At 53.5% G+C, this 133867-nt stretch overlaps 9 protein-coding genes and 4 pseudogenes across 9 annotated transcripts; all 13 read left to right on the top strand.

Moving 5' to 3' along the window:
• The window catches only part of LOC141966243 (protein SCO1 homolog, mitochondrial-like), a 6935-nt pseudogene extending 5156 nt beyond the window's left edge, over positions 1–1779 (top strand).
• A 15085-nt stretch (positions 1780–16864) lies between these two features.
• Positions 16865–18927, top strand: LOC141966242 (fas-binding factor 1 homolog). Its single transcript, XM_074918671.1, has 4 exons — positions 16865–17396; positions 17621–17751; positions 18123–18225; positions 18345–18927. Exons 1-4 carry the CDS (start codon positions 17341–17343, stop codon positions 18925–18927), a joined length of 873 nt encoding a protein of 290 aa, XP_074774772.1. The 5' UTR covers positions 16865–17340.
• Positions 18928–19660: 733 nt separating this feature from the next.
• LOC141965909 (fas-binding factor 1 homolog) lies at positions 19661–26409 on the top strand. The gene is made up of 14 exons (XM_074918100.1): positions 19661–20002; positions 20181–20281; positions 20704–20877; positions 21394–21501; positions 21785–21924; positions 22223–22338; positions 22470–22577; positions 22975–23154; positions 23473–23649; positions 23844–23981; positions 24087–24219; positions 24579–24691; positions 25321–25445; positions 26178–26409. Exons 1-13 carry the CDS (start codon positions 19838–19840, stop codon positions 25402–25404), a joined length of 1737 nt encoding a protein of 578 aa, XP_074774201.1. The 5' UTR covers positions 19661–19837; the 3' UTR covers positions 25405–25445; positions 26178–26409.
• Positions 26410–27449: 1040 nt separating this feature from the next.
• Positions 27450–34375, top strand: LOC141966241 (protein SCO1 homolog, mitochondrial-like). Its single transcript, XM_074918670.1, is given in 7 exon segments — positions 27450–27609; positions 27706–27810; positions 28659–28856; positions 29747–29839; positions 29953–30068; positions 34001–34081; positions 34083–34375. Coding segments are annotated over 7 exon segments (801 nt in total). The 3' UTR covers positions 34131–34375.
• Positions 34376–49500: 15125 nt separating this feature from the next.
• Positions 49501–51527, top strand: LOC141966240 (fas-binding factor 1 homolog). The gene is made up of 4 exons (XM_074918668.1): positions 49501–49996; positions 50221–50351; positions 50723–50825; positions 50945–51527. The coding sequence occupies exons 1-4, from the start codon at positions 49941–49943 to the stop codon at positions 51525–51527; spliced, it is 873 nt and encodes a 290-aa protein (XP_074774769.1). The 5' UTR covers positions 49501–49940.
• A 733-nt stretch (positions 51528–52260) lies between these two features.
• On the top strand, positions 52261–58949 carry LOC141965914 (fas-binding factor 1 homolog). The gene is made up of 14 exons (XM_074918106.1): positions 52261–52602; positions 52781–52881; positions 53304–53477; positions 53994–54101; positions 54385–54524; positions 54823–54938; positions 55070–55177; positions 55575–55754; positions 56073–56249; positions 56444–56581; positions 56687–56819; positions 57179–57291; positions 57921–58045; positions 58778–58949. The coding sequence occupies exons 1-13, from the start codon at positions 52438–52440 to the stop codon at positions 58002–58004; spliced, it is 1737 nt and encodes a 578-aa protein (XP_074774207.1). The 5' UTR covers positions 52261–52437; the 3' UTR covers positions 58005–58045; positions 58778–58949.
• A 1100-nt stretch (positions 58950–60049) lies between these two features.
• Positions 60050–67017, top strand: LOC141966239 (protein SCO1 homolog, mitochondrial-like; annotated as a pseudogene).
• Positions 67018–82364: 15347 nt separating this feature from the next.
• On the top strand, positions 82365–84138 carry LOC141966238 (fas-binding factor 1 homolog). The gene is made up of 4 exons (XM_074918667.1): positions 82365–82610; positions 82835–82965; positions 83334–83436; positions 83553–84138. Exons 1-4 carry the CDS (start codon positions 82555–82557, stop codon positions 84136–84138), a joined length of 876 nt encoding a protein of 291 aa, XP_074774768.1. The 5' UTR covers positions 82365–82554.
• Positions 84139–84460: 322 nt separating this feature from the next.
• Positions 84461–91583, top strand: LOC141966237 (fas-binding factor 1 homolog). The gene is made up of 15 exons (XM_074918666.1): positions 84461–84466; positions 85088–85213; positions 85392–85492; positions 85938–86111; positions 86628–86735; positions 87019–87158; positions 87457–87572; positions 87704–87811; positions 88209–88388; positions 88707–88883; positions 89078–89215; positions 89321–89453; positions 89813–89925; positions 90555–90679; positions 91412–91583. Exons 1-14 carry the CDS (start codon positions 84461–84463, stop codon positions 90636–90638), a joined length of 1704 nt encoding a protein of 567 aa, XP_074774767.1. The 3' UTR covers positions 90639–90679; positions 91412–91583.
• A 1100-nt stretch (positions 91584–92683) lies between these two features.
• LOC141966236 (protein SCO1 homolog, mitochondrial-like) lies at positions 92684–99615 on the top strand (annotated as a pseudogene).
• A 15103-nt stretch (positions 99616–114718) lies between these two features.
• On the top strand, positions 114719–116775 carry LOC141966235 (fas-binding factor 1 homolog). Its single transcript, XM_074918665.1, has 4 exons — positions 114719–115238; positions 115463–115593; positions 115971–116073; positions 116193–116775. The coding sequence occupies exons 1-4, from the start codon at positions 115183–115185 to the stop codon at positions 116773–116775; spliced, it is 873 nt and encodes a 290-aa protein (XP_074774766.1). The 5' UTR covers positions 114719–115182.
• Positions 116776–117508: 733 nt separating this feature from the next.
• On the top strand, positions 117509–124175 carry LOC141965932 (fas-binding factor 1 homolog). The gene is made up of 14 exons (XM_074918140.1): positions 117509–117850; positions 118029–118129; positions 118530–118703; positions 119220–119327; positions 119611–119750; positions 120049–120164; positions 120296–120403; positions 120801–120980; positions 121299–121475; positions 121670–121807; positions 121913–122045; positions 122405–122517; positions 123147–123271; positions 124004–124175. Exons 1-13 carry the CDS (start codon positions 117686–117688, stop codon positions 123228–123230), a joined length of 1737 nt encoding a protein of 578 aa, XP_074774241.1. The 5' UTR covers positions 117509–117685; the 3' UTR covers positions 123231–123271; positions 124004–124175.
• A 1100-nt stretch (positions 124176–125275) lies between these two features.
• LOC141966234 (protein SCO1 homolog, mitochondrial-like) lies at positions 125276–132244 on the top strand (annotated as a pseudogene).
• The last annotated feature ends 1623 nt before the right edge of the window (positions 132245–133867 follow it).

Genomic DNA, 133867 nt, shown 5'->3' with positions numbered 1-133867 from the left:
GGGGAGTTAATCAGGTAGCCTGCTCAGAGCATTTTTTTTTTTTTTTATAGTTTCCAGTTGAAGGCTCTAAATTGTGATTCAGCTTCCTTAAAATGTCTCTTACAACTTGATTTTGTGATCTTATCTTGAAAATCGTAGAATCATCTAGGTTGGAAACTAGAGTAAAATATTTGGGTTAAACCTGCTTCAATAACATTTTGAGAAGCATTATTTCAGTGGCAGAAGTGCCATTAATTGTATGCATCCTTTTAGCTTGTGGAAATGTTTATGTGATTTCTTTTTTTTTTAACTTCAAACACAGTTGTACTCTCAGTGCATAAGTACATTTCGGTTCTTTTTCTCCAGTGGCAGTGAGACGATGTAGGCACTTGAGCGATCACAGATTCATGGCCTCCATTTTCAGTACTTTGTCTCTTTGCTCATAAAGATGTTGTCACAGTTAGATGCAGACAGTACTTGCAGTGGCATTTTAAATAAATTTACAGTGGAGTTAATCATGACTTTGAACCTTTTTTAAGGTTCTTTCAGTTCAGACAGTAGAGGGAGCCCCTTCCCAGCACGTGTAATTCCCTCTGCACCAGGTCCTCGATGTGCAACTCCGGTATCCCAGTGATGCTCTCGGTCCCATTGTTTGCACTGACAGTGAACTCGATTTAATGAATTACCTCTTTTTATATTGGATTTACATCATTTTAGCAGCAGGAGCTTGAAGACCTTGTGGGGGCCATGGAGCATCATGAGAAGTAGAGGGGAATTGGGAAAAGTGAAGGGGAAAGACTACGAGCCTGCAAGTTTGCCCCAGCCTTGTGTGTGCTGCAGGAAGGGTGCCTGCAGCTTAGGGAAGACTTGTCTGATTAAAGTATTCCTTCTCACATTCTGAGTATGCAGTTCGTTTTCTCTGTTTATTTTCCTGAGTAAAACAGGGAGAGATCGCTGAGGTGATGCTGAGGTTTTCCTTATCTTGCTTTAGCTGCTTGGTGAGAAGTCTTGTCAGACAGCTGAACCAAAGGCTGAGTGGGACACTGTGCTGCTGACTAGAGATGAGCAGGATGTTGCAGTATTTAAAGGGTGGCTACAAAGAAGATGGACACTCCCATTTTACAAAGGGTGACATGGAAAAGCTGAGGGATAACGGGTAGAAGTTACTCCTGGGGAGATTCCAAGTGGACCCGAGGAAAATTTTTCACAAAGCGAACAATCAGCTGTTGGAATAATCTCCCCAGGGAAGTGATGGGTTCCCTAACGTTGGACACTTAGATTTGGTTGGATGGGGTGCTGGGCCATCTTGTCTAGACTGGGCTTTTGCCAGGAAAGGTTGGACTAGATGATCCTGAGGTCCCCCTCAGCCTGATATTCTGTGATTCTGTGATCTCCTTTATCAAGCCACAATGTGCTTTCTTGCAGGTGGATCACACAATAATAATGTACCTCCTGGGGCCAGATGGTGACTTTGTGGACTATTACGGCCAGAATAAGAGGAGCGCTTGAGATTTCTGCTTCTGTTGCTGCACACATGAGAAAGTACAGATCCTAAAACACAAATTCTTCAAAGATTGATGTGAACATCACCTGCGGGTTTGGCTGTAATTGGGCGTTGGGTTAAAGCAGAAGCATAAAGTGTAACATCCTGTCACCACATGCTTCCTTTCTTCCAGATGAGAAAGGCAACCATACTTCTGCAAAATACCATTATCAAGAATCTCTGTAGAGCCTTCCTGATGGATATTATGTGCAGCAGTGGGTAGGCTACAGAATGAAATTCGGGACTTCTCAGAAACATTGTTGGCAGCAAAAAAGGCTTTTCATTTGAGAAGAATGTGTGTATCACTGGTAAAATTAATTGGTGTCTCTTGGCAAGACATCAGCGAAGGACAGTCACTGCAGGAGGAGGATTACTTGATGAAAAGTCATGTGGACCATGGCATTCTCAGAGGACCTCTGCCTTCTTTTTTTTGTCTGCACTGTTTTGCCTTCTGGGAGGGGCAGTTACAATATTATAAGCAGGAGAGCCTTAAGAGGACTTCTTCATCAAGTCTGAGAAGGTGGAGAGCACTGAAAGTGTCAGCAGCTTCCACACATAGGACCAGCCCTGTAGTGTGCCTGATCTCTTCCTCATTTGAATACGGAAATGAAATGCTGTTTTTCTTGGTGATTTTTCCAGGTGAATTCTGTTAACTTAATAAGGAAGTGAATAATGGATTGCGAATAGATTTTTCTTCCGGTCTAAATAATTTCATGCGTAGTTGGGCCTGGTTGTGCTATGGTGAGTAGTGAAGTGGAGTGGATAAAGGGGGTCTGTGGCCATGCATAGGGCTGTCGGATAAATTCTATGCAGTGCAGCATTTGAAAACAAAGATTGCTTTGTATAAGCAATATATATTTTTCTTTTTCCTTAGTTAGGATTGACCAGTATATCATCAGAACTTTGTATACTGGTCAAGCTTCATCTTCCTGCTCTCTCTCTTTCTAAAAAGCAGTGTGTGTGTAGAGTAGTGCAAACCACAAGCTGAATGTGCATTTTTAAGGTGGCTGAACCCCAGAGAATGGCCCACAGGAGACAAAACAGAAAAGCTCTTGGTGCAAGTCCCGGAGTGTTTCAGACTAAATGCAAGTGTTCCTGCACTGGTGTTCTTCTGAGTGTGGGGGTTGGAAGAGAATGTTCCTGTCTGAGGGACGGTGCAATGTCTGTGGGAAACTTCCTTATTTCCCAAATCCTGAAAAACAGTAAACTTAACCTGCTTCAGAGCGGTTACGATGAAGCAGTGCGTAGGTCCCCATCAGCTGCCCTGCACTGCTACGGTGACCTCCGGGGCGTATCAGGAAGGTTACTGTGAGTATGTCTAAGACTGCACTCTTCTGATAAAGCTCTTTGAAGGAAGACAGTACCAGTTTACAGTGGGGATTCTAAAAAGTGTCTGAGTAGAATTAAACTCAGGAGCTGAAAAGGAAGTCAGGTGGTTTTTTTTTCCTCGTTGTGCTGGCTGGCTTGATTGCAGTAGGCAATAGGAGTGGCTTTGAAAGGAAATTTCATGCTTTAAGTCCTCTGTTCGAGGCTGTGTCAGATCCAAGGTGTTATCAATAATATTGGTGTCTGTGATAACTGGCACCCTGGCAATACCGGTTTTATTTTCATGGAGTGGTTGCAAGTGTCAGCACTGTTTCTAAAGAGCCTTTCCTTTCTTGTTATTCTTCCCCACAATCCTGGAGGTAATTTATTTCTTTACAGAGCTGACTTTTGGCACCTGTTAGCTCTGCATTTCTTTGGGTGGCTGTGCACCAGTTTTTTGCCACAAGACAGGCCATGGCTTGACCTGCCGGTGATAGTCCTGTGGGAAGCTGGACTGGAAACCTTTGGAGCCCCCTTTGCAACCAGCATTTCAGTGTTTCTAGGAAACTTATCTTGCCAGGACTCTCTGAGCCTCCCTGCTCCAGATCAGTGTGTGTGCCCTTTTCTCATCGTGACCTCTACCAGGTGGCCTGGTTTTGGCTGGGATGGAGTTAATTTTCTTGAGCTGGGAGGGGGCACAGCCAGAGTGCTGGGCTCGGGTTGGCTGTTGGAGTAGTCCATCTGCTGTGACGTTATTCTTGGGATCAGAAGGAGACGGGTTCTGGTTGGGGGTGGTGGGGGGGGTGTATCGTCCTTTTGTCGGGATCGCTGCCGAGGTCGGGCTGGGTGTTGGTTGGTGGGGGGTGAGCGATCACACTGTGCATTACCTGTTGGTACTGCCTGTTACTGTTTTGCTGCCATCACTAAACTGTTTTTATTTCAACCTACAAGTTTTTCCTTTTTGTCCCTCCCCTGTTTTCCTGGGCGAGGGACAGGCTGCGTGGTGTCTGGCTGCCGGCTGAGTTCCAACCAGGACATCACCTCTTTTGGAACTTCTGATGCAGTTGTTTGAGGGTGACTTGTGCAATAGAGTGCCTTAGGACAGAGAAGGTGGTAAATTACATTTATCCAGTCCTGTGATATAAGCCACATGGAAATACCACCTCTGTATCAGTGTCAGCGTCCCAACACTCTGGCCATTCGCTAGGGTCAGTCTGTAGTGGACAAATGCATGTTAACTGGTAATGAACAGAAATGAGCAGTGAGAACTGCTAGTGGGGACAGTGTTTAGAAGTGCAGTCCCGTCCAGCTTTTTCTAAAGCCATCTCTTGTGCTGTAAGTCCCCAAGTTCTTCTTTACCTTACTTGCATTGGGGAAATACTTTTTTTCCTTTTTGAAAAAGCCAGAAATAATCTGAATATTTTTTCCTAGGGGGCGGGGTTGTGGGGGAGTTGTGCTGACTGTCTCGCTGCTTCTTCTGTATTAGAGAGTCTGTTCCTCCCTGTTCTGTATTTCTTGCAAATCCTGGTGTAGAAGACCTGGTGGGAATGTGACTAAGAAATGGAGCGGCTGATCTGTGAGGATACTTGCCTCTTTGAAGTCTATTTGTGCTCCCCTTGGTTACTTCCAAGAGCTTAAGATACCCTGTGGAGAAAAGCTTAATTTTAATACTGTAATTTGAATCTTTCAGGACTGAGAAGACGTAATACACGTTTTTCAGCCATTTCCTGTCTTCCAAGAGGAATGGGAAGGAGCTGGTATTTCAAAGCTGAAAATGCAGCAGGTTTATCATGGGCCTAAGGGAGAGTGTATTTCTTTAAACCCCATTTTACTTAAGTGACCACTGAGCAGAGGAGAGGTTCGAAATTGGTGTCTGCAGTAGCCTCTGCAAGGAAGAGGGCTTGGCCTGGGGGCTTGTCTGTTCTGGCCTGGGTAGGGTCTGTGTCAGCAGCAGTCACAGAATGCAGCGTTGCATATTGTGCTGCGCCAGCGCGCATCCTCCCGGGACTGAGGCCTCCCTTTGTGTGTGGGGTCTCTTGCTGCCCTTCCCTTTTTCACAGGGGAGCATGTGCAAAAAGCATGGCAGTTTCCTTGAGTCTTCCCCTGAATCACTGTGCTGGTGGTGTTTTGCATGCAATGGAAGCTCTGTGCTTCTGTATGCCTTCTACAGGGGCATGTACACACTCTGCGGCAGGAGGTGGTTTAAAGGGAGGGGGTTTAACTGATGTAAAGGAGGTGCTTGTGCAAAAATGTCATGAGAGGGCCTAGGCAGATGGGTTCCTTGCCACAGTGATCTTCAGTAGGTTCTGGTCAGTTGTTACTGGCAGCAGGAAAGAAATAGTGAAAAATCGACTCCTGTTCGTGAGGGATTCCTGGAGAACAGTAAACTGCTGTTAAACACCTACTACTCACCTCTCGTGTCTGGGCAACAAAAACTGGCTCTAATGAAGTCAGTCATACCACAGATGCCCCCTTTTTTCCATTGTCTGACTCCACATTTCATCCCTCATACCTTTTAACATACATCGGTCTCTGGACAAAACTGGTTTTCATAGGTGACACCTTCAGATCTGTATTTCTTTATTTGACTATCCAGGAGTTGTTTGTAGCTGTGGAGTCTCCAGGGCCAAGTCTCTGCCCTGTCTCGTCATCCTGTGGCTTTACTTCTCTACACAGCCTCCTTTGTTTGTGCTTGTCAAGGTTTCTGCTGTCACATCAGGCTTGTATTTCTTTATATTGCATCAGTATGTTAGTGACAAATCCCTTACTCTGCACAGAGTACAGTCTGTGTAAAACTAGGCTTGTATGAAGTAATCGTAAGTAAAAATACACCAAATTAGCCAGAACCACCTGCTTAGAAGAAAATACTGGTATTACAGTTAAGCCGAGTTAAAACAAAGTAGAAGTCGGTAGAAATTTGGATGAGGCAAGCCTGCCAAATCTCTGTCCCAGGGCTTTGCAAACTCAGTACAAAGCGTGTGGGCTGCAGCCTGTCAAGGATCACCCAATCTGCATTTATTTCCCTAAAGCAAATTTGCAGCTGACTCCTGCTGCAGAGACAAATGTAAGATTTCTGTCTTCTCCCAGATGTTTTGTCGTAAGCGTCATGTCCTTTAACTTGTTTTTCTGTGTCCTGAAAGGCAGAGCCACTGATACAGGAAGCTTGTGGCTGAATGGGGGGCCTCTGGGAAGGGCACAGAAAGATACTGGATGGAGGGACCAGCCCGGGGACCGTGTCACAGTATTCAAGCATGTGTCTTGCCTCTGAGTAGTGGGAGCAGCTGATGTCCTGCTTTTCTGCCTCCAAATTGATCCTACTCATCTCTTTTCCATTGGCCTTTTCCAGGAGGGAAACTTTCTTTGGAAGTGAGGGGTTTTTTTAATGGATTGTATCGTTTTGTTCGTTTTCTTAAAAAAACCCCTGTTGTTTAGGCTTTCACCACCCTGCCTTGGTGACAGCAAGGAGCACAGCTCTGATCCCTGCATGTTTAGGAGGAACAAGGGCTGTGCTGAATGCTCACCAGGAGGAGGCAGAGCTTTTCAGGGGGTGGATATGTAGTGGGGGAAAGGGAATACGCTGGGGTAGGGCTTGGAGACCCTTTGTCAGTAGAGCAAACTCCGCCTGTACTCCTTGTACCCAAACCCCCTGTAGCCCAGTGTGCAGTGCCCAGCCCACAAAGAGGGAGCTCAGGTCTGGCGGGGGAGTTTTATTACAGGGCTCCATGCCCGTGGCTGTGCTGAGCACTGGGCTGGGGCCGAGGAGTGCCTGGCTCCCTAAGTGGGTCTCCCCTGTGGAAACTTTACTGGGCTACGGGTTTCACTTGGGAAATTTGTGGAGTCTGGTGCCGTGAGGGTGAACTTCTGTTACCTCGGGCAAACGGGGACTCTTGGATACCCTGTGGGCAGATGGACGATACACAGAGCCCAATCCACAGCACTGCTGTGTGAGCCCCCACCACACCCAGCTCCAGCCTACTTGTCCTGTAAAATACCAGGCAGAAAGTAGCATCTCTTCAGAGTGGCTGGCACCTCTAATACCGACTGCAGAGCTGATGCCATCCCCGGCTGGGGACTAGTGACAGAGTGTCTTGAGGAATGAGGAACAGCTCTGTTGGTTTACCCAAGGAAGGCAGCACAGCGTGTGCTGTGTGAGTAGCCCATGGAGGAGCTGAACTAGTAAGTCGTTCTTAAGCCACCTGGGTGAAGCTGGCTGCTTTAGGAATGTTCTCGCCACCAGCATGGGCAGAGCCAGGGACTGAAGAGGTGCAGAGATCGCGGCTTTAAATGTGTGCAAAGCCTGGTGTTGCGTATGCAGCCCAGATCATGGAATAACTCAGATGGGAAGGAACTTTGGAGGTGTGTCCTCCAACTTGCTGCTCAGAGCAGGGGCAGACTGGGTTGCTCAAGGTTTTAAACAGCTAAGGCTTGAAAACCTCTAAGGATGGAGGCTGCACAACCTCTTTAAATGGGTGAAAACATGTTTTCCGCTAGAGCAAATCTTTTTCTTTCTCTCCAGCTTGGATTTCTCATTTTAACTCCTTTCACCGTGCAGCAGGGTGAAGAGCCTGACTCCACCTTCCTGATAACCTCCTCATAGGTATTGGAAGGCTGCTGTTAGCTCCTTCTGCAGCCTCCTTCCCAGGCTGAACAAGCCCTCTTCCCTCAGCCTCTGCCCATGTTGTGTGTGGTGGCTGGCTCCAGACCCCTGACCGTCTTGACCTCAGATTCTTCCTTCCTGGCTGCTCCCTGGCCAGTCACCTCCCAGCACGTGTTTTTGCAAGGGCATTTTCCTTACTGGCTGCAGGACTTTGCATTAGTCCTTGTTGAACTTCAGGTCCCTGTCAGCCCATCCTTCCAGCCTGTCTGGGTCCCTCAGGATGGCGGCTCTGACCTAGAGGGTATCAGCTGCTCCCCTTCCTACACTGCCATCTTCAAACTTCGTAAGCGAGTGTGTTGTTGCCTCTGCCAGGTCATTGATAAAGGTGTCAAACAGGAAAACTCCCAGGACTGACCCATGGATGTGACCCGCTAACAACTGTCCTCTGAGTCTTACTGCCCAGCCAGGTTCTTCACCCATCTAGTTGCCCACCCATCCAGACCATAAACTCCTAGCTTGGACGCAAGAATATTGTGGCAGACAGTTTTGGGAGCTGAGGCTGAGCAGCATCCACTGCTCTCCCCACACCCGTGGATCTGGTCATTTTATCATAGAAAACAATCAGGATGGTCAGATGTGATTCACCTGTTAGTAAATCAACACTGACTGTTCCCAGTCACCTTCTTTTTTATGTGCCCAGTATTGTGCTCCAAACACGTTTCTGTGGGATCTTTCCCTCTTTGTTACATTTTTTTATTTTGCCCTTAAAAAAGAAACCTGTCAGGAAAGCAAGCCTTTATCTTGGCTGATGTGGGAGCTAGACTGGGCATCAGTCCACAGTCATCAGGGCAAAATCCAAATCGTGTTTTATTTTTCCATACTGTCATGTGTACTGCCAGTGTGAAAATACTCCGTGTGCCTGCCATGACAGCCACAAGGGCTCAGTCCAAATCCAGTTTTGATCTTCAGGAGAATTGACCTGGATCAAATGGCCTGTGATATGAGAGTTTATCTGCTCCCCAGCTCTGAAACCACATGCACTGCAGCTGACGAGCTTGCTTGTGCCTAGAGCAGGTGAGTGCAGCAGAGAGGACATGGCTCCCAGGCAGGGCCTTGTCCTCAGTGTTCATTTCAAAGAAGCTTGTTTTGACCAGGAGCTGCTCTGCTCCTCCCTTGTATTCGGCTTGAGCTTTGCCCCAGCATGGGGCCAGGGGCTTTTGGAGTGGATCTCCTGCTCCAGGCCATGCCTTGTGCTTGGGCGGTGAGGACTGCCTGGGTCGTGCGTGTGTGTTCACACAGGGCTGTGCCTGCAGTCCTGTGGTGTGTCTGAATGATGGTAGTGTCTTTAATCGCTCATGACTGTCCCTAACCAGAGCAGCCTGCTGTGCCCTGGAGGGACTCTCAGGACAATTCCAGTGCAGGTATTTCCCGGAGTACTGGATTTACCTGCTGCCTTCAAATAAACTCCCCATCTGATGGAGTACCTCACACAAGGTGGGGAAAACAGACATTTCTGCTGTCTGGAAACAAGGTACAGTGTCCTGGTAGGCTCTAGATCCACAGACATCAGTTGTCTTCCCCGACCACTCATATTCAGCAAAGACTTCCTGATGGTGCCAGCTGGGCCCCTGTGCTTCCAGGGCTTGATGAGTCTTGACAAGGAGTTTGCTGGCTGTGGGGTGCTCCTGTGTTGCTGGCTGGGCAGTCACTGGCCACGCTCCACTCAGCACAGGTTTGTACCAGCACCTTCTCTGAGACAGAGACGGCCTCAGGAGCACTCCCAAGACACTCCAAAGCACAAACCAGCCAGCTTGACCCGGGCAAGCTACAATGACTGAGAGAGGGCAGGGAAGAGCCATAGAGTGAGGGTCTTCTCCCCTCCTTAGGGGTCCCCACAGCCTTTCTCACACTGTCCCTTGGTGAACTTCAGGTTTCTTGTGTCCGTATCTGGTCGTAGAGTTACTTCATGCGTCCTTCAGCTCCTGTTTGTTCCAGCTTCCAGTCACTTATCTTGACACTGGCGTCTTCAACTTAGACACTTGGTTTTTTAGGTTTATGCGATTGGGGATGTACTCAGGGAGTTTTTCAGAGTGTCCAAGGTCTGTCTTATCTTTCCTAGGCAAGGAGTTACAGGTTTCAAAGCATCTTACAAGCGGGTAATGACTACAGAGGGTAGTTAGGAAAAACTATAAATGAAAAGTAAAAGCTAGTAAAACACAACTGATGTCTAACGTTAAAAGTAAATGTAGCAATTTCCCTTCAGCGTGAGGCCGAGGGAGGGACAGACTTGGGGGCAACAGTGGGGAGCAGGGAAGACCGAGGGGTCCACCTGAGCAAACACCTGGCCATGCAACTTGTGTCTCCTCCACTGTGGCTGCCCTACACCCTACATCCCTCTGGGTTCTTCTCGGCCCTATTGTTTTTCCCTGCCCCCCTCTGCTGGGGTGAGCAGTGTGGTGCTGCTCACGTGGGGGTTCAGCTGATGGAGACACAGGCTGCTGAAGCACCCCAGGTTCAGGTGCCTTAGTGCTGATAGAAACGCCACAGCCAGCCCTGCTTGGCTGCATTTTGGCAATGCCAGACTGAGCAGCATTGTTTGCCAGCACTGCAGGCTGTGGCACCATGAGGCTGTTGTTGTGGCAGGCCTTTGGAAACGGCAGCTGGTGGCACTGAACTGCAGAGGCAAAGATGCCTGGCCATTTCAGAAAGCTGGCTGAAACTTAGCATCCTCCTGCAGCCACCCGGAATCACTTAATCTTTGCTGCTTGTTACCGATGAGCAGCTTGAGGAAGAAAGCAGGTCTTCCTCGTCTCGATCTTGGGTCAGGGCTGTGCGTGGTTTGCGATACTGTAGCTCTTCCTCCCTTTCTCCAGTGTGCAGGTATCTCCATTTGCTGAGCCTTTTCTCACTCCATCAGACTTGTGTGGGCCAAGCACTGACCCTGCGTTAGGAAGCTGCACTCCCATCAGCCCACGGCCAGGACTGTGGGATGAAGCGGGGGGGGGCCCTCTCGTGCTCTTTGGTGAACTACAGGATGGAGCTGACGGCTGAGCGCTGAGTTGAGCTCTTTACCACCTAGCTGCAAACTCGTATACGTATCCTCAGTCAGGTCAAACAAAACGCAGACTGCTGAGGAGTCCAACAGAGCTGTGAACAGCTTGCCATGATGCACTGAGGTTGCCAGTTGCCGCCGAGGCTTTCCAGTCCCTGATCCTGGAAGATGCCAGAGCTGTGGCTCCGGGGCTGTGTGTGCTGGGGCTGCTCAGGAGCTCCCCAGCCTTGGGGCAGCGAGGGTGCACTTAGAGAACAGATATTCTGGGCCGTGCTATGGGGGGAATGGCCACAGTCCTTGCTATTAGATGTGAACTGATAAGCAGGTTAGTTTTACTGGATTGCTCTTAGGTTTTGTGGCCTAAAAAGAAAAGCAAAAAGGTAACCATTTCCCCCCCAGAAGAGAATTCAAAAGGTTTGCTTCGGTTCAAACAGAAACTGATTTGTTTTAAAGCAAGCTATGCTGCTCATGGAGTATCTAGCTTCTGACTTGTAGCAGCTCTGCATCAGTTGTACGTGTTCCTGGGAGTATGAGGATCTGTGCTGGGGAGGCCTGGGCAGGACTGGTGACACCTGTCTCTGCAAGAACCAGCTCATTCTGTGTTTTAAGCTGTGTATTGCTACTTTAATACAGTAGGTTCCTTCAGCGTTCCGGGGGACTCACTCAGCTACAGCTTAGAGAACCTCCTTGTTCTCCTCAAGTTCTTTATGCAAAACTAGACAGACACCGACCAGTAAATCCGCCTTTAATTGGGGGGGTATATCGAGCCATGGGTGCCCTTATGTGAATGAAGGGCAGCAATAAAAACTTCCTGGCCACACCAGGGCTAGAGAGCCTTGCAAGGCAATGCGGCTCGCTGTGATAGCACCCTTGTGGTCTTCACCTCAGTGATGCAGGGAAGTGATCACCTGCTTTGCAGCTTATTTACTTAGAGCAACTCACAGCAACTCACAGTGATTTCTGAATATTGCTTAATAATCTTGCCTACCCTGACTGTTCTGTGGAGGCTTACCAAGGGCTACTGTGTTCATCAAAACAGCAGTTTTCTGTGGAAACTTAGCAAGAATTACTGTGTTTGGCAAAAATAAGAAACGTGTCCTTGGAAAGCAGATGGGTTCTAACTAGTTTAGTCTTTGTAGTGGCTGGATAGTCATGCATGGGCAGTAGAAACTGATATAGTGGTGCTTTTAGATAAGACAGAGGTGGTAAACCAGCTGGAACCACTCTTGTTGTTCAAGAAATTGGCTGAGAGGATCTGCACATGCTCGGTGGAAAAGTACAAGGTGAGGAAGACTGTGAGCCTTCCTCCAACAGGCCCAGAGATGCCCCCCAGGAGTCAATGGGCAAGGCGGAGAACATAAACTGCTGACACCAGGCTCTAGAACTAACCCAGCCTCACTTATGCGTATGGATATTTGTGCTATGTCATCCAATGAATATGTATATCCACACTCGATCAGTTTCTGGTCAAATGTGCAGTGGTTGTGCAAGCTTTGTGGAGAAATCCCCTTGCACCCTGGCACCGGAGTAGACATCCCTGCTGTATAACTGTTTGAGTTGTAGAGCCTGTGTCTGTGAATCAGAACCAGAAATCGGAGAGAAGGGCTTTGCAGGGAGATCAGTGTGGCACAGCCTGGTATTGGCACAGAGTCTGTGGTCTTCATTTTGGTTTGGGGTCTGTTTTCCCCTGTTGAAAAGATCCCGTCCTGCTCTAGACTGTGCATGTGTGCAGTGTGCTCCCTGCAGCTCCCTGCAGCACACACGCTCCGAGCCTCGGCCCCAGAAATCATGGATGTATTTTGCTGATCTCTTCATGAAAACTTTCATCGTAGACATCCAGCAGGGAAGAGGTCAGCCTAGTCCTTTTATATTCAAGAAAGCGGAAAGTAATTGAAACCAGAAGCTGGTGAACCCTAGGAGGAATGCAGCAATAAGCACAATTCCTTGTGTCAGAAAACAGCTGCAGTGATAATTTGTCTTAGTTGCAATTTGATGCACATATAATCTGCTTTATTCCAGGTGGTTTTACTACCTTTTGAAATAGCCGCTATAATGCAGAGCTGCAGTGCAGAAGAGGGTGTGACACCAGCCTCTGGCTTTCTTAGAGTGCTCATTTTCCAGGTAATATATATTTCTGAGAAAAAAACTAGCAAATTTACATACAAGCTCTGTAATTAGACCTTCATCTTCACTAGAGTAATTTCCAGTGCCCTGTAAGACCCGACTGGTTTTAGAAAGGCCCAGCAGCCCCATCCCTACTGGTGCTGCATCCATGGGCCAGCTCCTGTTGGGCTGTGCCTGCGCTGCTCCGGGTGCCTTGCAGCAGTGACGGGATGGGACCAGGTTGAAGTCTGACAGCTTCTCACCCAGTGATCTCTGCATTTGCACCACACCATTTCTTAACTTAGTTTATATTTTTTTCACATTTGAAAAGGTGTCTGTTAAAGGGAGCCATTGCTCTGAACATGGGTGTGCAGCTAAAACCTCGCTCCCAGGCCACCGGCACCCAAATTGAGTTGTGGTGGACCACAGTGACCTGGGTTCAGAGCAGCAAGCCCAAGACCTGAGCTCGTCTTGCTCGGACTGCTCAGCCCCAGAAGATGCAGCTTTGGGTTTTCCTGAGGGCTGGCAGGATCCTCCACAAGTGCAGAGGTGGCACTGGTGTGTGACCTGCCGTAGGGAATGGCTCTGTGGGTAGGAGACTGATCCTGCATGATCCTGGGGTTTAGATGAAATGGTTGAGCTGTCTTTCAGCCCAGGGAGTGCAACAAGAAGTGTCTCTCTACAGGAATAGGACCAAAACCCACACGTCCTGGGAGCAAGGTGTCCACCAGCTGAGCCCAGGAGCTCCCGAGCCGCAGCCAGGTTTCCTTCTGCCACCCCTGCTTCTGACACCGACTCTTAACACCTGTCTCCACTTCTGCTGGGAAGGTGAGGAACATCAGCCCAAAATCCCCAGGCTAAGAAGAGGTTTGATTTCGGGTCTCCAGTGTCCTGTCTGCTGGTCCTGCTGGGGGCAGCCAGAGCCGGTCAGAGGGGCTGAGCTCTGCTCAAGCTCTCCGAAGGCAGTGACAGGCTCTGGGACTGACACTCCAGGCTTGAGTGCTCAGCATTGGTTCTCAGCTCACGCTCAGTAGATCCCCCTTTCTTTTAGCAGACTTTGTGAACCATCCTCCTGAGGTGCTTAACGATCCTCTGCACAGCACAGGGAGCTTCATGTCCAGCCCCAAGAGTCTGGATTTCACCCTGGAATCCAGTACCCAGAAGCTGGCACCCAGATGTCCGCAGCCTGCTTTGAGTCTGGCCCAGTGCGGCGGGCGGAGGAAGCAAGCAGCCGATTCAATGTGAATGATAGAGCAAGCTTCTACTTTATTGAGAGAAATCACCCCTTCTATAAGCACTCTACAATAATCGTGCATACTGCTCAGGAATCTATTGGATACATGTAACAGGCTACATTATAATACCCCAGCCCCTTGTGGCATTTCAGACATGTCACAACATCTTCCCTCTTCTGAACCTGATTTTTCTCCCAGGGCCGTTCCTTTATCATACACAGGTCATAATGTACCTTAGTTTCTCTCTTTGTTAACATAACAGTCCTTTGTTAGCATAACTGTACCCTGTTTTTTTTCCTTCGTTTACCTCCGATGGCTGCAATCGGCTTCTGCAGAGACCCATGGCCTTGCTCTCTGCAAGCCGTTCTCCAGCAGCCCAGCCTCTGTCCCTTAGAGGAGACAAATTATTCCTGTGTGATCTCTGCAGAGTGGGAAAAATAGCCACTTTGCCAGAGTGAAATACGGTGTGTTTCTGAAGCAGTTGCTTTCTGAAAAACTTCAGACACGTGGAATAAAAGCAGTACTCTTTCTTGTGCTTGCTGAAATTTTGGAATTTCCTTGCTTGGGTTGAAAGACCTGCAGTGTCCTCCTCATTCAACTCTCATTGTCATTTATGAAAAGACGTTTAAGTTTTAGATGTATCATGGCACTTTGTGATTTTCACTTGCACGAACCTCTGTCATCCCTATTCATGCAGCTTGTCAGACATTCAAAGGCTCCAAGGAACAGACAAGTCTAAACAGAGCAAGGTTTGTTCACTTGTTTCTTGAGCCAGAAAAATCTAACGCGTGCTGCTCTTAAGAGCAAAGAAAAAAGGCCAGAGTCTAGATGTGCAGATTCATCTGCACTCCCCGAGCCTCTCAGCATTTGGGCTTTGCAGCGTAACAGACCCATCTCCGCCCTTGCTACGGGCTCCCTTCTGATCAGATTTTACAGCAACGATTATCTTGAGAAATGTTTTCGTGTAAGGATGGAGAACTGCTAGAGATAGGAGTGTGGCTGTTGTAGTGAAAAGTGGGGCCTTTTCACATCGCAGGCGCGTAACAGCAACGGCTGCTGTAGCGGGTTGCACGGTTCATGGACCAGAATGACTTATCTGAAGGGAATGAATGTGTATTTTTTTAGCTACGAGCCCTTGCTGGGCTGGGCAGAGCGGGCAATGAGGCTGCAGCTTGTGGACATACTGGACGGCCCGAGTCCGAGCATTTGAGACAACGGCTGCCTACAGATGGTTTTAAACAATCCGGTACGTTCTTGGTGCAGTGCCCAGCAGGAGAGCTTACCTGGGGCACTCCCAAGCTTTGAAGGCTTCACCTGTGATTGACATTTCCTCTTTTAAAAACCGGGTGCGAGACTGATGGCGAGGCGGGGGCTGGATGAACGCGGCCCTGGGAGAGCTTCTCCAGCCCCGTCCTGCCCCCGGGCCGCAGCGCTGCCCCCGGCGCTGCCCCCGCCTCAGCACGCGGGGGGTGCCTGTCCCTTTAAGAGCCGCGCGGGAGGGCAGCGCGGCCGCGCGGCGCGTGCGGAGCGGCGGCGGTTGGGCCGTTGGGCGCGCGGCGAGGCGAGGCGGAGCGGGGCGGCGGCGGCGGCTCCCCGGGGCGGCGGCGGGACTCGCTCCTTCCTGCGCTCCCGGGCAGCGCCGCAGCCTTGTTCCGAGCGGGCGGGCGAGGCGGAGCGGCGCGGGGCCGGCCGGGCGCGCTGAGCGGGGCCCCGGCAGGAGCGGGAGATCGCGCGGGCCGGAGGTGACGGGGGCTGCCGCGGGCCGGGCCGGGCCGGGCGCTGAGGAGACCCTTGTGCCCCTGCAGGGAGCGGCGGAGGCGAGAGCGGCAGGAGCCGGGAAGGCGGCGGGAGAGCGGGGGAAGGCCGGGCCGCCGCGGTGGTGAGTGCGGGGAGTGCCGGGGCGGGCCCGGGGAATGCGGGTTTGTGGCGCCGGCCCCTCGGTTCGGGGGCGGCAGGGACCCCGCGGGGGGCGGGAGGGGCTGTGCTCGCCGCTGCCGCCGGAGTTGGGATCTCTCGGGGCGTTTGAGGGGCCGTTTCCCAGCCATCGGGGTCGGGAGGGGCTTTGCTCTTGCTTGTGGGGCGCTCTGGAGCCCCGTGCCCCTGGCTGCGGCGTGTTCTGGGAAGGAGGAGCCGGACCTGCGCCCCTCTCTGAGGGCGTTTGTCTTCCTCCGTAGGCTGCGAACCCCCAGAGCAGTTTCCACGCTTCGTAGCCTGGGGCGCGTTCCCTTCGGTGTCCGTCGGTGCTTTGTTGTGGTGGGAACTCGGGGCCAGAGGCGGGGGGGCAGCGGGCTCAGGTGGGGTCCTGGCCGCGGCGATGGTTCCTGGGCCTTGTCTGAGAGGTGCAGCCGAGGCGTCGTCTCCTTGCTGAGCAGAGAGACGCTCGCCTGCCTCTGCCGCCGAGGGGGTTTGCTTGTGGGGGTCCTGCGGGCCTTTCCTGCGGGCTTTCCCCAGACCGGGGCAGAATACCTGCCCTTAGTTCAGGTCTTCGCCTCACCTAAAGCCCAGGTGCCTGTTTGGGGCACTCTGGCAGCCCCGGACACTGAAGCGGCACCTTTGGGGTTGCCCAGGGGCTCTGAGACACTGTGGGGTGAGAACTGCCAGCTGAAGGGCTGCTTGTGGCCGGTGACTGAACGGGAAGCTGCAGGCTCCTTGATAAAGAGGAGTCCTTTTTGGCTGGGTGAAGTGAACTCTTTTATCTCCTTGTCTGTCACCCGACGTGGCTGCCGCGGTGTGCCCGTGCGGTGCCCTCCGCCTGCCGCCACCTGGGCTGGCTGTCCCCAACGCGCCCTGGCTGAGCTCACAGGTGCTGCTGCTGACCCCCGGGCTTGTGTCGCAGGTCCCACGTAGTGGAGGATTTATTTCTTCGACGGATTACTTTCAGAGGACGCGGAAGGTGCAGAGGTGAACGCGACTTTTGGGAGAGAGCCTGGGTACCCTGAGGGCTGGGCCTGAGGGGGGCCAGGCTTGCCCCTGGTGTCAGCCCAGCCAAGTCAGCAGTGGGGTATCGGGGGGAACCATGGGGTGTGGCTGAAGAGGTGACCCCTGTCTGGCATGGCTGGGGGGGAGCCGGGCCAGGGGAGCGGGTGGATGGCGGGAGAAGAGCTTGCGGGTGCCCTGGGTGAGCTGGAGCAAAGCCGGGGGGCACGTCGTGCTGCAGCCCAGCCCTGGTGGGTGCTCTTGGGAGGAAGCGCCGCAGGAAGGACCCTCACCCAAAGCACCGGCCTGGGTGTTGCTGACGCTTCTCTCAGAGGCAGTAGGATCTCAGCAGAGGAATTGAGGCACGGGGGGTTTCCGGTGAGGGACACACCAGGAGGAGCTGGGCATGTGTTCTCCCATTGCTGAGGGGAAAAAAAGAAGAAAAAAAAGAAGGGAGACAAGCCCCCAAGCCTAGCTCCAAACCTCTTACCATGTGTGATTCTCTCCCTCACCCCCCCCAGAGCCACGCGCAGCCCAGACGCCCCTGCGCACCGCGGCCCCAACGTGGAGGAGGAAGGAGATCCCCTTTGACGAGGACATCAGCGACCTGATGGATGCCATGGGACTGGGCAGCAGCCCGGGAAGAGATGGCAAGAAGGCAAAAGAGTAAGGGCAGTGCAGGGGGGCGGGAATAAAGGAGGGGATGGCTTGTGTCTTGAGATGGTGCCACCATGGTGGGTGGGGGATGCTGAGCTTGTGCCTGTGGGTCTGCGCAAGGGGCAGGAGCAGCCTTGTGTGGCAGAGAAGAGCCAGAGCAGGCTGTCAAGGCTGTGTGAGGAGGAAGAGCCCTGCCTCTGGGAGAAACCCATCTGCCGCTGTGTCCCCAGCAGAGAGGAGGTCCGGCCAGCCCGCGCCATGCTGGACGAGTTGCTGGGACGAGGCTCCGCGTCCAGAATCCTGGAAGAGCCCGGCCTGGGAGAGCGCCGGGAGGTCACACAGAAGTACCACCAGAAGCAGCCGGGTGAGCAGAGCCAGGGATGCTGGGACGGGCTGCAGAGGTGGCAGCACTGGCTTGGGCGAGCGAGCTCGATTTCTACTGCCCTTGCAGGGGAAATGCCCTTTGCGCCCTTGCGGCAGCTTGGCAGCCTTTGCACAGGGTCTGTAACTCGGCTGCCTTTGGCCGTGGGCTGAGTTCCAACAAAAGTTTTCCCCAGCCGTGCTGAGGAGACCCCTTGCTGTCCGGTTTCTGGGCACGAGGTTTCCAGCGGTGTTTTCCCGGAGGCAGCAACATCAGTGGGAATTGCAGGGCGGGAGGAGGAGGAGGAGGAGGGCTGGAGCCTTTGCAGCCGGCTGCTCCTCTGGGTGCTGAGTCAAGGCCACTTGTCTGAACAGAGAAGGAAGAGGGTTGGCGCAAGGAGGATTATGTGTTTGGAGCTTACCAGCCCTCAGTGGCCTCCACAGCCAAGGGCCAGCCGGCAAGAAGGCAGCCTGTGAGGTATTGTGCTCTCTGTGTCTGTAGCTCCAGGCACCGGCCACGCTGCCCCTGCAGCGGAGCGGGCAGGGTCCCCGGTGTCCCCTCGCAGGCAGGGATGCAGCTGCTTCTCCTCACAGCAGGTTTTCAGCCGAGAAGAACGGTGAAGTTAAAGCAGAGCCCCTCTCCAAAGCTCCCCCGTTAGCCAGCCAGAGGCCCGTGCAGGGCCGCAGGAATCGAGGTGACTGGCGGGGCTTGAAAGACGAAGACTTTCTGGATTTGGAGCTGTCATCTCCACCGAAGGCCAGTCCTGCAGCAGCTGGGCGGCCTGGCCCCGCCAGACAGCTCCCGGCTGGAGAGGAGGCAGCTGCTAAACCTGCCCCAGTGGAGGAGGAGGAGGACTGGCTGAGCGCTGCCTTATCCCGCAAAAAGGCCCAAGCGCAGGCTCAGCCGTCGGAGGCAGCACAGCGGGATCCCTCCGGAGATGCCAGCGCCCCAGGTGCGTTTTGTGTGGTTGTCGAGTTTGGGCAGCAGAATGCAGAGAGGGTCCCCCCCGGCCCTGCAAGAACGACCAGCCACAAAAAGGCCAGAGCCGCAGCATCGCCCTTGTCCATGCGAGCGCTGCCCGGGCTTTGCCCAGCCGTTGCTGGAGGGGGCTGCCAGGCTGCAGGATGCCACCATGCCCGTGTTGTGGCGTGGTGGGGACACGGTGCCGGGGCACACTGAGCTCCACAGTGCTGCCTGTGGGGTTTCAGGGGGCTGCTGGGGACTTGCTCTCTCGGAGAAATGGGTGGGCCTAAGTTCGTGCTGTCCCTTCTCTCTCCCTCTTCCCTCCTGCTGCCCCAACCCTCGTGCCACTAGCGCTGTGTGCTGGCAGACCCCCTCCTGCCCTAGGCTGAGGCTGAGCGCCACTCGAGAGGCCACTGAAAGTGGCTGAGGGGACCCAGCCTCCTCCCTAGTTGATGGAGGAGGAGGAGGAGCTGTGCTTTTCCCCCAGACTTACTCTGCAGAGCGGAGTCCCCACCACTGTGCGTGGGGTGGGGTAGGAATGCGGGTCTGGATGAGCCTATCTGAGCCTCTGTCCCCATCCCCAGCTGCCAGAGTGTAGCAGGACCCTTCTCGCTCTGCCAAGGAGAGCCAGGCCCTCATCCTTGTGGGAGGGAGTGGTTGCCCTTGGCCTGTCTGAATCACAGACTTGTTCCCTTTTCAGTCCCTGCAGCCTTGTTCCCGGGAGAGCAGGAGACACAGGGCCCTGCCCCGCTGGCTCAGGTAGGTGTGCTGGGCCTGTGCCCCCGAGAGGTGCAGGATCGGGGTGGTGATCGTGAGCCCTCCCGTGCCAGCTCAGGGTCACCCAGCCCTGTCTGTGCTCCCTGGGCAGGGGGATGGCTGTGCCCTGCTTTGCATCCCTGGGAGCCTGTGTTGATGCAGGCCAAGGCTTTGGAGAGCCCCGAGATGCCCCGAGTTGTATTTGTGAGGCCAAAGCGTGTGTGCTGTGGCTGCTTTGTAAATCGTGTGCATTGCAGCCCTGCATTGCCTGCGCAGTGTTGAGAGAGCTCCCCAGGCACAGGCCGGGCAGAGCTGCCCACGGGGCACGTGCCTGCCTTTAGGGGCTGATGGCCACAGCACAAAGCCCCGGATGCTGAAGGGCCTGTGTCTTTTATCTGTGTCCCTGCAGGCAGAGTCTCCAGGCCTGGGCTTGCTGCATGAGAGGAAGCTGGGGGCTCCCGCGGCCCAGCTCCACGAGGGCTGTCGGGCAGCGCTGTTCCGTGCCCAGGCCCGCGTAGCAGAGTTGGAGAGCCAGGTGAGCCCCATGGCCTGCTGGATGGGGGAGCAGGAGCCACGCCTGCTCCCAGTGGCATCAGGGGCACAGGCAGAGTGGAGGAAGCTGCCCGTCCAGAGAAGGCTGCGGCCAGCAAGTGCTGCTGTGGGGTCTCTGTCCCTTGGGCGGCACAAGGACCTTCTCCCCGGGTGCCCGGCAGGTGCAGACATTGGAGCTGGCACGGGCTCAGGACAAACTCTTGTTGGAGATCCTCCGGCAGCGGCACCAGGAGGACCTGGATCTCCTCGACAGCACCCACAGGTACCCGCAGGCGAGAGCACGTGCTCCCTTCCTTTGAACGGGCCTTGCCTACAGCCCTGTCCCTCTCCCCGGGGGGGGGAGCGCTGGGGCGCTGCCCAGATCCGTCCCTGGGGCGGGCAGGCCCAGAGCTGTGTGGGTGTGGAGCTGGTGTGGGCAGAGAGGAGCCCCACAGATGAGCCAAGGGCAGGGTTTGCTCTCACCCACCCTGTCCTGTGGGGCAGAAGGAGGAGGAGCTGTTCCCAGGGCCAGCATGTCCCCAGGCAGGGCTCAGGCTGCGGAGAGCCACGTGTTTCCCCGCACCCCCAGCGCCGCCGCTCTGCTCTGAAATCCCCGTGTGAGCTGTGGGTGGAGAGGGCCGACTGCTGCCCTGAAGGTAACACTTCTTCCTACCTGAAGGTAACACTTCTTCTTCCTGCGGGCAGGAGCCAGGCGAAGATGTTAGAGGAGACCTGCAGGCAGCGAGAGCAGAGGCTGCGGCAGGAGAAGGAGCAGCTGGTGGCTCAGCTCCAGGGGCAGAGGCAGGAGGCGGAGCGGGAGCGGGCAGAGCTGCTGGCACAGCACTTGGCCGAGCTGGAGCGTCTGCGAGAGCTGCAGAGGTGAGAGTGGCACGAGCAGCGCAGGTGTGGGGCCGGTGCTGCTGGTTGTGGCAGAGGAACTGGGGAGTGGTTTGGGGCCAGGGTGACAGGAGCCTCCACAAGCACTGGGCTGTGGGCAGTTGGTGGCGTTTGGAATGGGGATTTGCTTTGTAGCCGGATAGAGGGAGACGTGGCTGGAGACGTCCTTTCCGAGTGAACGCGCTGTATTGTGCAAGATGCTGAGCCCAGTGTTTTATCTCCCCCAACCCCCTTTTATCCCGGTCAGTGAGTCACTGCTGCCCACACACTGGGGGTCAATGAGAAATCAGTTTCTAGTGGAGAAGCCCGTTCTCTTCCAGCTGTGGTCCGTGCCCAGTGCGGATGCCTGTCGGTGGGTGCCCGGGGACAGAGCCCCGTGCCAGCTCAGCTCCTGGGACCTGGTTCCCAGGCCCTTGACCAAGCCTCGTCCCCACTGCCTGTCCTGGGGAGCCCCAGTTTGTAACAGCCCGTGGTGGGCTCCTTGCCCGTGTCCTGCAGGGTGTCTGTGCAGGAGCTGCGCAGAGAGCACGAGCAGCAGCTCCAGCAGCTGAAGGGTCTGAAGGACCAGGAGGTTGAGGCGGTGACCAGCGCCACTTCGCACACCAGGTACCGATGGCTGCCATTGTGTCCCTGCGTTGGTCCCTGGCCGCGGTGTTCCCTGTGCTCCAGGGAAGCAGCCTTGGACCGTGGCACCAGAGGCCACCCCCTCTCCCAGGCCCTGCCTCCAGGGACGCTGAGCTCTGCTGATGCAGGAATACTGCTCTGCTCTGCCCCAGAAGGGTTCGGGGCAGGGCTGCCCGGCCCTTGGCCCACCACACGTCCCCCTCTCCATCGTGGGGAGATGAGGTGTGTCCCCCCGGGGTGACCCTCCCCTCGCTGCTCTCTGCAGGACTCTGAACGGTGTGGTGGATCAGATGGAGAAATTCTGCGGCACCCTCCGTGATGTTTTACGGAAGGTGGAGGCCACACAGCAGACGACCTCCCAGGAGCTGGCCATGGGGACACAGAAGCAGGAGAAGTGTCTCCAGGGTATGTCTGCCATTCCTCTGCGCCAAAATGGCCACGGGGTCCCCGCCGGGGCTGGGGACACCCATGAAATGGGGAGAAGGTGCTCCGAGTCAGGCTGAGGCCTGGATCCAAGGCTGGCAGAGCCTTGCCTGCCTCGGTCACTGGGCTTCTCAGGGTCTTTCCTTTCCAACATGGTGTCCTGGGGGATGTGCCGAAGGTGCTGAGCACAAGCGCGTGCAGTTCTTCTGTGAATACGGGGTAGACAGAGTGGGACTTCCCTCTTCGTGCTGCTCACGGCCCCGCTGCTGCCTCTCCCCAGAGCTCCAGGACAGCCTGTGTCAGCAGCAGAGGGAGGCGGAGGAGGATGGGTGCCGGTTCCGGGAGATGGTGGCTAAACTGGAGGCCAGGCTGGATGAGCAGACTCGGCTGCTGGAGGTGAGCCCGCCCTGTGCCCTCTGCCCAGCTCAGCCCTCCTGTCTGGGGATGGGCCGTGGGTCTTGCCCACTGGCGGTCCCTGGGCTGGAGCCTGCGAGTGGCATCTGTGTCTCCTCTGTGTCTGAACCCAGGAGCACCAGAGGTTGCTGGCGGAGCGCTCCAAAGTGGAATCGCTGGAGGAGGCGCAACAAGCGATGACCCGGCAGCTCTTGGAGCGAGTGGAGCTGGAGAAGGCGAAGGTGAGGTGGGGCGGAGATTTCCAGGTGCTTTTCTCAGGTCCTGTGAGTCTGAGCGGGGCTGCGCTGCGGCGTGTGGTAGAGGAAAGAGCTGGGTGCTGGGCTGCAGCGTCCTTCCTCTGCCTCCTCAATCCCACACCCAGTTGTGTGGCGAATCGCCCTCAGATCCAGCCTCTGGCACACGGGTGCGAGAGGCTGCCGTGTGCGTGCACGGTGCTGCAGCTTCTGGAGGAGCGTGGGGCCAGAGCTTTCCGCGCAGGGTTCCTGCCAGGCGCCGGCGGCTTGAAGCAACCTCTGGGTGTTGGCCGAGGTTCAGTGGCAGAGGTGGGTTTAAAGGAGAAAAACGTTCCAGCAACTGGGACTTAGTGCTTTCTCTCTTCCTCTCTGGCGACGTCTCCAGAGCGCGTTGCTGCAGGAGCGGCTGGCGGTGACGCGGCAGCACGCGGGGGAGCTGCAGAAGCTGGCGGCCGAGCGGGCTGAATTTGACGCCCAGCAGCAGCCACTGAGCAAGGAGCAGGCCACGGCCCGAGCGCTGCCCGTGGCCTCCCAGGGAGAGGGCCCCGAGAGGAGCCTGGCCAAGGTACCGCAGCAGAGCCCCTGCCCATGGCCTCCAGCACCCGCTTGGCAGGCTGCCGGGTGGGTCCTGCCTACAGGGGAGTCGTCGAGTTGTTGGAGGCAGAGACATCGCTTGGGGTGGTGAGAATGAGGCTGTTCCGGGAAGAGCCCAAGGCCGGGGGGTGAGGGTGCTGCTGGAGTAGCTAGTGGAGTTGCTCTGCGCCCCAGAGGGGCACACACGAGAAGCTCATCCGGGGCAGATGTTTCCCATCTCTTGGAAAGACACGAGAGAGCATCCAGGACGGATCAGGTCATGCGCTGGTTTCCCCTGTGCCCATCCTAGGAGTGGGCCAAGGTGAAGATGTGGGCCCACACGCTGAGAGCCCAGGAGGAGCAGCTGGCGAGGGAGAAGGAGCTGCAGGACAAGCTCTGCCAGGAGCTGAAGGCAGAGAGGGAGAATGTGAGCGAGGCTGCACTGCGCATCCGGCTGCAGGAGGAGGAGATGAGAAGAATGACCAAGGTAAGCGGAGCGTCTGCGCTGCCGTTGCCAGCTGCGCACGGGCTGGCAGCAAAGCTGGGCTTCCACTGCCCTCCCAGAGCAGGGAGGGAAAGCCTGTCCTGGAAGGGGAAGGAGGGGACGCCTGAAGGAGTCCTGCTGGGCCCAGGGCAGCGAGGGTCCCTGTCCCCAGCCTCCCCAGCCGCTCTGCCTTGCAGCTCTCCTCCCAGAAGTACGAGGAAGGGCAGCGGGCCCTGCAGGAGGCACTCAGGGCCGAGTCGCAGGACCAGTCCAGGCTGCAGGCCCTGCAGTGGCAGTTGGAGCAGTTCAGGCAGCAGGAAGAGTGTCTGCAGCAGGCAAGTACCCCCTCGGCTTCCCTTCTGGGCCTGGGGCCGCCGTGCCAAGGGCCCGAACCTTTGCCGACATCTTCTCTCTCTCCCTTTCTCCCCGGGACGGGGCAGGGTCGGCTGAGCATGGCTAAGCAGATGAGCCGACTTGAGCAGCTGCGCCAGGAGGTGTCCAACCGCCCCACGATGGTGCGGCCCGCAAGGCAGGACTCGAGTGCCCCTCTGACAGGCTCCTCCAGTGTGCCGGGTAAGGCTCCGTGCTTGCTGCTGGTGGGGAGGGACGTATTGTACTCCCCTTCTTGGGAGGCTTGGGCTGCTCCTGGGGGCTGTTTTAGTTCCCCTGCGTATCAGCCTCAGACGGGAGGAGTTGGCCTCCTCGTCTTGTGAAGGAGCTCAGCGAAGCTCTGAGCCAGGGCAGTGCCAGGAGAGGGCAGAGGGGCCAGGAAGGGAGAGGCTGGTGGTGGGTTAAAGCCCGTTTGCCCTGGGAGCGCGGGGAGGACCCTGCTGCAGGGACCCGCAGGCAGCACCCGAAGGGATGCTGTGTTGTCTCCATCTGCGGATCCTCTGATGGTGGCAGCACCACACAATCAGGCTTCTGTTCCATAGGGAGCCTGGGAGGTGTCGAGGCGCTCCAGGCCGCTCTCGAGAAACTCGTGGCCACTGCCAGCTCTGCCGAGCTCAGTGCCACGGTGGCGATGATGAAGTTCCGGGTCCTGCAGGTGAGGTGGTGGGCGACTGGGGTGGGAAGGGGCTTCAAACGTGCTGGGTGGGAGCAGGGCTGGGTGAAACCTGATTTGAGCCTGGTGGGAGACAGCCCAGGCTGTGGCTAAGATCATTACTGAGCTGTGGGGCTGGGCGGGCTTGTAGAAGACCCGGGCACCTAGAGGAGGGATGGCAGAAGCAAGGACGGGTGGCTCCTCACAGCTGGTCTCAGGCTGATGGACAAGGTCCTCGGCACTGTGGGGTCGCACTTGTCCTCGCCGTGTCCCTGGCTGGGAGGAGCCAGCTGGCCTCTGGCTTCATGATGTCCCTGTCCTCTCCCGTCGGCCCCCCGATTCCCTGCTGGGTCCTTCCCCAGGCGGGGCTGCTCTTTGAGGCTTCCGCTGTGGGTCTTGCTCAGAGCGTGAGGTTGTGGGCTCGGGGCGGGGGGAGCCCCCACACCCCAGGGGGTGCCACGGGTGGTACCTGCCCACTGCTGACTGCAGGAGGGAGGGTTTGGGATGCTTCCCTCCCTCCCTCCTGAGTGACAGCCAGGACTGTCAGCCCCCTTCTGTGGCACCCTCTGATACCTCTTCCATCCATCCCTCTCTTTTCTCTTCCCTTCCCCTTTGCCCCCTTCCCCTCTCAGAACCGCGCTTACTTAGACGAGGAGCAGCTCTTCCTGGAGTCCCTGAAGAAAGCGCCCTACAACACCGCTTCTGTGCGAGGCTGAAGTGGTGACGCCCCTTGGGTTCCCTTCCAGGACACTCCAAAGTTAGTTTCATTGCCACATTAATTAATCGGTTGTTCGCTGTGCCAGGTTGTCCGCTATTTCATCGTCAGCACAATCCCAGACCTTTTCTTTATGTTCCAGGGTGTTCCACTTCTTTTCTAGGGTTTGGAGATCAAAGTCTATCCTTGATGAATTTCTCGTCACTAGTGCAGGTTGTCTTGACCATGCTTCAAAGTCCCACTTGCCTGAGCTTCCCACCCTCATACTTGTTCCCGTGGGGGCGGTACCTGTAGCCACTGGCATGATCCTTCACCACGGCTACGAGCAGATGTGAAGTGGCCTGTGTCAAGAGCCGCAGTTTGTTTGGCCTCCATTTCTCTTGCCAGTCAGAGAGGGACCTGCGGCTGTTGACTGCCAGCCGCCGAGGAAAGTGGCTGAGCGGGAGCTCCTGGATGCCGCTGAACGTGTGCGGCTCCTCCACAGCCAGGGAGTTTGCTTTGCTCAGACAGACCTGTGTTTGGTCTAGAGATGCACAGAGCAAGAACAAATAGTAATTCATAGTCTCTCTGTGTAAGAGACTCAGAGCCTCTCTTTTTCTCCTTTATAGAACAGCAGCCTTTTCAATACAAAGCAGCAGCAGCCCGAACCTGAGATGGCACAAGTCCAAACTGAGATAGAAGATATTACTAATGCAGCAAGAGATGCTGAAAAAGAGCAAAGGCGGCAATCACAGATGTGAGAATGTTAATGTGTTCTTCTCTTTGGATTTCTAGGGCTTCCCAGCTCCATTGCTGCAGAGTTAATGTAAATAGTGTTGCCACAAGTTGGACAAAGAAACACTCTGTGGGCCTGGTTGAAGAGGCTACATGTTGGAGGAGGATTAGAGCAACACAGAACTTTGCTGCAGTTGCATGAGTTATTGGGGCTGTTGTCATAATGAACTAAACCCCCATCGCTTTCATCGCTGTTGCATGAAAATGTAAAACAGAATAAAATCCTCTGGTGCTGTAACCAGTAGTGTCTAATGTGTTTAAATATACTTCTATTTTCAAAATCCTATTTCAGAATGTTTCAAATGGAATTGTGAGTTTCCATTCAAAATTGGTGCTATATCCTCCTGTGCAAGGCCAGTGAAGCTGAGCCAGGCACTAGGGCTGTTGTATTGTGGAAGCCAACCTGCTACTGCTTTGGGATGCACGGGATCAGAGCAAAATCTTCACACTTAAAAACATTATTTGAAGTTAAGATAGAAGGAAAACTTCTCCACTTGCTCATGAAAACTAAAGAAAGACTAGATCATTTGTATTCTGTTTGAAGAAGAGAGGGCATTACGGTGAATTATGTGCGTGTGCATCTAAATTTTCTAATGCCCTTTTTTTTCTTCTCACATTTTTCAATTTAGACTTTCTCGGGTATTTTGTTCCCAAAGCACTTTGTTGGATTTTATATTATTTGTAAGTGATGTCACTCAATATTTCACCAAAACGCTTCATTTGATCACGTAGGAAGGAAACGTTTGAGAGCAAAATAAGACAAATCTAGGATCTAAATAGATTGTTTTAAATTATGTTCTGCCTTGTGCTACTGTCCATCTGGGCTCGTGTGGCAATACCAGGGCCTGCAGTAAGACACAGCACCCAGCCTCCATCACCCTCCACGTGTGCTGTGGGGAGAAGCCTTTCAGCTGTGCCATGCCCTGCTCCTAAGCTTCGTCGATAAAGTGCAGATGAAAATCAAATCCTAGAACCGGCTGAGGCCAACTGGAGGAGTTTCACTGAGGCCAGAGGCTGGGTTCTGCCCTTGGGCCACAACGCCCCCCAGCAGCGCTACAGGCCTGGGGAGGAGCGGCTGGAGAGCTGCCGGTCAGAGAGGGACCTGGGGGGTGATAATGAGCCAGCAGCGTGCCCAGGGGGCCAAGAAGGCCGGTGGCATCCTGGCTTGTGTCAGCACCGGCGGGGCCAGCGGGGCCAGGGAAGGGATCTGAGCCCTGGGCTCGGCACTGGGGAGGCCGCCCCTCGCTGAGGGGGAAGCGCGGGGGACACAAGATGGCGGCGGCGGCGCTTCGCTGCGGGCGGCCGGGGCTGTGCTGGCGGCTGCCGGCGGCCGCGCCGAGGGGCCGGGCCGCGCCGCCCGCGCCCGGCAGCCGCCCGCTGTCCCGTCTGCCGCCGGGAAGCGGCCCCAGGCCGGGCGGGCAGAGGAGGGTGAGTGAAGGAGGGAGGGAGGGAGCGAGCCGCGTCCTTCCTCGGCGGCGGAGCCGGGCGCGACGGGCCGCGCCGTCCCCCCCTTTCAGTCACTGAACAGCTTCTCCGCGGCTGCTGGTGTCGTGGCGGTCGTTGGCGGCCACCGTCGTGCTGTGCGGGGGGCTGCTGGCCGCCACGAAGAAGGTGAAACGGCGGAAGGAGGAGGGTGAGTGCGGCGGGGAGGGACTGGACCCGGCCCGCCGCGGGGAGGCCGCGCTGCCGCGGCGGGGCCCGGCCTGGGCTGCCGGCGTGCGGCCAGGCGGGAGAAGCCTCCGCAGGGTTGTAGTTTGCATTCAGATGATGTACTTTGTGCGTTCGGATGTCTTTTATCTACTCGGGCACCCCACTGCATCACGGTATGCTTTACACAGTGCTGCTCTGTGCCTACGTGTATAGATGTGCCACAGAAAATTTTCAGAAAGTCAAAAAAACCTTCAAGGTTGAGCGTTCTCAAATTTTTAAAGGCACGTTCGCGGTTGGAGTGGTTGGGTTTTTGTCACGCACGCTGCAGCCAGTCGATGCAGCACACGGGGGCTTTCTGCTGGTTTCACTCAGGGTACTGTGTGTGCCCATTTTACTCTCCTGCAGGAGCTGCCCATGGGTTTCATTTTCATGTTTTTAGTGTTTCCAATCAGAACTACTACAGCTTCTGCGATATGGTCGGTTTGCAAAGGATGATTAGTCTTCTGTTTCATACCAAGCCAGGTACCTGGCTTTCTCCTTGTTGTCTTTTTTTCTAAAAAAATAAAAATACTATCAGATGATAGTGAACGAGATTATTATGTTTCAAAGGAGTTTAGTGATGCGTACAGTTTTGACTAAAATGGAGTGCTTTTTGCAAGTCTTGTCCACATGGAGCTTCTGCACAACGGGTGTTGGTAGATCTTGACATTTCAGCATCCCGGGCTGTGACTTGGAGAGGTTTCCTGAATCTCAGCTGCTTCAGAAGCTTCTCTTTGGAAGCAGCGTGGGTTGTGGCATGGATGTGTTTGATCCCCTCTTGGTTTTTTGTAGACCTGGAGAAGGAACGGAACCGAGGCATTGGGAAACCACTTCCAGGAGGTCCCTTCTCACTCATTAACCATGAGGGACAGCCCAAGACCAGCAAGGACTACATCGGCCAGTGGGTGCTGATCTACTTTGGCTTCCCACACTGCCCTGACATCTGTCCTGATGACCTGGAGAAGATGATTGAAGTGGTAGATGAAATTGGTATGGGAATTTGGTTGGAATAGTGGTGCTTTTTATGGGAGCTTCAGGTTTGTTGTGGTAAAATACCTCAAACAATAATAACTGATGGGTTTTTTTAAAAAAAAAGCTTGCCTGCTGCTCAGTAGTTGAATTAATTGGTAGGTGACACTGACATCCGTCCATCTGCCCGTCACTAGGATCTGGCATGTAGAGAACGACAGTACTGATCTTTCTGCAACAGGGGCCTTGTAATAAAACGTGATGGTGACAGGTTACAGGGAACGGTGCCACTGCATTGGAGTTTTGCCAAGAAGTGGTTGTGGGGTGTGTTAAGGTTTTTTCCTTTCTTTTATTCATGTTGAGAACAACTCTCTGCAAGGGTCCCTTCTGAGAGTGTGCTGTGGAACAGAGGCTGGGGGAAGGCTGTGTGATAGAGGTGGTTTTCTCAGCCTGCAGGCCCTGAAGAGTTACAGAGCAGGGGTAATAGTAACGAGGGAGGTGGGAGGGTGGGCTAATAGGAAGAACATAGAGTGAAAGCTGTGGCTGGAACGTGAGGGGAAGAGCCTGAACTGTGTCTTCACCCTCCCACTCCACCATCACAAGGGTACGTTCGTTGTCTTGAAATGATAAATGCATCATGTATTTTCTGCATCAGAGCCCATTTGTCATCTCCGAAGCAGGGCAGGGTCTCCAGCTGAGAGGCTGGAAGTGTAGCTGCAGCCAGCACAAGCACAGACCGGTGGCTTTCACAGCATTTGCTTCATTCACAAATCACATAAATTAAGATGCACAAAATGGCCTTAGGGTGGACTTGGATTGATGTTATGATAGTTTGGCTGTGAGCTTGTTTAAAGGGAGGTGACGAACGATTTTTAGTTCTCTAAGAAAAACAATAATTGTTAATGTCACAGATAGAATTCCATCTTTGCCTAACCTGACCCCACCCTTCATCACCCTTGATCCTGAGAGGGACAATGAAGAAGCCATTGCCAGATATGTTAAAGGTATTACTCTTTTCTTCCTTGATGTCTTATAGCATGTAATACAGAGCACTGAAAAGGAGGCTCTTGATGGGATTCTTTTCACTAAAACGTGTACATCTCTTCTTTCTATCTAGAATTTTCTCCAAAGCTGATTGGATTGACTGGTACCAAGGCACAGATTGACCAAGTGGCCAAAGCTTACCGTGCGTATTACAGTGAAGGTCCCAAAGATGAAGACAGTGATTACATAGTAAGTAAATGTAGAGCCTTTGCCTAATGAAGGACTTTGGATAAGAGCAACGTCTAGATGTTAAAGTCAGAAGACAGCTGTTGCAGTCTGTGCTGAAGTCTTGCATGATAGAACCCTGTTGCACTGATGTGTTGAGCTCTGTTTTAGAGGTCTCAGTCGGGATCGAGATGCCTTCTTACAAGCTTAGAACCTCACTGAAACCTGTTTTAAAAATGTGGAATCCCAGGCCTGCCTACAGAATAGCATACGAGCTAGCAAGCCTGGCAGTAGTTTGAACTTTTTTCTGTCATGTACTGTTTTTGTCCATCTGTTTTTCCTCTGTGCTCCAAAGTAAAAACAGAACTGGGAAATTAAGGCAATAGGAAGAGAGAGAAATGAGAGGCAAATCAGGTCACGATTCCTTCCCTGCCAAACCTACCAAGGAGCGGGGTCATCTTGGCAAGAGACTTGGGTGATGCAAAGCCTGCCTGCAGATACCGTGGAGATCTTCCTCCTGTGTCAAATGACCTCGAAGAGAAGGGATGTTAATGCTAAATTGTTAGCATAAAATATGTGGAGTAATAGCGTGAAAGGGGAAACGGAGGTTTAAGTGAGGCTAAACTGGGCAGTCAGAATCTTATCCTCTGGCAGTGAATAGGACTGGTTATAGGGCTCAGAGCTGCTGCCAAGGCCTTTCTGACTTGCCACATCCTGAGCAGACTGGAAGAGTAAAGGAGGTACAAGTGATACAGCAAGTGAGGATACGTGTTGTCTGATCTTTTGGTTTTTTTCTTCATTACAAGAACTAAGTGCATCAGGGAAGACTAAAAACAGGTTCAAAAGTGAACAGGTGATGATGGTTCTTGTTGCAGTGGCCATGTGAGAAGTGGCATCCCTCCTATGGATGCCCATGACAGAAGTTTGTGGGAGTCCACAGGGACACCTGTTAGTCTTTGGAAAAAGCAGTGTGTTGAGGATTACAAAATGCACAGAGATCTTTGCCTAGTTCGGGAAGCCTGTGGGCTAAAAGTGTTTGGAAACTGGGAACAGAGGAAGATAGGATATTTTGGTTTTATACTCCTCTTTAAAGCAACCGTTTCTGGCCACTGTTTGAGGTAGGATGCTGAGGAAGATCCGTTTTGGTCTAGTCCAGTATTGTCTGTTATTAATCTGTTTTGAAAAACACCTGACTGCAGCGAATAAGTTATGCACGTGGAACAAAAAAGCGGTGCGTAGAAAGAGCGAGAGCAGCAGCAGATGATCTCGGTAAAGAGAAGGTGGAATCGCACTGGTGATATGCATTGCTCTACATTACTGAAAGGGGTATGAATTGAGAGACCAAGAACCTGTTTTGGCTTAAAGCGGCAAGTCAGTAGAAGTCTGTGTCTAAGATACTGTATTTGAGTGGAGGAGAGAAGCTTGCTGGAGAAATTCAACACCAGTTTAAATCCATCTAGCATCAATCTGAAATCAATCTAAAAGTACTACTTAAAATCAGATTTCTAAAAGGGAGCTGGTGGAAATGCAAGACTGTGTTACAGGAACAGGATTGGCAAAGGATACCCGCTCAGGAGCGGGGAAAAACATCAGTAGAATCTGACGCTGTGTCAGTGAACTGAAGTTGATGAGAGATGATGGAAGGAGGCTGGAAAAGCTGAAGGAGTGCTGCTCCTGAGGGAGTAAACCACGCCTGGATTCTGGCAAACCACATGTGGGTTCTGCATGGCCATGAAGGGAAAGTACAGGGGCTCAGCCATGGAAAATAACTCTGTAGATGACGGCAGCTTCAAGGGAGGCTGGGGAGAGAAACCGAACTGCAGAATGTGACTAGAGGTGTAAGGAAGTAGGAGAAGGGGTTCAGGATCCAGGGAGAATACTGCTGGTCTGTGCTAGGGTTGTGAGTCTGAGAAGGGAAGGGCAGCAGGGAAGACAGGCCCGGGAATTGGGAGCAGGAGAGCAGCCTGGGAGCCCCAGCCGTGGTACCAAGGAGGAAGAGTATACTTGCACCTCTCAGGATTTGTCGTAGGCTCTTGGTTTCGAGAGGCTGTGAGCTCTGTGTTCGAGGCAGGAAGGCCAGAGGACACAGATGTCTGAAACAAGATGGAAAGAGGATACCAGCAACAGACCTGGGAGGGAGAGCTTGAGCCTGGGTTTGTGCCTGCCTGAGACTTACCCAGGTAATTACTGCTCTGTCAGTAGGAGGTGGGGAAGAGGAAGAGGTCCACTACAGCATTAAACTTCACTGCTTGTTTTGATTTCAAAAGAGCACTGAGATGACCATTTGGAAATTATAATTTCTAAACATCTGAATTTTTCAAGTAATACTTGAATGTTACTAGTTCCTATTCAATAATCTCAATTTTATATTTCTCAACACCAGGATATCCAATTTACTTGTTTTATTCTGTGGTTTACACGATTGCATTGACACTCAAATGGGGATCTTATACAGTGGGAACAGTGCAGGCTTCAGACACACCTTGAGAAACAGTGGTCTTCTGCATTGCACAAACTGCACTCCATCCTGACTGTATCTAATCTTCCGTGGGCTGGGGAGTTAATCAGGTAGCCTGCTCAGAGCATTTTTTTTTTTTTATAGTTTCCAGTTGAAGGCTCTAAATTGTGATTCAGCTTCCTTAAAATGTCTCTTACAACTTGATTTTGTGATCTTATCTTGAAAATCGTAGAATCATCTAGGTTGGAAACTAGAGTAAAATATTTGGGTTAAACCTGCTTCAATAACATTTTGAGAAGCATTATTTCAGTGGCAGAAGTGCCATTAATTGTATGCATCCTTTTAGCTTGTGGAAATGTTTATGTGATTTCTTTTTTTTTTAACTTCAAACACAGTTGTACTCTCAGTGCATAAGTACATTTCGGTTCTTTTTCTCCAGTGGCAGTGAGACGATGTAGGCACTTGAGCGATCACAGATTCATGGCCTCCATTTTCAGTACTTTGTCTCTTTGCTCATAAAGATGTTGTCACAGTTAGATGCAGACAGTACTTGCAGTGGCATTTTAAATAAATTTACAGTGGAGTTAATCATGACTTTGAACCTTTTTTAAGGTTCTTTCAGTTCAGACAGTAGAGGGAGCCCCTTCCCAGCACGTGTAATTCCCTCTGCACCAGGTCCTCGATGTGCAACTCCGGTATCCCAGTGATGCTCTCGGTCCCATTGTTTGCACTGACAGTGAACTCGATTTAATGAATTACCTCTTTTTATATTGGATTTACATCATTTTAGCAGCAGGAGCTTGAAGACCTTGTGGGGGCCATGGAGCATCATGAGAAGTAGAGGGGAATTGGGAAAAGTGAGGGGGAAAGACTACGAGCCTGCAAGTTTGCCCCAGCCTTGTGTGTGCTGCAGGAAGGGTGCCTGCAGCTTAGGGAAGACTTGTCTGATTAAAGTATTCCTTCTCACATTCTGAGTATGCAGTTCGTTTTCTCTGTTTATTTTCCTGAGTAAAACAGGGAGAGATCGCTGAGGTGATGCTGAGGTTTTCCTTATCTTGCTTTAGCTGCTTGGTGAGAAGTCTTGTCAGACAGCTGAACCAAAGGCTGAGTGGGACACTGTGCTGCTGACTAGAGATGAGCAGGATGTTGCAGTATTTAAAGGGTGGCTACAAAGAAGATGGACACTCCCATTTTACAAAGGGTGACATGGAAAAGCTGAGGGATAACGGGTAGAAGTTACTCCTGGGGAGATTCCAAGTGGACCCGAGGAAAATTTTTCACAAAGCGAACAATCAGCTGTTGGAATAATCTCCCCAGGGAAGTGATGGGTTCCCTAACGTTGGACACTTAGATTTGGTTGGATGGGGTGCTGGGCCATCTTGTCTAGACTGGGCTTTTGCCAGGAAAGGTTGGACTAGATGATCCTGAGGTCCCCCTCAGCCTGATATTCTGTGATTCTGTGATCTCCTTTATCAAGCCACAATGTGCTTTCTTGCAGGTGGATCACACAATAATAATGTACCTCCTGGGGCCAGATGGTGACTTTGTGGACTATTACGGCCAGAATAAGAGGAGCGCTTGAGATTTCTGCTTCTGTTGCTGCACACATGAGAAAGTACAGATCCTAAAACACAAATTCTTCAAAGATTGATGTGAACATCACCTGCGGGTTTGGCTGTAATTGGGCGTTGGGTTAAAGCAGAAGCATAAAGTGTAACATCCTGTCACCACATGCTTCCTTTCTTCCAGATGAGAAAGGCAACCATACTTCTGCAAAATACCATTATCAAGAATCTCTGTAGAGCCTTCCTGATGGATATTATGTGCAGCAGTGGGTAGGCTACAGAATGAAATTCGGGACTTCTCAGAAACATTGTTGGCAGCAAAAAAGGCTTTTCATTTGAGAAGAATGTGTGTATCACTGGTAAAATTAATTGGTGTCTCTTGGCAAGACATCAGCGAAGGACAGTCACTGCAGGAGGAGGATTACTTGATGAAAAGTCATGTGGACCATGGCATTCTCAGAGGACCTCTGCCTTCTTTTTTTTGTCTGCACTGTTTTGCCTTCTGGGAGGGGCAGTTACAACATTATAAGCAGGAGAGCCTTAAGAGGACTTCTTCATCAAGTCTGAGAAGGTGGAGAGCACTGAAAGTGTCAGCAGCTTCCACACATAGGACCAGCCCTGTAGTGTGCCTGATCTCTTCCTCATTTGAATACGGAAATGAAATGCTGTTTTTCTTGGTGATTTTTCCAGGTGAATTCTGTTAACTTAATAAGGAAGTGAATAATGGATTGCGAATAGATTTTTCTTCCGGTCTAAATAATTTCATGCGTAGTTGGGCCTGGTTGTGCTATGGTGAGTAGTGGAGTGGAGTGGATAAAGGGGGTCTGTGGCCATGCATAGGGCTGTCGGATAAATTCTATGCAGTGCAGCATTTGAAAACAAAGATTGCTTTGTATAAGCAATATATATTTTTCTTTTTCCTTAGTTAGGATTGACCAGTATATCATCAGAACTTTGTATACTGGTCAAGCTTCATCTTCCTGCTCTCTCTCTTTCTAAAAAGCAGTGTGTGTGTAGAGTAGTGCAAACCACAAGCTGAATGTGCATTTTTAAGGTGGCTGAACCCCAGAGAATGGCCCACAGGAGACAAAACAGAAAAGCTCTTGGTGCAAGTCCCGGAGTGTTTCAGACTAAATGCAAGTGTTCCTGCACTGGTGTTCTTCTGAGTGTGGGGGTTGGAAGAGAATGTTCCTGTCTGAGGGACGGTGCAATGTCTGTGGGAAACTTCCTTATTTCCCAAATCCTGAAAAACAGTAAACTTAACCTGCTTCAGAGCGGTTACGATGAAGCAGTGCGTAGGTCCCCATCAGCTGCCCTGCACTGCTACGGTGACCTCCGGGGCGTATCAGGAAGGTTACTGTGAGTATGTCTAAGACTGCACTCTTCTGATAAAGCTCTTTGAAGGAAGACAGTACCAGTTTACAGTGGGGATTCTAAAAAGTGTCTGAGTAGAATTAAACTCAGGAGCTGAAAAGGAAGTCAGGTGGTTTTTTTTTCCTCGTTGTGCTGGCTGGCTTGATTGCAGTAGGCAATAGGAGTGGCTTTGAAAGGAAATTTCATGCTTTAAGTCCTCTGTTCGAGGCTGTGTCAGATCCAAGGTGTTATCAATAATATTGGTGTCTGTGATAACTGGCACCCTGGCAATACCGGTTTTATTTTCATGGAGTGGTTGCAAGTGTCAGCACTGTTTCTAAAGAGCCTTTCCTTTCTTGTTATTCTTCCCCACAATCCTGGAGGTAATTTATTTCTTTACAGAGCTGACTTTTGGCACCTGTTAGCTCTGCATTTCTTTGGGTGGCTGTGCACCAGTTTTTTGCCACAAGACAGGCCATGGCTTGACCTGCCGGTGATAGTCCTGTGGGAAGCTGGACTGGAAACCTTTGGAGCCCCCTTTGCAACCAGCATTTCAGTGTTTCTAGGAAACTTATCTTGCCAGGACTCTCTGAGCCTCCCTGCTCCAGATCAGTGTGTGTGCCCTTTTCTCATCGTGACCTCTACCAGGTGGCCTGGTTTTGGCTGGGATGGAGTTAATTTTCTTGAGCTGGGAGGGGGCACAGCCAGAGTGCTGGGCTCGGGTTGGCTGTTGGAGTAGTCCATCTGCTGTGACATTATTCTTGGGATCAGAAGGAGACGGGTTCTGGTTGGGGGTGGTGGGGGGGGTGTATCGTCCTTTTGTCGGGATCGCTGCCGAGGTCGGGCTGGGTGTTGGTTGGTGGGGGGTGAGCGATCACACTGTGCATTACCTGTTGGTACTGCCTGTTACTGTTTTGCTGCCATCACTAAACTGTTTTTATTTCAACCTACAAGTTTTTCCTTTTTGTCCCTCCCCTGTTTTCCTGGGCGAGGGACAGGCTGCGTGGTGTCTGGCTGCCGGCTGAGTTCCAACCAGGACATCACCTCTTTTGGAACTTCTGATGCAGTTGTTTGAGGGTGACTTGTGCAATAGAGTGCCTTAGGACAGAGAAGGTGGTAAATTACATTTATCCAGTCCTGTGATATAAGCCACATGGAAATACCACCTCTGTATCAGTGTCAGCGTCCCAACACTCTGGCCATTCGCTAGGGTCAGTCTGTAGTGGACAAATGCATGTTAACTGGTAATGAACAGAAATGAGCAGTGAGAACTGCTAGTGGGGACAGTGTTTAGAAGTGCAGTCCCGTCCAGCTTTTTCTAAAGCCATCTCTTGTGCTGTAAGTCCCCAAGTTCTTCTTTACCTTACTTGCATTGGGGAAATACTTTTTTTCCTTTTTGAAAAAGCCAGAAATAATCTGAATATTTTTTCCTAGGGGGCGGGGTTGTGGGGGAGTTGTGCTGACTGTCTCGCTGCTTCTTCTGTATTAGAGAGTCTGTTCCTCCCTGTTCTGTATTTCTTGCAAATCCTGGTGTAGAAGACCTGGTGGGAATGTGACTAAGAAATGGAGCGGCTGATCTGTGAGGATACTTGCCTCTTTGAAGTCTATTTGTGCTCCCCTTGGTTACTTCCAAGAGCTTAAGATACCCTGTGGAGAAAAGCTTAATTTTAATACTGTAATTTGAATCTTTCAGGACTGAGAAGACGTAATACACGTTTTTCAGCCATTTCCTGTCTTCCAAGAGGAATGGGAAGGAGCTGGTATTTCAAAGCTGAAAATGCAGCAGGTTTCTCATGGGCCTAAGGGAGAGTGTATTTCTTTAAACCCCATTTTACTTAAGTGACCACTGAGCAGAGGAGAGGTTCGAAATTGGTGTCTGCAGTAGCCTCTGCAAGGAAGAGGGCTTGGCCTGGGGGCTTGTCTGTTCTGGCCTGGGTAGGGTCTGTGTCAGCAGCAGTCACAGAATGCAGCGTTGCATATTGTGCTGCGCCAGCGCGCATCCTCCCGGGACTGAGGCCTCCCTTTGTGTGTGGGGTCTCTTGCTGCCCTTCCCTTTTTCACAGGGGAGCATGTGCAAAAAGCATGGCAGTTTCCTTGAGTCTTCCCCTGAATCCCTGTGCTGGTGGTGTTTTGCATGCAATGGAAGCTCTGTGCTTCTGTATGCCTTCTACAGGGGCATGTACACACTCTGCGGCAGGAGGTGGTTTAAAGGGAGGGGGTTTAACTGATGTAAAGGAGGTGCTTGTGCAAAAATGTCATGAGAGGGCCTAGGCAGATGGGTTCCTTGCCACAGTGATCTTCAGTAGGTTCTGGTCAGTTGTTACTGGCAGCAGGAAAGAAATAGTGAAAAATCGACTCCTGTTCGTGAGGGATTCCTGGAGAACAGTAAACTGCTGTTAAACACCTACTACTCACCTCTCGTGTCTGGGCAACAAAAACTGGCTCTAATGAAGTCAGTCATACCACAGATGCCCCCTTTTTTCCATTGTCTGACTCCACATTTCATCCCTCATACCTTTTAACATACATCGGTCTCTGGACAAAACTGGTTTTCATAGGTGACACCTTCAGATCTGTATTTCTTTATTTGATTATCCAGGAGTTGTTTGTAGCTGTGGAGTCTCCAGGGCCAAGTCTCTGCCCTGTCTCGTCATCCTGTGGCTTTACTTCTCTACACAGCATCCTTTGTTTGTGCTTGTCAAGGTTTCTGCTGTCACATCAGGCTTGTATTTCTTTATATTGCATCAGTATGTTAGTGACAAATCCCTTACTCTGCACAGAGTACAGTCTGTGTAAAACTAGGCTTGTATGAAGTAATCGTAAGTAAAAATACACCAAATTAGCCAGAACCACCTGCTTAGAAGAAAATACTGGTATTACAGTTAAGCCGAGTTAAAACAAAGTAGAAGTCGGTAGAAATTTGGATGAGGCAAGCCTGCCAAATCTCTGTCCCAGGGCTTTGCAAACTCAGTACAAAGCGTGTGGGCTGCAGCCTGTCAAGGATCACCCAATCTGCATTTATTTCCCTAAAGCAAATTTGCAGCTGACTCCTGCTGCAGAGACAAATGTAAGATTTCTGTCTTCTCCCAGATGTTTTGTCGTAAGCGTCATGTCCTTTAACTTGTTTTTCTGTGTCCTGAAAGGCAGAGCCACTGATACAGGAAGCTTGTGGCTGAATGGGGGGCCTCTGGGAAGGGCACAGAAAGATACTGGATGGAGGGACCAGCCCGGGGACCGTGTCACAGTATTCAAGCATGTGTCTTGCCTCTGAGTAGTGGGAGCAGCTGATGTCCTGCTTTTCTGCCTCCAAATTGATCCTACTCATCTCTTTTCCATTGGCCTTTTCCAGGAGGGAAACTTTCTTTGGAAGTGAGGGGTTTTTTTAATGGATTGTATCGTTTTGTTCGTTTTCTTAAAAAAACCCCTGTTGTTTAGGCTTTCACCACCCTGCCTTGGTGACAGCAAGGAGCACAGCTCTGATCCCTGCATGTTTAGGAGGAACAAGGGCTGTGCTGAATGCTCACCAGGAGGAGGCAGAGCTGTTCAGGGGGTGGATATGTAGTGGGGGAAAGGGAATACGCTGGGGTAGGGCTTGGAGACCCTTTGTCAGTAGAGCAAACTCCGCCTGTACTCCTTGTACCCAAACCCCCTGTAGCCCAGTGTGCAGTGCCCAGCCCACAAAGAGGGAGCTCAGGTCTGGCGGGGGAGTTTTATTACAGGGCTCCATGCCCGTGGCTGTGCTGAGCACTGGGCCGGGGCCGAGGAGTGCCTGGCTCCCTAAGTGGGTCTCCCCTGTGGAAACTTTACTGGGCTACGGGTTTCACTTGGGAAATTTGTGGAGTCTGGTGCCGTGAGGGTGAACTTCTGTTACCTCGGGCAAACGGGGACTCTTGGATACCCTGTGGGCAGATGGACGATACACAGAGCCCAATCCACAGCATTGCTGTGTGAGCCCCCACCACACCCAGCTCCAGCCTACTTGTCCTGTAAAATACCAGGCAGAAAGTAGCATCTCTTCAGAGTGGCTGGCACCTCTAATACCGACTGCAGAGCTGATGCCATCCCCGGCTGGGGACTAGTGACAGAGTGTCTTGAGGAATGAGGAACAGCTCTGTTGGTTTACCCAAGGAAGGCAGCACAGCGTGTGCTGTGTGAGTAGCCCATGGAGGAGCTGAACTAGTAAGTCATTCTTAAGCCACCTGGGTGAAGCTGGCTGCTTTAGGAATGTTCTCGCCACCAGCATGGGCAGAGCCAGGGACTGAAGAGGTGCAGAGATCGCGGCTTTAAATGTGTGCAAAGCCTGGTGTTGCGTATGCAGCCCAGATCATGGAATAACTCAGATGGGAAGGAACTTTGGAGGTGTGTCCTCCAACTTGCTGCTCAGAGCAGGGGCAGACTGGGTTGCTCAAGGTTTTAAACAGCTAAGGCTTGAAAACCTCTAAGGATGGAGGCTGCACAACCTCTTTAAATGGGTGAAAACATGTTTTCCGCTAGAGCAAATCTTTTTCTTTCTCTCCAGCTTGGATTTCTCATTTTAACTCCTTTCACCGTGCAGCAGGGTGAAGAGCCTGACTCCACCTTCCTGATAACCTCCTCATAGGTATTGGAAGGCTGCTGTTAGCTCCTTCTGCAGCCTCCTTCCCAGGCTGAACAAGCCCTCTTCCCTCAGCCTCTGCCCATGTTGTGTGGGATGGCTGGCTCCAGACCCCTGACCGTCTTGACCTCAGATTCTTCCTTCCTGGCTGCTCCCTGGCCAGTCACCTCCCAGCACGTGTTTTTGCAAGGGCATTTTCCTTACTGGCTGCAGGACTTTGCATTAGTCCTTGTTGAACTTCAGGTCCCTGTCAGCCCATCCTTCCAGCCTGTCTGGGTCCCTCAGGATGGCGGCTCTGACCTAGAGGGTATCAGCTGCTCCCCTTCCTACACTGCCATCTTCAAACTTCGTAAGCGAGTGTGTTGTTGCCTCTGCCAGGTCATTGATAAAGGTGTCAAACAGGAAAACTCCCAGGACTGACCCATGGATGTGACCCGCTAACAACTGTCCTCTGAGTCTTACTGCCCAGCCAGGTTCTTCACCCATCTAGTTGCCCACCCATCCAGACCATAAACTCCTAGCTTGGACGCAAGAATATTGTGGCAGACAGTTTTGGGAGCTGAGGCTGAGCAGCATCCACTGCTCTCCCCACACCCGTGGATCTGGTCATTTTATCATAGAAAACAATCAGGATGGTCAGATGTGATTCACCTGTTAGTAAATCAACACTGACTGTTCCCAGTCACCTTCTTTTTTATGTGCCCAGTATTGTGCTCCAAACACGTTTCTGTGGGATCTTTCCCTCTTTGTTACATTTTTTTATTTTGCCCTTAAAAAAGAAACCTGTCAGGAAAGCAAGCCTTTATCTTGGCTGATGTGGGAGCTAGACTGGGCATCAGTCCACAGTCATCAGGGCAAAATCCAAATCGTGTTTTATTTTTCCATACTGTCATGTGTACTGCCAGTGTGAAAATACTCCGTGTGCCTGCCATGACAGCCACAAGGGCTCAGTCCAAATCCAGTTTTGATCTTCAGGAGAATTGACCTGGATCAAATGGCCTGTGATATGAGAGTTTATCTGCTCCCCAGCTCTGAAACCACATGCACTGCAGCTGACGAGCTTGCTTGTGCCTAGAGCAGGTGAGTGCAGCAGAGAGGACATGGCTCCCAGGCAGGGCCTTGTCCTCAGTGTTCATTTCAAAGAAGCTTGTTTTGACCAGGAGCTGCTCTGCTCCTCCCTTGTATTCGGCTTGAGCTTTGCCCCAGCATGGGGCCAGGGGCTTTTGGAGTGGATCTCCTGCTCCAGGCCATGCCTTGTGCTTGGGCGGTGAGGACTGCCTGGGTCGTGCGTGTGTGTTCACACAGGGCTGTGCCTGCAGTCCTGTGGTGTGTCTGAATGATGGTAGTGTCTTTAATCGCTCATGACTGTCCCTAACCAGAGCAGCCTGCTGTGCCCTGGAGGGACTCTCAGGACAATTCCAGTGCAGGTATTTCCCGGAGTACTGGATTTACCTGCTGCCTTCAAATAAACTCCCCATCTGATGGAGTACCTCACACAAGGTGGGGAAAACAGACATTTCTGCTGTCTGGAAACAAGGTACAGTGTCCTGGTAGGCTCTAGATCCACAGACATCAGTTGTCTTCCCCGACCACTCATATTCAGCAAAGACTTCCTGATGGTGCCAGCTGGGCCCCTGTGCTTCCAGGGCTTGATGAGTCTTGACAAGGAGTTTGCTGGCTGTGGGGTGCTCCTGTGTTGCTGGCTGGGCAGTCACTGGCCACGCTCCACTCAGCACAGGTTTGTACCAGCACCTTCTCTGAGACAGAGACGGCCTCAGGAGCACTCCCAAGACACTCCAAAGCACAAACCAGCCAGCTTGACCCGGGCAAGCTACAATGACTGAGAGAGGGCAGGGAAGAGCCATAGAGTGAGGGTCTTCTCCCCTCCTTAGGGGTCCCCACAGCCTTTCTCACACTGTCCCTTGGTGAACTTCAGGTTTCTTGTGTCCGTATCTGGTCGTAGAGTTACTTCATGCGTCCTTCAGCTCCTGTTTGTTCCAGCTTCCAGTCACTTATCTTGACACTGGCGTCTTCAACTTAGACACTTGGTTTTTTAGGTTTATGCGATTGGGGATGTACTCAGGGAGTTTTTCAGAGTGTCCAAGGTCTGTCTTATCTTTCCTAGGCAAGGAGTTACAGGTTTCAAAGCATCTTACAAGCGGGTAATGACTACAGAGGGTAGTTAGGAAAAACTATAAATGAAAAGTAAAAGCTAGTAAAACACAACTGATGTCTAACGTTAAAAGTAAATGTAGCAATTTCCCTTCAGCGTGAGGCCGAGGGAGGGACAGACTTGGGGGCAACAGTGGGGAGCAGGGAAGACCGAGGGGTCCACCTGAGCAAACACCTGGCCATGCAACTTGTGTCTCCTCCACTGTGGCTGCCCTACACCCTACATCCCTCTGGGTTCTTCTCGGCCCTATTGTTTTTCCCTGCCCCCCTCTGCTGGGGTGAGCAGTGTGGTGCTGCTCACGTGGGGGTTCAGCTGATGGAGACACAGGCTGCTGAAGCACCCCAGGTTCAGGTGCCTTAGTGCTGATAGAAACGCCACAGCCAGCCCTGCTTGGCTGCATTTTGGCAATGCCAGACTGAGCAGCATTGTTTGCCAGCACTGCAGGCTGTGGCACCATGAGGCTGTTGTTGTGGCAGGCCTTTGGAAACGGCAGCTGGTGGCACTGAACTGCAGAGGCAAAGATGCCTGGCCATTTCAGAAAGCTGGCTGAAACTTAGCATCCTCCTGCAGCCACCCGGAATCACTTAATCTTTGCTGCTTGTTACCGATGAGCAGCTTGAGGAAGAAAGCAGGTCTTCCTCGTCTCGATCTTGGGTCAAGGCTGTGCGTGGTTTGCGATACTGTAGCTCTTCCTCCCTTTCTCCAGTGTGCAGGTATCTCCATTTGCTGAGCCTTTTCTCACTCCATCAGACTTGTGTGGGCCAAGCACTGACCCTGCGTTAGGAAGCTGCACTCCCATCAGCCCACGGCCAGGACTGTGGGATGAAGCGGGGGGGGGCCCTCTCGTGCTCTTTGGTGAACTACAGGATGGAGCTGACGGCTGAGCGCTGAGTTGAGCTCTTTACCACCTAGCTGCAAACTCGTATACGTATCCTCAGTCAGGTCAAACAAAACGCAGACTGCTGAGGAGTCCAACAGAGCTGTGAACAGCTTGCCATGATGCACTGAGGTTGCCAGTTGCCGCCGAGGCTTTCCAGTCCCTGATCCTGGAAGATGCCAGAGCTGTGGCTCCGGGGCTGTGTGTGCTGGGGCTGCTCAGGAGCTCCCCAGCCTTGGGGCAGCGAGGGTGCACTTAGGGAACAGATATTCTGGGCCGTGCTATGGGGGGAATGGCCACAGTCCTTGCTATTAGATGTGAACTGATAAGCAGGTTAGTTTTACTGGATTGCTCTTAGGTTTTGTGGCCTAAAAAGAAAAGCAAAAAGGTAACCATTTCCCCCCCAGAAGAGAATTCAAAAGGTTTGCTTCGGTTCAAACAGAAACTGATTTGTTTTAAAGCAAGCTATGCTGCTCATGGAGTATCTAGCTTCTGACTTGTAGCAGCTCTGCATCAGTTGTACGTGTTCCTGGGAGTATGAGGATCTGTGCTGGGGAGGCCTGGGCAGGACTGGTGACACCTGTCTCTGCAAGAACCAGCTCATTCTGTGTTTTAAGCTGTGTATTGCTACTTTAATACAGTAGGTTCCTTCAGCGTTCCGGGGGACTCACTCAGCTACAGCTTAGAGAACCTCCTTGTTCTCCTCAAGTTCTTTATGCAAAACTAGACAGACACCGACCAGTAAATCCACCTTTAATTGGGGGGGTATATCGAGCCATGGGTGCCCTTATGTGAATGAAGGGCAGCAATAAAAACTTCCTGGCCACACCAGGGCTAGAGAGCCTTGCAAGGCAATGCGGCTCGCTGTGATAGCACCCTTGTGGTCTTCACCTCAGTGATGCAGGGAAGTGATCACCTGCTTTGCAGCTTATTTACTTACAGCAACTCACAGCAACTCACAGTGATTTCTGAATATTGCTTAATAATCTTGCCTACCCTGACTGTTCTGTGGAGGCTTACCAAGGGCTACTGTGTTCATCAAAACAGCAGTTTTCTGTGGAAACTTAGCAAGAATTACTGTGTTTGGCAAAAATAAGAAACGTGTCCTTGGAAAGCAGATGGGTTCTAACTAGTTTAGTCTTTGTAGTGGCTGGATAGTCATGCATGGGCAGTAGAAACTGATATAGTGGTGCTTTTAGATAAGACAGAGGTGGTAAACCAGCTGGAACCACTCTTGTTGTTCAAGAAATTGGCTGAGAGGATCTGCACATGCTCGGTGGAAAAGTACAAGGTGAGGAAGACTGTGAGCCTTCCTCCAACAGGCCCAGAGATGCCCCCCAGGAGTCAATGGGCAAGGCGAGAACATAAACTGCTGACACCAGGCTCTAGAACTAACCCAGCCTCACTTATGCGTATGGATATTTGTGCTATGTCATCCAATGAATATGTATATCCACACTCGATCAGTTTCTGGTCAAATGTGCAGTGGTTGTGCAAGCTTTGTGGAGAAATCCCCTTGCACCCTGGCACCGGAGTAGACATCCCTGCTGTATAACTGTTTGAGTTGTAGAGCCTGTGTCCGTGAATCAGAACCAGAAATCGGAGAGAAGGGCTTTGCAGGGAGATCAGTGTGGCACAGCCTGGTATTGGCACAGAGTCTGTGGTCTTCATTTTGGTTTGGGGTCTGTTTTCCCCTGTTGAAAAGATCCCGTCCTGCTCTAGACTGTGCATGTGTGCAGTGTGCTCCCTGCAGCTCCCTGCAGCACACACGCTCCGAGCCTCGGCCCCAGAAATCATGGATGTATTTTGCTGATCTCTTCATGAAAACTTTCATCGTAGACATCCAGCAGGGAAGAGGTCAGCCTAGTCCTCTTATATTCAAGAAAGCGGAAAGTAATTGAAACCAGAAGCTGGTGAACCCTAGGAGGAATGCAGCAATAAGCACAATTCCTTGTGTCAGAAAACAGCTGCAGTGATAATTTGTCTTAGTTGCAATTTGATGCACATATAATCTGCTTTATTCCAGGTGGTTTTACTACCTTTTGAAATAGCCGCTATAATGCAGAGCTGCAGTGCAGAAGAGGGTGTGACACCAGCCTCTGGCTTTCTTAGAGTGCTCATTTTCCAGGTAATATATATTTCTGAGAAAAAAACTAGCAAATTTACATACAAGCTCTGTAATTAGACCTTCATCTTCACTAGAGTAATTTCCAGTGCCCTGTAAGACCCGACTGGTTTTAGAAAGGCCCAGCAGCCCCATCCCTACTGGTGCTGCATCCATGGGCCAGCTCCTGTTGGGCTGTGCCTGCGCTGCTCCGGGTGCCTTGCAGCAGTGACGGGATGGGACCAGGTTGAAGTCTGACAGCTTCTCACCCAGTGATCTCTGCATTTGCACCACACCATTTCTTAACTTAGTTTATATTTTTTTCACATTTGAAAAGGTGTCTGTTAAAGGGAGCCATTGCTCTGAACATGGGTGTGCAGCTAAAACCTCGCTCCCAGGCCACCGGCACCCAAATTGAGTTGTGGTGGACCACAGTGACCTGGGTTCAGAGCAGCAAGCCCAAGACCTGAGCTGGTCTTGCTCGGACTGCTCAGCCCCAGAAGATGCAGCTTTGGGTTTTCCTGAGGGCTGGCAGGATCCTCCACAAGTGCAGAGGTGGCACTGGTGTGTGACCTGCCGTAGGGAATGGCTCCGTGGGTAGGAGACTGATCCTGCATGATCCTGGGGTTTAGATGAAATGGTTGAGCTGTCTTTCAGCCCAGGGAGTGCAACAAGAAGTGTCTCTCTACAGGAATAGGACCAAAACCCACACGTCCTGGGAGCAAGGTGTCCACCAGCTGAGCCCAGGAGCTCCCGAGCCGCAGCCAGGTTTCCTTCTGCCACCCCTGCTTCTGACACCGACTCTTAACACCTGTCTCCACTTCTGCTGGGAAGGTGAGGAACATCAGCCCAAAATCCCCAGGCTAAGAAGAGGTTTGATTTCGGGTCTCCAGTGTCCTGTCTGCTGGTCCTGCTGGGGGCAGCCAGAGCCGGTCAGAGGGGCTGAGCTCTGCTCAAGCTCTCCGAAGGCAGTGACAGGCTCTGGGACTGACACTCCAGGCTTGAGTGCTCAGCATTGGTTCTCAGCTCACGCTCAGTAGATCCCCCTTTCTTTTAGCAGACTTTGTGAACCATCCTCCTGAGGTGCTTAACGATCCTCTGCACAGCACAGGGAGCTTCATGTCCAGCCCCAAGAGTCTGGATTTCACCCTGGAATCCAGTACCCAGAAGCTGGCACCCAGATGTCCGCAGCCTGCTTTGAGTCTGGCCCAGTGCGGCGGGCGGAGGAAGCAAGCAGCCGATTCAATGTGAATGATAGAGCAAGCTTCTACTTTATTGAGAGAAATCACCCCTTCTATAAGCACTCTACAATAATCGTGCATACTGCTCAGGAATCTATTGGATACATGTAACAGGCTACATTATAATACCCCAGCCCCTTGTGGCATTTCAGACATGTCACAACATCTTCCCTCTTCTGAACCTGATTTTTCTCCCAGGGCCGTTCCTTTATCATACACAGGTCATAATGTACCTTAGTTTCTCTCTTTGTTAACATAACAGTCCTTTGTTAGCATAACTGTACCCTGTTTTTTTTCCTTCGTTTACCTCCGATGGCTGCAATCGGCTTCTGCAGAGACCCATGGCCTTGCTCTCTGCAAGCCGTTCTCCAGCAGCCCAGCCTCTGTCCCTTAGAGGAGACAAATTATTCCTGTGTGATCTCTGCAGAGTGGGAAAAATAGCCACTTTGCCAGAGTGAAATACGGTGTGTTTCTGAAGCAGTTGCTTTCTGAAAAACTTCAGACACGTGGAATAAAAGCAGTACTCTTTCTTGTGCTTGCTGAAATTTTGGAATTTCCTTGCTTGGGTTGAAAGACCTGCAGTGTCCTCCTCATTCAACTCTCATTGTCATTTATGAAAAGACGTTTAAGTTTTAGATGTATCATGGCACTTTGTGATTTTCACTTGCACGAACCTCTGTCATCCCTATTCATGCAGCTTGTCAGACATTCAAAGGCTCCAAGGAACAGACAAGTCTAAACAGAGCAAGGTTTGTTCACTTGTTTCTTGAGCCAGAAAAATCTAACGCGTGCTGCTCTTAAGAGCAAAGAAAAAAGGCCAGAGTCTAGATGTGCAGATTCATCTGCACTCCCCGAGCCTCTCAGCATTTGGGCTTTGCAGCGTAACAGACCCATCTCCGCCCTTGCTACGGGCTCCCTTCTGATCAGATTTTACAGCAACGATTATCTTGAGAAATGTTTTCGTGTAAGGATGGAGAACTGCTAGAGATAGGAGTGTGGCTGTTGTAGTGAAAAGTGGGGCCTTTTCACATCGCAGGCGCGTAACAGCAACGGCTGCTGTAGCGGGTTGCACGGTTCATGGACCAGAATGACTTATCTGAAGGGAATGAATGTGTATTTTTTTAGCTACGAGCCCTTGCTGGGCTGGGGAGAGCGGGCAATGAGGCTGCAGCTTGTGGACATACTGGACGGCCCGAGTCCGAGCATTTGAGACAACGGCTGCCTACAGATGGTTTTAAACAATCCGGTACGTTCTTGGTGCAGTGCCCAGCAGGAGAGCTTACCTGGGGCACTCCCAAGCTTTGAAGGCTTCACCTGTGATTGACATTTCCTCTTTTAAAAACCGGGTGCGAGACTGATGGCGAGGCGGGGGCTGGATGAACGCGGCCCTGGGAGAGCTTCTCCAGCCCCGTCCTGCCCCCGGGCCGCAGCGCTGCCCCCGGCGCTGCCCCCGCCTCAGCACGCGGGGGGTGCCTGTCCCTTTAAGAGCCGCGCGGGAGGGCAGCGCGGCCGCGCGGCGCGTGCGGAGCGGCGGCGGTTGGGCCGTTGGGCGCGCGGCGAGGCGAGGCGAGGCGGAGCGGGGCGGCGGCGGCGGCTCCCCGGGGCGGCGGCGGGACTCGCTCCTTCCTGCGCTCCCGGGCAGCGCCGCAGCCTTGTTCCGAGCGGGCGGGCGAGGCGGAGCGGCGCGGGGCCGGCCGGGCGCGCTGAGCGGGGCCCCGGCAGGAGCGGGAGATCGCGCGGGCCGGAGGTGACGGGGGCTGCCGCGGGCCGGGCCGGGCCGGGCGCTGAGGAGACCCTTGTGCCCCTGCAGGGAGCGGCGGAGGCGAGAGCGGCAGGAGCCGGGAAGGCGGCGGGAGAGCGGGGGAAGGCCGGGCCGCCGCGGTGGTGAGTGCGGGGAGTGCCGGGGCGGGCCCGGGGAATGCGGGTTTGTGGCGCCGGCCCCTCGGTTCGGGGGCGGCAGGGACCCCGCGGGGGGCGGGAGGGGCTGTGCTCGCCGCTGCCGCCGGAGTTGGGATCTCTCGGGGCGTTTGAGGGGCCGTTTCCCAGCCATCGGGGTCGGGAGGGGCTTTGCTCTTGCTTGTGGGGCGCTCTGGAGCCCCGTGCCCCTGGCTGCGGCGTGTTCTGGGAAGGAGGAGCCGGACCTGCGCCCCTCTCTGAGGGCGTTTGTCTTCCTCCGTAGGCTGCGAACCCCCAGAGCAGTTTCCACGCTTCGTAGCCTGGGGCGCGTTCCTTTCGGTGTCCGTCGGTGCTTTGTTGTGGTGGGAACTCGGGGCCAGAGGCGGGGGGGCAGCGGGCTCAGGTGGGGTCCTGGCCGCGGCGATGGTTCCTGGGCCTTGTCTGAGAGGTGCAGCCGAGGCGTCGTCTCCTTGCTGAGCAGAGAGACGCTCGCCTGCCTCTGCCGCCGAGGGGGTTTGCTTGTGGGGGTCCTGCGGGCCTTTCCTGCGGGCTTTCCCCAGACCGGGGCAGAGTACCTGCCCTTAGTTCAGGTCTTCGCCTCACCTAAAGCCCAGGTGCCTGTTTGGGGCACTCTGGCAGCCCCGGACACTGAAGCGGCACCTTTGGGGTTGCCCAGGGGCTCTGAGACACTGTGGGGTGAGAACTGCCAGCTGAAGGGCTGCTTGTGGCCGGTGACTGAACGGGAAGCTGCAGGCTCCTTGATAAAGAGGAGTCCTTTTTGGCTGGGTGAAGTGAACTCTTTTATCTCCTTGTCTGTCACCTGACGTGGCTGCCGCGGTGTGCCCGTGCGGTGCCCTCCGCCTGCCGCCACCTGGGCTGGCTGTCCCCAACGCGCCCTGGCTGAGCTCACAGGTGCTGCTGCTGACCCCCGGGCTTGTGTCGCAGGTCCCACGTAGTGGAGGATTTATTTCTTCGACGGATTACTTTCAGAGGACGCGGAAGGTGCAGAGGTGAACGCGACTTTTGGGAGAGAGCCTGGGTACCCTGAGGGCTGGGCCTGAGGGGGGCCAGGCTTGCCCCTGGTGTCAGCCCAGCCAAGTCAGCAGTGGGGTATCGGGGGGAACCACGGGGTGTGGCTGAAGAGGTGACCCCTGTCTGGCATGGCTGGGGGGGAGCCGGGCCAGGGGAGCGGGTGGATGGCGGGAGAAGAGCTTGCGGGTGCCCTGGGTGAGCTGGAGCAAAGCCGGGGGGCACGTCGTGCTGCAGCCCAGCCCTGGTGGGTGCTCTTGGGAGGAAGCGCCGCAGGAAGGACCCTCACCCAAAGCACCGGCCTGGGTGTTGCTGACGCTTCTCTCAGAGGCAGTAGGATCTCAGCAGAGGAATTGAGGCACGGGGGGTTTCCGGTGAGGGACACACCAGGAGGAGCTGGGCATGTGTTCTCCCATTGCTGAGGGGAAAAAAAGAAGAAAAAAAAGAAGGGAGACAAGCCCCCAAGCCTAGCTCCAAACCTCTTACCATGTGTGATTCTCTCCCTCACCCCCCCCAGAGCCACGCGCAGCCCAGACGCCCCTGCGCACCGCGGCCCCAACGTGGAGGAGGAAGGAGATCCCCTTTGACGAGGACATCAGCGACCTGATGGATGCCATGGGACTGGGCAGCAGCCCGGGAAGAGATGGCAAGAAGGCAAAAGAGTAAGGGCAGTGCAGGGGGGCGGGAATAAAGGAGGGGATGGCTTGTGTCTTGAGATGGTGCCACCATGGTGGGTGGGGGATGCTGAGCTTGTGCCTGTGGGTCTGCGCAAGGGGCAGGAGCAGCCTTGTGTGGCAGAGAAGAGCCAGAGCAGGCTGTCAAGGCTGTGTGAGGAGGAAGAGCCCTGCCTCTGGGAGAAACCCATCTGCCGCTGTGTCCCCAGCAGAGAGGAGGTCCGGCCAGCCCGCGCCATGCTGGACGAGTTGCTGGGACGAGGCTCCGCGTCCAGAATCCTGGAAGAGCCCGGCCTGGGAGAGCGCCGGGAGGTCACACAGAAGTACCACCAGAAGCAGCCGGGTGAGCAGAGCCAGGGATGCTGGGACGGGCTGCAGAGGTGGCAGCACTGGCTTGGGCGAGCGAGCTCGATTTCTACTGCCCTTGCAGGGGAAATGCCCTTTGCGCCCTTGCGGCAGCTTGGCAGCCTTTGCACAGGGTCTGTAACTCGGCTGCCTTTGGCCGTGGGCTGAGTTCCAACAAAAGTTTTCCCCAGCCGTGCTGAGGAGACCCCTTGCTGTCCGGTTTCTGGGCACGAGGTTTCCAGCGGTGTTTTCCCGGAGGCAGCAACATCAGTGGGAATTGCAGGGCGGGAGGAGGAGGAGGAGGAGGGCTGGAGCCTTTGCAGCCGGCTGCTCCTCTGGGTGCTGAGTCAAGGCCACTTGTCTGAACAGAGAAGGAAGAGGGTTGGCGCAAGGAGGATTATGTGTTTGGAGCTTACCAGCCCTCAGTGGCCTCCACAGCCAAGGGCCAGCCGGCAAGAAGGCAGCCTGTGAGGTATTGTGCTCTCTGTGTCTGTAGCTCCAGGCACCGGCCACGCTGCCCCTGCAGCGGAGCGGGCAGGGTCCCCGGTGTCCCCTCGCAGGCAGGGATGCAGCTGCTTCTCCTCACAGCAGGTTTTCAGCCGAGAAGAACGGTGAAGTTAAAGCAGAGCCCCTCTCCAAAGCTCCCCCGTTAGCCAGCCAGAGGCCCGTGCAGGGCCGCAGGAATCGAGGTGACTGGCGGGGCTTGAAAGACGAAGACTTTCTGGATTTGGAGCTGTCATCTCCACCGAAGGCCAGTCCTGCAGCAGCTGGGCGGCCTGGCCCCGCCAGACAGCTCCCGGCTGGAGAGGAGGCAGCTGCTAAACCTGCCCCAGTGGAGGAGGAGGAGGACTGGCTGAGCGCTGCCTTATCCCGCAAAAAGGCCCAAGCGCAGGCTCAGCCGTCGGAGGCAGCACAGCGGGATCCCTCCGGAGATGCCAGCGCCCCAGGTGCGTTTTGTGTGGTTGTCGAGTTTGGGCAGCAGAATGCAGAGAGGGTCCCCCCCGGCCCTGCAAGAACGACCAGCCACAAAAAGGCCAGAGCCGCAGCATCGCCCTTGTCCATGCGAGCGCTGCCCGGGCTTTGCCCAGCCGTTGCTGGAGGGGGCTGCCAGGCTGCAGGATGCCACCATGCCCGTGTTGTGGCGTGGTGGGGACACGGTGCCGGGGCACACTGAGCTCCACAGTGCTGCCTGTGGGGTTTCAGGGGGCTGCTGGGGACTTGCTCTCTCGGAGAAATGGGTGGGCCTAAGTTCGTGCTGTCCCTTCTCTCTCCCTCTTCCCTCCTGCTGCCCCAACCCTCGTGCCACTAGCGCTGTGTGCTGGCAGACCCCCTCCTGCCCTAGGCTGAGGCTGAGCGCCACTCGAGAGGCCACTGAAAGTGGCTGAGGGGACCCAGCCTCCTCCCTAGTTGATGGAGGAGGAGGAGGAGCTGTGCTTTTCCCCCAGACTTACTCTGCAGAGCGGAGTCCCCACCACTGTGCGTGGGGTGGGGTAGGAATGCGGGTCTGGATGAGCCTATCTGAGCCTCTGTCCCCATCCCCAGCTGCCAGAGTGTAGCAGGACCCTTCTCGCTCTGCCAAGGAGAGCCAGGCCCTCATCCTTGTGGGAGGGAGTGGTTGCCCTTGGCCTGTCTGAATCACAGACTTGTTCCCTTTTCAGTCCCTGCAGCCTTGTTCCCGGGAGAGCAGGAGACACAGGGCCCTGCCCCGCTGGCTCAGGTAGGTGTGCTGGGCCTGTGCCCCCGAGAGGTGCAGGATCGGGGTGGTGATCGTGAGCCCTCCCGTGCCAGCTCAGGGTCACCCAGCCCTGTCTGTGCTCCCTGGGCAGGGGGATGGCTGTGCCCTGCTTTGCATCCCTGGGAGCCTGTGTTGATGCAGGCCAAGGCTTTGGAGAGCCCCGAGATGCCCCGAGTTGTATTTGTGAGGCCAAAGCGTGTGTGCTGTGGCTGCTTTGTAAATCGTGTGCATTGCAGCCCTGCATTGCCTGCGCAGTGTTGAGAGAGCTCCCCAGGCACAGGCCGGGCAGAGCTGCCCACGGGGCACGTGCCTGCCTTTAGGGGCTGATGGCCACAGCACAAAGCCCCGGATGCTGAAGGGCCTGTGTCTTTTATCTGTGTCCCTGCAGGCAGAGTCTCCAGGCCTGGGCTTGCTGCATGAGAGGAAGCTGGGGGCTCCCGCGGCCCAGCTCCACGAGGGCTGTCGGGCAGCGCTGTTCCGTGCCCAGGCCCGCGTAGCAGAGTTGGAGAGCCAGGTGAGCCCCATGGCCTGCTGGATGGGGGAGCAGGAGCCACGCCTGCTCCCAGTGGCATCAGGGGCACAGGCAGAGTGGAGGAAGCTGCCCGTCCAGAGAAGGCTGCGGCCAGCAAGTGCTGCTGTGGGGTCTCTGTCCCTTGGGCGGCACAAGGACCTTCTCCCCGGGTGCCCGGCAGGTGCAGACATTGGAGCTGGCACGGGCTCAGGACAAACTCTTGTTGGAGATCCTCCGGCAGCGGCACCAGGAGGACCTGGATCTCCTCGACAGCACCCACAGGTACCCGCAGGCGAGAGCACGTGCTCCCTTCCTTTGAACGGGCCTTGCCTACAGCCCTGTCCCTCTCCCCGGGGGGGGGAGCGCTGGGGCGCTGCCCAGATCCGTCCCTGGGGCGGGCAGGCCCAGAGCTGTGTGGGTGTGGAGCTGGTGTGGGCAGAGAGGAGCCCCACAGATGAGCCAAGGGCAGGGTTTGCTCTCACCCACCCTGTCCTGTGGGGCAGAAGGAGGAGGAGCTGTTCCCAGGGCCAGCATGTCCCCAGGCAGGGCTCAGGCTGCGGAGAGCCACGTGTTTCCCCGCACCCCCAGCGCCGCCGCTCTGCTCTGAAATCCCCGTGTGAGCTGTGGGTGGAGAGGGCCGACTGCTGCCCTGAAGGTAACACTTCTTCCTACCTGAAGGTAACACTTCTTCTTCCTGCGGGCAGGAGCCAGGCGAAGATGTTAGAGGAGACCTGCAGGCAGCGAGAGCAGAGGCTGCGGCAGGAGAAGGAGCAGCTGGTGGCTCAGCTCCAGGGGCAGAGGCAGGAGGCGGAGCGGGAGCGGGCAGAGCTGCTGGCACAGCACTTGGCCGAGCTGGAGCGTCTGCGAGAGCTGCAGAGGTGAGAGTGGCACGAGCAGCGCAGGTGTGGGGCCGGTGCTGCTGGTTGTGGCAGAGGAACTGGGGAGTGGTTTGGGGCCAGGGTGACAGGAGCCTCCACAAGCACTGGGCTGTGGGCAGTTGGTGGCGTTTGGAATGGGGATTTGCTTTGTAGCCGGATAGAGGGAGACGTGGCTGGAGACGTCCTTTCCGAGTGAACGCGCTGTATTGTGCAAGATGCTGAGCCCAGTGTTTTATCTCCCCCAACCCCCTTTTATCCCGGTCAGTGAGTCACTGCTGCCCACACACTGGGGGTCAATGAGAAATCAGTTTCTAGTGGAGAAGCCCGTTCTCTTCCAGCTGTGGTCCGTGCCCAGTGCGGATGCCTGTCGGTGGGTGCCCGGGGACAGAGCCCCGTGCCAGCTCAGCTCCTGGGACCTGGTTCCCAGGCCCTTGACCAAGCCTCGTCCCCACTGCCTGTCCTGGGGAGCCCCAGTTTGTAACAGCCCGTGGTGGGCTCCTTGCCCGTGTCCTGCAGGGTGTCTGTGCAGGAGCTGCGCAGAGAGCACGAGCAGCAGCTCCAGCAGCTGAAGTGTCTGAAGGACCAGGAGGTTGAGGCGGTGACCAGCGCCACTTCGCACACCAGGTACCGATGGCTGCCATTGTGTCCCTGCGTTGGTCCCTGGCCGCGGTGTTCCCTGTGCTCCAGGGAAGCAGCCTTGGACCGTGGCACCAGAGGCCACCCCCTCTCCCAGGCCCTGCCTCCAGGGACGCTGAGCTCTGCTGATGCAGGAATACTGCTCTGCTCTGCCCCAGAAGGGTTCGGGGCAGGGCTGCCCGGCCCTTGGCCCACCACACGTCCCCCTCTCCATCGTGGGGAGATGAGGTGTGTCCCCCCGGGGTGACCCTCCCCTCGCTGCTCTCTGCAGGACTCTGAACGGTGTGGTGGATCAGATGGAGAAATTCTGCGGCACCCTCCGTGATGTTTTACGGAAGGTGGAGGCCACACAGCAGACGACCTCCCAGGAGCTGGCCATGGGGACACAGAAGCAGGAGAAGTGTCTCCAGGGTATGTCTGCCATTCCTCTGCGCCAAAATGGCCACGGGGTCCCCGCCGGGGCTGGGGACACCCATGAAATGGGGAGAAGGTGCTCCGAGTCAGGCTGAGGCCTGGATCCAAGGCTGGCAGAGCCTTGCCTGCCTCGGTCACTGGGCTTCTCAGGGTCTTTCCTTTCCAACATGGTGTCCTGGGGGATGTGCCGAAGGTGCTGAGCACAAGCGCGTGCAGTTCTTCTGTGAATACGGGGTAGACAGAGTGGGACTTCCCTCTTCGTGCTGCTCACGGCCCCGCTGCTGCCTCTCCCCAGAGCTCCAGGACAGCCTGTGTCAGCAGCAGAGGGAGGCGGAGGAGGATGGGTGCCGGTTCCGGGAGATGGTGGCTAAACTGGAGGCCAGGCTGGATGAGCAGACTCGGCTGCTGGAGGTGAGCCCGCCCTGTGCCCTCTGCCCAGCTCAGCCCTCCTGTCTGGGGATGGGCCGTGGGTCTTGCCCACTGGCGGTCCCTGGGCTGGAGCCTGCGAGTGGCATCTGTGTCTCCTCTGTGTCTGAACCCAGGAGCACCAGAGGTTGCTGGCGGAGCGCTCCAAAGTGGAATCGCTGGAGGAGGCGCAACAAGCGATGACCCGGCAGCTCTTGGAGCGAGTGGAGCTGGAGAAGGCGAAGGTGAGGTGGGGCGGAGATTTCCAGGTGCTTTTCTCAGGTCCTGTGAGTCTGAGCGGGGCTGCGCTGCGGCGTGTGGTAGAGGAAAGAGCTGGGTGCTGGGCTGCAGCGTCCTTCCTCTGCCTCCTCAATCCCACACCCAGTTGTGTGGCGAATCGCCCTCAGATCCAGCCTCTGGCACACGGGTGCGAGAGGCTGCCGTGTGCGTGCACGGTGCTGCAGCTTCTGGAGGAGCGTGGGGCCAGAGCTTTCCGCGCAGGGTTCCTGCCAGGCGCCGGGGGCTTGAAGCAACCTCTGGGTGTTGGCCGAGGTTCAGTGGCAGAGGTGGGTTTAAAGGAGAAAAACGTTCCAGCAACTGGGACTTAGTGCTTTCTCTCTTCCTCTCTGGCGACGTCTCCAGAGCGCGTTGCTGCAGGAGCGGCTGGCGGTGACGCGGCAGCACGCGGGGGAGCTGCAGAAGCTGGCGGCCGAGCGGGCTGAATTTGACGCCCAGCAGCAGCCACTGAGCAAGGAGCAGGCCACGGCCCGAGCGCTGCCCGTGGCCTCCCAGGGAGAGGGCCCCGAGAGGAGCCTGGCCAAGGTACCGCAGCAGAGCCCCTGCCCATGGCCTCCAGCACCCGCTTGGCAGGCTGCCGGGTGGGTCCTGCCTACAGGGGAGTCGTCGAGTTGTTGGAGGCAGAGACATCGCTTGGGGTGGTGAGAATGAGGCTGTTCCGGGAAGAGCCCGAGGCCGGGGGGTGAGGGTGCTGCTGGAGTAGCTAGTGGAGTTGCTCTGCGCCCCAGAGGGGCACACACGAGAAGCTCATCCGGGGCAGATGTTTCCCGTCTCTTGGAAAGACACGAGAGAGCATCCAGGACGGATCAGGTCATGCGCTGGTTTCCCCTGTGCCCATCCTAGGAGTGGGCCAAGGTGAAGATGTGGGCCCACACGCTGAGAGCCCAGGAGGAGCAGCTGGCGAGGGAGAAGGAGCTGCAGGACAAGCTCTGCCAGGAGCTGAAGGCAGAGAGGGAGAATGTGAGCGAGGCTGCACTGCGCATCCGGCTGCAGGAGGAGGAGATGAGAAGAATGACCAAGGTAAGCGGAGCGTCTGCGCTGCCGTTGCCAGCTGCGCACGGGCTGGCAGCAAAGCTGGGCTTCCACTGCCCTCCCAGAGCAGGGAGGGAAAGCCTGTCCTGGAAGGGGAAGGAGGGGACGCCTGAAGGAGTCCTGCTGGGCCCAGGGCAGCGAGGGTCCCTGTCCCCAGCCTCCCCAGCCGCTCTGCCTTGCAGCTCTCCTCCCAGAAGTACGAGGAAGGGCAGCGGGCCCTGCAGGAGGCACTCAGGGCCGAGTCGCAGGACCAGTCCAGGCTGCAGGCCCTGCAGTGGCAGTTGGAGCAGTTCAGGCAGCAGGAAGAGTGTCTGCAGCAGGCAAGTACCCCCTCGGCTTCCCTTCTGGGCCTGGGGCCGCCGTGCCAAGGGCCCGAACCTTTGCCGACATCTTCTCTCTCTCCCTTTCTCCCCGGGACGGGGCAGGGTCGGCTGAGCATGGCTAAGCAGATGAGCCGACTTGAGCAGCTGCGCCAGGAGGTGTCCAACCGCCCCACGATGGTGCGGCCCGCAAGGCAGGACTCGAGTGCCCCTCTGACAGGCTCCTCCAGTGTGCCGGGTAAGGCTCCGTGCTTGCTGCTGGTGGGGAGGGACGTATTGTACTCCCCTTCTTGGGAGGCTTGGGCTGCTCCTGGGGGCTGTTTTAGTTCCCCTGCGTATCAGCCTCAGACGGGAGGAGTTGGCCTCCTCGTCTTGTGAAGGAGCTCAGCGAAGCTCTGAGCCAGGGCAGTGCCAGGAGAGGGCAGAGGGGCCAGGAAGGGAGAGGCTGGTGGTGGGTTAAAGCCCGTTTGCCCTGGGAGCGCGGGGAGGACCCTGCTGCAGGGACCCGCAGGCAGCACCCGAAGGGATGCTGTGTTGTCTCCATCTGCGGATCCTCTGATGGTGGCAGCACCACACAATCAGGCTTCTGTTCCATAGGGAGCCTGGGAGGTGTCGAGGCGCTCCAGGCCGCTCTCGAGAAACTCGTGGCCACTGCCAGCTCTGCCGAGCTCAGTGCCACGGTGGCGATGATGAAGTTCCGGGTCCTGCAGGTGAGGTGGTGGGCGACTGGGGTGGGAAGGGGCTTCAAACGTGCTGGGTGGGAGCAGGGCTGGGTGAAACCTGATTTGAGCCTGGTGGGAGACAGCCCAGGCTGTGGCTAAGATCATTACTGAGCTGTGGGGCTGGGCGGGCTTGTAGAAGACCCGGGCACCTAGAGGAGGGATGGCAGAAGCAAGGACGGGTGGCTCCTCACAGCTGGTCTCAGGCTGATGGACAAGGTCCTCGGCACTGTGGGGTCGCACTTGTCCTCGCCGTGTCCCTGGCTGGGAGGAGCCAGCTGGCCTCTGGCTTCATGATGTCCCTGTCCTCTCCCGTCGGCCCCCCGATTCCCTGCTGGGTCCTTCCCCAGGCGGGGCTGCTCTTTGAGGCTTCCGCTGTGGGTCTTGCTCAGAGCGTGAGGTTGTGGGCTCGGGGCGGGGGGAGCCCCCACACCCCAGGGGGTGCCACGGGTGGTACCTGCCCACTGCTGACTGCAGGAGGGAGGGTTTGGGATGCTTCCCTCCCTCCCTCCTGAGTGACAGCCAGGACTGTCAGCCCCCTTCTGTGGCACCCTCTGATACCTCTTCCATCCATCCCTCTCTTTTCTCTTCCCTTCCCCTTTGCCCCCTTCCCCTCTCAGAACCGCGCTTACTTAGACGAGGAGCAGCTCTTCCTGGAGTCCCTGAAGAAAGCGCCCTACAACACCGCTTCTGTGCGAGGCTGAAGTGGTGACGCCCCTTGGGTTCCCTTCCAGGACACTCCAAAGTTAGTTTCACTGCCACATTAATTAATCGATTGTTCGCTGTGCCAGGTTGTCCGCTATTTCATCGTCAGCACAATCCCAGACCTTTTCTTTATGTTCCAGGGTGTTCCACTTCTTTTCTAGGGTTTGGAGATCAAAGTCTATCCTTGATGAATTTCTCGTCACTAGTGCAGGTTGTCTTGACCATGCTTCAAAGTCCCACTTGCCTGAGCTTCCCACCCTCATACTTGTTCCCGTGGGGGCGGTACCTGTAGCCACTGGCATGATCCTTCACCACGGCTACGAGCAGATGTGAAGTGGCCTGTGTCAAGAGCCGCAGTTTGTTTGGCCTCCATTTCTCTTGCCAGTCAGAGAGGGACCTGCGGCTGTTGACTGCCAGCCGCCGAGGAAAGTGGCTGAGCGGGAGCTCCTGGATGCCGCTGAACGTGTGCGGCTCCTCCACAGCCAGGGAGTTTGCTTTGCTCAGACAGACCTGTGTTTGGTCTAGAGATGCACAGAGCAAGAACAAATAGTAATTCATAGTCTCTCTGTGTAAGAGACTCAGAGCCTCTCTTTTTCTCCTTTATAGAACAGCAGCCTTTTCAATACAAAGCAGCAGCAGCCCGAACCTGAGATGGCACAAGTCCAAACTGAGATAGAAGATATTACTAATGCAGCAAGAGATGCTGAAAAAGAGCAAAGGCGGCAATCACAGATGTGAGAATGTTAATGTGTTCTTCTCTTTGGATTTCCAGGGCTTCCCAGCTCCATTGCTGCAGAGTTAATGTAAATAGTGTTGCCACAAGTTGGACAAAGAAACACTCTGTGGGCCTGGTTGAAGAGGCTACATGTTGGAGGAGGATTAGAGCAACACAGAACTTTGCTGCAGTTGCATGAGTTATTGGGGCTGTTGTCATAATGAACTAAACCCCCATCGCTTTCATCGCTGTTGCATGAAAATGTAAAACAGAATAAAATCCTCTGGTGCTGTAACCAGTAGTGTCTAATGTATTTAAATATACTTCTATTTTCAAAATCCTATTTCAGAATGTTTCAAATGGAATTGTGAGTTTCCATTCAAAATTGGTGCTATATCCTCCTGTGCAAGGCCAGTGAAGCTGAGCCAGGCACTAGGGCTGTTGTATTGTGGAAGCCAACCTGCTACTGCTTTGGGATGCACGGGATCAGAGCAAGATCTTCACACTTAAAAACATTATTTGAAGTTAAGATAGAAGGAAAACTTCTCCACTTGCTCATGAAAATTAAAGAAAGACTAGATCATTTGTATTCTGTTTGAAGAAGAGAGGGCATTACGGTGAATTATGTGCGTGTGCATCTAAATTTTCTAATGCCCTTTTTTTTCTTCTCACATTTTTCAATTTAGACTTTCTCGGGTATTTTGTTCCCAAAGCACTTTGTTGGATTTTATATTATTTGTAAGTGATGTCACTCAATATTTCACCAAAACGCTTCATTTGATCACGTAGGAAGGAAACGTTTGAGAGCAAAATAAGACAAATCTAGGATCTAAATAGATTGTTTTAAATTATGTTCTGCCTTGTGCTACTGTCCATCTGGGCTCGTGTGGCAATACCAGGGCCTGCAGTAAGACACAGCACCCAGCCTCCATCACCCTCCACGTGTGCTGTGGGGAGAAGCCTTTCAGCTGTGCCATGCCCTGCTCCTAAGCTTCGTCGATAAAGTGCAGATGAAAATCAAATCCTAGAACCGGCTGAGGCCAACTGGAGGAGTTTCCCTGAGGCCAGAGGCTGGGTTCTGCCCTTGGGCCACAACGCCCCCCAGCAGCGCTACAGGCCTGGGGAGGAGCGGCTGGAGAGCTGCCGGTCAGAGAGGGACCTGGGGGGTGATAATGAGCCAGCAGCGTGCCCAGGGGGCCAAGAAGGCCGATGGCATCCTGGCTTGTGTCAGCACCGGCGGGGCCAGCGGGGCCAGGGAAGGGATCTGAGCCCTGGGCTCGGCACTGGGGAGGCCGCCCCTCGCTGAGGGGGAAGCGCGGGGGACACAAGATGGCGGCGGCGGCGCTTCGCTGCGGGCGGCCGGGGCTGTGCTGGCGGCTGCCGGCGGCCGCGCCGAGGGGCCGGGCCGCGCCGCCCGCGCCCGGCAGCCGCCCGCTGTCCCGTCTGCCGCCGGGAAGCGGCCCCAGGCCGGGCGGGCAGAGGAGGGTGAGTGAAGGAGGGAGGGAGGGAGCGAGCCGCGTCCTTCCTCGGCGGCGGAGCCGGGCGCGACGGGCCGCGCCGTCCCCCCCTTTCAGTCACTGAACAGCTTCTCCGCGGCTGCTGGTGTCGTGGCGGTCGTTGGCGGCCACCGTCGTGCTGTGCGGGGGGCTGCTGGCCGCCACGAAGAAGGTGAAACGGCGGAAGGAGGAGGGTGAGTGCGGCGGGGAGGGACTGGACCCGGCCCGCCGCGGGGAGGCCGCGCTGCCGCGGCGGGGCCCGGCCTGGGCTGCCGGCGTGCGGCCAGGCGGGAGAAGCCTCCGCAGGGTTGTAGTTTGCATTCAGATGATGTACTTTGTGCGTTCGGATGTCTTTTATCTACTCGGGCACCCCACTGCATCACGGTGTGCTTTACACAGTGCTGCTCTGTGCCTACGTGTATAGATGTGCCACAGAAAATTTTCAGAAAGTCAAAAAAACCTTCAAGGTTGAGCGTTCTCAAATTTTTAAAGGCACGTTCGCGGTTGGAGTGGTTGGGTTTTTGTCACGCACGCTGCAGCCAGTCGATGCAGCACACGGGGGCTTTCTGCTGGTTTCACTCAGGGTACTGTGTGTGCCCATTTTACTCTCCTGCAGGAGCTGCCCATGGGTTTCATTTTCATGTTTTTAGTGTTTCCAATCAGAACTACTACAGCTTCTGCGATATGGTCGGTTTGCAAAGGATGATTAGTCTTCTGTTTCATACCAAGCCAGGTACCTGGCTTTCTCCTTGTTGTCTTTTTTTCTAAAAAAATAAAAATACTATCAGATGATAGTGAACGAGATTATTATGTTTCAAAGGAGTTTAGTGATGCGTACAGTTTTGACTAAAATGGAGTGCTTTTTGCAAGTCTTGTCCACATGGAGCTTCTGCACAACGGGTGTTGGTAGATCTTGACATTTCAGCATCCCGGGCTGTGACTTGGAGAGGTTTCCTGAATCTCAGCTGCTTCAGAAGCTTCTCTTTGGAAGCAGCGTGGGTTGTGGCATGGATGTGTTTGATCCCCTCTTGGTTTTTTGTAGACCTGGAGAAGGAACGGAACCGAGGCATTGGGAAACCACTTCCAGGAGGTCCCTTCTCACTCATTAACCATGAGGGACAGCCCAAGACCAGCAAGGACTACATCGGCCAGTGGGTGCTGATCTACTTTGGCTTCCCACACTGCCCTGACATCTGTCCTGATGACCTGGAGAAGATGATTGAAGTGGTAGATGAAATTGGTATGGGAATTTGGTTGGAATAGTGGTGCTTTTTATGGGAGCTTCAGGTTTGTTGTGGTAAAATACCTCAAACAATAATAACTGATGGGTTTTTTTAAAAAAAAAGCTTGCCTGCTGCTCAGTAGTTGAATTAATTGGTAGGTGACACTGACATCCGTCCATCTGCCCGTCACTAGGATCTGGCATGTAGAGAACGACAGTACTGATCTTTCTGCAACAGGGGCCTTGTAATAAAACGTGATGGTGACAGGTTACAGGGAACGGTGCCACTGCATTGGAGTTTTGCCAAGAAGTGGTTGTGGGGTGTGTTAAGGTTTTTTCCTTTCTTTTATTCATGTTGAGAACAACTCTCTGCAAGAGTCCCTTCTGAGAGTGTGCTGTGGAACAGAGGCTGGGGGAAGGCTGTGTGATAGAGGTGGTTTTCTCAGCCTGCAGGCCCTGAAGAGTTACAGAGCAGGGGGAATAGTAACGAGGGAGGTGGGAGGGTGGGCTAATAGGAAGAACATAGAGTGAAAGCTGTGGCTGGAACGTGAGGGGAAGAGCCTGAACTGTGTCTTCACCCTCCCACTCCACCATCACAAGGGTACGTTCGTTGTCTTGAAATGATAAATGCATCATGTATTTTCTGCATCAGAGCCCATTTGTCATCTCCGAAGCAGGGCAGGGTCTCCAGCTGAGAGGCTGGAAGTGTAGCTGCAGCCAGCACAAGCACAGACCGGTGGCTTTCACAGCATTTGCTTCATTCACAAATCACATAAATTAAGATGCACAAAATGGCCTTAGGGTGGACTTGGATTGATGTTATGATAGTTTGGCTGTGAGCTTGTTTAAAGGGAGGTGACGAACGATTTTTAGTTCTCTAAGAAAAACAATAATTGTTACTGTCACAGATAGAATTCCATCTTTGCCTAACCTGACCCCACCCTTCATCACCCTTGATCCTGAGAGGGACAATGAAGAAGCCATTGCCAGATATGTTAAAGGTATTACTCTTTTCTTCCTTGATGTCTTATAGCATGTAATACAGAGCACTGAAAAGGAGGCTCTCGATGGGATTCTTTTCACTAAAACGTGTACATCTCTTCTTTCTATCTAGAATTTTCTCCAAAGCTGATTGGATTGACTGGTACCAAGGCACAGATTGACCAAGTGGCCAAAGCTTACCGTGCGTATTACAGTGAAGGTCCCAAAGATGAAGACAGTGATTACTTAGTAAGTAAATGTAGAGCCTTTGCCTAATGAAGGACTTTGGATAAGAGCAACGTCTAGATGTTAAAGTCAGAAGACAGCTGTTGCAGTCTGTGCTGAAGTCTTGCATGATAGAACCCTGTTGCACTGATGTGTTGAGCTCTGTTTTAGAGGTCTCAGTCGGGATCGAGATGCCTTCTTACAAGCTTAGAACCTCACTGAAACCTGTTTTAAAAATGTGGAATCCCAGGCCTGCCTACAGAATAGCATACGAGCTAGCAAGCCTGGCAGTAGTTTGAACTTTTTTCTGTCATGTACTGTTTTTGTCCAGCTCTTTTCCTCTGTGCTCCAAAGTAAAAACAGAACTGGGAAATTAAGGCAATAGGAAGAGAGAGAAATGAGAGGCAAATCAGGTCACGATTCCTTCCCTGCCAAACCTACCAAGGAGCGGGGTCATCTTGGCAAGAGACTTGGGTGATGCAAAGCCTGCCTGCAGATACCGTGGAGATCTTCCTCCTGTGTCAAATGACCTCGAAGAGAAGGGATGTTAATGCTAAATTGTTAGCATAAAATATGTGGAGTAATAGCGTGAAAGGGGAAACGGAGGTTTAAGTGAGGCTAAACTGGGCAGTCAGAATCTTATCCTCTGGCAGTGAATAGGACTGGTTATAGGGCTCAGAGCTGCTGCCAAGGCCTTTCTGACTTGCCACATCCTGAGCAGACTGGAAGAGTAAAGGAGGTACAAGTGATACAGCAAGTGAGGATACGTGTTGTCTGATCTTTTGGTTTTTTTCTTCATTACAAGAACTAAGTGCATCAGGGAAGACTAAAAACAGGTTCAAAAGTGAACAGGTGATGATGGTTCTTGTTGCAGTGGCCATGTGAGAAGTGGCATCCCTCCTATGGATGCCCATGACAGAAGTTTGTGGGAGTCCACAGGGACACCTGTTAGTCTTTGGAAAAAGCAGTCTGTTGAGGATTACAAAATGCACAGAGATCTTTGCCTAGTTCGGGAAGCCTGTGGGCTAAAAGTGTTTGGAAACTGGGAACAGAGGAAGATAGGATATTTTGGTTTTATACTCCTCTTTAAAGCAACCGTTTCTGGCCACTGTTTGAGGTAGGATGCTGAGGAAGATCCGTTTTGGTCTAGTCCAGTATTGTCTGTTATTAATCTGTTTTGAAAAACACCTGACTGCAGCGAATAAGTTATGCACGTGGAACAAAAAAGCGGTGCGTAGAAAGAGCGAGAGCAGCAGCAGATGATCTCGGTAAAGAGAAGGTGGAATCGCACTGGTGATATGCATTGCTCTACATTACTGAAAGGGGTATGAATTGAGAGACCAAGAACCTGTTTTGGCTTAAAGCGGCAAGTCAGCAGCTACAGAAGTCTGTGTCTAAGATACTGTATTTGAGTGGAGGAGAGAAGCTTGCTGGAGAAATTCAACACCAGTTTAAATCCATCTAGCATCAATCTGAAATCAATCTAAAAGTACTACTTAAAATCAGATTTCTAAAAGGGAGCTGGTGGAAATGCAAGACTGTGTTACAGGAACAGGATTGGCAAAGGATACCCGCTCAGGAGCGGGGAAAAACATCAGTAGAATCTGACACTGTGTCAGTGAACTGAAGTTGATGAGAGATGACGGAAGGAGGCTGGAAAAGCTGAAGGAGTGCTGCTCCTGAGGGAGTAAACCACGCCTGGATTCTGGCAAACCACATGTGGGTTCTGCATGGCCATGAAGGGAAAGTACAGGGGCTCAGCCATGGAAAATAACTCTGTAGATGACGGCAGCTTCAAGGGAGGCTGGGGAGAGAAACCGAACTGCAGAATGTGACTAGAGGTGTAAGGAAGTAGGAGAAGGGGTTCAGGATCCAGGGAGAATACTGCTGGTCTGTGCTAGGGTTGTGAGTCTGAGAAGGGAAGGGCAGCAGGGAAGACAGGCCAGGGAATTGGGAGCAGGAGAGCAGCCTGGGAGCCCCAGCCGTGGTACCAAGGAGGAAGAGTATACTTGCACCTCTCAGGATTTGTCGTAGGCTCTTGGTTTCGAGAGGCTGTGAGCTCTGTGTGCGAGGCAGGAAGGCCAGAGGACACAGATGTCTGAAACAAGATGGAAAGAGGATACCAGCAACGGACCTGGGAGGGAGAGCTTGAGCCTGGGTTTGTGCCTGCCTGAGACTTAGCCAGGTAATTACTGCTCTGTCAGTAGGAGGTGGGGAAGAGGAAGAGGTCCACTACAGCATTAAACTTCACTGCTTGTTTTGATTTCAAAAGAGCACTGAGATGACCATTTGGAAATTATAATTTCTAAACATCTGAATTTTTCAAGTAATACTTGAATGTTACTAGTTCCTATTCAATAATCTCAATTTTATATTTCTCAACACCAGGATATCCAATTTACTTGTTTTATTCTGTGGTTTACACGATTGCATTGACACTCAAATGGGGATCTTATACAGTGGGAACAGTGCAGGCTTCAGACACACCTTGAGAAACAGTGGTCTTCTGCATTGCACAAACTGCACTCCATCCTGACTGTATCTAATCTTCCGTGGGCTGGGGAGTTAATCAGGTAGCCTGCTCAGAGCATTTTTTTTTTTTTTTATAGTTTCCAGTTGAAGGCTCTAAATTGTGATTCAGCTTCCTTAAAATGTCTCTTACAACTTGATTTTGTGATCTTATCTTGAAAATCGTAGAATCATCTAGGTTGGAAACTAGAGTAAAATATTTGGGTTAAACCTGCTTCAATAACATTTTGAGAAGCATTATTTCAGTGGCAGAAGTGCCATTAATTGTATGCATCCTTTTAGCTTGTGGAAATGTTTATGTGATTTCTTTTTTTTTTAACTTCAAACACAGTTGTACTCTCAGTGCATAAGTACATTTCGGTTCTTTTTCTCCAGTGGCAGTGAGACGATGTAGGCACTTGAGCGATCACAGATTCATGGCCTCCATTTTCAGTACTCTGTCTCTTTGCTCATAAAGATGTTGTCACAGTTAGATGCAGACAGTACTTGCAGTGGCATTTTAAATAAATTTACAGTGGAGTTAATCATGACTTTGAACCTTTTTTAAGGTTCTTTCAGTTCAGACAGTAGAGGGAGCCCCTTCCCAGCACGTGTAATTCCCTCTGCACCAGGTCCTCGATGTGCAACTCCGGTATCCCAGTGATGCTCTCGGTCCCATTGTTTGCACTGACAGTGAACTCGATTTAATGAATTACCTCTTTTTATATTGGATTTACATCATTTTAGCAGCAGGAGCTTGAAGACCTTGTGGGGGCCGTGGAGCATCATGAGAAGTAGAGGGGAATTGGGAAAAGTGAGGGGGAAAGACTACGAGCCTGCAAGTTTGCCCCAGCCTTGTGTGTGCTGCAGGAAGGGTGCCTGCAGCTTAGGGAAGACTTGTCTGATTAAAGTATTCCTTCTCACATTCTGAGTATGCAGTTCGTTTTCTCTGTTTATTTTCCTGAGTAAAACAGGGAGAGATCGCTGAGGTGATGCTGAGGTTTTCCTTATCTTGCTTTAGCTGCTTGGTGAGAAGTCTTGTCAGACAGCTGAACCAAAGGCTGAGTGGGACACTGTGCTGCTGACTAGAGATGAGCAGGATGTTGCAGTATTTAAAGGGTGGCTACAAAGAAGATGGACACTCCCATTTTACAAAGGGTGACATGGAAAAGCTGAGGGATAACGGGTAGAAGTTACTCCTGGGGAGATTCCAAGTGGACCCGAGGAAAATTTTTCACAAAGCGAACAATCAGCTGTTGGAATAATCTCCCCAGGGAAGTGATGGGTTCCCTAACGTTGGACACTTAGATTTGGTTGGATGGGGTGCTGGGCCATCTTGTCTAGACTGGGCTTTTGCCAGGAAAGGTTGGACTAGATGATCCTGAGGTCCCTCTCAGCCTGATATTCTGTGATTCTGTGATCTCCTTTATCAAGCCACAATGTGCTTTCTTGCAGGTGGATCACACAATAATAATGTACCTCCTGGGGCCAGATGGTGACTTTGTGGACTATTACGGCCAGAATAAGAGGAGCGCTTGAGATTTCTGCTTCTGTTGCTGCACACATGAGAAAGTACAGATCCTAAAACACAAATTCTTCAAAGATTGATGTGAACATCACCTGCGGGTTTGGCTGTAATTGGGCGTTGGGTTAAAGCAGAAGCATAAAGTGTAACATCCTGTCACCACATGCTTCCTTTCTTCCAGATGAGAAAGGCAACCATACTTCTGCAAAATACCATTATCAAGAATCTCTGTAGAGCCTTCCTGATGGATATTATGTGCAGCAGTGGGTAGGCTACAGAATGAAATTCGGGACTTCTCAGAAACATTGTTGGCAGCAAAAAAGGCTTTTCATTTGAGAAGAACGTGTGTATCACTGGTAAAATTAATTGGTGTCTCTTGGCAAGACATCAGCGAAGGACAGTCACTGCAGGAGGAGGATTACTTGATGAAAAGTCATGTGGACCGTGGCATTCTCAGAGGACCTCTGCCTTCTTTTTTTTGTCTGCACTGTTTTGCCTTCTGGGAGGGGCAGTTACAACATTATAAGCAGGAGAGCCTTAAGAGGACTTCTTCATCAAGTCTGAGAAGGTGGAGAGCACTGAAAGTGTCAGCAGCTTCCACACATAGGACCAGCCCTGTAGTGTGCCTGATCTCTTCCTCATTTGAATACGGAAATGAAATGCTGTTTTTCTTGGTGATTTTTCCAGGTGAATTCTGTTAACTTAATAAGGAAGTGAATAATGGATTGCAAATAGATTTTTCTTCCGGTCTAAATAATTTCATGCGTAGTTGGGCCTGGTTGTGCTATGGTGAGTAGTGGAGTGGAGTGGATAAAGGGGGTCTGTGGCCATGCATAGGGCTGTCGGATAAATTCTATGCAGTGCAGCATTTGAAAACAAAGATTGCTTTGTATAAGCAATATATATTTTTCTTTTTCCTTAGTTAGGATTGACCAGTATATCATCAGAACTTTGTATACTGGTCAAGCTTCATCTTCCTGCTCTCTCTCTTTCTAAAAAGCAGTGTGTGTGTAGAGTAGTGCAAACCACAAGCTGAATGTGCATTTTTAAGGTGGCTGAACCCCAGAGAATGGCCCACAGGAGACAAAACAGAAAAGCTCTTGGTGCAAGTCCCGGAGTGTTTCAGACTAAATGCAAGTGTTCCTGCACTGGTGTTCTTCTGAGTGTGGGGGTTGGAAGAGAATGTTCCTGTCTGAGGGACGGTGCAATGTCTGTGGGAAACTTCCTTATTTCCCAAATCCTGAAAAACAGTAAACTTAACCTGCTTCAGAGCGGTTACGATGAAGCAGTGCGTAGGTCCCCATCAGCTGCCCTGCACTGCTACGGTGACCTCCGGGGCGTATCAGGAAGGTTACTGTGAGTATGTCTAAGACTGCACTCTTCTGATAAAGCTCTTTGAAGGAAGACAGTACCAGTTTACAGTGGGGATTCTAAAAAGTGTCTGAGTAGAATTAAACTCAGGAGCTGAAAAGGAAGTCAGGTGGTTTTTTTTTCCTCGTTGTGCTGGCTGGCTTGATTGCAGTAGGCAATAGGAGTGGCTTTGAAAGGAAATTTCATGCTTTAAGTCCTCTGTTCGAGGCTGTGTCAGATCCAAGGTGTTATCAATAATATTGGTGTCTGTGATAACTGGCACCCTGGCAATACCGGTTTTATTTTCATGGAGTGGTTGCAAGTGTCAGCACTGTTTCTAAAGAGCCTTTCCTTTCTTGTTATTCTTCCCCACAATCCTGGAGGTAATTTATTTCTTTACAGAGCTGACTTTTGGCACCTGTTAGCTCTGCATTTCTTTGGGTGGCTGTGCACCAGTTTTTTGCCACAAGACAGGCCATGGCTTGACCTGCCGGTGATAGTCCTGTGGGAAGCTGGACTGGAAACCTTTGGAGCCCCCTTTGCAACCAGCATTTCAGTGTTTCTAGGAAACTTATCTTGCCAGGACTCTCTGAGCCTCCCTGCTCCAGATCAGTGTGTGTGCCCTTTTCTCATCGTGACCTCTACCAGGTGGCCTGGTTTTGGCTGGGATGGAGTTAATTTTCTTGAGCTGGGAGGGGGCACAGCCAGAGTGCTGGGCTCGGGTTGGCTGTTGGAGTAGTCCATCTGCTGTGACATTATTCTTGGGATCAGAAGGAGACGGGTTCTGGTTGGGGGTGGTGGGGGGGGTGTATCGTCCTTTTGTCGGGATCGCTGCCGAGGTCGAGGTCGGGCTGGGTGTTGGTTGGTGGGGGGTGAGCGATCACACTGTGCATTACCTGTTGGTACTGCCTGTTACTGTTTTGCTGCCATCACTAAACTGTTTTTATTTCAACCTACAAGTTTTTCCTTTTTGTCCCTCCCCTGTTTTCCTGGGCGAGGGACAGGCTGCGTGGTGTCTGGCTGCCGGCTGAGTTCCAACCAGGACATCACCTCTTTTGGAACTTCTGATGCAGTTGTTTGAGGGTGACTTGTGCAATAGAGTGCCTTAGGACAGAGAAGGTGGTAAATTACATTTATCCAGTCCTGTGATATAAGCCACATGGAAATACCACCTCTGTATCAGTGTCAGCGTCCCAACACTCTGGCCATTCGCTAGGGTCAGTCTGTAGTGGACAAATGCATGTTAACTGGTAATGAACAGAAATGAGCAGTGAGAACTGCTAGTGGGGACAGTGTTTAGAAGTGCAGTCCCGTCCAGCTTTTTCTAAAGCCATCTCTTGTGCTGTAAGTCCCCAAGTTCTTCTTTACCTTACTTGCATTGGGGAAATACTTTTTTTCCTTTTTGAAAAAGCCAGAAATAATCTGAATATTTTTTCCTAGGGGGCGGGGTTGTGGGGGAGTTGTGCTGACTGTCTCGCTGCTTCTTCTGTATTAGAGAGTCTGTTCCTCCCTGTTCTGTATTTCTTGCAAATCCTGGTGTAGAAGACCTGGTGGGAATGTGACTAAGAAATGGAGCGGCTGATCTGTGAGGATACTTGCCTCTTTGAAGTCTATTTGTGCTCCCCTTGGTTACTTCCAAGAGCTTAAGATACCCTGTGGAGAAAAGCTTAATTTTAATACTGTAATTTGAATCTTTCAGGACTGAGAAGACGTAATACACGTTTTTCAGCCATTTCCTGTCTTCCAAGAGGAATGGGAAGGAGCTGGTATTTCAAAGCTGAAAATGCAGCAGGTTTATCATGGGCCTAAGGGAGAGTGTATTTCTTTAAACCCCATTTTACTTAAGTGACCACTGAGCAGAGGAGAGGTTCGAAATTGGTGTCTGCAGTAGCCTCTGCAAGGAAGAGGGCTTGGCCTGGGGGCTTGTCTGTTCTGGCCTGGGTAGGGTCTGTGTCAGCAGCAGTCACAGAATGCAGCGTTGCATATTGTGCTGCGCCAGCGCGCATCCTCCCGGGACTGAGGCCTCCCTTTGTGTGTGGGGTCTCTTGCTGCCCTTCCCTTTTTCACAGGGGAGCATGTGCAAAAAGCATGGCAGTTTCCTTGAGTCTTCCCCTGAATCCCTGTGCTGGTGGTGTTTTGCATGCAATGGAAGCTCTGTGCTTCTGTATGCCTTCTACAGGGGCATGTACACACTCTGCGGCAGGAGGTGGTTTAAAGGGAGGGGGTTTAACTGATGTAAAGGAGGTGCTTGTGCAAAAATGTCATGAGAGGGCCTAGGCAGATGGGTTCCTTGCCACAGTGATCTTCAGTAGGTTCTGGTCAGTTGTTACTGGCAGCAGGAAAGAAATAGTGAAAAATCGACTCCTGTTCGTGAGGGATTCCTGGAGAACAGTAAACTGCTGTTAAACACCTACTACTCACCTCTCGTGTCTGGGCAACAAAAACTGGCTCTAATGAAGTCAGTCATACCACAGATGCCCCCTTTTTTCCATTGTCTGACTCCACATTTCATCCCTCATACCTTTTAACATACATCGGTCTCTGGACAAAACTGGTTTTCATAGGTGACACCTTCAGATCTGTATTTCTTTATTTGATTATCCAGGAGTTGTTTGTAGCTGTGGAGTCTCCAGGGCCAAGTCTCTGCCCTGTCTCGTCATCCTGTGGCTTTACTTCTCTACACAGCCTCCTTTGTTTGTGCTTGTCAAGGTTTCTGCTGTCACATCAGGCTTGTATTTCTTTATATTGCATCAGTATGTTAGTGACAAATCCCTTACTCTGCACAGAGTACAGTCTGTGTAAAACTAGGCTTGTATGAAGTAATCGTAAGTAAAAATACACCAAATTAGCCAGAACCACCTGCTTAGAAGAAAATACTGGTATTACAGTTAAGCCGAGTTAAAACAAAGTAGAAGTCGGTAGAAATTTGGATGAGGCAAGCCTGCCAAATCTCTGTCCCAGGGCTTTGCAAACTCAGTACAAAGCGTGTGGGCTGCAGCCTGTCAAGGATCACCCAATCTGCATTTATTTCCCTAAAGCAAATTTGCAGCTGACTCCTGCTGCAGAGACAAATGTAAGATTTCTGTCTTCTCCCAGATGTTTTGTCGTAAGCGTCATGTCCTTTAACTTGTTTTTCTGTGTCCTGAAAGGCAGAGCCACTGATACAGGAAGCTTGTGGCTGAATGGGGGGCCTCTGGGAAGGGCACAGAAAGATACTGGATGGAGGGACCAGCGCGGGGACCGTGTCACAGTATTCAAGCATGTGTCTTGCCTCTGAGTAGTGGGAGCAGCTGATGTCCTGCTTTTCTGCCTCCAAATTGATCCTACTCATCTCTTTTCCATTGGCCTTTTCCAGGAGGGAAACTTTCTTTGGAAGTGAGGGGTTTTTTTAATGGATTGTATCGTTTTGTTCGTTTTCTTAAAAAAACCCCTGTTGTTTAGGCTTTCACCACCCTGCCTTGGTGACAGCAAGGAGCACAGCTCTGATCCCTGCATGTTTAGGAGGAACAAGGGCTGTGCTGAATGCTCACCAGGAGGAGGCAGAGCTGTTCAGGGGGTGGATATGTAGTGGGGGAAAGGGAATACGCTGGGGTAGGGCTTGGAGACCCTTTGTCAGTAGAGCAAACTCCGCCTGTACTCCTTGTACCCAAACCCCCTGTAGCCCAGTGTGCAGTGCCCAGCCCACAAAGAGGGAGCTCAGGTCTGGCGGGGGAGTTTTATTACAGGGCTCCATGCCCGTGGCTGTGCTGAGCACTGGGCCGGGGCCGAGGAGTGCCTGGCTCCCTAAGTGGGTCTCCCCTGTGGAAACTTTACTGGGCTACGGGTTTCACTTGGGAAATTTGTGGAGTCTGGTGCCGTGAGGGTGAACTTCTGTTACCTCGGGCAAACGGGGACTCTTGGATACCCTGTGGGCAGATGGACGATACACAGAGCCCAATCCACAGCATTGCTGTGTGAGCCCCCACCACACCCAGCTCCAGCCTACTTGTCCTGTAAAATACCAGGCAGAAAGTAGCATCTCTTCAGAGTGGCTGGCACCTCTAATACCGACTGCAGAGCTGATGCCATCCCCGGCTGGGGACTAGTGACAGAGTGTCTTGAGGAATGAGGAACAGCTCTGTTGGTTTACCCAAGGAAGGCAGCACAGCGTGTGCTGTGTGAGTAGCCCATGGAGGAGCTGAACTAGTAAGTCATTCTTAAGCCACCTGGGTGAAGCTGGCTGCTTTAGGAATGTTCTCGCCACCAGCATGGGCAGAGCCAGGGACTGAAGAGGTGCAGAGATCGCGGCTTTAAATGTGTGCAAAGCCTGGTGTTGCGTATGCAGCCCAGATCATGGAATAACTCAGATGGGAAGGAACTTTGGAGGTGTGTCCTCCAACTTGCTGCTCAGAGCAGGGGCAGACTGGGTTGCTCAAGGTTTTAAACAGCTAAGGCTTGAAAACCTCTAAGGATGGAGGCTGCACAACCTCTTTAAATGGGTGAAAACATGTTTTCCGCTAGAGCAAATCTTTTTCTTTCTCTCCAGCTTGGATTTCTCATTTTAACTCCTTTCACCGTGCAGCAGGGTGAAGAGCCTGACTCCACCTTCCTGATAACCTCCTCATAGGTATTGGAAGGCTGCTGTTAGCTCCTTCTGCAGCCTCCTTCCCAGGCTGAACAAGCCCTCTTCCCTCAGCCTCTGCCCATGTTGTGTGTGATGGCTGGCTCCAGACCCCTGACCGTCTTGACCTCAGATTCTTCCTTCCTGGCTGCTCCCTGGCCAGTCACCTCCCAGCACGTGTTTTTGCAAGGGCATTTTCCTTACTGGCTGCAGGACTTTGCATTAGTCCTTGTTGAACTTCAGGTCCCTGTCAGCCCATCCTTCCAGCCTGTCTGGGTCCCTCAGGATGGCAGCTCTGACCTAGAGGGTATCAGCTGCTCCCCTTCCTACACTGCCATCTTCAAACTTCGTAAGCGAGTGTGTTGTTGCCTCTGCCAGGTCATTGATAAAGGTGTCAAACAGGAAAACTCCCAGGACTGACCCATGGATGTGACCCGCTAACAACTGTCCTCTGAGTCTTACTGCCCAGCCAGGTTCTTCACCCATCTAGTTGCCCACCCATCCAGACCATAAACTCCTAGCTTGGACGCAAGAATATTGTGGCAGACAGTTTTGGGAGCTGAGGCTGAGCAGCATCCACTGCTCTCCCCACACCCGTGGATCTGGTCATTTTATCATAGAAAACAATCAGGATGGTCAGATGTGATTCACCTGTTAGTAAATCAACACTGACTGTTCCCAGTCACCTTCTTTTTTATGTGCCCAGTATTGTGCTCCAAACACGTTTCTGTGGGATTTTTCCCTCTTTGTTACATTTTTTTATTTTGCCCTTAAAAAAGAAACCTGTCAGGAAAGCAAGCCTTTATCTTGGCTGATGTGGGAGCTAGACTGGGCATCAGTCCACAGTCATCAGGGCAAAATCCAAATCGTGTTTTATTTTTCCATACTGTCATGTGTACTGCCAGTGTGAAAATACTCCGTGTGCCTGCCATGACAGCCACAAGGGCTCAGTCCAAATCCAGTTTTGATCTTCAGGAGAATTGACCTGGATCAAATGGCCTGTGATATGAGAGTTTATCTGCTCCCCAGCTCTGAAACCACATGCACTGCAGCTGACGAGCTTGCTTGTGCCTAGAGCAGGTGAGTGCAGCAGAGAGGACATGGCTCCCAGGCAGGGCCTTGTCCTCAGTGTTCATTTCAAAGAAGCTTGTTTTGACCAGGAGCTGCTCTGCTCCTCCCTTGTATTCGGCTTGAGCTTTGCCCCAGCATGGGGCCAGGGGCTTTTGGAGTGGATCTCCTGCTCCAGGCCATGCCTTGTGCTTGGGCGGTGAGGACTGCCTGGGTCGTGCGTGTGTGTTCACACAGGGCTGTGCCTGCAGTCCTGTGGTGTGTCTGAATGATGGTAGTGTCTTTAATCGCTCATGACTGTCCCTAACCAGAGCAGCCTGCTGTGCCCTGGAGGGACTCTCAGGACAATTCCAGTGCAGGTATTTCCCGGAGTACTGGATTTACCTGCTGCCTTCAAATAAACTCCCCATCTGATGGAGTACCTCACACAAGGTGGGGAAAACAGACATTTCTGCTGTCTGGAAACAAGGTACAGTGTCCTGGTAGGCTCTAGATCCACAGACATCAGTTGTCTTCCCCGACCACTCATATTCAGCAAAGACTTCCTGATGGTGCCAGCTGGGCCCCTGTGCTTCCAGGGCTTGATGAGTCTTGACAAGGAGTTTGCTGGCTGTGGGGTGCTCCTGTGTTGCTGGCTGGGCAGTCACTGGCCACGCTCCACTCAGCACAGGTTTGTACCAGCACCTTCTCTGAGACAGAGACGGCCTCAGGAGCACTCCCAAGACACTCCAAAGCACAAACCAGCCAGCTTGACCCGGGCAAGCTACAATGACTGAGAGAGGGCAGGGAAGAGCCATAGAGTGAGGGTCTTCTCCCCTCCTTAGGGGTCCCCACAGCCTTTCTCACACTGTCCCTTGGTGAACTTCAGGTTTCTTGTGTCCGTATCTGGTCGTAGAGTTACTTCATGCGTCCTTCAGCTCCTGTTTGTTCCAGCTTCCAGTCACTTATCTTGACACTGGCGTCTTCAACTTAGACACTTGGTTTTTTAGGTTTATGCGATTGGGGATGTACTCAGGGAGTTTTTCAGAGTGTCCAAGGTCTGTCTTATCTTTCCTAGGCAAGGAGTTACAGGTTTCAAAGCATCTTACAAGCGGGTAATGACTACAGAGGGTAGTTAGGAAAAACTATAAATGAAAAGTAAAAGCTAGTAAAACACAACTGATGTCTAACGTTAAAAGTAAATGTAGCAATTTCCCTTCAGCGTGAGGCCGAGGGAGGGACAGACTTGGGGGCAACAGTGGGGAGCAGGGAAGACCGAGGGGTCCACCTGAGCAAACACCTGGCCATGCAACTTGTGTCTCCTCCACTGTGGCTGCCCTACACCCTACATCCCTCTGGGTTCTTCTCGGCCCTATTGTTTTTCCCTGCCCCCCTCTGCTGGGGTGAGCAGTGTGGTGCTGCTCACGTGGGGGTTCAGCTGATGGAGACACAGGCTGCTGAAGCACCCCAGGTTCAGGTGCCTTAGTGCTGATAGAAACGCCACAGCCAGCCCTGCTTGGCTGCATTTTGGCAATGCCAGACTGAGCAGCATTGTTTGCCAGCACTGCAGGCTGTGGCACCATGAGGCTGTTGTTGTGGCAGGCCTTTGGAAACGGCAGCTGGTGGCACTGAACTGCAGAGGCAAAGATGCCTGGCCATTTCAGAAAGCTGGCTGAAACTTAGCATCCTCCTGCAGCCACCCGGAATCACTTAATCTTTGCTGCTTGTTACCGATGAGCAGCTTGAGGAAGAAAGCAGGTCTTCCTCGTCTCGATCTTGGGTCAAGGCTGTGCGTGGTTTGCGATACTGTAGCTCTTCCTCCCTTTCTCCAGTGTGCAGGTATCTCCATTTGCTGAGCCTTTTCTCACTCCATCAGACTTGTGTGGGCCAAGCACTGACCCTGCGTTAGGAAGCTGCACTCCCATCAGCCCACGGCCAGGACTGTGGGATGAAGCGGGGGGGGCCCTCTCGTGCTCTTTGGTGAACTACAGGATGGAGCTGACGGCTGAGCGCTGAGTTGAGCTCTTTACCACCTAGCTGCAAACTCGTATACGTATCCTCAGTCAGGTCAAACAAAACGCAGACTGCTGAGGAGTCCAACAGAGCTGTGAACAGCTTGCCATGATGCACTGAGGTTGCCAGTTGCAGCCGAGGCTTTCCAGTCCCTGATCCTGGAAGATGCCAGAGCTGTGGCTCCGGGGCTGTGTGTGCTGGGGCTGCTCAGGAGCTCCCCAGCCTTGGGGCAGCGAGGGTGCACTTAGGGAACAGATATTCTGGGCCGTGCTATGGGGGGAATGGCCACAGTCCTTGCTATTAGATGTGAACTGATAAGCAGCTTAGTTTTACTGGATTGCTCTTAGGTTTTGTGGCCTAAAAAGAAAAGCAAAAAGGTAACCATTTCCCCCCCAGAAGAGAATTCAAAAGGTTTGCTTTGGTTCAAACAGAAACTGATTTGTTTTAAAGCAAGCTATGCTGCTCATGGAGTATCTAGCTTCTGACTTGTAGCAGCTCTGCATCAGTTGTACGTGTTCCTGGGAGTATGAGGATCTGTGCTGGGGAGGCCTGGGCAGGACTGGTGACACCTGTCTCTGCAAGAACCAGCTCATTCTGTGTTTTAAGCTGTGTATTGCTACTTTAATACAGTAGGTTCCTTCAGCGTTCCGGGGGACTCACTCAGCTACAGCTTAGAGAACCTCCTTGTTCTCCTCAAGTTCTTTATGCAAAACTAGACAGACACCGACCAGTAAATCCACCTTTAATTGGGGGGGTATATCGAGCCATGGGTGCCCTTATGTGAATGAAGGGCAGCAATAAAAACTTCCTGGCCACACCAGGGCTAGAGAGCCTTGCAAGGCAATGCGGCTCGCTGTGATAGCACCCTTGTGGTCTTCACCTCAGTGATGCAGGGAAGTGATCACCTGCTTTGCAGCTTATTTACTTACAGCAACTCACAGCAACTCACAGTGATTTCTGAATATTGCTTAATAATCTTGCCTACCCTGACTGTTCTGTGGAGGCTTACCAAGGGCTACTGTGTTCATCAAAACAGCAGTTTTCTGTGGAAACTTAGCAAGAATTACTGTGTTTGGCAAAAATAAGAAACGTGTCCTTGGAAAGCAGATGGGTTCTAACTAGTTTAGTCTTTGTAGTGGCTGGATAGTCATGCATGGGCAGTAGAAACTGATATAGTGGTGCTTTTAGATAAGACAGAGGTGGTAAACCAGCTGGAACCACTCTTGTTGTTCAAGAAATTGGCTGAGAGGATCTGCACATGCTCGGTGGAAAAGTACAAGGTGAGGAAGACTGTGAGCCTTCCTCCAACAGGCCCAGAGATGCCCCCCAGGAGTCAATGGGCAAGGCGGAGAACATAAACTGCTGACACCAGGCTCTAGAACTAACCCAGCCTCACTTATGCGTATGGATATTTGTGCTATGTCATCCAATGAATATGTATATCCACACTCGATCAGTTTCTGGTCAAATGTGCAGTGGTTGTGCAAGCTTTGTGGAGAAATCCCCTTGCACCCTGGCACCGGAGTAGACATCCCTGCTGTATAACTGTTTGAGTTGTAGAGCCTGTGTCCGTGAATCAGAACCAGAAATCGGAGAGAAGGGCTTTGCAGGGAGATCAGTGTGGCACAGCCTGGTATTGGCACAGAGTCTGTGGTCTTCATTTTGGTTTGGGGTCTGTTTTCCCCTGTTGAAAAGATCCCGTCCTGCTCTAGACTGTGCATGTGTGCAGTGTGCTCCCTGCAGCTCCCTGCAGCACACACGCTCCGAGCCTCGGCCCCAGAAATCATGGATGTATTTTGCTGATCTCTTCATGAAAACTTTCATCGTAGACATCCAGCAGGGAAGAGGTCAGCCTAGTCCTTTTATATTCAAGAAAGCGGAAAGTAATTGAAACCAGAAGCTGGTGAACCCTAGGAGGAATGCAGCAATAAGCACAATTCCTTGTGTCAGAAAACAGCTGCAGTGATAATTTGTCTTAGTTGCAATTTGATGCACATATAATCTGCTTTATTCCAGGTGGTTTTACTACCTTTTGAAATAGCCGCTATAATGCAGAGCTGCAGTGCAGAAGAGGGTGTGACACCAGCCTCTGGCTTTCTTAGAGTGCTCATTTTCCAGGTAATATATATTTCTGAGAAAAAAACTAGCAAATTTACATACAAGCTCTGTAATTAGACCTTCATCTTCACTAGAGTAATTTCCAGTGCCCTGTAAGACCCGACTGGTTTTAGAAAGGCCCAGCAGCCCCATCCCTACTGGTGCTGCATCCATGGGCCAGCTCCTGTTGGGCTGTGCCTGCGCTGCTCCGGGTGCCTTGCAGCAGTGACGGGATGGGACCAGGTTGAAGTCTGACAGCTTCTCACCCAGTGATCTCTGCATTTGCACCACACCATTTCTTAACTTAGTTTATATTTTTTTCACATTTGAAAAGGTGTCTGTTAAAGGGAGCCATTGCTCTGAACATGGGTGTGCAGCTAAAACCTCGCTCCCAGGCCACCGGCACCCAAATTGAGTTGTGGTGGACCACAGTGACCTGGGTTCAGAGCAGCAAGCCCAAGACCTGAGCTGGTCTTGCTCGGACTGCTCAGCCCCAGAAGATGCAGCTTTGGGTTTTCCTGAGGGCTGGCAGGATCCTCCACAAGTGCAGAGGTGGCACTGGTGTGTGACCTGCCGTAGGGAATGGCTCTGTGGGTAGGAGACTGATCCTGCATGATCCTGGGGTTTAGATGAAATGGTTGAGCTGTCTTTCAGCCCAGGGAGTGCAACAAGAAGTGTCTCTCTACAGGAATAGGACCAAAACCCACACGTCCTGGGAGCAAGGTGTCCACCAGCTGAGCCCAGGAGCTCCCGAGCCGCAGCCAGGTTTCCTTCTGCCACCCCTGCTTCTGACACCGACTCTTAACACCTGTCTCCACTTCTGCTGGGAAGGTGAGGAACATCAGCCCAAAATCCCCAGGCTAAGAAGAGGTTTGATTTCGGGTCTCCAGTGTCCTGTCTGCTGGTCCTGCTGGGGGCAGCCAGAGCCGGTCAGAGGGGCTGAGCTCTGCTCAAGCTCTCCGAAGGCAGTGACAGGCTCTGGGACTGACACTCCAGGCTTGAGTGCTCAGCATTGGTTCTCAGCTCACGCTCAGTAGATCCCCCTTTCTTTTAGCAGACTTTGTGAACCATCCTCCTGAGGTGCTTAACGATCCTCTGCACAGCACAGGGAGCTTCATGTCCAGCCCCAAGAGTCTGGATTTCACCCTGGAATCCAGTACCCAGAAGCTGGCACCCAGATGTCCGCAGCCTGCTTTGAGTCTGGCCCAGTGCGGCGGGCGGAGGAAGCAAGCAGCCGATTCAATGTGAATGATAGAGCAAGCTTCTACTTTATTGAGAGAAATCACCCCTTCTATAAGCACTCTACAGTAATCGTGCATACTGCTCAGGAATCTATTGGATACATGTAACAGGCTACATTATAATACCCCAGCCCCTTGTGGCATTTCAGACATGTCACAACATCTTCCCTCTTCTGAACCTGATTTTTCTCCCAGGGCCGTTCCTTTATCATACACAGGTCATAATGTACCTTAGTTTCTCTCTTTGTTAACATAACAGTCCTTTGTTAGCATAACTGTACCCTGTTTTTTTTCCTTCGTTTACCTCCGATGGCTGCAATCGGCTTCTGCAGAGACCCATGGCCTTGCTCTCTGCAAGCCGTTCTCCAGCAGCCCAGCCTCTGTCCCTTAGAGGAGACAAATTATTCCTGTGTGATCTCTGCAGAGTGGGAAAAATAGCCACTTTGCCAGAGTGAAATATGGTGTGTTTCTGAAGCAGTTGCTTTCTGAAAAACTTCAGACACGTGGAATAAAAGCAGTACTCTTTCTTGTGCTTGCTGAAATTTTGGAATTTCCTTGCTTGGGTTGAAAGACCTGCAGTGTCCTCCTCATTCAACTCTCATTGTCATTTATGAAAAGACGTTTAAGTTTTAGATGTATCATGGCACTTTGTGATTTTCACTTGCACGAACCTCTGTCATCCCTATTCATGCAGCTTGTCAGACATTCAAAGGCTCCAAGGAACAGACAAGTCTAAACAGAGCAAGGTTTGTTCACTTGTTTCTTGAGCCAGAAAAATCTAACGCGTGCTGCTCTTAAGAGCAAAGAAAAAAGGCCAGAGTCTAGATGTGCAGATTCATCTGCACTCCCCGAGCCTCTCAGCATTTGGGCTTTGCAGCGTAACAGACCCATCTCCGCCCTTGCTACGGGCTCCCTTCTGATCAGATTTTACAGCAACGATTATCTTGAGAAATGTTTTCGTGTAAGGATGGAGAACTGCTAGAGATAGGAGTGTGGCTGTTGTAGTGAAAAGTGGGGCCTTTTCACATCGCAGGCACGTAACAGCAACGGCTGCTGTAGCGGGTTGCACGGTTCATGGACCAGAATGACTTATCTGAAGGGAATGAATGTGTATTTTTTTAGCTACGAGCCCTTGCTGGGCTGGGCAGAGCGGGCAATGAGGCTGCAGCTTGTGGACATACTGGACGGCCCGAGTCCGAGCATTTGAGACAACGGCTGCCTACAGATGGTTTTAAACAATCCGGTACGTTCTTGGTGCAGTGCCCAGCAGGAGAGCTTACCTGGGGCACTCCCAAGCTTTGAAGGCTTCACCTGTGATTGACATTTCCTCTTTTAAAAACCGGGTGCGAGACTGATGGCGAGGCGGGGGCTGGATGAACGCGGCCCTGGGAGAGCTTCTCCAGCCCCGTCCTGCCCCCGGGCCGCAGCGCTGCCCCCGGCGCTGCCCCCGCCTCAGCACGCGGGGGGTGCCTGTCCCTTTAAGAGCCGCGCGGGAGGGCAGCGCGGCCGCGCGGCGCGTGCGGAGCGGCGGCGGTTGGGCCGTTGGGCGCGCGGCGAGGCGAGGCGAGGCGGAGCGGGGCGGCGGCGGCGGCTCCCCGGGGCGGCGGCGGGACTCGCTCCTTCCTGCGCTCCCGGGCAGCGCCGCAGCCTTGTTCCGAGCGGGCGGGCGAGGCGGAGCGGCGCGGGGCCGGCCGGGCGCGCTGAGCGGGGCCCCGGCAGGAGCGGGAGATCGCGCGGGCCGGAGGTGACGGGGGCTGCCGCGGGCCGGGCCGGGCCGGGCGCTGAGGAGACCCTTGTGCCCCTGCAGGGAGCGGCGGAGGCGAGAGCGGCAGGAGCCGGGAAGGCGGCGGGAGAGCGGGGGAAGGCCGGGCCGCCGCGGTGGTGAGTGCGGGGAGTGCCGGGGCGGGCCCGGGGAATGCGGGTTTGTGGCGCCGGCCCCTCGGTTCGGGGGCGGCAGGGACCCCGCGGGGGGCGGGAGGGGCTGTGCTCGCCGCTGCCGCCGGAGTTGGGATCTCTCGGGGCGTTTGAGGGGCCGTTTCCCAGCCATCGGGGTCGGGAGGGGCTTTGCTCTTGCTTGTGGGGCGCTCTGGAGCCCCGTGCCCCTGGCTGCGGCGTGTTCTGGGAAGGAGGAGCCGGACCTGCGCCCCTCTCTGAGGGCGTTTGTCTTCCTCCGTAGGCTGCGAACCCCCAGAGCAGTTTCCACGCTTCGTAGCCTGGGGCGCGTTCCCTTCGGTGTCCGTCGGTGCTTTGTTGTGGTGGGAACTCGGGGCCAGAGGCGGGGGGGCAGCGGGCTCAGGTGGGGTCCTGGCCGCGGCGATGGTTCCTGGGCCTTGTCTGAGAGGTGCAGCCGAGGCGTCGTCTCCTTGCTGAGCAGAGAGACGCTCGCCTGCCTCTGCCGCCGAGGGGGTTTGCTTGTGGGGGTCCTGCGGGCCTTTCCTGCGGGCTTTCCCCAGACCGGGGCAGAGTACCTGCCCTTAGTTCAGGTCTTCGCCTCACCTAAAGCCCAGGTGCCTGTTTGGGGCACTCTGGCGGCCCCGGACACTGAAGCGGCACCTTTGGGGTTGCCCAGGGGCTCTGAGACACTGTGGGGTGAGAACTGCCAGCTGAAGGGCTGCTTGTGGCCGGTGACTGAACGGGAAGCTGCAGGCTCCTTGATAAAGAGGAGTCCTTTTTGGCTGGGTGAAGTGAACTCTTTTATCTCCTTGTCTGTCACCCGACGTGGCTGCCGCGGTGTGCCCGTGCGGTGCCCTCCGCCTGCCGCCACCTGGGCTGGCTGTCCCCAACGCGCCCTGGCTGAGCTCACAGGTGCTGCTGCTGACCCCCGGGCTTGTGTCGCAGGTCCCACGTAGTGGAGGATTTATTTCTTCGACGGATTACTTTCGGAGGACGCGGAAGGTGCAGAGGTGAACGCGACTTTTGGGAGAGAGCCTGGGTACCCTGAGGGCTGGGCCTGAGGGGGGCCAGGCTTGCCCCTGGTGTCAGCCCAGCCAAGTCAGCAGTGGGGTATCGGGGGGAACCACGGGGTGTGGCTGAAGAGGTGACCCCTGTCTGGCATGGCTGGGGGGGAGCCGGGCCAGGGGAGCGGGTGGATGGCGGGAGAAGAGCTTGCGGGTGCCCTGGGTGAGCTGGAGCAAAGCCGGGGGGCACGTCGTGCTGCAGCCCAGCCCTGGTGGGTGCTCTTGGGAGGAAGCGCCGCAGGAAGGACCCTCACCCAAAGCACCAGCCTGGGTGTTGCTGACACTTCTCTCAGGGGCAGTAGGATCTCAGCAGAGGAATTGAGGCACGGGGGGGTTTCCGGTGAGGGACACACCAGGAGGAGCTGGGCATGTGTTCTCCCATTGCTGAGGGGAAAAAAAGAAGAAAAAAAAGAAGGGAGACAAGCCCCCAAGCCTAGCTCCAAACCTCTTACCATGTGTGATTCTCTCCCTCACCCCCCCCAGAGCCACGCGCAGCCCAGACGCCCCTGCGCACCGCGGCCCCAACGTGGAGGAGGAAGGAGATCCCCTTTGACGAGGACATCAGCGACCTGATGGATGCCATGGGACTGGGCAGCAGCCCGGGAAGAGATGGCAAGAAGGCAAAAGAGTAAGGGCAGTGCAGGGGGGCGGGAATAAAGGAGGGGATGGCTTGTGTCTTGAGATGGTGCCACCATGGTGGGTGGGGGATGCTGAGCTTGTGCCTGTGGGTCTGCGCAAGGGGCAGGAGCAGCCTTGTGTGGCAGAGAAGAGCCAGAGCAGGCTGGCAAGGCTGTGTGAGGAGGAAGAGCCCTGCCTCTGGGAGAAACCCATCTGCCGCTGTGTCCCCAGCAGAGAGGAGGTCCGGCCAGCCCGCGCCATGCTGGACGAGTTGCTGGGACGAGGCTCCGCGTCCAGAATCCTGGAAGAGCCCGGCCTGGGAGAGCGCCGGGAGGTCACACAGAAGTACCACCAGAAGCAGCCGGGTGAGCAGAGCCAGGGATGCTGGGATGGGCTGCAGAGGTGGCAGCACTGGCTTGGGCGAGCGAGCTCGATTTCTACTGCCCTTGCAGGGGAAATGCCCTTTGCGCCCTTGCGGCAGCTTGGCAGCCTTTGCACAGGGTCTGTAACTCGGCTGCCTTTGGCCGTGGGCTGAGTTCCAACAAAAGTTTTCCCCAGCCGTGCTGAGGAGACCCCTTGCTGTCCGGTTTCTGGGCACGAGGTTTCCAGCGGTGTTTTCCCGGAGGCAGCAACATCAGTGGGAATTGCAGGGCGGGAGGAGGAGGAGGAGGGCTGGAGCCTTTGCAGCCGGCTGCTCCTCTGGGTGCTGAGTCAAGGCCACTTGTCTGAACAGAGAAGGAAGAGGGTTGGCGCAAGGAGGATTATGTGTTTGGAGCTTACCAGCCCTCAGTGGCCTCCACAGCCAAGGGCCAGCCGGCAAGAAGGCAGCCTGTGAGGTATTGTGCTCTCTGTGTCTGTAGCTCCAGGCACCGGCCACGCTGCCCCTGCAGCGGAGCGGGCAGGGTCCCCGGTGTCCCCTCGCAGGCAGGGATGCAGCTGCTTCTCCTCACAGCAGGTTTTCAGCCGAGAAGAACGGTGAAGTTAAAGCAGAGCCCCTCTCCAAAGCTCCCCCGTTAGCCAGCCAGAGGCCCGTGCAGGGCCGCAGGAATCGAGGTGACTGGCGGGGCTTGAAAGACGAAGACATTCTGGATTTGGAGCTGTCATCTCCACCGAAGGCCAGTCCTGCAGCAGCTGGGCGGCCTGGCCCCGCCAGACAGCTCCCGGCTGGAGAGGAGGCAGCTGCTAAACCTGCCCCAGTGGAGGAGGAGGAGGACTGGCTGAGCGCTGCCTTATCCCGCAAAAAGGCCCAAGCGCAGGCTCAGCCGTCGGAGGCAGCACAGCGGGATCCCTCCGGAGATGCCAGCGCCCCAGGTGCGTTTTGTGTGGTTGTCGAGTTTGGGCAGCAGAATGCAGAGAGGGTCCCCCCCGGCCCTGCAAGAACGACCAGCCACAAAAAGGCCAGAGCCGCAGCATCGCCCTTGTCCATGCGAGCGCTGCCCGGGCTTTGCCCAGCCGTTGCTGGAGGGGGCTGCCAGGCTGCAGGATGCCACCATGCCCGTGTTGTGGCGTGGTGGGGACACGGTGCCGGGGCACACTGAGCTCCACAGTGCTGCCTGTGGGGTTTCAGGGCGCTGCTGGGGACTTGCTCTCTCGGAGAAATGGGTGGGCCTAAGTTCGTGCTGTCCCTTCTCTCTCCCTCTTCCCTCCTGCTGCCCCAACCCTCGTGCCACTAGCGCTGTGTGCTGGCAGACCCCCTCCTGCCCTAGGCTGAGGCTGAGCGCCACTCGAGAGGCCACTGAAAGTGGCTGAGGGGACCCAGCCTCCTCCCTAGTTGATGGAGGAGGAGGAGGAGCTGTGCTTTTCCCCCAGACTTACTCTGCAGAGCGGAGTCCCCACCACTGTGCGTGGGGTGGGGTAGGAATGCGGGTCTGGATGAGCCTATCTGAGCCTCTGTCCCCATCCCCAGCTGCCAGAGTGTAGCAGGACCCTTCTCGCTCTGCCAAGGAGAGCCAGGCCCTCATCCTTGTGGGAGGGAGTGGTTGCCCTTGGCCTGTCTGAATCACAGACTTGTTCCCTTTTCAGTCCCTGCAGCCTTGTTCCCGGGAGAGCAGGAGACACAGGGCCCTGCCCCGCTGGCTCAGGTAGGTGTGCTGGGCCTGTGCCCCCGAGAGGTGCAGGATCGGGGTGGTGATCGTGAGCCCTCCCGTGCCAGCTCAGGGTCACCCAGCCCTGTCTGTGCTCCCTGGGCAGGGGGATGGCTGTGCCCTGCTTTGCATCCCTGGGAGCCTGTGTTGATGCAGGCCAAGGCTTTGGAGAGCCCCGAGATGCCCCGAGTTGTATTTGTGAGGCCAAAGCGTGTGTGCTGTGGCTGCTTTGTAAATCGTGTGCATTGCAGCCCTGCATTGCCTGCGCAGTGTTGAGAGAGCTCCCCAGGCACAGGCCGGGCAGAGCTGCCCACGGGGCACGTGCCTGCCTTTAGGAGCTGATGGCCACAGCACAAAGCCCCGGATGCTGAAGGGCCTGTGTCTTTTATCTGTGTCCCTGCAGGCAGAGTCTCCAGGCCTGGGCTTGCTGCATGAGAGGAAGCTGGGGGCTCCCGCGGCCCAGCTCCACGAGGGCTGTCGGGCAGCGCTGTTCCGTGCCCAGGCCCGCGTAGCAGAGTTGGAGAGCCAGGTGAGCCCCATGGCCTGCTGGATGGGGGAGCAGGAGCCACGCCTGCTCCCAGTGGCATCAGGGGCACAGGCAGAGTGGAGGAAGCTGCCCGTCCAGAGAAGGCTGCGGCCAGCAAGTGCTGCTGTGGGGTCTCTGTCCCTTGGGCGGCACAAGGACCTTCTCCCCGGGTGCCCGGCAGGTGCAGACATTGGAGCTGGCACGGGCTCAGGACAAACTCTTGTTGGAGATCCTCCGGCAGCGGCACCAGGAGGACCTGGATCTCCTCGACAGCACCCACAGGTACCCGCAGGCGAGAGCACGTGCTCCCTTCCTTTGAACGGGCCTTGCCTACAGCCCTGTCCCTCTCCCCGGGGGGGGGAGCGCTGGGGCGCTGCCCAGATCCGTCCCTGGGGCGGGCAGGCCCAGAGCTGTGTGGGTGTGGAGCTGGTGTGGGCAGAGAGGAGCCCCACAGATGAGCCAAGGGCAGGGTTTGCTCTCACCCACCCTGTCCTGTGGGGCAGAAGGAGGAGGAGCTGTTCCCAGGGCCAGCATGTCCCCAGGCAGGGCTCAGGCTGCGGAGAGCCACGTGTTTCCCCGCACCCCCAGCGCCGCCGCTCTGCTCTGAAATCCCCGTGTGAGCTGTGGGTGGAGAGGGCCGACTGCTGCCCTGAAGGTAACACTTCTTCCTACCTGAAGGTAACACTTCTTCCTACCTGAAGGTAACACTTCTTCTTCCTGCGGGCAGGAGCCAGGCGAAGATGTTAGAGGAGACCTGCAGGCAGCGAGAGCAGAGGCTGCGGCAGGAGAAGGAGCAGCTGGTGGCTCAGCTCCAGGGGCAGAGGCAGGAGGCGGAGCGGGAGCGGGCAGAGCTGCTGGCACAGCACTTGGCCGAGCTGGAGCGTCTGCGAGAGCTGCAGAGGTGAGAGTGGCACGAGCAGCGCAGGTGTGGGGCCGGTGCTGCTGGTTGTGGCAGAGGAACTGGGGAGTGGTTTGGGGCCAGGGTGACAGGAGCCTCCACAAGCACTGGGCTGTGGGCAGTTGGTGGCGTTTGGAATGGGGATTTGCTTTGTAGCCGGATAGAGGGAGACGTGGCTGGAGATGTCCTTTCCGAGTGAACGCGCTGTATTGTGCAAGATGCTGAGCCCAGTGTTTTATCTCCCCCAACCCCCTTTTATCCCGGTCAGTGAGTCACTGCTGCCCACACACTGGGGGTCAATGAGAAATCAGTTTCTAGTGGAGAAGCCCGTTCTCTTCCAGCTGTGGTCCGTGCCCAGTGCGGATGCCTGTCGGTGGGTGCCCGGGGACAGAGCCCCGTGCCAGCTCAGCTCCTGGGACCTGGTTCCCAGGCCCTTGACCAAGCCTCGTCCCCACTGCCTGTCCTGGGGAGCCCCAGTTTGTAACAGCCCGTGGTGGGCTCCTTGCCCGTGTCCTGCAGGGTGTCTGTGCAGGAGCTGCGCAGAGAGCACGAGCAGCAGCTCCAGCAGCTGAAGTGTCTGAAGGACCAGGAGGTTGAGGCGGTGACCAGCGCCACTTCGCACACCAGGTACCGATGGCTGCCATTGTGTCCCTGCGTTGGTCCCTGGCCGCGGTGTTCCCTGTGCTCCAGGGAAGCAGCCTTGGACCGTGGCACCAGAGGCCACCCCCTCTCCCAGGCCCTGCCTCCAGGGACGCTGAGCTCTGCTGATGCAGGAATACTGCTCTGCTCTGCCCCAGAAGGGTTCGGGGCAGGGCTGCCCGGCCCTTGGCCCACCACACGTCCCCCTCTCCATCGTGGGGAGATGAGGTGTGTCCCCCCGGGGTGACCCTCCCCTCGCTGCTCTCTGCAGGACTCTGAACGGTGTCGTGGATCAGATGGAGAAATTCTGCGGCACCCTCCGTGATGTTTTACGGAAGGTGGAGGCCACACAGCAGACGACCTCCCAGGAGCTGGCCATGGGGACACAGAAGCAGGAGAAGTGTCTCCAGGGTATGTCTGCCATTCCTCTGCGCCAAAATGGCCACGGGGTCCCCGCCGGGGCTGGGGACACCCATGAAATGGGGAGAAGGTGCTCCGAGTCAGGCTGAGGCCTGGATCCAAGGCTGGCAGAGCCTTGCCTGCCTCGGTCACTGGGCTTCTCAGGGTCTTTCCTTTCCAACATGGTGTCCTGGGGGATGTGCCGAAGGTGCTGAGCACAAGCGCGTGCAGTTCTTCTGTGAATACGGGGTAGACAGAGTGGGACTTCCCTCTTCGTGCTGCTCACGGCCCCGCTGCTGCCTCTCCCCAGAGCTCCAGGACAGCCTGTGTCAGCAGCAGAGGGAGGCGGAGGAGGATGGGTGCCGGTTCCGGGAGATGGTGGCTAAACTGGAGGCCAGGCTGGATGAGCAGACTCGGCTGCTGGAGGTGAGCCCGCCCTGTGCCCTCTGCCCAGCTCAGCCCTCCTGTCTGGGGATGGGCCGTGGGTCTTGCCCACTGGCGGTCCCTGGGCTGGAGCCTGCGAGTGGCATCTGTGTCTCCTCTGTGTCTGAACCCAGGAGCACCAGAGGTTGCTGGCGGAGCGCTCCAAAGTGGAATCGCTGGAGGAGGCGCAACAAGCGATGACCCGGCAGCTCTTGGAGCGAGTGGAGCTGGAGAAGGCGAAGGTGAGGTGGGGCGGAGATTTCCAGGTGCTTTTCTCAGGTCCTGTGAGTCTGAGCGGGGCTGCGCTGCGGCGTGTGGTAGAGGAAAGAGCTGGGTGCTGGGCTGCAGCGTCCTTCCTCTGCCTCCTCAATCCCACACCCAGTTGTGTGGCGAATCGCCCTCAGATCCAGCCTCTGGCACACGGGTGCGAGAGGCTGCCGTGTGCGTGCACGGTGCTGCAGCTTCTGGAGGAGCGTGGGGCCAGAGCTTTCCGCGCAGGGTTCCTGCCAGGCGCCGGGGGCTTGAAGCAACCTCTGGGTGTTGGCCGAGGTTCAGTGGCAGAGGTGGGTTTAAAGGAGAAAAACGTTCCAGCAACTGGGACTTAGTGCTTTCTCTCTTCCTCTCTGGCGACGTCTCCAGAGCGCGTTGCTGCAGGAGCGGCTGGCGGTGACGCGGCAGCACGCGGGGGAGCTGCAGAAGCTGGCGGCCGAGCGGGCTGAATTTGACGCCCAGCAGCAGCCACTGAGCAAGGAGCAGGCCACGGCCCGAGCGCTGCCCGTGGCCTCCCAGGGAGAGGGCCCCGAGAGGAGCCTGGCCAAGGTACCGCAGCAGAGCCCCTGCCCATGGCCTCCAGCACCCGCTTGGCAGGCTGCCGGGTGGGTCCTGCCTACAGGGGAGTCGTCGAGTTGTTGGAGGCAGAGACATCGCTTGGGGTGGTGAGAATGAGGCTGTTCCGGGAAGAGCCCGAGGCCGGGGGGTGAGGGTGCTGCTGGAGTAGCTAGTGGAGTTGCTCTGCGCCCCAGAGGGGCACACACGAGAAGCTCATCCGGGGCAGATGTTTCCCGTCTCTTGGAAAGACACGAGAGAGCATCCAGGACGGATCAGGTCATGCGCTGGTTTCCCCTGTGCCCATCCTAGGAGTGGGCCAAGGTGAAGATGTGGGCCCACACGCTGAGAGCCCAGGAGGAGCAGCTGGCGAGGGAGAAGGAGCTGCAGGACAAGCTCTGCCAGGAGCTGAAGGCAGAGAGGGAGAATGTGAGCGAGGCTGCACTGCGCATCCGGCTGCAGGAGGAGGAGATGAGAAGAATGACCAAGGTAAGCGGAGCGTCTGCGCTGCCGTTGCCAGCTGCGCACGGGCTGGCAGCAAAGCTGGGCTTCCACTGCCCTCCCAGAGCAGGGAGGGAAAGCCTGTCCTGGAAGGGGAAGGAGGGGACGCCTGAAGGAGTCCTGCTGGGCCCAGGGCAGCGAGGGTCCCTGTCCCCAGCCTCCCCAGCCGCTCTGCCTTGCAGCTCTCCTCCCAGAAGTACGAGGAAGGGCAGCGGGCCCTGCAGGAGGCACTCAGGGCCGAGTCGCAGGACCAGTCCAGGCTGCAGGCCCTGCAGTGGCAGTTGGAGCAGTTCAGGCAGCAGGAAGAGTGTCTGCACCAGGCAAGTACCCCCTCGGCTTCCCTTCTGGGCCTGGGGCCGCCGTGCCAAGGGCCCGAACCTTTGCCGACATCTTCTCTCTCTCCCTTTCTCCCCGGGACGGGGCAGGGTCGGCTGAGCATGGCTAAGCAGATGAGCCGACTTGAGCAGCTGCGCCAGGAGGTGTCCAACCGCCCCACGATGGTGCGGCCCGCAAGGCAGGACTCGAGTGCCCCTCTGACAGGCTCCTCCAGTGTGCCGGGTAAGGCTCCGTGCTTGCTGCTGGTGGGGAGGGACGTATTGTACTCCCCTTCTTGGGAGGCTTGGGCTGCTCCTGGGGGCTGTTTTAGTTCCCCTGCGTATCAGCCTCAGACGGGAGGAGTTGGCCTCCTCGTCTTGTGAAGGAGCTCAGCGAAGCTCTGAGCCAGGGCAGTGCCAGGAGAGGGCAGAGGGGCCAGGAAGGGAGAGGCTGGTGGTGGGTTAAAGCCCGTTTGCCCTGGGAGCGCGGGGAGGACCCTGCTGCAGGGACCCGCAGGCAGCACCCGAAGGGATGCTGTGTTGTCTCCATCTGCGGATCCTCTGATGGTGGCAGCACCACACAATCAGGCTTCTGTTCCATAGGGAGCCTGGGAGGTGTCGAGGCGCTCCAGGCCGCTCTCGAGAAACTCGTGGCCACTGCCAGCTCTGCCGAGCTCAGTGCCACGGTGGCGATGATGAAGTTCCGGGTCCTGCAGGTGAGGTGGTGGGCGACTGGGGTGGGAAGGGGCTTCAAACGTGCTGGGTGGGAGCAGGGCTGGGTGAAACCTGATTTGAGCCTGGTGGGAGACAGCCCAGGCTGTGGCTAAGATCATTACTGAGCTGTGGGGCTGGGCGGGCTTGTAGAAGACCCGGGCACCTAGAGGAGGGATGGCAGAAGCAAGGACGGGTGGCTCCTCACAGCTGGTCTCAGGCTGATGGACAAGGTCCTCGGCACTGTGGGGTCGCACTTGTCCTCGCAGTGTCCCTGGCTGGGAGGAGCCAGCTGGCCTCTGGCTTCAGGATGTCCCTGTCCTCTCCCGTCGGCCCCCCGATTCCCTGCTGGGTCCTTCCCCAGGCGGGGCTGCTCTTTGAGGCTTCCGCTGTGGGTCTTGCTCAGAGCGTGAGGTTGTGGGCTCGGGGCGGGGGGAGCCCCCACACCCCAGGGGGTGCCACGGGTGGTACCTGCCCACTGCTGACTGCAGGAGGGAGGGTTTGGGATGCTTCCCTCCCTCCCTCCTGAGTGACAGCCAGGACTGTCAGCCCCCTTCTGTGGCACCCTCTGATACCTCTTCCATCCATCCCTCTCTTTTCTCTTCCCTTCCCCTTTGCCCCCTTCCCCTCTCAGAACCGCGCTTACTTAGACGAGGAGCAGCTCTTCCTGGAGTCCCTGAAGAAAGCGCCCTACAACACCGCTTCTGTGCGAGGCTGAAGTGGTGACGCCCCTTGGGTTCCCTTCCAGGACACTCCAAAGTTAGTTTCATTGCCACATTAATTAATCGGTTGTTCGCTGTGCCAGGTTGTCCGCTATTTCATCGTCAGCACAATCCCAGACCTTTTCTTTATGTTCCAGGGTGTTCCACTTCTTTTCTAGGGTTTGGAGATCAAAGTCTATCCTTGATGAATTTCTCGTCACTAGTGCAGGTTGTCTTGACCATGCTTCAAAGTCCCACTTGCCTGAGCTTCCCACCCTCATACTTGTTCCCGTGGGGGCGGTACCTGTAGCCACTGGCATGATCCTTCACCACGGCTACGAGCAGATGTGAAGTGGCCTGTGTCAAGAGCCGCAGTTTGTTTGGCCTCCATTTCTCTTGCCAGTCAGAGAGGGACCTGCGGCTGTTGGCTGCCAGCCGCCGAGGAAAGTGGCTGAACGGGAGCTCCTGGATGCCGCTGAACGTGTGCGGCTCCTCCACAGCCAGGGAGTTTGCTTTGCTCAGACAGACCTGTGTTTGGTCTAGAGATGCACAGAGCAAGAACAAATAGTAATTCATAGTCTCTCTGTGTAAGAGACTCAGAGCCTCTCTTTTTCTCCTTTATAGAACAGCAGCCTTTTCAATACAAAGCAGCAGCAGCCCGAACCTGAGATGGCACAAGTCCAAACTGAGATAGAAGATATTACTAATGCAGCAAGAGATGCTGAAAAAGAGCAAAGGCGGCAATCACAGATGTGAGAATGTTAATGTGTTCTTCTCTTTGGATTTCCAGGGCTTCCCAGCTCCATTGCTGCAGAGTTAATGTAAATAGTGTTGCCACAAGTTGGACAAAGAAACACTCTGTGGGCCTGGTTGAAGAGGCTACATGTTGGAGGAGGATTAGAGCAACACAGAACTTTGCTGCAGTTGCATGAGTTATTGGGGCTGTTGTCATAATGAACTAAACCCCCATCGCTTTCATCGCTGTTGCATGAAAATGTAAAACAGAATAAAATCCTCTGGTGCTGTAACCAGTAGTGTCTAATGTATTTAAATATACTTCTATTTTCAAAATCCTATTTCAGAATGTTTCAAATGGAATTGTGAGTTTCCATTCAAAATTGGTGCTATATCCTCCTGTGCAAGGCCAGTGAAGCTGAGCCAGGCACTAGGGCTGTTGTATTGTGGAAGCCAACCTGCTACTGCTTTGGGATGCACGGGATCAGAGCAAAATCTTCACACTTAAAAACATTATTTGAAGTTAAGATAGAAGGAAAACTTCTCCACTTGCTCATGAAAACTAAAGAAAGACTAGATCATTTGTATTCTGTTTGAAGAAGAGAGGGCATTACGGTGAATTATGTGCGTGTGCATCTAAATTTTCTAATGCCCTTTTTTTTCTTCTCACATTTTTCAATTTAGACTTTCTCGGGTATTTTGTTCCCAAAGCACTTTGTTGGATTTTATATTATTTGTAAGTGATGTCACTCAATATTTCACCAAAACGCTTCATTTGATCACGTAGGAAGGAAACGTTTGAGAGCAAAATAAGACAAATCTAGGATCTAAATAGATTGTTTTAAATTATGTTCTGCCTTGTGCTACTGTCCATCTGGGCTCGTGTGGCAATACCAGGGCCTGCAGTAAGACACAGCACCCAGCCTCCATCACCCTCCACGTGTGCTGTGGGGAGAAGCCTTTCAGCTGTGCCATGCCCTGCTCCTAAGCTTCGTCGATAAAGTGCAGATGAAAATCAAATCCTAGAACCGGCTGAGGCCAACTGGAGGAGTTTCCCTGAGGCCAGAGGCTGGGTTCTGCCCTTGGGCCACAACGCCCCCCAGCAGCGCTACAGGCCTGGGGAGGAGCGGCTGGAGAGCTGCCGGTCAGAGAGGGACCTGGGGGGTGATAATGAGCCAGCAGCGTGCCCAGGGGGCCAAGAAGGCCGATGGCATCCTGGCTTGTGTCAGCACCGGCGGGGCCAGCGGGGCCAGGGAAGGGATCTGAGCCCTGGGCTCGGCACTGGGGAGGCCGCCCCTCGCTGAGGGGGAAGCGCGGGGGACACAAGATGGCGGCGGCGGCGCTTCGCTGCGGGCGGCCGGGGCTGTGCTGGCGGCTGCCGGCGGCCGCGCCGAGGGGCCGGGCCGCGCCGCCCGCGCCCGGCAGCCGCCCGCTGTCCCGTCTGCCGCCGGGAAGCGGCCCCAGGCCGGGCGGGCAGAGGAGGGTGAGTGAAGGAGGGAGGGAGGGAGCGAGCCGCGTCCTTCCTCGGCGGCGGAGCCGGGCGCGACGGGCCGCGCCGTCCCCCCCTTTCAGTCACTGAACAGCTTCTCCGCGGCTGCTGGTGTCGTGGCGGTCGTTGGCGGCCACCGTCGTGCTGTGCGGGGGGCTGCTGGCCGCCACGAAGAAGGTGAAACGGCGGAAGGAGGAGGGTGAGTGCGGCGGGGAGGGACTGGACCCGGCCCGCCGCGGGGAGGCCGCGCTGCCGCGGCGGGGCCCGGCCTGGGCTGCCGGCGTGCGGCCAGGCGGGAGAAGCCTCCGCAGGGTTGTAGTTTGCATTCAGATGATGTACTTTGTGCGTTCGGATGTCTTTTATCTACTCGGGCACCCCACTGCATCACGGTGTGCTTTACACAGTGCTGCTCTGTGCCTACGTGTATAGATGTGCCACAGAAAATTTTCAGAAAGTCAAAAAAACCTTCAAGGTTGAGCGTTCTCAAATTTTTAAAGGCACGTTCGCGGTTGGAGTGGTTGGGTTTTTGTCACGCACGCTGCAGCCAGTCGATGCAGCACACGGGGGCTTTCTGCTGGTTTCACTCAGGGTACTGTGTGTGCCCATTTTACTCTCCTGCAGGAGCTGCCCATGGGTTTCATTTTCATGTTTTTAGTGTTTCCAATCAGAACTGCTACAGCTTCTGCGATATGGTCGGTTTGCAAAGGATGATTAGTCTTCTGTTTCATACCAAGCCAGGTACCTGGCTTTCTCCTTGTTGTCTTTTTTTCTAAAAAAATAAAAATACTATCAGATGATAGTGAACGAGATTATTATGTTTCAAAGGAGTTTAGTGATGCGTACAGTTTTGACTAAAATGGAGTGCTTTTTGCAAGTCTTGTCCACATGGAGCTTCTGCACAACGGGTGTTGGTAGATCTTGACATTTCAGCATCCCGGGCTGTGACTTGGAGAGGTTTCCTGAATCTCAGCTGCTTCAGAAGCTTCTCTTTGGAAGCAGCGTGGGTTGTGGCATGGATGTGTTTGATCCCCTCTTGGTTTTTTGTAGACCTGGAGAAGGAACGGAACCGAGGCATTGGGAAACCACTTCCAGGAGGTCCCTTCTCACTCATTAACCATGAGGGACAGCCCAAGACCAGCAAGGACTGCATCGGCCAGTGGGTGCTGATCTACTTTGGCTTCCCACACTGCCCTGACATCTGTCCTGATGACCTGGAGAAGATGATTGAAGTGGTAGATGAAATTGGTATGGGAATTTGGTTGGAATAGTGGTGCTTTTTATGGGAGCTTCAGGTTTGTTGTGGTAAAATACCTCAAACAATAATAACTGATGGGTTTTTTTTAAAAAAAAGCTTGCCTGGTGCTCAGTAGTTGAATTAATTGGTAGGTGACACTGACATCCGTCCATCTGCCCGTCACTAGGATCTGGCATGTAGAGAACGACAGTACTGATCTTTCTGCAACAGGGGCCTTGTAATAAAACGTGATGGTGACAGGTTACAGGGAACGGTGCCACTGCATTGGAGTTTTGCCAAGAAGTGGTTGTGGGGTGTGTTAAGGTTTTTTCCTTTCTTTTATTCATGTTGAGAACAACTCTCTGCAAGAGTCCCTTCTGAGAGTGTGCTGTGGAACAGAGGCTGGGGGAAGGCTGTGTGATAGAGGTGGTTTTCTCAGCCTGCAGGCCCTGAAGAGTTACAGAGCAGGGGTAATAGTAACGAGGGAGGTGGGAGGGTGGGCTAATAGGAAGAACATAGAGTGAAAGCTGTGGCTGGAACGTGAGGGGAAGAGCCTGAACTGTGTCTTCACCCTCCCACTCCACCATCACAAGGGTACGTTCGTTGTCTTGAAATGATAAATGCATCATGTATTTTCTGCATCAGAGCCCATTTGTCATCTCCGAAGCAGGGCAGGGTCTCCAGCTGAGAGGCTGGAAGTGTAGCTGCAGCCAGCCCAAGCACAGACCGGTGGCTTTCACAGCATTTGCTTCATTCACAAATCACATAAATTAAGATGCACAAAATGGCCTTAGGGTGGACTTGGATTGATGTTATGATAGTTTGGCTGTGAGCTTGTTTAAAGGGAGGTGACGAACGATTTTTAGTTCTCTAAGAAAAACAATAATTGTTACTGTCACAGATAGAATTCCATCTTTGCCTAACCTGACCCCACCCTTCATCACCCTTGATCCTGAGAGGGACAATGAAGAAGCCATTGCCAGATATGTTAAAGGTATTACTCTTTTCTTCCTTGATGTCTTATAGCATGTAATACAGAGCACTGAAAAGGAGGCTCTTGATGGGATTCTTTTCACTAAAACGTGTACATCTCTTCTTTCTATCTAGAATTTTCTCCAAAGCTGATTGGATTGACTGGTACCAAGGCACAGATTGACCAAGTGGCCAAAGCTTACCGTGCGTATTACAGTGAAGGTCCCAAAGATGAAGACAGTGATTACATAGTAAGTAAATGTAGAGCCTTTGCCTAATGAAGGACTTTGGATAAGAGCAACGTCTAGACGTTAAAGTCAGAAGACAGCTGTTGCAGTCTGTGCTGAAGTCTTGCATGATAGAACCCTGTTGCACTGATGTGTTGAGCTCTGTTTTAGAGGTCTCAGTCGGGATCGAGATGCCTTCTTACAAGCTTAGAACCTCACTGAAACCTGTTTTAAAAATGTGGAATCCCAGGCCTGCCTACAGAATAGCATACGAGCTAGCAAGCCTGGCAGTAGTTTGAACTTTTTTCTGTCATGTACTGTTTTTGTCCATCTGTTTTTCCTCTGTGCTCCAAAGTAAAAACAGAACTGGGAAATTAAGGCAATAGGAAGAGAGAGAAATGAGAGGCAAATCAGGTCACGATTCCTTCCCTGCCAAACCTACCAAGGAGCGGGGTCATCTTGGCAAGAGACTTGGGTGATGCAAAGCCTGCCTGCAGATACCGTGGAGATCTTCCTCCTGTGTCAAATGACCTCGAAGAGAAGGGATGTTAATGCTAAATTGTTAGCATAAAATATGTGGAGTAATAGCGTGAAAGGGGAAACGGAGGTTTAAGTGAGGCTAAACTGGGCAGTCAGAATCTTATCCTCTGGCAGTGAATAGGACTGGTTATAGGGCTCAGAGCTGCTGCCAAGGCCTTTCTGACTTGCCACATCCTGAGCAGACTGGAGGAGTAAAGGAGGTACAAGTGATACAGCAAGTGAGGATACGTGTTGTCTGATCTTTTGGTTTTTTTCTTCATTACAAGAACTAAGTGCATCAGGGAAGACTAAAAACAGGTTCAAAAGTGAACAGGTGATGATGGTTCTTGTTGCAGTGGCCATGTGAGAAGTGGCATCCCTCCTATGGATGCCCATGACAGAAGTTTGTGGGAGTCCACAGGGACACCTGTTAGTCTTTGGAAAAAGCAGTGTGTTGAGGATTACAAAATGCACAGAGATCTTTGCCTAGTTCGGGAAGCCTGTGGGCTAAAAGTGTTTGGAAACTGGGAACAGAGGAAGATAGGATATTTTGGTTTTATACTCCTCTTTAAAGCAACCGTTTCTGGCCACTGTTTGAGGTAGGATGCTGAGGAAGATCCGTTTTGGTCTAGTCCAGTATTGTCTGTTATTAATCTGTTTTGAAAAACACCTGACTGCAGCGAATAAGTTATGCACGTGGAACAAAAAAGCGGTGCGTAGAAAGAGCGAGAGCAGCAGCAGATGATCTCGGTAAAGAGAAGGTGGAATCGCACTGGTGATATGCATTGCTCTACATTACTGAAAGGGGTATGAATTGAGAGACCAAGAACCTGTTTTGGCTTAAAGCGGCAAGTCAGCAGCTACAGAAGTCTGTGTCTAAGATACTGTATTTGAGTGGAGGAGAGAAGCTTGCTGGAGAAATTCAACACCAGTTTAAATCCATCTAGCATCAATCTGAAATCAATCTAAAAGTACTACTTAAAATCAGATTTCTAAAAGGGAGCTGGTGGAAATGCAAGACTGTGTTACAGGAACAGGATTGGCAAAGGATACCCGCTCAGGAGCGGGGAAAAACATCAGTAGAATCTGACGCTGTGTCAGTGAACTGAAGTTGATGAGAGATGATGGAAGGAGGCTGGAAAAGCTGAAGGAGTGCTGCTCCTGAGGGAGTAAACCACGCCTGGATTCTGGCAAACCACATGTGGGTTCTGCATGGCCATGAAGGGAAAGTACAGGGGCTCAGCCATGGAAAATAACTCTGTAGATGACGGCAGCTTCAAGGGAGGCTGGGGAGAGAAACCGAACTGCAGAATGTGACTAGAGGTGTAAGGAAGTAGGAGAAGGGGTTCAGGATCCAGGGAGAATACTGCTGGTCTGTGCTAGGGTTGTGAGTCTGAGAAGGGAAGGGCAGCAGGGAAGACAGGCCCGGGAATTGGGAGCAGGAGAGCAGCCTGGGAGCCCCAGCCGTGGTACCAAGGAGGAAGAGTATACTTGCACCTCTCAGGATTTGTCGTAGGCTCTTGGTTTCGAGAGGCTGTGAGCTCTGTGTTCGAGGCAGGAAGGCCAGAGGACACAGATGTCTGAAACAAGATGGAAAGAGGATACCAGCAACAGACCTGGGAGGGAGAGCTTGAGCCTGGGTTTGTGCCTGCCTGAGACTTACCCAGGTAATTACTGCTCTGTCAGTAGGAGGTGGGGAAGAGGAAGAGGTCCACTACAGCATTAAACTTCACTGCTTGTTTTGATTTCAAAAGAGCACTGAGATGACCATTTGGAAATTATAATTTCTAAACATCTGAATTTTTCAAGTAATACTTGAATGTTACTAGTTCCTATTCAATAATCTCAATTTTATATTTCTCAACACCAGGATATCCAATTTACTTGTTTTATTCTGTGGTTTACACGATTGCATTGACACTCAAATGGGGATCTTATACAGTGGGAACAGTGCAGGCTTCAGACACACCTTGAGAAACAGTGGTCTTCTGCATTGCACAAACTGCACTCCATCCTGACTGTATCTAATCTTCCGTGGGCTGGGGAGTTAATCAGGTAGCCTGCTCAGAGCATTTTTTTTTTTTTATAGTTTCCAGTTGAAGGCTCTAAATTGTGATTCAGCTTCCTTAAAATGTCTCTTACAACTTGATTTTGTGATCTTATCTTGAAAATCGTAGAATCATCTAGGTTGGAAACTAGAGTAAAATATTTGGGTTAAACCTGCTTCAATAACATTTTGAGAAGCATTATTTCAGTGGCAGAAGTGCCATTAATTGTATGCATCCTTTTAGCTTGTGGAAATGTTTATGTGATTTCTTTTTTTTTTAACTTCAAACACAGTTGTACTCTCAGTGCATAAGTACATTTCGGTTCTTTTTCTCCAGTGGCAGTGAGACGATGTAGGCACTTGAGCGATCACAGATTCATGGCCTCCATTTTCAGTACTTTGTCTCTTTGCTCATAAAGATGTTGTCACAGTTAGATGCAGACAGTACTTGCAGTGGCATTTTAAATAAATTTACAGTGGAGTTAATCATGACTTTGAACCTTTTTTAAGGTTCTTTCAGTTCAGACAGTAGAGGGAGCCCCTTCCCAGCACGTGTAATTCCCTCTGCACCAGGTCCTCGATGTGCAACTCCGGTATCCCAGTGATGCTCTCGGTCCCATTGTTTGCACTGACAGTGAACTCGATTTAATGAATTACCTCTTTTTATATTGGATTTACATCATTTTAGCAGCAGGAGCTTGAAGACCTTGTGGGGGCCATGGAGCATCATGAGAAGTAGAGGGGAATTGGGAAAAGTGAGGGGGAAAGACTACGAGCCTGCAAGTTTGCCCCAGCCTTGTGTGTGCTGCAGGAAGGGTGCCTGCAGCTTAGGGAAGACTTGTCTGATTAAAGTATTCCTTCTCACATTCTGAGTATGCAGTTCGTTTTCTCTGTTTATTTTCCTGAGTAAAACAGGGAGAGATCGCTGAGGTGATGCTGAGGTTTTCCTTATCTTGCTTTAGCTGCTTGGTGAGAAGTCTTGTCAGACAGCTGAACCAAAGGCTGAGTGGGACACTGTGCTGCTGACTAGAGATGAGCAGGATGTTGCAGTATTTAAAGGGTGGCTACAAAGAAGATGGACACTCCCATTTTACAAAGGGTGACATGGAAAAGCTGAGGGATAACGGGTAGAAGTTACTCCTGGGGAGATTCCAAGTGGACCCGAGGAAAATTTTTCACAAAGCGAACAATCAGCTGTTGGAATAATCTCCCCAGGGAAGTGATGGGTTCCCTAACGTTGGACACTTAGATTTGGTTGGATGGGGTGCTGGGCCATCTTGTCTAGACTGGGCTTTTGCCAGGAAAGGTTGGACTAGATGATCCTGAGGTCCCTCTCAGCCTGATATTCTGTGATTCTGTGATCTCCTTTATCAAGCCACAATGTGCTTTCTTGCAGGTGGATCACACAATAATAATGTACCTCCTGGGGCCAGATGGTGACTTTGTGGACTATTACGGCCAGAATAAGAGGAGCGCTTGAGATTTCTGCTTCTGTTGCTGCACACATGAGAAAGTACAGATCCTAAAACACAAATTCTTCAAAGATTGATGTGAACATCACCTGCGGGTTTGGCTGTAATTGGGCGTTGGGTTAAAGCAGAAGCATAAAGTGTAACATCCTGTCACCACATGCTTCCTTTCTTCCAGATGAGAAAGGCAACCATACTTCTGCAAAATACCATTATCAAGAATCTCTGTAGAGCCTTCCTGATGGATATTATGTGCAGCAGTGGGTAGGCTACAGAATGAAATTCGGGACTTCTCAGAAACATTGTTGGCAGCAAAAAAGGCTTTTCATTTGAGAAGAATGTGTGTATCACTGGTAAAATTAATTGGTGTCTCTTGGCAAGACATCAGCGAAGGACAGTCACTGCAGGAGGAGGATTACTTGATGAAAAGTCATGTGGACCATGGCATTCTCAGAGGACCTCTGCCTTCTTTTTTTTGTCTGCACTGTTTTGCCTTCTGGGAGGGGCAGTTACAATATTATAAGCAGGAGAGCCTTAAGAGGACTTCTTCATCAAGTCTGAGAAGGTGGAGAGCACTGAAAGTGTCAGCAGCTTCCACACATAGGACCAGCCCTGTAGTGTGCCTGATCTCTTCCTCATTTGAATACGGAAATGAAATGCTGTTTTTCTTGGTGATTTTTCCAGGTGAATTCTGTTAACTTAATAAGGAAGTGAATAATGGATTGCGAATAGATTTTTCTTCCGGTCTAAATAATTTCATGCGTAGTTGGGCCTGGTTGTGCTATGGTGAGTAGTGGAGTGGAGTGGATAAAGGGGGTCTGTGGCCATGCATAGGGCTGTCGGATAAATTCTATGCAGTGCAGCATTTGAAAACAAAGATTGCTTTGTATAAGCAATATATATTTTTCTTTTTCCTTAGTTAGGATTGACCAGTATATCATCAGAACTTTGTATACTGGTCAAGCTTCATCTTCCTGCTCTCTCTCTTTCTAAAAAGCAGTGTGTGTGTAGAGTAGTGCAAACCACAAGCTGAATGTGCATTTTTAAGGTGGCTGAACCCCAGAGAATGGCCCACAGGAGACAAAACAGAAAAGCTCTTGGTGCAAGTCCCGGAGTGTTTCAGACTAAATGCAAGTGTTCCTGCACTGGTGTTCTTCTGAGTGTGGGGGTTGGAAGAGAATGTTCCTGTCTGAGGGACGGTGCAATGTCTGTGGGAAACTTCCTTATTTCCCAAATCCTGAAAAACAGTAAACTTAACCTGCTTCAGAGCGGTTACGATGAAGCAGTGCGTAGGTCCCCATCAGCTGCCCTGCACTGCTACGGTGACCTCCGGGGCGTATCAGGAAGGTTACTGTGAGTATGTCTAAGACTGCACTCTTCTGATAAAGCTCTTTGAAGGAAGACAGTACCAGTTTACAGTGGGGATTCTAAAAAGTGTCTGAGTAGAATTAAACTCAGGAGCTGAAAAGGAAGTCAGGTGGTTTTTTTTTCCTCGTTGTGCTGGCTGGCTTGATTGCAGTAGGCAATAGGAGTGGCTTTGAAAGGAAATTTCATGCTTTAAGTCCTCTGTTCGAGGCTGTGTCAGATCCAAGGTGTTATCAATAATATTGGTGTCTGTGATAACTGGCACCCTGGCAATACCGGTTTTATTTTCATGGAGTGGTTGCAAGTGTCAGCACTGTTTCTAAAGAGCCTTTCCTTTCTTGTTATTCTTCCCCACAATCCTGGAGGTAATTTATTTCTTTACAGAGCTGACTTTTGGCACCTGTTAGCTCTGCATTTCTTTGGGTGGCTGTGCACCAGTTTTTTGCCACAAGACAGGCCATGGCTTGACCTGCCGGTGATAGTCCTGTGGGAAGCTGGACTGGAAACCTTTGGAGCCCCCTTTGCAACCAGCATTTCAGTGTTTCTAGGAAACTTATCTTGCCAGGACTCTCTGAGCCTCCCTGCTCCAGATCAGTGTGTGTGCCCTTTTCTCATCGTGACCTCTACCAGGTGGCCTGGTTTTGGCTGGGATGGAGTTAATTTTCTTGAGCTGGGAGGGGGCACAGCCAGAGTGCTGGGCTCGGGTTGGCTGTTGGAGTAGTCCATCTGCTGTGACATTATTCTTGGGATCAGAAGGAGACGGGTTCTGGTTGGGGGTGGTGGGGGGGGTGTATCGTCCTTTTGTCGGGATCGCTGCCGAGGTCGGGCTGGGTGTTGGTTGGTGGGGGGTGAGCGATCACACTGTGCATTACCTGTTGGTACTGCCTGTTACTGTTTTGCTGCCATCACTAAACTGTTTTTATTTCAACCTACAAGTTTTTCCTTTTTGTCCCTCCCCTGTTTTCCTGGGCGAGGGACAGGCTGCGTGGTGTCTGGCTGCCGGCTGAGTTCCAACCAGGACATCACCTCTTTTGGAACTTCTGATGCAGTTGTTTGAGGGTGACTTGTGCAATAGAGTGCCTTAGGACAGAGAAGGTGGTAAATTACATTTATCCAGTCCTGTGATATAAGCCACATGGAAATACCACCTCTGTATCAGTGTCAGCGTCCCAACACTCTGGCCATTCGCTAGGGTCAGTCTGTAGTGGACAAATGCATGTTAACTGGTAATGAACAGAAATGAGCAGTGAGAACTGCTAGTGGGGACAGTGTTTAGAAGTGCAGTCCCGTCCAGCTTTTTCTAAAGCCATCTCTTGTGCTGTAAGTCCCCAAGTTCTTCTTTACCTTACTTGCATTGGGGAAATACTTTTTTTCCTTTTTGAAAAAGCCAGAAATAATCTGAATATTTTTTCCTAGGGGGCGGGGTTGTGGGGGAGTTGTGCTGGCTGTCTCGCTGCTTCTTCTGTATTAGAGAGTCTGTTCCTCCCTGTTCTGTATTTCTTGCAAATCCTGGTGTAGAAGACCTGGTGGGAATGTGACTAAGAAATGGAGCGGCTGATCTGTGAGGATACTTGCCTCTTTGAAGTCTATTTGTGCTCCCCTTGGTTACTTCCAAGAGCTTAAGATACCCTGTGGAGAAAAGCTTAATTTTAATACTGTAATTTGAATCTTTCAGGACTGAGAAGACGTAATACACGTTTTTCAGCCATTTCCTGTCTTCCAAGAGGAATGGGAAGGAGCTGGTATTTCAAAGCTGAAAATGCAGCAGGTTTATCATGGGCCTAAGGGAGAGTGTATTTCTTTAAACCCCATTTTACTTAAGTGACCACTGAGCAGAGGAGAGGTTCGAAATTGGTGTCTGCAGTAGCCTCTGCAAGGAAGAGGGCTTGGCCTGGGGGCTTGTCTGTTCTGGCCTGGGTAGGGTCTGTGTCAGCAGCAGTCACAGAATGCAGCGTTGCATATTGTGCTGCGCCAGCGCGCATCCTCCCGGGACTGAGGCCTCCCTTTGTGTGTGGGGTCTCTTGCTGCCCTTCCCTTTTTCACAGGGGAGCATGTGCAAAAAGCATGGCAGTTTCCTTGAGTCTTCCCCTGAATCCCTGTGCTGGTGGTGTTTTGCATGCAATGGAAGCTCTGTGCTTCTGTATGCCTTCTACAGGGGCATGTACACACTCTGCGGCAGGAGGTGGTTTAAAGGGAGGGGGTTTAACTGATGTAAAGGAGGTGCTTGTGCAAAAATGTCATGAGAGGGCCTAGGCAGATGGGTTCCTTGCCACAGTGATCTTCAGTAGGTTCTGGTCAGTTGTTACTGGCAGCAGGAAAGAAATAGTGAAAAATCAACTCCTGTTCGTGAGGGATTCCTGGAGAACAGTAAACTGCTGTTAAACACCTACTACTCACCTCTCGTGTCTGGGCAACAAAAACTGGCTCTAATGAAGTCAGTCATACCACAGATGCCCCCTTTTTTCCATTGTCTGACTCCACATTTCATCCCTCATACCTTTTAACATACATCGGTCTCTGGACAAAACTGGTTTTCATAGGTGACACCTTCAGATCTGTATTTCTTTATTTGACTATCCAGGAGTTGTTTGTAGCTGTGGAGTCTCCAGGGCCAAGTCTCTGCCCTGTCTCGTCATCCTGTGGCTTTACTTCTCTACACAGCCTCCTTTGTTTGTGCTTGTCAAGGTTTCTGCTGTCACATCAGGCTTGTATTTCTTTATATTGCATCAGTATGTTAGTGACAAATCCCTTACTCTGCACAGAGTACAGTCTGTGTAAAACTAGGCTTGTATGAAGTAATCGTAAGTAAAAATACACCAAATTAGCCAGAACCACCTGCTTAGAAGAAAATACTGGTATTACAGTTAAGCCGAGTTAAAACAAAGTAGAAGTCGGTAGAAATTTGGATGAGGCAAGCCTGCCAAATCTCTGTCCCAGGGCTTTGCAAACTCAGTACAAAGCGTGTGGGCTGCAGCCTGTCAAGGATCACCCAATCTGCATTTATTTCCCTAAAGCAAATTTGCAGCTGACTCCTGCTGCAGAGACAAATGTAAGATTTCTGTCTTCTCCCAGATGTTTTGTCGTAAGCGTCATGTCCTTTAACTTGTTTTTCTGTGTCCTGAAAGGCAGAGCCACTGATACAGGAAGCTTGTGGCTGAATGGGGGGCCTCTGGGAAGGGCACAGAAAGATACTGGATGGAGGGACCAGCGCGGGGACCGTGTCACAGTATTCAAGCATGTGTCTTGCCTCTGAGTAGTGGGAGCAGCTGATGTCCTGCTTTTCTGCCTCCAAATTGATCCTACTCATCTCTTTTCCATTGGCCTTTTCCAGGAGGGAAACTTTCTTTGGAAGTGAGGGGTTTTTTTAATGGATTGTATCGTTTTGTTCGTTTTCTTAAAAAACCCCCTGTTGTTTAGGCTTTCACCACCCTGCCTTGGTGACAGCAAGGAGCACAGCTCTGATCCCTGCATGTTTAGGAGGAACAAGGGCTGTGCTGAATGCTCACCAGGAGGAGGCAGAGCTGTTCAGGGGGTGGATATGTAGTGGGGGAAAGGGAATACGCTGGGGTAGGGCTTGGAGACCCTTTGTCAGTAGAGCAAACTCCGCCTGTACTCCTTGTACCCAAACCCCCTGTAGCCCAGTGTGCAGTGCCCAGCCCACAAAGAGGGAGCTCAGGTCTGGCGGGGGAGTTTTATTACAGGGCTCCATGCCCGTGGCTGTGCTGAGCACTGGGCCGGGGCCGAGGAGTGCCTGGCTCCCTAAGTGGGTCTCCCCTGTGGAAACTTTACTGGGCTACGGGTTTCACTTGGGAAATTTGTGGAGTCTGGTGCCGTGAGGGTGAACTTCTGTTACCTCGGGCAAACGGGGACTCTTGGATACCCTGTGGGCAGATGGACGATACACAGAGCCCAATCCACAGCACTGCTGTGTGAGCCCCCACCACACCCAGCTCCAGCCTACTTGTCCTGTAAAATACCAGGCAGAAAGTAGCATCTCTTCAGAGTGGCTGGCACCTCTAATACCGACTGCAGAGCTGATGCCATCCCCGGCTGGGGACTAGTGACAGAGTGTCTTGAGGAATGAGGAACAGCTCTGTTGGTTTACCCAAGGAAGGCAGCACAGCGTGTGCTGTGTGAGTAGCCCATGGAGGAGCTGAACTAGTAAGTCATTCTTAAGCCACCTGGGTGAAGCTGGCTGCTTTAGGAATGTTCTCGCCACCAGCATGGGCAGAGCCAGGGACTGAAGAGGTGCAGAGATCGCGGCTTTAAATGTGTGCAAAGCCTGGTGTTGCGTATGCAGCCCAGATCATGGAATAACTCAGATGGGAAGGAACTTTGGAGGTGTGTCCTCCAACTTGCTGCTCAGAGCAGGGGCAGACTGGGTTGCTCAAGGTTTTAAACAGCTAAGGCTTGAAAACCTCTAAGGATGGAGGCTGCACAACCTCTTTAAATGGGTGAAAACATGTTTTCCGCTAGAGCAAATCTTTTTCTTTCTCTCCAGCTTGGATTTCTCATTTTAACTCCTTTCACCGTGCAGCAGGGTGAAGAGCCTGACTCCACCTTCCTGATAACCTCCTCATAGGTATTGGAAGGCTGCTGTTAGCTCCTTCTGCAGCCTCCTTCCCAGGCTGAACAAGCCCTCTTCCCTCAGCCTCTGCCCATGTTGTGTGTGATGGCTGGCTCCAGACCCCTGACCGTCTTGACCTCAGATTCTTCCTTCCTGGCTGCTCCCTGGCCAGTCACCTCCCAGCACGTGTTTTTGCAAGGGCATTTTCCTTACTGGCTGCAGGACTTTGCATTAGTCCTTGTTGAACTTCAGGTCCCTGTCAGCCCATCCTTCCAGCCTGTCTGGGTCCCTCAGGATGGCAGCTCTGACCTAGAGGGTATCAGCTGCTCCCCTTCCTACACTGCCATCTTCAAACTTCGTAAGCGAGTGTGTTGTTGCCTCTGCCAGGTCATTGATAAAGGTGTCAAACAGGAAAACTCCCAGGACTGACCCATGGATGTGACCCGCTAACAACTGTCCTCTGAGTCTTACTGCCCAGCCAGGTTCTTCACCCATCTAGTTGCCCACCCATCCAGACCATAAACTCCTAGCTTGGACGCAAGAATATTGTGGCAGACAGTTTTGGGAGCTGAGGCTGAGCAGCATCCACTGCTCTCCCCACACCCGTGGATCTGGTCATTTTATCATAGAAAACAATCAGGATGGTCAGATGTGATTCACCTGTTAGTAAATCAACACTGACTGTTCCCAGTCACCTTCTTTTTTATGTGCCCAGTATTGTGCTCCAAACACGTTTCTGTGGGATTTTTCCCTCTTTGTTACATTTTTTTATTTTGCCCTTAAAAAAGAAACCTGTCAGGAAAGCAAGCCTTTATCTTGGCTGATGTGGGAGCTAGACTGGGCATCAGTCCACAGTCATCAGGGCAAAATCCAAATCGTGTTTTATTTTTCCATACTGTCATGTGTACTGCCAGTGTGAAAATACTCCGTGTGCCTGCCATGACAGCCACAAGGGCTCAGTCCAAATCCAGTTTTGATCTTCAGGAGAATTGACCTGGATCAAATGGCCTGTGATATGAGAGTTTATCTGCTCCCCAGCTCTGAAACCACATGCACTGCAGCTGACGAGCTTGCTTGTGCCTAGAGCAGGTGAGTGCAGCAGAGAGGACATGGCTCCCAGGCAGGGCCTTGTCCTCAGTGTTCATTTCAAAGAAGCTTGTTTTGACCAGGAGCTGCTCTGCTCCTCCCTTGTATTCGGCTTGAGCTTTGCCCCAGCATGGGGCCAGGGGCTTTTGGAGTGGATCTCCTGCTCCAGGCCATGCCTTGTGCTTGGGCGGTGAGGACTGCCTGGGTCGTGCGTGTGTGTTCACACAGGGCTGTGCCTGCAGTCCTGTGGTGTGTCTGAATGATGGTAGTGTCTTTAATCGCTCATGACTGTCCCTAACCAGAGCAGCCTGCTGTGCCCTGGAGGGACTCTCAGGACAATTCCAGTGCAGGTATTTCCCGGAGTACTGGATTTACCTGCTGCCTTCAAATAAACTCCCCATCTGATGGAGTACCTCACACAAGGTGGGGAAAACAGACATTTCTGCTGTCTGGAAACAAGGTACAGTGTCCTGGTAGGCTCTAGATCCACAGACATCAGTTGTCTTCCCCGACCACTCATATTCAGCAAAGACTTCCTGATGGTGCCAGCTGGGCCCCTGTGCTTCCAGGGCTTGATGAGTCTTGACAAGGAGTTTGCTGGCTGTGGGGTGCTCCTGTGTTGCTGGCTGGGCAGTCACTGGCCACGCTCCACTCAGCACAGGTTTGTACCAGCACCTTCTCTGAGACAGAGACGGCCTCAGGAGCACTCCCAAGACACTCCAAAGCACAAACCAGCCAGCTTGACCCGGGCAAGCTACAATGACTGAGAGAGGGCAGGGAAGAGCCATAGAGTGAGGGTCTTCTCCCCTCCTTAGGGGTCCCCACAGCCTTTCTCACACTGTCCCTTGGTGAACTTCAGGTTTCTTGTGTCCGTATCTGGTCGTAGAGTTACTTCATGCGTCCTTCAGCTCCTGTTTGTTCCAGCTTCCAGTCACTTATCTTGACACTGGCGTCTTCAACTTAGACACGTGGTTTTTTAGGTTTATGCGATTGGGGATGTACTCAGGGAGTTTTTCAGAGTGTCCAAGGTCTGTCTTATCTTTCCTAGGCAAGGAGTTACAGGTTTCAAAGCATCTTACAAGCGGGTAATGACTACAGAGGGTAGTTAGGAAAAACTATAAATGAAAAGTAAAAGCTAGTAAAACACAACTGATGTCTAACGTTAAAAGTAAATGTAGCAATTTCCCTTCAGCGTGAGGCCGAGGGAGGGACAGACTTGGGGGCAACAGTGGGGAGCAGGGAAGACCGAGGGGTCCACCTGAGCAAACACCTGGCCATGCAACTTGTGTCTCCTCCACTGTGGCTGCCCTACACCCTACATCCCTCTGGGTTCTTCTCGGCCCTATTGTTTTTCCCTGCCCCCCTCTGCTGGGGTGAGCAGTGTGGTGCTGCTCACGTGGGGGTTCAGCTGATGGAGACACAGGCTGCTGAAGCACCCCAGGTTCAGGTGCCTTAGTGCTGATAGAAACGCCACAGCCAGCCCTGCTTGGCTGCATTTTGGCAATGCCAGACTGAGCAGCATTGTTTGCCAGCACTGCAGGCTGTGGCACCATGAGGCTGTTGTTGTGGCAGGCCTTTGGAAACGGCAGCTGGTGGCACTGAACTGCAGAGGCAAAGATGCCTGGCCATTTCAGAAAGCTGGCTGAAACTTAGCATCCTCCTGCAGCCACCCGGAATCACTTAATCTTTGCTGCTTGTTACCGATGAGCAGCTTGAGGAAGAAAGCAGGTCTTCCTCGTCTCGATCTTGGGTCAAGGCTGTGCGTGGTTTGCGATACTGTAGCTCTTCCTCCCTTTCTCCAGTGTGCAGGTATCTCCATTTGCTGAGCCTTTTCTCACTCCATCAGACTTGTGTGGGCCAAGCACTGACCCTGCGTTAGGAAGCTGCACTCCCATCAGCCCACGGCCAGGACTGTGGGATGAAGCGGGGGGGGGCCCTCTCGTGCTCTTTGGTGAACTACAGGATGGAGCTGACGGCTGAGCGCTGAGTTGAGCTCTTTACCACCTAGCTGCAAACTCGTATACGTATCCTCAGTCAGGTCAAACAAAACGCAGACTGCTGAGGAGTCCAACAGAGCTGTGAACAGCTTGCCATGATGCACTGAGGTTGCCAGTTGCAGCCGAGGCTTTCCAGTCCCTGATCCTGGAAGATGCCAGAGCTGTGGCTCCGGGGCTGTGTGTGCTGGGGCTGCTCAGGAGCTCCCCAGCCTTGGGGCAGCGAGGGTGCACTTAGGGAACAGATATTCTGGGCCGTGCTATGGGGGGAATGGCCACAGTCCTTGCTATTAGATGTGAACTGATAAGCAGCTTAGTTTTACTGGATTGCTCTTAGGTTTTGTGGCCTAAAAAGAAAAGCAAAAAGGTAACCATTTCCCCCCCAGAAGAGAATTCAAAAGGTTTGCTTCGGTTCAAACAGAAACTGATTTGTTTTAAAGCAAGCTATGCTGCTCATGGAGTATCTAGCTTCTGACTTGTAGCAGCTCTGCATCAGTTGTACGTGTTCCTGGGAGTATGAGGATCTGTGCTGGGGAGGCCTGGGCAGGACTGGTGACACCTGTCTCTGCAAGAACCAGCTCATTCTGTGTTTTAAGCTGTGTATTGCTACTTTAATACAGTAGGTTCCTTCAGCGTTCCGGGGGACTCACTCAGCTACAGCTTAGAGAACCTCCTTGTTCTCCTCAAGTTCTTTATGCAAAACTAGACAGACACCGACCAGTAAATCCACCTTTAATTGGGGGGGTATATCGAGCCATGGGTGCCCTTATGTGAATGAAGGGCAGCAATAAAAACTTCCTGGCCACACCAGGGCTAGAGAGCCTTGCAAGGCAATGCGGCTCGCTGTGATAGCACCCTTGTGGTCTTCACCTCAGTGATGCAGGGAAGTGATCACCTGCTTTGCAGCTTATTTACTTAGAGCAACTCACAGCAACTCACAGTGATTTCTGAATATTGCTTAATAATCTTGCCTACCCTGACTGTTCTGTGGAGGCTTACCAAGGGCTACTGTCTTCATCAAAGCAGCAGTTTTCTGTGGAAACTTAGCAAGAATTACTGTGTTTGGCAAAAATAAGAAACGTGTCCTTGGAAAGCAGATGGGTTCTAACTAGTTTAGTCTTTGTAGTGGCTGGATAGTCATGCATGGGCAGTAGAAACTGATATAGTGGTGCTTTTAGATAAGACAGAGGTGGTAAACCAGCTGGAACCACTCTTGTTGTTCAAGAAATTGGCTGAGAGGATCTGCACATGCTCGGTGGAAAAGTACAAGGTGAGGAAGACTGTGAGCCTTCCTCCAACAGGCCCAGAGATGCCCCCCAGGAGTCAATGGGCAAGGCGGAGAACATAAACTGCTGACACCAGGCTCTAGAACTAACCCAGCCTCACTTATGCATATGGATATTTGTGCTATGTCATCCAATGAATATGTATATCCACACTCGATCAGTTTCTGGTCAAATGTGCAGTGGTTGTGCAAGCTTTGTGGAGAAATCCCCTTGCACCCTGGCACCGGAGTAGACATCCCTGCTGTATAACTGTTTGAGTTGTAGAGCCTGTGTCCGTGAATCAGAACCAGAAATCGGAGAGAAGGGCTTTGCAGGGAGATCAGTGTGGCACAGCCTGGTATTGGCACAGAGTCTGTGGTCTTCATTTTGGTTTGGGGTCTGTTTTCCCCTGTTGAAAAGATCCCGTCCTGCTCTAGACTGTGCATGTGTGCAGTGTGCTCCCTGCAGCTCCCTGCAGCACACACGCTCCGAGCCTCGGCCCCAGAAATCATGGATGTATTTTGCTGATCTCTTCATGAAAACTTTCATCGTAGACATCCAGCAGGGAAGAGGTCAGCCTAGTCCTTTTATATTCAAGAAAGCGGAAAGTAATTGAAACCAGAAGCTGGTGAACCCTAGGAGGAATGCAGCAATAAGCACAATTCCTTGTGTCAGAAAACAGCTGCAGTGATAATTTGTCTTAGTTGCAATTTGATGCACATATAATCTGCTTTATTCCAGGTGGTTTTACTACCTTTTGAAATAGCCGCTATAATGCAGAGCTGCAGTGCAGAAGAGGGTGTGACACCAGCCTCTGGCTTTCTTAGAGTGCTCATTTTCCAGGTAATATATATTTCTGAGAAAAAAACTAGCAAATTTACATACAAGCTCTGTAATTAGACCTTCATCTTCACTAGAGTAATTTCCAGTGCCCTGTAAGACCCGACTGGTTTTAGAAAGGCCCAGCAGCCCCATCCCTACTGGTGCTGCATCCATGGGCCAGCTCCTGTTGGGCTGTGCCTGCGCTGCTCCGGGTGCCTTGCAGCAGTGACGGGATGGGACCAGGTTGAAGTCTGACAGCTTCTCACCCAGTGATCTCTGCATTTGCACCACACCATTTCTTAACTTAGTTTATATTTTTTTCACATTTGAAAAGGTGTCTGTTAAAGGGAGCCATTGCTCTGAACATGGGTGTGCAGCTAAAACCTCGCTCCCAGGCCACCGGCACCCAAATTGAGTTGTGGTGGACCACAGTGACCTGGGTTCAGAGCAGCAAGCCCAAGACCTGAGCTCGTCTTGCTCGGACTGCTCAGCCCCAGAAGATGCAGCTTTGGGTTTTCCTGAGGGCTGGCAGGATCCTCCACAAGTGCAGAGGTGGCACTGGTGTGTGACCTGCCGTAGGGAATGGCTCTGTGGGTAGGAGACTGATCCTGCATGATCCTGGGGTTTAGATGAAATGGTTGAGCTGTCTTTCAGCCCAGGGAGTGCAACAAGAAGTGTCTCTCTACAGGAATAGGACCAAAACCCACACGTCCTGGGAGCAAGGTGTCCACCAGCTGAGCCCAGGAGCTCCCGAGCCGCAGCCAGGTTTCCTTCTGCCACCCCTGCTTCTGACACCGACTCTTAACACCTGTCTCCACTTCTGCTGGGAAGGTGAGGAACATCAGCCCAAAATCCCCAGGCTAAGAAGAGGTTTGATTTCGGGTCTCCAGTGTCCTGTCTGCTGGTCCTGCTGGGGGCAGCCAGAGCCGGTCAGAGGGGCTGAGCTCTGCTCAAGCTCTCCGAAGGCAGTGACAGGCTCTGGGACTGACACTCCAGGCTTGAGTGCTCAGCATTGGTTCTCAGCTCACGCTCAGTAGATCCCCCTTTCTTTTAGCAGACTTTGTGAACCATCCTCCTGAGGTGCTTAACGATCCTCTGCACAGCACAGGGAGCTTCATGTCCAGCCCCAAGAGTCTGGATTTCACCCTGGAATCCAGTACCCAGAAGCTGGCACCCAGATGTCCGCAGCCTGCTTTGAGTCTGGCCCAGTGCGGCGGGCGGAGGAAGCAAGCAGCCGATTCAATGTGAATGATAGAGCAAGCTTCTACTTTATTGAGAGAAATCACCCCTTCTATAAGCACTCTACAATAATCGTGCATACTGCTCAGGAATCTATTGGATACATGTAACAGGCTACATTATAATACCCCAGCCCCTTGTGGCATTTCAGACATGTCACAACATCTTCCCTCTTCTGAACCTGATTTTTCTCCCAGGGCCGTTCCTTTATCATACACAGGTCATAATGTACCTTAGTTTCTCTCTTTGTTAACATAACAGTCCTTTGTTAGCATAACTGTACCCTGTTTTTTTTCCTTCGTTTACCTCCGATGGCTGCAATCGGCTTCTGCAGAGACCCATGGCCTTGCTCTCTGCAAGCCGTTCTCCAGCAGCCCAGCCTCTGTCCCTTAGAGGAGACAAATTATTCCTGTGTGATCTCTGCAGAGTGGGAAAAATAGCCACTTTGCCAGAGTGAAATACGGTGTGTTTCTGAAGCAGTTGCTTTCTGAAAAACTTCAGACACGTGGAATAAAAGCAGTACTCTTTCTTGTGCTTGCTGAAATTTTGGAATTTCCTTGCTTGGGTTGAAAGACCTGCAGTGTCCTCCTCATTCAACTCTCATTGTCATTTATGAAAAGACGTTTAAGTTTTAGATGTATCATGGCACTTTGTGATTTTCACTTGCACGAACCTCTGTCATCCCTATTCATGCAGCTTGTCAGACATTCAAAGGCTCCAAGGAACAGACAAGTCTAAACAGAGCAAGGTTTGTTCACTTGTTTCTTGAGCCAGAAAAATCTAACGCGTGCTGCTCTTAAGAGCAAAGAAAAAAGGCCAGAGTCTAGATGTGCAGATTCATCTGCACTCCCCGAGCCTCTCAGCATTTGGGCTTTGCAGCGTAACAGACCCATCTCCGCCCTTGCTACGGGCTCCCTTCTGATCAGATTTTACAGCAACGATTATCTTGAGAAATGTTTTCGTGTAAGGATGGAGAACTGCTAGAGATAGGAGTGTGGCTGTTGTAGTGAAAAGTGGGGCCTTTTCACATCGCAGGCGCGTAACAGCAACGGCTGCTGTAGCGGGTTGCACGGTTCATGGACCAGAATGACTTATCTGAAGGGAATGAATGTGTATTTTTTTAGCTACGAGCCCTTGCTGGGCTGGGCAGAGCGGGCAATGAGGCTGCAGCTTGTGGACATACTGGACGGCCCGAGTCCGAGCATTTGAGACAACGGCTGCCTACAGATGGTTTTAAACAATCCGGTACGTTCTTGGTGCAGTGCCCAGCAGGAGAGCTTACCTGGGGCACTCCCAAGCTTTGAAGGCTTCACCTGTGATTGACATTTCCTCTTTTAAAAACCGGGTGCGAGACTGATGGCGAGGCGGGGGCTGGATGAACGCGGCCCTGGGAGAGCTTCTCCAGCCCCGTCCTGCCCCCGGGCCGCAGCGCTGCCCCCGGCGCTGCCCCCGCCTCAGCACGCGGGGGGTGCCTGTCCCTTTAAGAGCCGCGCGGGAGGGCAGCGCGGCCGCGCGGCGCGTGCGGAGCGGCGGCGGTTGGGCCGTTGGGCGCGCGGCGAGGCGAGGCGAGGCGGAGCGGGGCGGCGGCGGCGGCTCCCCGGGGCGGCGGCGGGACTCGCTCCTTCCTGCGCTCCCGGGCAGCGCCGCAGCCTTGTTCCGAGCGGGCGGGCGAGGCGGAGCGGCGCGGGGCCGGCCGGGCGCGCTGAGCGGGGCCCCGGCAGGAGCGGGAGATCGCGCGGGCCGGAGGTGACGGGGGCTGCCGCGGGCCGGGCCGGGCCGGGCGCTGAGGAGACCCTTGTGCCCCTGCAGGGAGCGGCGGAGGCGAGAGCGGCAGGAGCCGGGAAGGCGGCGGGAGAGCGGGGGAAGGCCGGGCCGCCGCGGTGGTGAGTGCGGGGAGTGCCGGGGCGGGCCCGGGGAATGCGGGTTTGTGGCGCCGGCCCCTCGGTTCGGGGGCGGCAGGGACCCCGCGGGGGGCGGGAGGGGCTGTGCTCGCCGCTGCCGCCGGAGTTGGGATCTCTCGGGGCGTTTGAGGGGCCGTTTCCCAGCCATCGGGGTCGGGAGGGGCTTTGCTCTTGCTTGTGGGGCGCTCTGGAGCCCCGTGCCCCTGGCTGCGGCGTGTTCTGGGAAGGAGGAGCCGGACCTGCGCCCCTCTCTGAGGGCGTTTGTCTTCCTCCGTAGGCTGCGAACCCCCAGAGCAGTTTCCACGCTTCGTAGCCTGGGGCGCGTTCCCTTCGGTGTCCGTCGGTGCTTTGTTGTGGTGGGAACTCGGGGCCAGAGGCGGGGGGGCAGCGGGCTCAGGTGGGGTCCTGGCCGCGGCGATGGTTCCTGGGCCTTGTCTGAGAGGTGCAGCCGAGGCGTCGTCTCCTTGCTGAGCAGAGAGACGCTCGCCTGCCTCTGCCGCCGAGGGGGTTTGCTTGTGGGGGTCCTGCGGGCCTTTCCTGCGGGCTTTCCCCAGACCGGGGCAGAGTACCTGCCCTTAGTTCAGGTCTTCGCCTCACCTAAAGCCCAGGTGCCTGTTTGGGGCACTCTGGCAGCCCCGGACACTGAAGCGGCACCTTTGGGGTTGCCCAGGGGCTCTGAGACACTGTGGGGTGAGAACTGCCAGCTGAAGGGCTGCTTGTGGCCGGTGACTGAACGGGAAGCTGCAGGCTCCTTGATAAAGAGGAGTCCTTTTTGGCTGGGTGAAGTGAACTCTTTTATCTCCTTGTCTGTCACCCGACGTGGCTGCCGCGGTGTGCCCGTGCGGTGCCCTCCGCCTGCCGCCACCTGGGCTGGCTGTCCCCAACGCGCCCTGGCTGAGCTCACAGGTGCTGCTGCTGACCCCCGGGCTTGTGTCGCAGGTCCCACGTAGTGGAGGATTTATTTCTTCGACGGATTACTTTCAGAGGACGCGGAAGGTGCAGAGGTGAACGCGACTTTTGGGAGAGAGCCTGGGTACCCTGAGGGCTGGGCCTGAGGGGGGCCAGGCTTGCCCCTGGTGTCAGCCCAGCCAAGTCAGCAGTGGGGTATCGGGGGGAACCACGGGGTGTGGCTGAAGAGGTGACCCCTGTCTGGCATGGCTGGGGGGGGAGCCGGGCCAGGGGAGCGGGTGGATGGCGGGAGAAGAGCTTGCGGGTGCCCTGGGTGAGCTGGAGCAAAGCCGGGGGGCACGTCGTGCTGCAGCCCAGCCCTGGTGGGTGCTCTTGGGAGGAAGCGCCGCAGGAAGGACCCTCACCCAAAGCACCGGCCTGGGTGTTGCTGACGCTTCTCTCAGAGGCAGTAGGATCTCAGCAGAGGAATTGAGGCACGGGGGGTTTCCGGTGAGGGACACACCAGGAGGAGCTGGGCATGTGTTCTCCCATTGCTGAGGGGAAAAAAAGAAGAAAAAAAAGAAGGGAGACAAGCCCCCAAGCCTAGCTCCAAACCTCTTACCATGTGTGATTCTCTCCCTCACCCCCCCCAGAGCCACGCGCAGCCCAGACGCCCCTGCGCACCGCGGCCCCAACGTGGAGGAGGAAGGAGATCCCCTTTGACGAGGACATCAGCGACCTGATGGATGCCATGGGACTGGGCAGCAGCCCGGGAAGAGATGGCAAGAAGGCAAAAGAGTAAGGGCAGTGCAGGGGGGCGGGAATAAAGGAGGGGATGGCTTGTGTCTTGAGATGGTGCCACCATGGTGGGTGGGGGATGCTGAGCTTGTGCCTGTGGGTCTGCGCAAGGGGCAGGAGCAGCCTTGTGTGGCAGAGAAGAGCCAGAGCAGGCTGGCAAGGCTGTGTGAGGAGGAAGAGCCCTGCCTCTGGGAGAAACCCATCTGCCGCTGTGTCCCCAGCAGAGAGGAGGTCCGGCCAGCCCGCGCCATGCTGGACGAGTTGCTGGGACGAGGCTCCGCGTCCAGAATCCTGGAAGAGCCCGGCCTGGGAGAGCGCCGGGAGGTCACACAGAAGTACCACCAGAAGCAGCCGGGTGAGCAGAGCCAGGGATGCTGGGACGGGCTGCAGAGGTGGCAGCACTGGCTTGGGCGAGCGAGCTCGATTTCTACTGCCCTTGCAGGGGAAATGCCCTTTGCGCCCTTGCGGCAGCTTGGCAGCCTTTGCACAGGGTCTGTAACTCGGCTGCCTTTGGCCGTGGGCTGAGTTCCAACAAAAGTTTTCCCCAGCCGTGCTGAGGAGACCCCTTGCTGTCCGGTTTCTGGGCACGAGGTTTCCAGCGGTGTTTTCCCGGAGGCAGCAACATCAGTGGGAATTGCAGGGCGGGAGGAGGAGGAGGAGGAGGAGGAGGGCTGGAGCCTTTGCAGCCGGCTGCTCCTCTGGGTGCTGAGTCAAGGCCACTTGTCTGAACAGAGAAGGAAGAGGGTTGGCGCAAGGAGGATTATGTGTTTGGAGCTTACCAGCCCTCAGTGGCCTCCACAGCCAAGGGCCAGCCGGCAAGAAGGCAGCCTGTGAGGTATTGTGCTCTCTGTGTCTGTAGCTCCAGGCACCGGCCACGCTGCCCCTGCAGCGGAGCGGGCAGGGTCCCCGGTGTCCCCTCGCAGGCAGGGATGCAGCTGCTTCTCCTCACAGCAGGTTTTCAGCCGAGAAGAACGGTGAAGTTAAAGCAGAGCCCCTCTCCAAAGCTCCCCCGTTAGCCAGCCAGAGGCCCGTGCAGGGCCGCAGGAATCGAGGTGACTGGCGGGGCTTGAAAGACGAAGACTTTCTGGATTTGGAGCTGTCATCTCCACCGAAGGCCAGTCCTGCAGCAGCTGGGCGGCCTGGCCCCGCCAGACAGCTCCCGGCTGGAGAGGAGGCAGCTGCTAAACCTGCCCCAGTGGAGGAGGAGGAGGACTGGCTGAGCGCTGCCTTATCCCGCAAAAAGGCCCAAGCGCAGGCTCAGCCGTCGGAGGCAGCACAGCGGGATCCCTCCGGAGATGCCAGCGCCCCAGGTGCGTTTTGTGTGGTTGTCGAGTTTGGGCAGCAGAATGCAGAGAGGGTCCCCCCCGGCCCTGCAAGAACGACCAGCCACAAAAAGGCCAGAGCCGCAGCATCGCCCTTGTCCATGCGAGCGCTGCCCGGGCTTTGCCCAGCCGTTGCTGGAGGGGGCTGCCAGGCTGCAGGATGCCACCATGCCCGTGTTGTGGCGTGGTGGGGACACGGTGCCGGGGCACACTGAGCTCCACAGTGCTGCCTGTGGGGTTTCAGGGGGCTGCTGGGGACTTGCTCTCTCGGAGAAATGGGTGGGCCTAAGTTCGTCCTGTCCCTTCTCTCTCCCTCTTCCCTCCTGCTGCTCCAACCCTCGTGCCACTAGCGCTGTGTGCTGGCAGACCCCCTCCTGCCCTAGGCTGAGGCTGAGCGCCACTCGAGAGGCCACTGAAAGTGGCTGAGGGGACCCAGCCTCCTCCCTAGTTGATGGAGGAGGAGGAGGAGCTGTGCTTTTCCCCCAGACTTACTCTGCAGAGCGGAGTCCCCACCACTGTGCGTGGGGTGGGGTAGGAATGCGGGTCTGGATGAGCCTATCTGAGCCTCTGTCCCCATCCCCAGCTGCCAGAGTGTAGCAGGACCCTTCTCGCTCTGCCAAGGAGAGCCAGGCCCTCATCCTTGTGGGAGGGAGTGGTTGCCCTTGGCCTGTCTGAATCACAGACTTGTTCCCTTTTCAGTCCCTGCAGCCTTGTTCCCGGGAGAGCAGGAGACACAGGGCCCTGCCCCGCTGGCTCAGGTAGGTGTGCTGGGCCTGTGCCCCCGAGAGGTGCAGGATCGGGGTGGTGATCGTGAGCCCTCCCGTGCCAGCTCAGGGTCACCCAGCCCTGTCTGTGCTCCCTGGGCAGGGGGATGGCTGTGCCCTGCTTTGCATCCCTGGGAGCCTGTGTTGATGCAGGCCAAGGCTTTGGAGAGCCCCGAGATGCCCCGAGTTGTATTTGTGAGGCCAAAGCGTGTGTGCTGTGGCTGCTTTGTAAATCGTGTGCATTGCAGCCCTGCATTGCCTGCGCAGTGTTGAGAGAGCTCCCCAGGCACAGGCCGGGCAGAGCTGCCCACGGGGCACGTGCCTGCCTTTAGGGGCTGATGGCCACAGCACAAAGCCCCGGATGCTGAAGGGCCTGTGTCTTTTATCTGTGTCCCTGCAGGCAGAGTCTCCAGGCCTGGGCTTGCTGCATGAGAGGAAGCTGGGGGCTCCCGCGGCCCAGCTCCACGAGGGCTGTCGGGCAGCGCTGTTCCGTGCCCAGGCCCGCGTAGCAGAGTTGGAGAGCCAGGTGAGCCCCATGGCCTGCTGGATGGGGGAGCAGGAGCCACGCCTGCTCCCAGTGGCATCAGGGGCACAGGCAGAGTGGAGGAAGCTGCCCGTCCAGAGAAGGCTGCGGCCAGCAAGTGCTGCTGTGGGGTCTCTGTCCCTTGGGCGGCACAAGGACCTTCTCCCCGGGTGCCCGGCAGGTGCAGACATTGGAGCTGGCACGGGCTCAGGACAAACTCTTGTTGGAGATCCTCCGGCAGCGGCACCAGGAGGACCTGGATCTCCTCGACAGCACCCACAGGTACCCACAGGCGAGAGCACGTGCTCCCTTCCTTTGAACGGGCCTTGCCTACAGCCCTGTCCCTCTCCCCGGGGGGGGGGAGCGCTGGGGCGCTGCCCAGATCCGTCCCTGGGGCGGGCAGGCCCAGAGCTGTGTGGGTGTGGAGCTGGTGTGGGCAGAGAGGAGCCCCACAGATGAGCCAAGGGCAGGGTTTGCTCTCACCCACCCTGTCCTGTGGGGCAGAAGGAGGAGGAGCTGTTCCCAGGGCCAGCATGTCCCCAGGCAGGGCTCAGGCTGCGGAGAGCCACGTGTTTCCCCGCACCCCCAGCGCCGCCGCTCTGCTCTGAAATCCCCGTGTGAGCTGTGGGTGGAGAGGGCCGACTGCTGCCCTGAAGGTAACACTTCTTCTTCCTGCGGGCAGGAGCCAGGCGAAGATGTTAGAGGAGACCTGCAGGCAGCGAGAGCAGAGGCTGCGGCAGGAGAAGGAGCAGCTGGTGGCTCAGCTCCAGGGGCAGAGGCAGGAGGCGGAGCGGGAGCGGGCAGAGCTGCTGGCACAGCACTTGGCCGAGCTGGAGCGTCTGCGAGAGCTGCAGAGGTGAGAGTGGCACGAGCAGCGCAGGTGTGGGGCCGGTGCTGCTGGTTGTGGCAGAGGAACTGGGGAGTGGTTTGGGGCCAGGGTGACAGGAGCCTCCACAAGCACTGGGCTGTGGGCAGTTGGTGGCGTTTGGAATGGGGATTTGCTTTGTAGCCGGATAGAGGGAGACGTGGCTGGAGACGTCCTTTCCGAGTGAACGCGCTGTATTGTGCAAGATGCTGAGCCCAGTGTTTTATCTCCCCCAACCCCCTTTTATCCCGGTCAGTGAGTCACTGCTGCCCACACACTGGGGGTCAATGAGAAATCAGTTTCTAGTGGAGAAGCCCGTTCTCTTCCAGCTGTGGTCCGTGCCCAGTGCGGATGCCTGTCGGTGGGTGCCCGGGGACAGAGCCCCGTGCCAGCTCAGCTCCTGGGACCTGGTTCCCAGGCCCTTGACCAAGCCTCGTCCCCACTGCCTGTCCTGGGGAGCCCCAGTTTGTAACAGCCCGTGGTGGGCTCCTTGCCCGTGTCCTGCAGGGTGTCTGTGCAGGAGCTGCGCAGAGCGCACGAGCAGCAGCTCCAGCAGCTGAAGTGTCTGAAGGACCAGGAGGTTGAGGCGGTGACCAGCGCCACTTCGCACACCAGGTACCGATGGCTGCCATTGTGTCCCTGCGTTGGTCCCTGGCCGCGGTGTTCCCTGTGCTCCAGGGAAGCAGCCTTGGACCGTGGCACCAGAGGCCACCCCCTCTCCCAGGCCCTGCCTCCAGGGACGCTGAGCTCTGCTGATGCAGGAATACTGCTCTGCTCTGCCCCAGAAGGGTTCGGGGCAGGGCTGCCCGGCCCTTGGCCCACCACACGTCCCCCTCTCCATCGTGGGGAGATGAGGTGTGTCCCCCCGGGGTGACCCTCCCCTCGCTGCTCTCTGCAGGACTCTGAACGGTGTGGTGGATCAGATGGAGAAGTTCTGCGGCACCCTCCGTGATGTTTTACGGAAGGTGGAGGCCACACAGCAGACGACCTCCCAGGAGCTGGCCATGGGGACACAGAAGCAGGAGAAGTGTCTCCAGGGTATGTCTGCCATTCCTCTGCCCCAAAATGGCCACGGGGTCCCCGCCGGGGCTGGGGACACCCATGAAATGGGGAGAAGGTGCTCCGAGTCAGGCTGAGGCCTGGATCCAAGGCTGGCAGAGCCTTGCCTGCCTCGGTCACTGGGCTTCTCAGGGTCTTTCCTTTCCAACATGGTGTCCTGGGGGATGTGCCGAAGGTGCTAAGCACAAGCGCGTGCAGTTCTTCTGTGAATACGGGGTAGACAGAGTGGGACTTCCCTCTTCGTGCTGCTCACGGCCCCGCTGCTGCCTCTCCCCAGAGCTCCAGGACAGCCTGTGTCAGCAGCAGAGGGAGGCGGAGGAGGATGGGTGCCGGTTCCGGGAGATGGTGGCTAAACTGGAGGCCAGGCTGGATGAGCAGACTCGGCTGCTGGAGGTGAGCCCGCCCTGTGCCCTCTGCCCAGCTCAGCCCTCCTGTCTGGGGATGGGCCGTGGGTCTTGCCCACTGGCGGTCCCTGGGCTGGAGCCTGCGAGTGGCATCTGTGTCTCCTCTGTGTCTGAACCCAGGAGCACCAGAGGTTGCTGGCGGAGCGCTCCAAAGTGGAATCGCTGGAGGAGGCGCAACAAGCGATGACCCGGCAGCTCTTGGAGCGAGTGGAGCTGGAGAAGGCGAAGGTGAGGTGGGGCGGAGATTTCCAGGTGCTTTTCTCAGGTCCTGTGAGTCTGAGCGGGGCTGCGCTGCGGCGTGTGGTAGAGGAAAGAGCTGGGTGCTGGGCTGCAGCGTCCTTCCTCTGCCTCCTCAATCCCACACCCAGTTGTGTGGCGAATCGCCCTCAGATCGAGCCTCTGGCACACAGGTGCGAGAGGCTGCCGTGTGCGTGCACGGTGCTGCAGCTTCTGGAGGAGCGTGGGGCCAGAGCTTTCCGCGCAGGGTTCCTGCCAGGCGCCGGGGGCTTGAAGCAACCTCTGGGTGTTGGCCGAGGTTCAGTGGCAGAGGTGGGTTTAAAGGAGAAAAACGTTCCAGCAACTGGGACTTAGTGCTTTCTCTCTTCCTCTCTGGTGACGTCTCCAGAGCGCGTTGCTGCAGGAGCGGCTGGCGGTGACGCGGCAGCACGCGGGGGAGCTGCAGAAGCTGGCGGCCGAGCGGGCTGAATTTGACGCCCAGCAGCAGCCACTGAGCAAGGAGCAGGCCACGGCCCGAGCGCTGCCCGTGGCCTCCCAGGGAGAGGGCCCCGAGAGGAGCCTGGCCAAGGTACCGCAGCAGAGCCCCTGCCCATGGCCTCCAGCACCCGCTTGGCAGGCTGCCGGGTGGGTCCTGCCTACAGGGGAGTCGTCGAGTTGTTGGAGGCAGAGACATCGCTTGGGGTGGTGAGAATGAGGCTGTTCCGGGAAGAGCCCGAGGCCGGGGGGTGAGGGTGCTGCTGGAGTAGCTAGTGGAGTTGCTCTGCGCCCCAGAGGGGCACACACGAGAAGCTCATCCGGGGCAGATGTTTCCCGTCTCTTGGAAAGACACGAGAGAGCATCCAGGACGGATCAGGTCATGCGCTGGTTTCCCCTGTGCCCATCCTAGGAGTGGGCCAAGGTGAAGATGTGGGCCCACACGCTGAGAGCCCAGGAGGAGCAGCTGGCGAGGGAGAAGGAGCTGCAGGACAAGCTCTGCCAGGAGCTGAAGGCAGAGAGGGAGAATGTGAGCGAGGCTGCACTGCGCATCCGGCTGCAGGAGGAGGAGATGAGAAGAATGACCAAGGTAAGCGGAGCGTCTGCGCTGCCGTTGCCAGCTGCGCACGGGCTGGCAGCAAAGCTGGGCTTCCACTGCCCTCCCAGAGCAGGGAGGGAAAGCCTGTCCTGGAAGGGGAAGGAGGGGACGCCTGAAGGAGTCCTGCTGGGCCCAGGGCAGCGAGGGTCCCTGTCCCCAGCCTCCCCAGCCGCTCTGCCTTGCAGCTCTCCTCCCAGAAGTACGAGGAAGGGCAGCGGGCCCTGCAGGAGGCACTCAGGGCCGAGTCGCAGGACCAGTCCAGGCTGCAGGCCCTGCAGTGGCAGTTGGAGCAGTTCAGGCAGCAGGAAGAGTGTCTGCACCAGGCAAGTACCCCCTCGGCTTCCCTTCTGGGCCTGGGGCCGCCGTGCCAAGGGCCCGAACCTTTGCCGACATCTTCTCTCTCTCCCTTTCTCCCCGGGACGGGGCAGGGTCGGCTGAGCATGGCTAAGCAGATGAGCCGACTTGAGCAGCTGCGCCAGGAGGTGTCCAACCGCCCCACGATGGTGCGGCCCGCAAGGCAGGACTCGAGTGCCCCTCTGACAGGCTCCTCCAGTGTGCCGGGTAAGGCTCCGTGCTTGCTGCTGGTGGGGAGGGACGTATTGTACTCCCCTTCTTGGGAGGCTTGGGCTGCTCCTGGGGGCTGTTTTAGTTCCCCTGCGTATCAGCCTCAGACGGGAGGAGTTGGCCTCCTCGTCTTGTGAAGGAGCTCAGCGAAGCTCTGAGCCAGGGCAGTGCCAGGAGAGGGCAGAGGGGCCAGGAAGGGAGAGGCTGGTGGTGGGTTAAAGCCCGTTTGCCCTGGGAGCGCGGGGAGGACCCTGCTGCAGGGACCCGCAGGCAGCACCCGAAGGGATGCTGTGTTGTCTCCATCTGCGGATCCTCTGATGGTGGCAGCACCACACAATCAGGCTTCTGTTCCATAGGGAGCCTGGGAGGTGTCGAGGCGCTCCAGGCCGCTCTCGAGAAACTCGTGGCCACTGCCAGCTCTGCCGAGCTCAGTGCCACGGTGGCGATGATGAAGTTCCGGGTCCTGCAGGTGAGGTGGTGGGCGACTGGGGTGGGAAGGGGCTTCAAACGTGCTGGGTGGGAGCAGGGCTGGGTGAAACCTGATTTGAGCCTGGTGGGAGACAGCCCAGGCTGTGGCTAAGATCATTACTGAGCTGTGGGGCTGGGCGGGCTTGTAGAAGACCCGGGCACCTAGAGGAGGGATGGCAGAAGCAAGGACGGGTGGCTCCTCACAGCTGGTCTCAGGCTGATGGACAAGGTCCTCGGCACTGTGGGGTCGCACTTGTCCTCGCCGTGTCCCTGGCTGGGAGGAGCCAGCTGGCCTCTGGCTTCAGGATGTCCCTGTCCTCTCCCGTCGGCCCCCCGATTCCCTGCTGGGTCCTTCCCCAGGCGGGGCTGCTCTTTGAGGCTTCCGCTGTGGGTCTTGCTCAGAGCGTGAGGTTGTGGGCTCGGGGCGGGGGGAGCCCCCACACCCCAGGGGGTGCCACGGGTGGTACCTGCCCACTGCTGACTGCAGGAGGGAGGGTTTGGGATGCTTCCCTCCCTCCCTCCTGAGTGACAGCCAGGACTGTCAGCCCCCTTCTGTGGCACCCTCTGATACCTCTTCCATCCATCCCTCTCTTTTCTCTTCCCTTCCCCTTTGCCCCCTTCCCCTCTCAGAACCGCGCTTACTTAGACGAGGAGCAGCTCTTCCTGGAGTCCCTGAAGAAAGCGCCCTACAACACCGCTTCTGTGCGAGGCTGAAGTGGTGACGCCCCTTGGGTTCCCTTCCAGGACACTCCAAAGTTAGTTTCATTGCCACATTAATTAATCGGTTGTTCGCTGTGCCAGGTTGTCCGCTATTTCATCGTCAGCACAATCCCAGACCTTTTCTTTATGTTCCAGGGTGTTCCACTTCTTTTCTAGGGTTTGGAGATCAAAGTCTATCCTTGATGAATTTCTCGTCACTAGTGCAGGTTGTCTTGACCATGCTTCAAAGTCCCACTTGCCTGAGCTTCCCACCCTCATACTTGTTCCCGTGGGGGCGGTACCTGTAGCCACTGGCATGATCCTTCACCACGGCTACGAGCAGATGTGAAGTGGCCTGTGTCAAGAGCCGCAGTTTGTTTGGCCTCCATTTCTCTTGCCAGTCAGAGAGGGACCTGCGGCTGTTGACTGCCAGCCGCCGAGGAAAGTGGCTGAGCGGGAGCTCCTGGATGCCGCTGAACGTGTGCGGCTCCTCCGCAGCCAGGGAGTTTGCTTTGCTCAGACAGACCTGTGTTTGGTCTAGAGATGCACAGAGCAAGAACAAATAGTAATTCATAGTCTCTCTGTGTAAGAGACTCAGAGCCTCTCTTTTTCTCCTTTATAGAACAGCAGCCTTTTCAATACAAAGCAGCAGCAGCCCGAACCTGAGATGGCACAAGTCCAAACTGAGATAGAAGATATTACTAATGCAGCAAGAGATGCTGAAAAAGAGCAAAGGCGGCAATCACAGATGTGAGAATGTTAATGTGTTCTTCTCTTTGGATTTCCAGGGCTTCCCAGCTCCATTGCTGCAGAGTTAATGTAAATAGTGTTGCCACAAGTTGGACAAAGAAACACTCTGTGGGCCTGGTTGAAGAGGCTACATGTTGGAGGAGGATTAGAGCAACACAGAACTTTGCTGCAGTTGCATGAGTTATTGGGGCTGTTGTCATAATGAACTAAACCCCCATCGCTTTCATCGCTGTTGCATGAAAATGTAAAACAGAATAAAATCCTCTGGTGCTGTAACCAGTAGTGTCTAATGTATTTAAATATACTTCTATTTTCAAAATCCTATTTCAGAATGTTTCAAATGGAATTGTGAGTTTCCATTCAAAATTGGTGCTATATCCTCCTGTGCAAGGCCAGTGAAGCTGAGCCAGGCACTAGGGCTGTTGTATTGTGGAAGCCAACCTGCTGCTGCTTTGGGATGCACGGGATCAGAGCAAAATCTTCACACTTAAAAACATTATTTGAAGTTAAGATAGAAGGAAAACTTCTCCACTTGCTCATGAAAACTAAAGAAAGACTAGATCATTTGTATTCTGTTTGAAGAAGAGAGGGCATTACGGTGAATTATGTGCGTGTGCATCTAAATTTTCTAATGCCCTTTTTTTTCTTCTCACATTTTTCAATTTAGACTTTCTCGGGTATTTTGTTCCCAAAGCACTTTGTTGGATTTTATATTATTTGTAAGTGATGTCACTCAATATTTCACCAAAACGCTTCATTTGATCACGTAGGAAGGAAACGTTTGAGAGCAAAATAAGACAAATCTAGGATCTAAATAGATTGTTTTAAATTATGTTCTGCCTTGTGCTACTGTCCATCTGGGCTCGTGTGGCAATACCAGGGCCTGCAGTAAGACACAGCACCCAGCCTCCATCACCCTCCACGTGTGCTGTGGGGAGAAGCCTTTCAGCTGTGCCATGCCCTGCTCCTAAGCTTCGTCGATAAAGTGCAGATGAAAATCAAATCCTAGAACCGGCTGAGGCCAACTGGAGGAGTTTCCCTGAGGCCAGAGGCTGGGTTCTGCCCTTGGGCCACAACGCCCCCCAGCAGCGCTACAGGCCTGGGGAGGAGCGGCTGGAGAGCTGCCGGTCAGAGAGGGACCTGGGGGGTGATAATGAGCCAGCAGCGTGCCCAGGGGGCCAAGAAGGCCGATGGCATCCTGGCTTGTGTCAGCACCGGCGGGGCCAGCGGGGCCAGGGAAGGGATCTGAGCCCTGGGCTCGGCACTGGGGAGGCCGCCCCTCGCTGAGGGGGAAGCGCGGGGGACACAAGATGGCGGCGGCGGCGCTTCGCTGCGGGCGGCCGGGGCTGTGCTGGCGGCTGCCGGCGGCCGCGCCGAGGGGCCGGGCCGCGCCGCCCGCGCCCGGCAGCCGCCCGCTGTCCCGTCTGCCGCCGGGAAGCGGCCCCAGGCCGGGCGGGCAGAGGAGGGTGAGTGAAGGAGGGAGGGAGGGAGCGAGCCGCGTCCTTCCTCGGCGGCGGAGCCGGGCGCGACGGGCCGCGCCGTCCCCCCCTTTCAGTCACTGAACAGCTTCTCCGCGGCTGCTGGTGTCGTGGCGGTCGTTGGCGGCCACCGTCGTGCTGTGCGGGGGGCTGCTGGCCGCCACGAAGAAGGTGAAACGGCGGAAGGAGGAGGGTGAGTGCGGCGGGGAGGGACTGGACCCGGCCCGCCGCGGGGAGGCCGCGCTGCCGCGGCGGGGCCCGGCCTGGGCTGCCGGCGTGCGGCCAGGCGGGAGAAGCCTCCGCAGGGTTGTAGTTTGCATTCAGATGATGTACTTTGTGCGTTCGGATGTCTTTTATCTACTCGGGCACCCCACTGCATCACGGTGTGCTTTACACAGTGCTGCTCTGTGCCTACGTGTATAGATGTGCCACAGAAAATTTTCAGAAAGTCAAAAAAACCTTCAAGGTTGAGCGTTCTCAAATTTTTAAAGGCACGTTCGCGGTTGGAGTGGTTGGGTTTTTGTCACGCACGCTGCAGCCAGTCGATGCAGCACACGGGGGCTTTCTGCTGGTTTCACTCAGGGTACTGTGTGTGCCCATTTTACTCTCCTGCAGGAGCTGCCCATGGGTTTCATTTTCATGTTTTTAGTGTTTCCAATCAGAACTGCTACAGCTTCTGCGATATGGTCGGTTTGCAAAGGATGATTAGTCTTCTGTTTCATACCAAGCCAGGTACCTGGCTTTCTCCTTGTTGTCTTTTTTTCTAAAAAAATAAAAATACTATCAGATGATAGTGAACGAGATTATTATGTTTCAAAGGAGTTTAGTGATGCGTACAGTTTTGACTAAAATGGAGTGCTTTTTGCAAGTCTTGTCCACATGGAGCTTCTGCACAACGGGTGTTGGTAGATCTTGACATTTCAGCATCCCGGGCTGTGACTTGGAGAGGTTTCCTGAATCTCAGCTGCTTCAGAAGCTTCTCTTTGGAAGCAGCGTGGGTTGTGGCATGGATGTGTTTGATCCCCTCTTGGTTTTTTGTAGACCTGGAGAAGGAACGGAACCGAGGCATTGGGAAACCACTTCCAGGAGGTCCCTTCTCACTCATTAACCATGAGGGACAGCCCAAGACCAGCAAGGACTGCATCGGCCAGTGGGTGCTGATCTACTTTGGCTTCCCACACTGCCCTGACATCTGTCCTGATGACCTGGAGAAGATGATTGAAGTGGTAGATGAAATTGGTATGGGAATTTGGTTGGAATAGTGGTGCTTTTTATGGGAGCTTCAGGTTTGTTGTGGTAAAATACCTCAAACAATAATAACTGATGGGTTTTTTTAAAAAAAAAGCTTGCCTGGTGCTCAGTAGTTGAATTAATTGGTAGGTGACACTGACATCCGTCCATCTGCCCGTCACTAGGATCTGGCATGTAGAGAACGACAGTACTGATCTTTCTGCAACAGGGGCCTTGTAATAAAACGTGATGGTGACAGGTTACAGGGAACGGTGCCACTGCATTGGAGTTTTGCCAAGAAGTGGTTGTGGGGTGTGTTAAGGTTTTTTTCTTTCTTTTATTCATGTTGAGAACAACTCTCTGCAAGAGTCCCTTCTGAGAGTGTGCTGTGGAACAGAGGCTGGGGGAAGGCTGTGTGATAGAGGTGGTTTTCTCAGCCTGCAGGCCCTGAAGAGTTACAGAGCAGGGGTAATAGTAACGAGGGAGGTGGGAGGGTGGGCTAATAGGAAGAACATAGAGTGAAAGCTGTGGCTGGAACGTGAGGGGAAGAGCCTGAACTGTGTCTTCACCCTCCCACTCCACCATCACAAGGGTACGTTCGTTGTCTTGAAATGATAAATGCATCATGTATTTTCTGCATCAGAGCCCATTTGTCATCTCCGAAGCAGGGCAGGGTCTCCAGCTGAGAGGCTGGAAGTGTAGCTGCAGCCAGCCCAAGCACAGACCGGTGGCTTTCACAGCATTTGCTTCATTCACAAATCACATAAATTAAGATGCACAAAATGGCCTTAGGGTGGACTTGGATTGATGTTATGATAGTTTGGCTGTGAGCTTGTTTAAAGGGAGGTGACGAACGATTTTTAGTTCTCTAAGAAAAACAATAATTGTTAATGTCACAGATAGAATTCCATCTTTGCCTAACCTGACCCCACCCTTCATCACCCTTGATCCTGAGAGGGACAATGAAGAAGCCATTGCCAGATATGTTAAAGGTATTACTCTTTTCTTCCTTGATGTCTTATAGCATGTAATACAGAGAACTGAAAAGGAGGCTCTTGATGGGATTCTTTTCACTAAAACGTGTACATCTCTTCTTTCTATCTAGAATTTTCTCCAAAGCTGATTGGATTGACTGGTACCAAGGCACAGATTGACCAAGTGGCCAAAGCTTACCGTGCGTATTACAGTGAAGGTCCCAAAGATGAAGACAGTGATTACATAGTAAGTAAATGTAGAGCCTTTGCCTAATGAAGGACTTTGGATAAGAGCAACGTCTAGATGTTAAAGTCAGAAGACAGCTGTTGCAGTCTGTGCTGAAGTCTTGCATGATAGAACCCTGTTGCACTGATGTGTTGAGCTCTGTTTTAGAGGTCTCAGTCGGGATCGAGATGCCTTCTTACAAGCTTAGAACCTCACTGAAACCTGTTTTAAAAATGTGGAATCCCAGGCCTGCCTACAGAATAGCATACGAGCTAGCAAGCCTGGCAGTAGTTTGAACTTTTTTCTGTCATGTACTGTTTTTGTCCATCTGTTTTTCCTCTGTGCTCCAAAGTAAAAACAGAACTGGGAAATTAAGGCAATAGGAAGAGAGAGAAATGAGAGGCAAATCAGGTCAAGATTCCTTCCCTGCCAAACCTACCAAGGAGCGGGGTCATCTTGGCAAGAGACTTGGGTGATGCAAAGCCTGCCTGCAGATACCGTGGAGATCTTCCTCCTGTGTCAAATGACCTCGAAGAGAAGGGATGTTAATGCTAAATTGTTAGCATAAAATATGTGGAGTAATAGCGTGAAAGGGGAAACGGAGGTTTAAGTGAGGCTAAACTGGGCAGTCAGAATCTTATCCTCTGGCAGTGAATAGGACTGGTTATAGGGCTCAGAGCTGCTGCCAAGGCCTTTCTGACTTGCCACATCCTGAGCAGACTGGAAGAGTAAAGGAGGTACAAGTGATACAGCAAGTGAGGATACGTGTTGTCTGATCTTTTGGTTTTTTTCTTCATTACAAGAACTAAGTGCATCAGGGAAGACTAAAAACAGGTTCAAAAGTGAACAGGTGATGATGGTTCTTGTTGCAGTGGCCATGTGAGAAGTGGCATCCCTCCTATGGATGCCCATGACAGAAGTTTGTGGGAGTCCACAGGGACACCTGTTAGTCTTTGGAAAAAGCAGTGTGTTGAGGATTACAAAATGCACAGAGATCTTTGCCTAGTTCGGGAAGCCTGTGGGCTAAAAGTGTTTGGAAACTGGGAACAGAGGAAGATAGGATATTTTGGTTTTATACTCCTCTTTAAAGCAACCGTTTCTGGCCACTGTTTGAGGTAGGATGCTGAGGAAGATCCGTTTTGGTCTAGTCCAGTATTGTCTGTTATTAATCTGTTTTGAAAAACACCTGACTGCAGCGAATAAGTTATGCACGTGGAACAAAAAAGCGGTGCGTAGAAAGAGCGAGAGCAGCAGCAGATGATCTCGGTAAAGAGAAGGTGGAATCGCACTGGTGATATGCATTGCTCTACATTACTGAAAGGGGTATGAATTGAGAGACCAAGAACCTGTTTTGGCTTAAAGCGGCAAGTCAGTAGCTACAGAAGTCTGTGTCTAAGATACTGTATTTGAGTGGAGGAGAGAAGCTTGCTGGAGAAATTCAACACCAGTTTAAATCAATCTAGCATCAATCTGAAATCAATCTAAAAGTACTACTTAAAATCAGATTTCTAAAAGGGAGCTGGTGGAAATGCAAGACTGTGTTACAGGAACAGGATTGGCAAAGGATACCCGCTCAGGAGCGGGGAAAAACATCAGTAGAATCTGACACTGTGTCAGTGAACTGAAGTTGATGAGAGATGATGGAAAGAGGCTGGAAAAGCTGAAGGAGTGCTGCTCCTGAGGGAGTAAACCACGCCTGGATTCTGGCAAACCACATGTGGGTTCTGCATGGCCATGAAGGGAAAGTACAGGGGCTCAGCCATGGAAAATAACTCTGTAGATGACGGCAGCTTCAAGGGAGGCTGGGGAGAGAAACCGAACTGCAGAATGTGACTAGAGGTGTAAGGAAGTAGGAGAAGGGGTTCAGGATCCAGGGAGAATACTGCTGGTCTGTGCTAGGGTTGTGAGTCTGAGAAGGGAAGGGCAGCAGGGAAGACAGGCCCGGGAATTGGGAGCAGGAGAGCAGCCTGGGAGCCCCAGCCGTGGTACCAAGGAGGAAGAGTATACTTGCACCTCTCAGGATTTGTCGTAGGCTCTTGGTTTCGAGAGGCTGTGAGCTCTGTGTTCGAGGCAGGAAGGCCAGAGGACACAGATGTCTGAAACAAGATGGAAAGAGGATACCAGCAACAGACCTGGGAGGGAGAGCTTGAGCCTGGGTTTGTGCCTGCCTGAGACTTACCCAGGTAATTACTGCTCTGTCAGTAGGAGGTGGGGAAGAGGAAGAGGTCCACTACAGCATTAAACTTCACTGCTTGTTTTGATTTCAAAAGAGCACTGAGATGACCATTTGGAAATTATAATTTCTAAACATCTGAATTTTTCAAGTAATACTTGAATGTTACTAGTTCCTATTCAATAATCTCAATTTTATATTTCTCAACACCAGGATATCCAATTTACTTGTTTTATTCTGTGGTTTACACGATTGCATTGACACTCAAATGGGGATCTTATACAGTGGGAACAGTGCAGGCTTCAGACACACCTTGAGAAACAGTGGTCTTCTGCATTGCACAAACTGCACTCCATCCTGACTGTATCTAATCTTCCGTGGGCTGGGGAGTTAATCAGGTAGCCTGCTCAGAGCATTTTTTTTTTTTTTTATAGTTTCCAGTTGAAGGCTCTAAATTGTGATTCAGCTTCCTTAAAATGTCTCTTACAACTTGATTTTGTGATCTTATCTTGAAAATCGTAGAATCATCTAGGTTGGAAACTAGAGTAAAATATTTGGGTTAAACCTGCTTCAATAACATTTTGAGAAGCATTATTTCAGTGGCAGAAGTGCCATTAATTGTATGCATCCTTTTAGCTTGTGGAAATGTTTATGTGATTTCTTTTTTTTTTAACTTCAAACACAGTTGTACTCTCAGTGCATAAGTACATTTCGGTTCTTTTTCTCCAGTGGCAGTGAGACGATGTAGGCACTTGAGCGATCACAGATTCATGGCCTCCATTTTCAGTACTTTGTCTCTTTGCTCATAAAGATGTTGTCACAGTTAGATGCAGACAGTACTTGCAGTGGCATTTTAAATAAATTTACAGTGGAGTTAATCATGACTTTGAACCTTTCTTAAGGTTCTTTCAGTTCAGACAGTAGAGGGAGCCCCTTCCCAGCACGTGTAATTCCCTCTGCACCAGGTCCTCGATGTGCAACTCCGGTATCCCAGTGATGCTCTCGGTCCCATTGTTTGCACTGACAGTGAACTCGATTTAATGAATTACCTCTTTTTATATTGGATTTACATCATTTTAGCAGCAGGAGCTTGAAGACCTTGTGGGGGCCATGGAGCATCATGAGAAGTAGAGGGGAATTGGGAAAAGTGAGGGGGAAAGACTACGAGCCTGCAAGTTTGCCCCAGCCTTGTGTGTGCTGCAGGAAGGGTGCCTGCAGCTTAGGGAAGACTTGTCTGATTAAAGTATTCCTTCTCACATTCTGAGTATGCAGTTCGTTTTCTCTGTTTATTTTCCTGAGTAAAACAGGGAGAGATCGCTGAGGTGATGCTGAGGTTTTCCTTATCTTGCTTTAGCTGCTTGGTGAGAAGTCTTGTCAGACAGCTGAACCAAAGGCTGAGTGGGACACTGTGCTGCTGACTAGAGATGAGCAGGATGTTGCAGTATTTAAAGGGTGGCTACAAAGAAGATGGACACTCCCATTTTACAAAGGGTGACATGGAAAAGCTGAGGGATAACGGGTAGAAGTTACTCCTGGGGAGATTCCAAGTGGACCCGAGGAAAATTTTTCACAAAGCGAACAATCAGCTGTTGGAATAATCTCCCCAGGGAAGTGATGGGTTCCCTAACGTTGGACACTTAGATTTGGTTGGATGGGGTGCTGGGCCATCTTGTCTAGACTGGGCTTTTGCCAGGAAAGGTTGGACTAGATGATCCTGAGGTCCCCCTCAGCCTGATATTCTGTGATTCTGTGATCTCCTTTATCAAGCCACAATGTGCTTTCTTGCAGGAGGATCACACAATAATAATGTACCTCCTGGGGCCAGATGGTGACTTTGTGGACTATTACGGCCAGAATAAGAGGAGCGCTTGAGATTTCTGCTTCTGTTGCTGCACACATGAGAAAGTACAGATCCTAAAACACAAATTCTTCAAAGATTGATGTGAACATCACCTGCGGGTTTGGCTGTAATTGGGCGTTGGGTTAAAGCAGAAGCATAAAGTGTAACATCCTGTCACCACATGCTTCCTTTCTTCCAGATGAGAAAGGCAACCATACTTCTGCAAAATACCATTATCAAGAATCTCTGTAGAGCCTTCCTGATGGATATTATGTGCAGCAGTGGGTAGGCTACAGAATGAAATTCGGGACTTCTCAGAAACATTGTTGGCAGCAAAAAAGGCTTTTCATTTGAGAAGAACGTGTGTATCACTGGTAAAATTAATTGGTGTCTCTTGGCAAGACATCAGCGAAGGACAGTCACTGCAGGAGGAGGATTACTTGATGAAAAGTCATGTGGACCGTGGCATTCTCAGAGGACCTCTGCCTTCTTTTTTTTGTCTGCACTGTTTTGCCTTCTGGGAGGGGCAGTTACAATATTATAAGCAGGAGAGCCTTAAGAGGACTTCTTCATCAAGTCTGAGAAGGTGGAGAGCACTGAAAGTGTCAGCAGCTTCCACACATAGGACCAGCCCTGTAGTGTGCCTGATCTCTTCCTCATTTGAATACGGAAATGAAATGCTGTTTTTCTTGGTGATTTTTCCAGGTGAATTCTGTTAACTTAATAAGGAAGTGAATAATGGATTGCAAATAGATTTTTCTTCCGGTCTAAATAATTTCATGCGTAGTTGGGCCTGGTTGTGCTATGGTGAGTAGTGGAGTGGAGTGGATAAAGGGGGTCTGTGGCCATGCATAGGGCTGTCGGATAAATTCTATGCAGTGCAGCATTTGAAAACAAAGATTGCTTTGTATAAGCAATATATATTTTTCTTTTTCCTTAGTTAGGATTGACCAGTATATCATCAGAACTTTGTATACTGGTCAAGCTTCATCTTCCTGCTCTCTCTCTTTCTAAAAAGCAGTGTGTGTGTAGAGTAGTGCAAACCACAAGCTGAATGTGCATTTTTAAGGTGGCTGAACCCCAGAGAATGGCCCACAGGAGACAAAACAGAAAAGCTCTTGGTGCAAGTCCCGGAGTGTTTCAGACTAAATGCAAGTGTTCCTGCACTGGTGTTCTTCTGAGTGTGGGGGTTGGAAGAGAATGTTCCTGTCTGAGGGACGGTGCAATGTCTGTGGGAAACTTCCTTATTTCCCAAATCCTGAAAAACAGTAAACTTAACCTGCTTCAGAGCGGTTACGATGAAGCAGTGCGTAGGTCCCCATCAGCTGCCCTGCACTGCTACGGTGACCTCCGGGGCGTATCAGGAAGGTTACTGTGAGTATGTCTAAGACTGCACTCTTCTGATAAAGCTCTTTGAAGGAAGACAGTACCAGTTTACAGTGGGGATTCTAAAAAGTGTCTGAGTAGAATTAAACTCAGGAGCTGAAAAGGAAGTCAGGTGGTTTTTTTTTCCTCGTTGTGCTGGCTGGCTTGATTGCAGTAGGCAATAGGAGTGGCTTTGAAAGGAAATTTCATGCTTTAAGTCCTCTGTTCGAGGCTGTGTCAGATCCAAGGTGTTATCAATAATATTGGTGTCTGTGATAACTGGCACCCTGGCAATACCGGTTTTATTTTCATGGAGTGGTTGCAAGTGTCAGCACTGTTTCTAAAGAGCCTTTCCTTTCTTGTTATTCTTCCCCACAATCCTGGAGGTAATTTATTTCTTTACAGAGCTGACTTTTGGCACCTGTTAGCTCTGCATTTCTTTGGGTGGCTGTGCACCAGTTTTTTGCCACAAGACAGGCCATGGCTTGACCTGCCGGTGATAGTCCTGTGGGAAGCTGGACTGGAAACCTTTGGAGCCCCCTTTGCAACCAGCATTTCAGTGTTTCTAGGAAACTTATCTTGCCAGGACTCTCTGAGCCTCCCTGCTCCAGATCAG

This window comes from Athene noctua, chromosome 14, assembly GCF_965140245.1.
Source record: "Athene noctua chromosome 14, bAthNoc1.hap1.1, whole genome shotgun sequence".
NCBI lineage: Eukaryota > Metazoa > Chordata > Aves > Strigiformes > Strigidae > Athene > Athene noctua.
This window is presented reverse-complemented; position numbering and strand designations above follow the sequence as displayed.

Bases quoted from the DNA above. Each gene is read 5' to 3' on its own strand.
- LOC141966240 (XM_074918668.1), top strand. From the start codon at position 49,941: ATGGATGCCATGGGACTGGGCAGCAGCCCGGGAAGAGATGGCAAGAAG. The intron at 49,997-50,220 runs GTAAGGGCAGTG...TGTCCCCAGCAG, and splicing joins GATGGCAAGAAGGCAAAAGA to AGAGGAGGTCCGGCCAGCCC. The intron at 50,826-50,944 runs GTATTGTGCTCT...TCCTCACAGCAG, and splicing joins GCAAGAAGGCAGCCTGTGAG to GTTTTCAGCCGAGAAGAACG.
- LOC141965932 (XM_074918140.1), top strand. From the start codon at position 117,686: ATGCTGAAGGGCCTGTGTCTTTTATCTGTGTCCCTGCAGGCAGAGTCT. The intron at 120,165-120,295 runs GTGAGCCCGCCC...GTCTGAACCCAG, and splicing joins AGCAGACTCGGCTGCTGGAG to GAGCACCAGAGGTTGCTGGC. The intron at 122,046-122,404 runs GTAAGGCTCCGT...TCTGTTCCATAG, and splicing joins AGGCTCCTCCAGTGTGCCGG to GGAGCCTGGGAGGTGTCGAG.
- LOC141966235 (XM_074918665.1), top strand. From the start codon at position 115,183: ATGGATGCCATGGGACTGGGCAGCAGCCCGGGAAGAGATGGCAAGAAG. The intron at 115,239-115,462 runs GTAAGGGCAGTG...TGTCCCCAGCAG, and splicing joins GATGGCAAGAAGGCAAAAGA to AGAGGAGGTCCGGCCAGCCC. The intron at 116,074-116,192 runs GTATTGTGCTCT...TCCTCACAGCAG, and splicing joins GCAAGAAGGCAGCCTGTGAG to GTTTTCAGCCGAGAAGAACG.
- LOC141966237 (XM_074918666.1), top strand. The intron at 85,493-85,937 runs GTACCCGCAGGC...TCCTGCGGGCAG, and splicing joins CTCCTCGACAGCACCCACAG to GAGCCAGGCGAAGATGTTAG. The intron at 89,454-89,812 runs GTAAGGCTCCGT...TCTGTTCCATAG, and splicing joins AGGCTCCTCCAGTGTGCCGG to GGAGCCTGGGAGGTGTCGAG.
- LOC141966238 (XM_074918667.1), top strand. From the start codon at position 82,555: ATGGATGCCATGGGACTGGGCAGCAGCCCGGGAAGAGATGGCAAGAAG. The intron at 82,611-82,834 runs GTAAGGGCAGTG...TGTCCCCAGCAG, and splicing joins GATGGCAAGAAGGCAAAAGA to AGAGGAGGTCCGGCCAGCCC. The intron at 83,437-83,552 runs GTATTGTGCTCT...TTCTCCTCACAG, and splicing joins GCAAGAAGGCAGCCTGTGAG to CAGGTTTTCAGCCGAGAAGA.
- LOC141965909 (XM_074918100.1), top strand. From the start codon at position 19,838: ATGCTGAAGGGCCTGTGTCTTTTATCTGTGTCCCTGCAGGCAGAGTCT. The intron at 23,155-23,472 runs GTACCGCAGCAG...TGCCCATCCTAG, and splicing joins CCGAGAGGAGCCTGGCCAAG to GAGTGGGCCAAGGTGAAGAT. The intron at 23,982-24,086 runs GCAAGTACCCCC...GGGACGGGGCAG, and splicing joins AGGAAGAGTGTCTGCAGCAG to GGTCGGCTGAGCATGGCTAA.
- LOC141965914 (XM_074918106.1), top strand. From the start codon at position 52,438: ATGCTGAAGGGCCTGTGTCTTTTATCTGTGTCCCTGCAGGCAGAGTCT. The intron at 52,882-53,303 runs GTACCCGCAGGC...TCCTGCGGGCAG, and splicing joins CTCCTCGACAGCACCCACAG to GAGCCAGGCGAAGATGTTAG. The intron at 54,525-54,822 runs GTATGTCTGCCA...GCCTCTCCCCAG, and splicing joins GCAGGAGAAGTGTCTCCAGG to AGCTCCAGGACAGCCTGTGT.
- LOC141966242 (XM_074918671.1), top strand. From the start codon at position 17,341: ATGGATGCCATGGGACTGGGCAGCAGCCCGGGAAGAGATGGCAAGAAG. The intron at 17,397-17,620 runs GTAAGGGCAGTG...TGTCCCCAGCAG, and splicing joins GATGGCAAGAAGGCAAAAGA to AGAGGAGGTCCGGCCAGCCC. The intron at 17,752-18,122 runs GTGAGCAGAGCC...TTGTCTGAACAG, and splicing joins GTACCACCAGAAGCAGCCGG to AGAAGGAAGAGGGTTGGCGC.